General features: G+C 40.0%; 8 protein-coding genes and 2 pseudogenes across 9 annotated transcripts; 5 read left to right on the top strand and 5 right to left on the bottom strand.

Annotated features, from left to right (window-relative positions):
- The first annotated feature begins 8,184 nt into the window (after window positions 1–8,184).
- Window positions 8,185–11,770, top strand: LOC121758693 (receptor protein kinase TMK1-like). The gene is made up of 3 exons (XM_042154085.1): window positions 8,185–10,781; window positions 11,042–11,573; window positions 11,653–11,770. The coding sequence occupies exons 1-3, from the start codon at window positions 8,495–8,497 to the stop codon at window positions 11,654–11,656; spliced, it is 2,823 nt and encodes a 940-aa protein (XP_042010019.1). The 5' UTR covers window positions 8,185–8,494; the 3' UTR covers window positions 11,657–11,770.
- A 10,715-nt stretch (window positions 11,771–22,485) lies between these two features.
- On the bottom strand, window positions 22,486–22,818 carry LOC121757497 (PHD finger-like domain-containing protein 5A). Its single transcript, XM_042153031.1, has one exon. The coding sequence runs from the start codon at window positions 22,816–22,818 to the stop codon at window positions 22,486–22,488; it is 333 nt and encodes a 110-aa protein (XP_042008965.1).
- A 3,692-nt stretch (window positions 22,819–26,510) lies between these two features.
- Window positions 26,511–32,807, bottom strand: LOC121759445 (RNA demethylase ALKBH10B-like). The gene is made up of 8 exons (XM_042155020.1): window positions 31,777–32,807; window positions 31,133–31,234; window positions 30,881–30,981; window positions 30,664–30,781; window positions 28,172–28,291; window positions 27,919–28,031; window positions 27,677–27,831; window positions 26,511–27,374 (listed from the first exon to the last, which is right to left on the bottom strand). Exons 1-8 carry the CDS (start codon window positions 32,318–32,320, stop codon window positions 26,723–26,725), a joined length of 1,905 nt encoding a protein of 634 aa, XP_042010954.1. The 5' UTR covers window positions 32,321–32,807; the 3' UTR covers window positions 26,511–26,722.
- An 8,777-nt stretch (window positions 32,808–41,584) lies between these two features.
- On the top strand, window positions 41,585–47,961 carry LOC121757496 (anthranilate synthase beta subunit 2, chloroplastic-like). The gene is made up of 7 exons (XM_042153029.1): window positions 41,585–41,956; window positions 42,077–42,147; window positions 43,161–43,198; window positions 43,286–43,396; window positions 45,713–45,812; window positions 46,777–46,912; window positions 47,347–47,961. Exons 1-7 carry the CDS (start codon window positions 41,585–41,587, stop codon window positions 47,449–47,451), a joined length of 933 nt encoding a protein of 310 aa, XP_042008963.1. The 3' UTR covers window positions 47,452–47,961.
- A 7,016-nt stretch (window positions 47,962–54,977) lies between these two features.
- LOC121757494 lies at window positions 54,978–56,074 on the top strand (annotated as a pseudogene).
- A 1,239-nt stretch (window positions 56,075–57,313) lies between these two features.
- LOC121757493 (bifunctional adenosine 5'-phosphosulfate phosphorylase/adenylylsulfatase HINT4-like) lies at window positions 57,314–57,757 on the top strand. Its single transcript, XM_042153028.1, has one exon. It carries the CDS (start codon window positions 57,314–57,316, stop codon window positions 57,755–57,757), a length of 444 nt encoding a protein of 147 aa, XP_042008962.1.
- Window positions 57,758–61,399: 3,642 nt separating this feature from the next.
- Window positions 61,400–65,285, bottom strand: LOC121759537 (receptor-like protein EIX2). Of its 2 annotated transcripts, none has more exons than XM_042155157.1 (2): window positions 62,270–65,285; window positions 61,400–61,789 (listed from the first exon to the last, which is right to left on the bottom strand). In XM_042155157.1, the coding sequence occupies exon 1, from the start codon at window positions 65,205–65,207 to the stop codon at window positions 62,709–62,711; it is 2,499 nt and encodes an 832-aa protein (XP_042011091.1). In that variant the 5' UTR covers window positions 65,208–65,285; the 3' UTR covers window positions 61,400–61,789; window positions 62,270–62,708. The 2 variants fall into 2 exon arrangements, with proteins under 2 accessions (XP_042011091.1, XP_042011090.1); XM_042155156.1 differs by lacking the exon at window positions 61,400–61,789 and adding an exon at window positions 61,910–62,072.
- Window positions 65,286–67,374: 2,089 nt separating this feature from the next.
- LOC121757492 (UDP-glucose flavonoid 3-O-glucosyltransferase 6-like) lies at window positions 67,375–68,160 on the bottom strand. The gene has a single exon (XM_042153027.1). It carries the CDS (start codon window positions 68,158–68,160, stop codon window positions 67,375–67,377), a length of 786 nt encoding a protein of 261 aa, XP_042008961.1.
- A 2,261-nt stretch (window positions 68,161–70,421) lies between these two features.
- Window positions 70,422–77,089, top strand: LOC121757491 (annotated as a pseudogene).
- A 35,540-nt stretch (window positions 77,090–112,629) lies between these two features.
- LOC121759263 (probable xyloglucan endotransglucosylase/hydrolase protein 28) lies at window positions 112,630–115,324 on the bottom strand. Its single transcript, XM_042154802.1, has 4 exons — window positions 114,931–115,324; window positions 114,701–114,801; window positions 114,203–114,411; window positions 112,630–113,364 (listed from the first exon to the last, which is right to left on the bottom strand). Exons 1-4 carry the CDS (start codon window positions 115,307–115,309, stop codon window positions 112,890–112,892), a joined length of 1,164 nt encoding a protein of 387 aa, XP_042010736.1. The 5' UTR covers window positions 115,310–115,324; the 3' UTR covers window positions 112,630–112,889.
- Between the last annotated feature and the right edge of the window lie 28,855 nt (window positions 115,325–144,179).

Below are 144,179 nucleotides of genomic sequence, written 5' to 3'. Positions count from 1 at the left end.
GGGTTTAGAGCCCTCAAACTTCTTCTTGAAGTTCTGCTTCTTGAACTTCTTCACATTCAAGGCCTCTGCAGCTTGAACATTGGAGCTTGCAGAGCCTCTGTTGGCTGTCTTCTGGAGTTCTTTGGCCATCAAGGCTGAATAGACTTCTGCATAGGTGATAGGTTTATCTCTTCCATAGATAATTGCATCACTTAGCTGGTCATACGAGCTAGGCAAGGCATTCAATGTGAGAATGGCCTTATCCTCATCTGATATCTTGACATCAACAGATCCCAGGTCATCAATGATCTTGTTGAACTCCTCTAGCTGCTCAATGATGGACCTATCTCCAGAAAAACTATAGGCATACAGCCTCTTCTTGAGATACAGCCGGTTAGCCAAGGATTTGGCCAAGTAAACTTCATCTAACTTGTCCAAGATCTCTACCGCAGTCTTGGCTTCTTGAACTTCCCTCAAGACCTTATCTCCAAGGCACAGAATCACTGCAGAATGTGCCTTGAGCTGCATCTCCTCCATCTTTGCCTGAGCTTTATCATCAAGCACTGGAGCCTTTCCTTTCTCCTCTGGTTTTGCAAGAACTGCGGCCAAGCCTTGTTGAATCAAAACCGCCTTCATCTTCATCTTCCACAGGCTATAATCATTCTTGCCTGTGAACTTTTCTGCATCAAGCCTTGCTGCCATCTCTGAAACCGTTTGATCCTCTGCAAATCAGCTTCAATATCCCTTTCCCACAGACGGCGCCACTTGTTGGGATTTACGCACACAAGGCTTTCACACACTCAAGAAGATCACACACACACTCACTGTTGTATGAGATCACACAATGCAGAAACACACACACTCACACTTTGAGTATTGAAGATGATAATCTTGGAGAGAAACTGGAAAACTCTTTTATTGATTAAACTCTACTCTAAACTACATACACGGTGAGCTATTTAAAGCTCTACAATCAAGTAGCAACTGCTACTAACTAACTACAAGAAGAATCAAGAAAGCAAGAAGAATAACCGCTACATCTCAGCTAACTAACTGCTGCTCCAACGGCTAGTTCGGCTAGGTTGCTTCTTCCTTCTCGGTTCAAGACCGAACTCCTTCCTCGGCTCAAGACCGAACTCCTTCCTCGGCTCAAGACCGAACTCTTCCTTCTCGGCTAGTTCCAGCTCAAAGCCGAGCTTCCTTCTTCTGCCTTCTTCTTCTCGGCTAGTTCCAGGCTAGTTCCAGCTCGGTAAGCCGAGCTTACCGAACTCTGCCTTCTTCTTCCAACTGAAATGAGCACTCCATTATTACAACCACAATACCGAACGGGAACGCCAAATGCCCCAAACCGCCGGCCATTCAAGCCCGACAAATCGAAGCTTTGGTGTTCTCACTGCGGAAAGCACAAGCACACCAAGGAGCCGTGCTTTCTTCTCGTCGGTTTTCCGGATTGGTGGGATGAGAACCAGAAATCCAAGGCGAGATTGGCTATTGGAGTAACCGAGAACGATGGAGGTACGCTCCCAGCGACCGGAGCGGGCAACTCCGAGGCCACCAGCACTCACGGCCGACCGGAAACGAGAGGCGGGGCGGCTGGGGAAGCAGCGGTCGCGGAATACAGAGGAGGCGGCGAGAGATTTGGAGGTACCGGGTTAGGGTTCTTTAACCCTAACCCCCTTTCACTCTCTACACTTAAGTCCCCCAAAACATTAAAATTGCATAATTTACCCCATACTTTGCAATTAGGCCCCCAGATTCATGATACCTTGCAATTAGGCTCCCAGAAACCTGGAAATACGAAAAACACCCTCCCAAATTTGAAAAACGCATTTATTAGCCCTAATTACTTTGCACCCCTTGAAAACACACATATTGCCTGCATGGCGAAAAATTCGCAGTGTAATACGGGTAGTGAGTGGATTTTTGATTGTGGGGCCACAGATACTATGACTCATGAAAGGAAAGATTTCTCTGTTTTTGATGGGACAATTAAAAGCCAGATTCAAACTGCTGATGGTGAATTTACGTCTGTGCATGGAAGTGGAACTATTGAAATTACTCCGAGTCTGAAACTTAAGAATTGTCTCTATGTGCCAAAATTGTCTCACAAATTGATGTCTATTAGTCACGTGACTAAAGAGCTGAATTGTACTCTACTGATGCACCCGAATTTCTGTGTGTTACAGGATATCAGGACGAGGAGGATAATTGGGCGTGGCACTGAGCGTCAAGGACTCTATTATGTGGACGAGATAGCTCATCAAGGTGGCGCTGCGATGCTTGCTCACGGATCTGCTAGTAGGGAAGCTTGGTTGTGGCACCGAAGATTGGGTCATCCATCCGCGGGTTATTTTAAATTGCTTTTTCCCAAATTTTCACATTTAAAAGACATTTCTTGTGAATCGTGTGTTTTTGCTAAGAATCATAGACAGTCGTTTAAATCCAATGATACACGAGTAAAAAACATTTTTTCTCTAGTTCATGCTGATGTGTGGGGCCCTGCGCCTATTAATGGTGATCATGGTTTTAAATATTTCCTTCTGTTTGTTGATGATTGCACACGTATGACCTGGGTGTATTTTCTGCGAAATAAATCTGAAGTGTTTGAAAAATTTGTCATATTTTTTAAAATGATTCAAACACAATTTCACAAAACAGTGTCAATCCTTAGGTCGGATAACGGGAGGGAATTTGTCAACAAAGACATGGAAATTTTTTTTAAAAAACACGGGTTAGTGCACCAAACCTCATGTCCTTATACGCCAGAACAAAATGGGGTAGCTGAGAGAAAAAATAGAATTCTTCTTGAAATAACTAGAGCTTTGTTTTTTGATTCCAATGTCCCCAAATTTCTTTGGCCGGAGGCAGTAGCTACCTCGGTCTATCTGGTAAACCGTCTTCCCACCAAAGTGCTTGATATGAAAACACCTCTCCAAGTCCTCACGAAACAAACAAAGGTCCCTGAACCCCTCACTCTTCCGCTCAAAATCTTTGGCTGTTCTGTCTATGTGCATATCCCAAAACACGAACGAACTAAATTTTCTGCCTGCGCTGTAAAATGTGTCTTTCTTGGGTATGGGATAAATCAGAAAGGATATAGGTGCTATGATCCGTCATCTAGGAAAATAATCACCACTATGAATTGCAATTTTCTTGAGTCCGAGTATTTTTACCAAACCCAGCTTCGGGGTCAGGGGGAGAATGATGAAGTTAGGAATAGCCTAGGAAATGTAAATGGACCCCCAAGTTGGTTGGTGCCTCAATTAAGCAACTCCACCGTGGAACCAACAGAACAAGCTAGCGTCACCGCCGAGCAGGTCATGTCTGCTGTAGATCCTCCTCAGCCAACCGCGCCTCCATCCAATCCTCCTCCAGTGATATCTGAGGTAACTCCTGAATCCGATCCTGAGAATACATCTATTACCGCTGACAATTCTGACACAGAGGAAGTCACTGCCGTCGATGGAGACACTGGCCGGTATATTCTTCCTCACCGCAGTACTCGAGGAGTTCCGCCAAGGAGGTACAGTCCGGAGAAGATCGGGGCTAAAAGCAGATACTCAGTAGCCAACCTTGCTAAAGCCAATCTCACCGAAATGGCTAAAGCATTCACGGCCGCCCTATATGAAGAAGAAGAGATACCTCAAACAGCAGAAGAGGCTATGCAGATACCCCATTGGAGGAAAGCAATGATGGTGGAAATGAATGCCCTGACAAAAAGTGAAACATGGGACATATGTACCAAACCAGAAGGAGTGCGAGCCGTAGGATGCAGATGGGTCTTCACCATTAAGAGGAGACCTGATGGATCGATTGAAAGATACAAGGCGAGGTTAGTAGCTAAGGGGTACACTCAGACCTATGGGGTTGACTATGCAGAGACGTTCTCCCCAGTAGCCAAAATGAACACGATCCGAGTCCTGTTCTCTATTGCGGCCAACAAGGAGTGGCCCCTTCACCAGTTCGACGTTACTAATGCATTTCTACATGGAGAACTTTCAAAGCCAATATATATGGAAGCCCCACCAGGGTTCTCTGAAGATTTCAAGGGCGGACAAGTGTGTAAACTCAAGAAGACGCTATATGGACTGAAACAATCTCCTCGAGCATGGTTTGGGAGATTCACCGAAGTGATGAAGAAGTATGGGTACAAACAGAGTAACTCTGATCACACTCTGTTTCTAAAGAAGAGGGGAGGAAAGATCACCTGCCTGATCATCTACGTGGATGATATGATCCTCACCGGCGACGATGAGGAAGAAATCAAGATGTTAAGGCAGAACCTGTTCTAAGAGTTTCAGATGAAGGATCTCGGATTACTAAAGTATTTTCTGGGAATTGAGGTGTTGAGATCGAAGAAGGGGATCTTCATTAACCAAAGGAAGTATGTGCTCGACCTGCTAGCGGAAACGGGGATGCTGGACTGCAAGCCAGCAGATACTCCTATGGTGCAGAATCATGGGCTACAGATAGTAGAAGGAGCAGAACCTACTCATCGTACGAGATACCAACACTTGGTTGGTAAGCTGATCTACTTGTCTCATACAAGGCCTGACATTGCATACGCAGTTGGAGTTGTGAGTCAATTCATGCACAAACCTCAGGCAGCTCATTGGGAAGCAGCAATGCGGATCGTTCGATACCTAAAAGGAACTCCGGGGCATGGGGCGATGTTTAAGAAACATGGTCATATGGACATATACGGATTTACAGATGCTGACTGGGCTGGAAACCCGAATGATCGAAAGTCAACCGCAGGGTACTTCACATTCGTTGGTGGAAATTTGGTCACCTGGCGAAGCAAGAAACAAAAGGTGGTAGCATTGTCAAGTGCTGAAGCAGAATTCCGAGGGATCAAAAGTGGATTGACTGAGATCCTGTGGTTAAAGAGGCTAATGACCGAGTTGGAGTTGGTAACTTCGGGACCCTGCAAACTGTTCTGTGATAACAAGGCAGCTATCAGTATATCTGAGAACCCAGTACAGCATGATCGAACGAAGCATGTTGAGGTCGATCGACACTTCATCAAAGACAACATTGAAGCCAAAATTGTGGAACTACCGTTTGTCAGATCAGAAGACCAGCTAGCTGATATCCTCACCAAAGCAGTGGACTCTCGAAGCTTTCACGAAGTATTGGGCAAGTTAAGCTTGGATGATCCCCTCACTTAACTTGAGGGGGAGTGTTGGAAAGAAATCAAAGAAGAACCAAATCACAAGCAAATATTCACGGAGATATGAAATTAATTGTAATTACCGTGCAATAAGGAAACGAGTACTAGGGTAAATCTTACCATATTTTGTAGAGGCTCCTCCCTATATAGAACATTGTAAATCCGTGACAATACTCAGAATTGAATAAAAAGAAAGCCTTTTAACAATAATATTGACATGGAAACAAAATAGTTTTATCTCATAGGGAAAAAGATGAAATTTAGCAAAATAATTTTGATCACATGGAAACAAAATGATTTATCCCTTGGAGAAAAAAAATCTTTCGTATTATTGCTTTTATTTTAGTTTTCATTTCCTTTGCAAAAATAAATTCTCTAATATATAAGGTAAACTAATTAACTAAAACTGAAATCGATTAGTTTCAAATTAACTATAATTGAAAATAAACAAAATTACTACTAATTAAATCTTGATATTTGATGATATTTTACCTAAAAAAAATTAATCATATAAGGTAAAACGCTAAAATGGGTTTAGATTTAGTGTATGATTGGAGAAGTTTTATACACTAAAAATGAGTTTTGGTATATGATTGGAGATGATCTAAATCTAAAACTCTATTCTTATATCAAACCATATATATTATTTCCAATACTTAATCTTTATAACATTCTAATAATATAATTTACCATATCAATTTACAGCTTGATTATAGCTTTTTGTATTCTCCCTAAATGTTGACCTTCACCAAATTTGGCTGGAGATAATCTTCTCATCTCATTTTCTTTGTCGTTTGTGAACAAATGCTTACAAACTATGTCTTGTTGTTGAAATTAGTGAATATTTTTTCGAACGTCGACTCTATTGTATGGCTTTGATATGACTACATACACATTAAAGACATTTATCTATCTTGTTGCGCACCAATTTAATAGGGAAATTAAATGAAATTAATTTTAAAATAGGAGTAGTAAAAAATTTGGCTAGGTAAAAGTTGATGTCACTTCTTGAATTTAGGCACGCATCACTTAAAACATAACAGTTAAAAACGTTGAGCCGATAGAAATAGCCAAAATTAAGTATAAATACATGAAATAATCGAAAATTACCTAAATGTAATTACATGCAAAATAGTCAAAATTTTGACTATATATAAAATGCCAAAATATGAACTCAATGGCCAATGCATAGCTTTTATTCCACTCAGTTGGCAAAAATTGTATATACATTGGAAAAAAAACATTAAATACGTAGAAAACACATTAAATATGTAAACCCTAAACATTTTTTTTCATAATATAACTCTCCTAATTACTAGACGAAAAGATTATGGCGATACTAATAGACAAATCGTTCACTTTTTTTCGGGTGATTCAAAGAGCTTTAGAAATTAATTTTATGATACTTGTTATGTACTCTTTATATTCAATTTTGTAATAAATTTATTCCTATAATTGTTAAAATGCGACATAGGAGTAATTTCTTCCATTTAGTCTTTCCTGTCAAGCATTTCCTCATTCATTCTCCCATAATAATTGTCGACGAGAAGTGATCCATATGAAAGAGTTGTGTGAGTGTGTGACATAATTTTTAACCCCGTAGCCCCAATCAAATGAAACTATTTCAAATTTAATGAAAAGAGCATATGTAAATGACATTTTCTTTTTTATGTATAGAAAAGGCCTAAAATTTAAAATGGCATAAGTTAATATAGAACACACTTATACTTTGCTAGTTGAGATCACAAATACACCTCAAGTATACAATTAACATAAGAGACCATTTGATTACTGTCCACAAATTGCAGTTACATTATTAATTAAGTGAGTATCAAGCGAAGGTTACACACATGTGCATGCTTTGATCATGCTGGTTCGGACCAAATCACAAGCACTAGATGACGTTGATTTGAATTTTTTTAATAATCCAAAATAATTATACCCACCATTCCTAAAAAGTATGAACATTTGATTCGACAAGAGTTTTAATATATATTCCCTCCGTCCCACAAAGATTGTCCCATTTTTCCATTTCAGTCCGTCCTACAAAATTTGTCTCATTTCACTTTTTAACATTTTTTGTAGTGAACCTCATATTCCACTAACTCATTCATACTCACATTTTATTATAAAACTAATATATAAAAGTAGGACGCACATTCCACTAACTTTTTCAACTCACTTTTCATTACATTTCTTAAAACCCGTGTCCGGTCAAAGTGAGACAATCTTTGTGGGATGGAGGGAGTACTTGGTAAAATTAGAGAGAGATAAATGGTAGTGTAAATAGAGTGGACTCCACATCATTAATAGTGTAGTTAACGGTATAAGTTGTAAATAAAATTATGTATATGAGTAATGTATTGTTTAATTATTCAAAAATTAAAAATTTCATATTTTTCAAGGATTAACTAATAAGGAAATAGTTCGTACTTCTAAAGGACAAATAGAGTAATTTTTAATTCTTGGTTTTTTCATTTATAAATACTCATTTTTCAATTTTAATTTTGAAGTAACATGGTTTAACTATGTTAATATATAACTTATTTCGTTATATAATTTGTAATAATTCAAAATAATGAAAATATAATTATATTAAATTATTATTCTCATTAGTTATTTGTAAAGACACACATTTCTCATTTTTTGGATCTAATTATATAATTGTTGTTGTTTTAATAAAATGTTAATTTTTATATAAGTATGAATCAATTTGATCAAAAGTTATAAATAAAATGAATTAAAAGTAAGAAAAATAGAAAAGTGGATAAATATTTCAAGTGCTCAATTTTCTGAATGCTCAATAATTTGTCAAATTTTTAGTATTCAATGCCATCAATGCCTTCACATTTTAGAAATCTCATTCCGTAATAGTATTGTTTTACAAATTTATAAAATTATGACATTACCAATACGTATCAATTTCGAATTAAATATACAAACCCATAGATTGTGATGATTTGAGGGGTCGAAATTTGCTGTAATAAAACAAAGTCAAACGTAAAAACAGTAATAAATCATGAATTGGAAAATGGTCCCAGACACATGTGCCAACTGTAATCCTCCTCTTCTTCTTCTTCTTCTTCTTCTTCTTCCTCCTCCTCTCCTCTCAATAAACACAAACACTCTATCTCCGCACTCCTCTTTTATGGCACTCACCACTTTCCAGATTCCCCCTTTCTTCCTCTCCCCAACTCCAAAAAACCTACGCTCTTTTACCAGAAACTAAAAACGGAAACAAATTCGGAAAATAATCTCTTATCTAAAATAGACCATTTTTCATTTCTCGAACCCTCATTCTCTTCAACGCCCAAAATCAATCGCCTTCCAATTCCTCGTCGGATGGCATCAAGATTGCTTTTTTTCGTCGTCTGCTCGTTCCTAGCCACCGCCTGCCGCTCCCAATCCGGCGACGCGGCGGTGATGCAGGAACTGAAGAAGAGCATCAACGCGCCGAGTCAACTCGGGTGGACTGACGCGGACCCCTGCAAGTGGAAGTCGGTCTCCTGCTCCAGAGACAGCCAAGTCGAACGGATCCAAATCGGGAACCAAAAGCTGCAGGGCTCGCTTCCCCCTTCCCTCGCCAAACTCACCTCTCTGCAAATCTTCGAGGTCATGAACAACCAGCTCTCCGGCCCCCTCCCGAGTTTCTCCGGCTTGAGCTCGGTCCAGAGGATCCTCCTCAACAACAACAACTTCACCTCCGTCCCTCCCGACTTCTTCGACGGTATGAACTCGCTCTCAAATGTCAACATGGATCAAAACCCCTTCAGCTCCTGGCAAATTCCGGCCAGCCTCAAGAGCGCCACCAATTTGCAATCCTTCTCCGCCACTAACGCTAATGTCTCCGGACAATTACCCGATTTCTTCGATTCCGAGACGTTTCCGAGCTTGACTAGTCTGCACTTGGCGTTCAACAATCTGGAGGGGCCATTGCCGGCGTCGTTTTCCGGCTCCTCGATGCAGAGCCTGTGGCTGAACGGGCAGAAGGTCGGAATGAACGGCTCCATTTCGGTTGTCCAGAACATGACTCTATTGACTGATATCTGGCTGCACAGCAATGCTTTCTCCGGCCCCTTGCCTGATTTCACGGGGTTGATTCAATTGCAGAAGTTATCGTTAAGGGATAATAGCTTGACCGGTCCAGTTCCCGACTCTTTGGTTGGATTGAAAACCCTAGTTTCAGTCAATTTGACCAATAACAAGCTGCAAGGGAAAACCCCCAAATTTAGCGTGCCGGTTGATATGTTTCCCGGTAGCAACAGCTTCTGCTTGCCCGATCCCGGGATAGAATGTGATCCGCGCGTTAATACTTTGCTTGATGTGGTGAAGGATTTTGGATATCCTGCTATATTTGCTGATAACTGGAAAGGGAACGATCCCTGCAATTCGTGGAAGGGGATTACCTGCATTGGCAAGAACATTACTGTGGTGAATTTTAAAGGATTGGCTCTCTCCGGGGTTATTTCCCCGAATTTCGCTAAGCTTGCGTCTTTGCAGAGGCTGGTTCTGTCGAATAATAACTTGACCGGAGCTATTCCGAATGAGCTCACTCAATTGCCTAATCTTGTGGAGCTGGATATTTCTAATAATCAGATTTATGGGAAGGTTCCTCAGTTCAAGCCTGGTTTTGATTTGAAGACTGCTGGGAATGTGAACCTGGGCAAGGATGGCCCGGTGACGCCTAGTGGAGGCGGTGGGAAAGGGAACTCAGGCGGGACATCCACCGGTGGCGGTGGTGGTGGGTCGGGGAGTGGCAATGAGAAGAAAACTTCTACGGGAGTAGTTGTAGGTTCGGTTGTTGGGGGAGTGTGCGCGCTTGCCCTTGCTGGAACGCTGGTTTTCTGCGTTTACAGAGGTAATCGCAAGCACAGTGGGAGGGTTCAGTCTCCTCACACGACGGTCATCCATCCGCGCCTCTCGGGTTCTGAGGATGCTGTCAAGATCACCATTGCTGGATCGAGTGTCAATGGTGGTGGCGGTGGGACGAGTGAGACCTACAGCCACGGGAGCAGTGGCCCAAGCGATCTCCACATTGTCGAGGCTGGTAACATGGTGATCTCCATCCAAGTACTGAGAAACGTGACGGACAATTTCAGTGAGCGGAACATACTGGGGAGGGGCGGATTCGGGATTGTCTACAAGGGTGAGCTGCACGACGGGACTAAGATTGCTGTGAAGCGGATGGAGTCGGGCGTGATCAGTGAGAAGGGGTTGGATGAGTTTAGGTCTGAGATTGCTGTTCTCACAAAAGTGAGGCATAGGCATTTGGTTGCTCTGTTGGGGTATTGCTTGGATGGGAATGAGAGGCTGCTCGTTTTCGAGTACATGCCTCAGGGGACGCTTAGCCGGTTTCTGTTCAACTGGAAAGATGAGGGTTTGCAGCCTCTGGAATGGATGAAGAGGCTCACGATCGCGCTTGATGTTGCTAGAGGGGTCGAATATCTCCATGGTTTGGCTCAGCAGAGCTTTATTCACCGGGATCTTAAACCGTCTAATATTCTACTTGGAGATGATATGAGGGCTAAAGTAGGAGATTTTGGACTTGTAAGGCTTGCTCCTGACGGAAAAGCTTCGATTGCTACCAAACTGGCCGGAACCTTTGGATATCTTGCCCCAGAGTATGCAGGTGGTTCACTTGTTTCCTTTGATGCTATCAATTGCTTTTCTTATATGTTTTGCTAAGATTTTTGGTAGCCATGAGATTATAAATGCTTTTATGTGATACCTCTGTTTCAAAGATCACATTTTTAGCTGTGAGTTGTTACATGTTTGAAAGAAATGAGTTGAATAACTGATTCTTGTTGAATTCTTGTATGATTATGTTGATTTAGCACAGAAATGTTGGTGTTTATTGGTTTAAAATGTGTTTTGCACTTGTTGTTGTAGTAACGGGGCGAGTGAGTACTAAGATCGACGTGTTCAGCTTTGGGGTGATTCTAATGGAGATGATAACGGGAAGAAAAGCATTAGACGAGTCGTTCCCAGACGACAGCCAGCATTTGGTTCCGTGGTTCAGGCGCATGTTGATCAACAAGGAGACATTCCGCAAAGCCATTGATCAAACGATTGAACTGACAGAGGAGACGTTCGGTAGCATCTGCACGGTAGGAGAGCTGGCCGGGCACTGCTCAGCTAGGGAGCCGTACCAGAGGCCGGACATGGGGCATGTGGTGAACGTGCTCTCGTCTCTGGCGGAGATGTGGAAGCCCTCAGAGCCCGCTGATCCAGAGGACGTATATGGAATCGACTACGACATGACCTTGCCTCAGGCGCTCAAGAAGTGGCAGGCGCTAGAGGGAATGAGCTTGATGGACGGCGATGCCTCCTCGTCTTACATGGGGAGCAACGACAACACTCAGACGAGCATACCCACCCGGCCCTCCGGCTTCGCAGATTCATTCACATCGGCAGACGGCCGGTGAGGCAGAGGCATTTTTTGCTAAGGTGAATGAATTCGAAGTTGGGTTAATTAATCTGTTTTTTTTTTTTTGAAATAGGTAGTATCTATTGTTCTTTTTTTGTGGGGAAGGAATCATGGATTTGAGGTTTGTTAATAGCTTTTTGAACCTCCAATTTCTGCATTTAATGTTGTATAGTAGTAGTATTATATGATTTCATGGTTGGAGGTTTTTTTTTTTTTCCTTCACACACATGCATCGGAGAGTTCGTGATACATTCGACAAGCTAACCAGCCCTTTCCAAGCCCCTCGTGGTTCGTAAACGGGCCGCCAACCAGCCCCTTGTGGTGGGTAGACAGGCCGCCAACCAGCCGTGCACCTTCGGCAGGTCTACGCCCGTGAACCCCGCCATCCGAGATGATGCCACCCGAGACGGGTCTACGCCCGTGAACAGCCGCCACCCGAGACGAGTTCCAGGCCCATCAGCTTGCCAAGCCCAAGGAAACAACCTTGATCAGGCCCACATGGGAAATTAATCCCAAGTTGCACCATCCAGGATTCAAACTCAAGACCTCTTGGATGGTGACATATCCTTGCCTCCCTTCTCAACTAGTTGAACGAACTAGGAGGCTTGGATATTTCATGGTTGGAGGTTACAAGTTCATCATTGAAGAGTGTTTGGTGAGAGCAAAATTGTTTAGTGTGTGCAAGTATATATGAATAAAAAACAAATTATAAAATATAGTAGCATTATAAATTATATGGTGAAGAATGATGTCAGAGGGAGGATTGGGATGTCTGGTGCTGTCCCAAATAATTTTTAATTTATGTTATTTTATTTTATATTATAAAATAGAAGTAAGTAAAATGGATAAGAATCATAAGATGGCGTTTTCTTGATTTTGTTTGCTTCCCAATAACCCTATGATAGGATATTCTAGAAAGAGAGAAGAAGAGTTGAATTGGTGACAGCTTGATTGATTTAATATGATTTTCTAAGTGGATCTGTGGTAGTGCGTGACAGCGGATTTGTCGGCGCTAATTAATTTTTCATTCTGCGTTAATTAAGCTGAATTGTTTTGACTAACAACCGTAGAGTGTAATATTTTTTGGACTCTTTTTTGTAGTGCACGCCGTTGTGTAACCTTTGCGTATTATATGACACAAATATTATACTACTAATTTAATATATGATGGTTAATGATTTTGTATTTTAGTGAATTTTTAATTGTACTTGTGCTTAAAATCAATGACTTATTATAGTTAATACAGTATGACTTATTTGTGTATCTAAGCAAAGTCAGCTTATATTAATACAAAATTAGCGTAGTCGTGGAGAATCTGTACCATGCCACGTGTTGGGAGTATATGTATTTGATTTTTTTCGAAGAGAATGGAATGGAATGAAATTAAATGATTTTATATAAAGTGAATTTATTCCGAATATATGGAGATCAGATGCCTTCATACAATCGTTTATATGAATTCATTTCCTTTTCACTTTATAAATTGATAAAAATAAATGAAGAGTCTAGTCTGTCTACGTCTATTAATTTGCAATCAGTAGTGTAATCAAATTGTCTAATATCGCTATCACTTCTATCGACAGATTTCCAACATTATTTTCTATGCATTGGACGCCTAACTGTCGTGCCTGTCTTCTTATGTTACGTCAATTTTTATAAGAAGAGTTCTTTTCTTTACAAAGTTGTGAAAAATTACCAAAGTCTTACATAATACTCCTACTTACTTGTGTATAATCCTTTGCAATTTTATGCTCAATTATATGCACTTTTCTTATGCTTGGCAATGTACTTTTATGTTATGTTTTCTTGAAACATGTAATAAATTGACTTATGATCATGCACTTATTAAAATAAAAGCAACGCCAACAACTTAAAAAATGCGATTTGTTTTTGTATCATGGAATATATGAATCGATCCATCTCATAAATCCTATGGTTCAAAAAAAAATTCACATTTTCTCAAGTTCTTGGTCACTCTTATAGTATAAGTAAATGTATAACTATAACTCAAATTGTTACTCCATAAGATTTAGAAAAAATAAGTATTCCTAGACATAAAATTGTTTGTAATGTTTAAAATTGTACTCCATATAATGTAATGTGTGGAATTATGGACCACCTTTTGGGCTTGGAATTAATTCGGCTGGACCGTTTTAATTGATGGCCCGTTCTAAGTGTAATGAGTCCAACTCTTCTTGGCCCATTACTTATGGAGCGTTTACCCGATGGCTGCCACGTGTCATCTTCACCCGGATTATGGCGCTGAGCCGTTGGATTGTGAGGTGTGTTTTCTCTGAGTCTTTAATCGACTCTCAACTCTTCACTCACTCATTCGATTCACTATTCTCTCTCTCTCTCTTCTCAAGCTTTCGCTCTGCCTTCTCTCTAAGAAACTCTCTCTCTCTCTGAAACTCTGGCCGATTTTCTTCTCCGATGGCTTCGATCTCTTCTTTTTGGTGAGGATCGAGTGTTATCTCTCAACCTCTGCGTTGATCTGGAGATTTGAGTGAGTTCAAACGGTTGAGTTTGTCCCTGTGTGATTTCTGGGAGGTTTATCGGTTGGTTTCTTAGATTCGTGAGATCCGAGGGTTCTTGAGGCCTTGTGGCTGTGATTGAGTCAGATCTGTGGCGTGAGGTGGCTGTAAGTGGTAGCAGTCGGGTAACCCTAGCTCGGGGTTTAGATTGGTTCCACGGTGCTCCCTTGTGACTTGTTGGATAGGACGGAGGAGGTCCTTGGCCCTGGTGTAGTCGTGGTTGCGACCTGAGCCATTTCTCTGTTCCTTGTGTTCTGTTTTTGTGTTTACAGTTTTAGATCCATTCTGGATCTGTTCTTTATATTACTAACTGATTTCTTGAGTGCGCAGGTGAATTGTGGTGAGAAGCCTGGTACTATTGCAAGAGGTTAAGCCTTGTAATAGATTAGGGTTTAGTCTACCAATTCTTGTACTCCCTGAATTGTTCTTGTTTATAATATTTGGTATTGTACTTGGCTTGTACCTTCTGAGATTAGCCATCCCAGTCTCTGTCATATAAAAAGAGGTCCCGGTAATTAGTGAACCCCGAGAAATCTGATCCCTACAGTGGTATCAGAGCCACGGGGGGATTACTTGGGCACGCCGGGTCGCTAAAAATTAAGGAGGTGGGCTCGTCAGAGTAAAGCTCGGCCTCCGGTATAGGCCCAGAGGTAAGACGGTTACACCTTAACGAAGGGTAACCGCTCTGGTAAATTGGCTGAAATCCTTAAAACTTTTACTGCTTTCTAGTTTAGGATTGGGCAGTTGTTTCTGGTAGATACCACTGGCCGTGGTCTAGGCTTATGTGCTCCAGTGTTTCTGATTTGCTTCTTGATGCATTCCTGCTTAACTTGCTTCCGTTGATTACAGTCTGTTGTGTGTTTTCTCATGTCTTGTGTTCTAAGTTGGTCTCTAAGAGCCCAAAATCTGTGTCTTGAGTGAATTACCTATCCACCCTGCACTGGTAACCGCCTTGAGTGACCCCCTGCGCCCCCATACATTGGGTGATTGCGAACTGGGAAATCCTCTTGCCGGGGTGTACGTGACAGATAGGGAGGAACTCAGTTTTGACATTTTCTGTGGGGTTTCTGGAACCACTTGGAACTGTGTTGGAGTGCTACTTGCCTGTGTGTTGTGTGCCTGGTTTGCATCTGTGTTTTCTGCATGAGAAATACTTGTATATCTGTTTTAAGTGGTCTCTCTAAGTCCTGTGTTCTTAAGTCCAGCTTCTGTGACAGTAGGGTTGTTTGCTGTGCTTTCTGGATTGCTGGTATTGTTTTCTGTGTGAAAGTTTTCTTAAAAATGACTCAACCAGTTGGTATTGTACCCTTTAATGGGAAAAATGATTTTACTATCTGGAAACAGAAAATAAAATGTATTTTAATTCAGCAAAAAGTTTTCAAAGTTGTGGAGAGAACTATTCCTGACACTAAACCTGCTGAAAAAATTTCTGAAATGAATGAATTGGCCAGATCAACCATTATTTTAAACCTTTCTGATTCTGTGATTAGAAAAGTTGGGTCTATTAAATCTGCTTCTGAGCTATGGCAGAAACTTGATACTTTGTATATTGAAACCTCAATGTCCTCCAGAATGTATTTACTTGAAAAACTTTTCAAATTCAAACTTGATCTTTCTAAGGACATTGATGATAACATTGATATTTTCCAGAAACTTGTTCAAGACATTAAAAGGTCTGGTGACAAGACTATTGATGAATATACTAGTATTGCTTTGATGAATGCTTCCCTGACTCTTATAATGATGTTAAAGCTGCTATAAAGTATGGTAGGGATAGTGCTCCTCTGGACCTAATCATCAGTTCTTTAAAATCTAAGGAAATTGAAATTAAGAAACATAATGCCTTTAAATCTGCTCAGTCTAAAGCCCTGCATGTTAGGGGTAGATCCCAAACCAGAGGGGGTAATGATAACAATAAATCTAATGATCAAGGAAAGAAGAAAGGAAAGGGAAGGTCTAGATCTAACAGTAGGAATCCTAAGGCTAATAGAAAGTGTTTTAACTGTGGTGAGGTAGGCCACTACAAGAAAGAGTGCCCCAACCCTAAGAAGCAGAAACATGGTAATAATAATCTGGATTCTATTGCTAACCTAGCTAAGAATAATGATCCTGAAGGAGTGTGCTTCATGACTCATGATATTCTGTCTGTAAATTCTTCTCTGGGTTGCTCTTTTACTGAAAATGATTGGCTGATTGATTCTGGATGCACCTATCACATATCTCCTTTTAAATCTGTGTTTTCTGATTTTAAACCTGTAGAAAATACTTTTGTTTCTATGGCAAATGACAAGAAGTGTCAAATTCTTGGCATTGGTACAGTGTGTTTAAAATTCAGCAATGGCTATGTGCTAAACTTGAACAATGTGAGATATGTGCCTGATCTGTGTTACAATTTGCTTTCCTGCACTTGCTTGGAGCTTGATGGGCTAGAGGGTAAGTGGGGGCAGGGAGTTATGAAGATCTGTAAGGGTGCTATGTGCTTGCTTAAAGCTGTGAAAAAATGTAATCTATATGTGTGTTCTGCTCAACCTTTGGCCTGTGTGAATAATGTCTCAAGCCTGGCTCGGGTTAATAAAGCCATGTTGTGGCATAATAGACTTGGTCATATGAGTGAAAAAGGTCTAAATATTTTGAAGAAAAATGAGTTGCTTTCTGAAAATGATTTTCAAAATAGTCTTCCTTTTTGTGACACTTGTGTCTTGGGAAAACAACATAGGGTGTCTTTCCCAACACCTGTCACTGAAAATATCAGTCACAGTGTGTTAGAATACCTACACATGGATGTGTGGGGTCCAGCCTCTGCGTCAACTCATTCTGGGTCAGTCTATTTTCTGTCCATAATTGATGATTTTTCAAGGAAAGTTTGGTGTTTCTTAATGAAAAACAAGTCTGAGGTCAGTGATAAGTTTTCTGCATGGAAAAATCTTATTGAAAATCAATCTGGAAAGTCTATCAAAGTGATTAGGACAGACAATGGTCTTGAGTTTTGTAATTCTCAAATGGACTCCATGTGTACTCAGTTTGGAATTAAAAGACACAAGACTACCCCCTATACCCCTCAGCAAAATGGAGTTGCTGAGAGGATGAATAGAACCCTCCTAGAAAAGGTTAGGTGTCTCCTGTCTAAGAGTGGTATGTCCAAAAAATTTTGGGGTGAAGCCCTACTGACCTCAGCCTACCTTGTAAATAGGTCTCCTTCAGTCCCCCTAAAGGGAAAGTGTCCTGAGTATGTTTTCACTGGTAGAAAAATTTCTCTGTCTCATCTTAGGGTGTTTGGCTGTAATGCCTTTGTTCATACCAAGACTGACAAGTTAGAACCTAGGTCCAAGAAAGGAGTCTTCCTAGGTTACCCTGAGGGAGTCAAGGGTTATAGAATTTGGAACAGAAGTGAGCCTGGCTTCAGGGTCATTATAAGCAGAGATGTCATCTTCAATGAAGATGAGTTCCCCTGTGTTAGACCTGCCCCTGCCCCTGATACCACTCCTCTAAGTGTGGACAATGAGCCTCCTAGTGAGGTGGAGTCCACTGATAACCTCACTGAGGTGGAGGTATCTGAGGATACTCCAAGTGAGGTGGAGCAATTTTGGGTTCCAAATCCTATCACCACTGACCCTGCACCTGAGCCTGACCCTCAACCTGAACCTGAGCCTCAACCTGAGCCTGAACCAGCTTTACTTGATGACCAAGTTGTTAACCCTGGTCCAGACTTGAGTGATTATCTCCTGTCTAGAGATAGAGTCAGGAGACACATTAGTCAACCTGAAAGGTATACTGGTTTGGTTAACCTGATTTCTTTGGCTTTTAATGTGCATGAATCTGATGGTGAAGAGCCTCAGTCTTATAAACAGGCTCTTAAATCTAAATTTTGGAATGAATGGCAAAAGGCCATGGAAGATGAGATGTTGTCTTTGAAAGTCAATTGTACCTGGTTACTTGTTCCTCTACCTGTTGGTGCTTCTGTTGTTGACTGCAGATGGTTGTATAAAATTAAAAATGAGGTAGAAGGTCTTAGGTACAAGGCCAGACTTGTGGCCAAAGGGTTTACTCAACAAGAGGGGGTAGATTATACTGAGATATTTGCTCATGTTGTTAAATTTACAACTGTTAGACTTATGCTTGCTTTGTGTGCTCATTTTGACTGGGAACTTAAACAAATGGATGTTAAAACTGCTTTCCTGCATGGTGACTTAGATAAGCCTATCTATATGAAACAGCCTGAGGGATTTGTAGATCCTAAGTATCCCAATCATGTTTGCCTGTTAAAAAAGGCCTTATATGGTTTAAAGCAATCCCCTAGACAGCGGAACATCAAATTTAATTCTTGTATGCAAAATCTTGGGTTCATGAGAAGTACCTTTGATGCTTGCCTATATGTGAAAAATCTTGATAAAGTTCATGTGTTTCTGTTGCTATATGTGGATGATATGCTGATTATGGGACCCTGCCTTAAATCTATTAAGTATGTGCAATCTGCTTTATGTGATAACTTTGACATGAAGGATCTTGGGGATGCACAAAAGATCTTGGGTATTAATATTCATAGGAATAGAAAGGATTCTGTGCTTGTGTTTCACCAAGAACCATATGTGTTTAAAATCTTGCATAAGTTTAACATGTCTGCTGCTAAGTCAGCCTCTGTGCCCTTAGCTGCTCATTTTCTGTTGAGTAAAGATTTATGTCCAAAGTCTGAAGCTGATATCCATGCTATGAAAAAGGTTCCTTATGCTAATGCTATAGGTTCTGTGATGTACTTAATGGTTAGTACTAGGCCTGACATTGCTTATGCTGTTTCTTGCTTGAGTAGATACATGTCAAACCCTGGACCTGTGTACTGGGAGGCCCTGAAATGGCTTTTGAGATATCTGAAACATACTTCTAAGTATGGTCTGTGTTTTATGAAGAGTGATGATGGTGTAAATCTATGTGGTTTTGTTGATTCCAATTATGCAAATGATAGGGACAAAAGAAAGTCCACTACTTCTTATGTGTTTACTGTTTGTGGTTCTTGTATAAGCTAGAAGTCTCAATTGCAGCACATAGTAGCCCTCTCCACTACTGAGTCAGAATATATAGCCATCACAGAGGCTATGAAGGAAGCAATTTGGTTAAAGGGAGTTCTTTCTGAACTTAAATTCTTAAAATTTGTTCCTGCTTTATATTCTGATAGTCAGTCTGCTATTAACTATGCAAAAACCCTGTTTTCATGATAGAACTAAGCATATAGATGTTAGGTTCCATTTCATTAGGGATGTTGTTGAGAAACAAGAAATATTGTTGCATAAGGTGCATACTGATAAGAACCCTGCTGACATGGGAACAAAGTGTTTACCTGCTGATAAACTGTTTAGTTGCATTAAAAGATTGCATTTTGATTGTGGTTAGCATGTACATGTGCATGTCCCGGGGGAAGACCTTGTTGGTCCTCTAGACCTTGGTCTACTAGAATCCCAAGGCAAAGTTAAAGACCTACTTGACTAATGAGCTTTGTCTCTTTGGTGTCTTGTTAGGCAACCTGGTTAGTTCTTGACTAATGAGCTCTGCCTCTTTGGTGTCTTGTTCTAACCTTGTAGGCTGTGATGAAGCAACACGATGACCAAGGCTCTCCTCTGTTTACCAAAGGTAGTCCAAGGTGGAGTATGTGGAATTATGGACCACCTTTTGGGCTTGGAATTAATTCGGCTGGGCCGTTTTAATTGATGGCCCGTTCTAAGTGTAATGAGTCCAACTCTTCTTGGCCCATTACTTATGGAGCGATTACCCGATGGCTGCCACGTGTCATCTTCACCCGGATTATGGCGCTGAGCCGTTGGATTGTGAGGTGTGTTTTCTCTGAGTCTTTAATCGACTCTCAACTCTTCACTCACTCATTCGATTCACTATTCTCTCTCTCTCTCTCTTCTCGAGCTTTCGCTCTGCCTTCTCTCTAAGAAACTCTCTCTCTCTCTGAAACTCTGGCCGATTTTCTTCTCCGATGGCTTCGATCTCTTCTTTTTGGTTAGGATCGAGTGTTATCTCTCCACCTCTGCGTTGATCTGGAGATTTGAGTGAGTTCAAACGGTTGAGTTTGTCCCTGTGTGATTTCTGGGAGGTTTATCGGTTGGTTTCTTAGATCCGTGAGATCCGAGGGTTCTTGAGGCCTTGTGGCTGTGATTGAGTCAGATCTGTGGCGTGAGGTGGCTGTAAGTGGTAGCAGTCGGGTAACCCTCGTTCGAGGTTTAGATTGGTTCCACGGTGCTCCCTTGTGACTTGTTGGATAGGACGGAGGAGGTCCTTGGCCCTGGTGTAGTCGTGGTTGCGACCTGAGCCATTTCTCTGTTCCTTGTGTTCTGTTTTTGTGTTTACAGTTTTAGATCCATTCTGGATCTGTTCCTTATATTACTAACTGATTTCTTGAGTGTGCAGGTGAATTGTGGTGAGAAGCCTGGTACTATTGCAAGAGGTTATGTCTTGTAATAGATTAGGGTTTAGTCTACCAATTCTTGTACTCCCTGAATTGTTCTTGTTTGTAATATTTGGTGTTGTACTTGGCTTGTACCTTCTGAGATTAGTCATCTCAGTCTCTGTCATATAAAAAGAGGTCCCGGTAATTAGTGAACCCCGAGTAATCTGATCCCTACATGAATGAGAAAAGCATATTTTATCTTTTAGTACATGGAGGTCGACATGTCACGTCGGAAAAGGACTTGGATTCCTAGTTTTGAATTCGACGGCACAAATCAACAATATTTCTAAGTTTTAATTAAGGCTCATAGTAATAATATTTACACATCATAAACATGTACCAAACTAGCTCTCAATCGGATAAAGGCTAAAATTTATTTAATTGTGTTTGTTGTTATAGTATTAAAGTCTAGTATGTAATATCTTTCAAAATATCATGTAGGTAGCATGTAGTAGAATTGTAATAATTTCATTTATACCTAAAAGTATTAAATAGTAGGTTGTTGATAATGATGGAGATAATTATTACCTACAAAGCAAAACAACAATGAGTCCAATTGATTTTACCTGCTTTTGTTGAATCACACCATCTTCACTTATTGCACCAATAATTCACTCACAAAACAGAACAGCCCCTTGATTTTCTTTATTCAAATTTATGCCTACATTCTCCTAATAGTAATGTGGAGAAATAGATTCGTGAATGCATTTTGAAATTGGTGAATGAGAAATTATGATTTGAAATGAGTTTTCTCTCAACTTTGATTGGGCACCACTCTTGGTGGCTTGCCATCCCACAACTTTAATTTTTATGATCTCCTTTCAATACCACTTTTTAGCTTTTCATCAAATTAATCTCCAATAAAAATTATACCATCTCTTAGAGGTATTTTTTGCTTTATCTATTATTATGTGTATTTATATCAATCAATATCTATAGACTTATACAACGTTTAACAGAAAAGAATTGACGTAAATCTAAAGAAATTAAAGGGATGATTTAAATTAAATAAGAATCTGAAGAAATATGGGTAATATAATACTACTAGAATAGAGCATTGATGCATAATAATTATCTTTTTGGTATATGTTATAAGTATTTAATTAGTCATGACCATATTAAAAAAGGGATATGAACATTTTTTATTCAATTGAGGGCATTACTTTGTGTTTCAAACACAGTTTTAAAACACGTCTCCATTTTTGTGTTTCAACTAAATTTAAAAGACGCAAATAAAGTATATGAGAAACAGAAAATATGAAAAGATACATTAACCTAAGAATGCTTTTAATTTTGCCTAAAATTTGGTCATTTTATAAAGGATATAGGAAATACAACATAGGAATCCAATTAAAGAGAGGTCATTGAGTCATTGAATATAGTAATTTAGAAATATGTAATTAAGAAGGCATAAATTATATTGCATAATAGCACAAATTACGCTTGACGCATTAACTTGTTCATAAAGTCACTAGCCTATATAGTATGCAATTAAGAAGACATGAATTAAGTAGTACTATTTAGTAGTAAATGGAAGAAAACAACTATAGATTAAAAACGCATAAACTAAGCAATAGAGTTGTTCATACATTTGACTACTTTAGGGACATTGTTTAGGGCCACGTTTCTTGATTTCTAATATATCTTCCATTTCTAAAAATGCATAAACTAATAGTAGTTTTATTTATTAACAAATATAAATAAATATGAAAATTTAGAAGAAAAAAAAGGTAAAATAGCAAAAACAAACGTTTACAGCAAACACAATGAGCACCATTTCTTTAAACCAAAAAATCAACAAACATAGTGTTGGAATAGAAAGGTAGAGAAGAATACTACTAGATTCCTTCAGATGACGATCTCATACACTGTCTCACCTCAGATCAGACCAGGGAATATATAAGTTTCCTAAACATAAACTCAGCATAGATCACCATTTCTTGAAACCATATTTCTTGCGTTCGTAGAACAGATCTGTTTTAGCACTTCCCAGGTTGATTATCTTGGGACAGCCATCACGATCCTTCTCTTGCTGTGTGCACTCTTTGCAATAGTATGCATCTGATACCCCCACCCCTCCACAGATGACACACCGACCTTGAAATGATCCATAATTGCACTCATCGCATACCCGGACAAGGGTGCAAGGGCGCACATAGGAATCACAGATCACACATTTTCCATCACATTTCTCACAAAGCCGTCCAATTGCTATTCCAGGCTGCTTCCTGCACATAATTAGATCAGGATGATGCTTGGCCATGACTCTTCACGTAGCTCTTAATATGCCTAAGGAAGTTGCCAACCTGTTTCATGTACAAAGAGTCAAATCAGTAGCTGCGAACAAATTGTATAAGCAAACCATATAAAGACGAGTGTGTGATTCAGGTAAATCTTTTAGAAATCAAATGAAGGGAACTTCTTTGCTCAAAAGCATCAGTCTCATATAAGTTACCGGCCATAATTTCCTTGAAAGCAAAACAGAGAAGGAAAATGGAAGCCCTTTCCAGTAAATCAATTCAGGATTAAACCAGCCACCCAGACTAGTGAATCAAGTGCACTGCTTGAAAAAACTCCCCTCAGCTTCCAGGGGAAAGGAAGAAAAAAAAGTTGACAACAAACACAATTTTACAGACTGTGTCTGGACAGCTAAGCTTTTCATGCATTTACCATCATCAAGTAACTCCCTCAAGCAATCCAAGATACTAATTAGCAGTAATATTACGACACCTCCTACAACAGTGTTGGAAAATATCACAATCTAAAATGCTATTCCGCAGACATTCTAAGTTAGATAATTAACTACAAGCATCAGCCTCAAAATTTGAATTTGTTGGCTGCCTGATTGAATTATATAGTTGTATACTCATAACTTAGCTGTGAAACTGGAATATCGGCCTTTTCCTAATTAAGTCAACCAGGGAAGCAAGGATGGATGGACAACGTATGATGGCTGTATCATATGCAGCCCATCTATGAAAACTAAAGGAGATATTAAGATAAGAAGTTCCCTTGTAAAAGTGGGACATGGTCACATGGAGTTTCTGTTCCGAGACTAGATTATTGAGTGAACAACAGAAACAAGATTATTGAGTGAGCGTCACACATAGTTAAGCCCCAACCACAAGGTGGATAGTTTTTCCTTGATCCCAAGCCAACACTACTACTTGTTGAAACATGTTCAACATCCACCCAAATCAAAATTTATAGAGTACATCAAATCAGCAAACATCTACACTGCTTCAGGAATCTCTTAGTTCTCGAATCTTCTAACAATGAGTACATAGATAACCTAACTCCAAATTGACAACAGCTAGTTATTTCAATTTGGAAGAGACAGGAATAAACGAGTGCTACACAATTAGACAGATCACTGAGAAAGCAAAGATAAAAACTCACATCTATCGATTCAAATACACTATTCAAGCACTTAAAACGCCAGGGTTTGTGTAACAATTCAAATACACGCATTCACCAATGTCCATATTAACATAAAATTAAGAGCTCCTGCTAGCAGCAAAACTAACATTTAATCACGAACCCCATAACAGGTGTACGTATTGAATCGGGAAACTTCCTCTCCCAACACACAAAATTATGCTTCATCAGTAACGTGATACAAAAGAAAACCTACTCAAGCGCGTGAGGTAAGAACCAAATTCGTAAATTGTAAGCAATGGAAACCCTAATGAGAAATTTCTTTAAGAAATAAAAATTACCTCAATCAAGTGACCTCCAGCAATGAAGAATGAACCTGAAATGCACCGCAAAAAGAAGAATTGTTAGTTTAACGAAGAAACAGTATGTACAAAGCGAGGGAGCATGAGCGAAATCCTACGCAGTTAAAGGTGAGCGAAATTCGCCTGAATATTTGAGCGAGTTGGAAAGGCGGCAAAGGAGAGTTATTTTACTATTGAATGAATCAGTGATGGAGACATTTCTCGAAGAAAATGACTACTTTACGCCGTCGTTTTTGGCCGGGAAAGTAAATTATGATTTCTTAGAGCATCCACTACGCCCGGCACGCGTTCCGTCCCAGAGGGACGGTTCCGCCGTAGGACGCGTTGCAACGTTCGTCCCGTAGCGAGCCCGTCCCCAGCCCGTAGCCGCGAGACAAGGGACTCGCCGTCCCGACACGCACCCGGGCGACGTGTCGCGCGCCGGATGCATGCGTGACGCCCACTCGCTGGCCCGCGAGTGGGCGTCGTCACGGATGACGCAATAATTCGGTTTTGTTTTTAAAATTCCAATTTTAATAAAAAAAAAATTTTTCAAACGGTAATGTTACCGTTAATTTTTTATTTCTTTTTTTTATTATTTTTTTGATTTATTTACTCTATAAATAATTCTATTTCATACTCATTTAACACACAAACACACATCTATTCCTCTCAAATCCTCTCTATAACCACTCCAATTTCATCTTAAATCAACTCAAACAAATGGATCCTTTTGAGCAAATGCGTCAACTAATGGAACAATCACTTGAAGAAGATCAACGACGAGAGGCGGAGGAAGCCGCGCCGCCCCCACGACGCTCCCGGAAGTACATCCATCGGAACCGGGAGGAAGCCGCCGCACGGTTAGTACGCGACTACTTCTGCGATAACCCGATTTGGGGAGATACCTACTTCCGTCGCCGTTTCCGCATGAGTAAAGCGTCGGCCATCAACTTCGTCGCCAACAACCGGCTGTATAAAATGGGGTACTATCTCGCCGACGGCATCTACCCGAAGTGGCCGACCTTCGTGAAGACGTGCAGCAGGCCTGCGAACCCAAAGCAGACTCTTTTTGCTCAGAAGCAGGAGGCTGCTCGCAAAGATGTGGAGAGGGCCTTCGGGGTTCTCCAAGCGCGCTTCAACATCATCAAAGCCCCGGCTCGTTCGTGGTTCATGGAGAGCAGTCGACATCATGTATACGTGCATAATCTTGCACAACATAATTGTCCAAGACGAAGGACCCGAGACGGGAAATTGGTTCGACCCTGAATCCCCTGGAAGCTCAACCGCAAGTAGTCCGCCGTGAAGTGGAGCGCATCCGTCAATACAAGAACGGTTGTCTATTCGGGCAAGGACACGCGACTCTAGCGCCTACGCCCAACTCCAAGAGGATCTAATTGAGCACATTTGGGAAAACTTTGGCGGAGAAAATTAAATTATGTCATTTTTATTTTTTTAGGATTTTAATTATGTCTTTTTTCTATTTTTTGAATTTTAATGTTTTTTAATTTTAATGAAGTTTGTTTTTTAATAAAGTGTGTTTGTTTTAATTGAATTAGGTTGGAAAAAAAATAAAAAATGAAATTGAATGAATAGTAATTTAATGGACGGAATAAGTGACGGTTAAGGGACGGAGCGTTGCAGGTTCCGCCCCTTAGTTAAGGGATGGAGGAATAAAGTATAGTGGGGCCCTCAAATAGTAGTTTAAGGGACGGTGGGGGACAGCGTAGTGGATGCTCTTAAAGGATAGTAGGGGGGGCTAGGGAAGTAGTATCAAATTATATTGGCACAATAAAGAATCAAACATATTATTAAAAATACACGAAACTACATACATTTAATATTAAATATTCCATACTGTCAAAACTCAAAAGTATCCCAATAGTGATAGTATGTTGTTATTTTTATTTATCGTAAATTAGCTTTAGTTATTTTTTTGCTTACACCTATGTTTTTATTACAAAATCTGCACAATAGTTGTAATCTTTTACTATAAAGGAACCATTATCTTTTCTAATTGTTATATGTTCTATCGAGATAGTTCACTGCCTTTTTTTTGTAAAACTTTAAACAAGCATATTTTAATGAATATGATAAAGGTGTACCTAAGTACCTTTATTAGTATTTAATCCACTTGAGAAATGGTGAAAATTATAGTAAGGGGAAAACAACTCATTTTGGGTAAAACACATTGAAAAAATAGTTAACATGCAAAAATGAGACAGTAGAGGCTTGATTAATTCTCGAGAAAAAATGAAGGGAGCTCAAAAATGAAAAAGGCTATTCATCTCCCTCCACCCTTCACTAAATATCTCATCACCAAAAAATGTCGTACTAATATGTTCCGTTCTTTACAGTTTCATTCAATTATCAATTCGTTACCAGTTGCTGCCTACCCAATTAAATTTAAGCCTCCAACCTTCTTTCTTCTTTGCCATCTTTTTCTAACTAAACTGCTTCACTTGAGTTTTCCTGCTCCTCTTCCTTCAAAATGGCTGCCCCTCCGTTCAACTCGTCGCTACTCCCATTGACCTCTTGCTGCGTGGTTTCATCATCAACTTTTGGGGAGGGGCGAGGACCATCTGATTTCCCCGCACTGTGCTCCTCTGCCTTGGCTGACATCTCTATTCTGTTGTTTCCAGTTGCTGCGGGCTGATTTGATGAATTACCGGAGCCCTGTGATGGAAGGAAAACTCCTGTGCCAGGGACTGGCAGGCGAGGCTGAGGATGCTGTGGAGGGGCTGCAGGCCATCCAGCAGATGTAGGAGGGAGAGCAACTGGTGTCGGATATGCGATGCCAGGTGCTACAGGGGTAGATACAAACATTGGTTGGACTTGGATTCCATTCCCTGGGGGTAGCTGCTGACGAGCACTAGCAGTGGGTAACATGCCGGTAGATGGCACATGGCCATATTGTTTAACAGCCCCGGGGCGAACATGACTTGGTGACCTGCTAGGAGGTAGAAAAGGGTGTGCATCACCGCCAATGGTTTTCTTGGATTGCAACTTCACCAAAGTAATAAGTATTCGCTGTTTCTGCATGGAAGGTATCGCATGCTTGGCAATATCTGCAGATCTCCCTTGCATTGTGAGAGCTGATCTGTAAATAGCAAGAAGAATTACACAAGAACAGAAATAGGAGATATTTTTTTATCAAAGCAATAAATGACAAATTTTGGTTGTAACTACATAATGTGAGTACAGGATAGTGAACAAAGAATGAATGTTAGTCATAAAGAGACAGAACATGCTGTACAACAATCGATCATTAAGCCAGCGAAGCAAGTTACCTTGAATGCAAAAACAGTAAATGAAGTAGAGAAAATGAATATTACCTTGCATGCAATAACAGTAAATGAAGTAGAGAATTTATTTGAAAAAAATAAAGATATCTGGAAGTACCCAGGTGAAAGAGAGAGATTCAGAACACCACGATAGTTTCCTGGAGTATCCATAGCCATTCCCTTACCAAAAGACATCTCACACTCTGTCAAGGATATTACACATACAGGCCTTCCAAGCCATTGTGGCCAGATATGAGGTTGTGAGTGATCACCCTATAAAAAAGTGTGAAGAAGCAAATTAGATCTGTCAGCTGCAATACAAACAAATAATACACAGAATGCACTACAGTCATGTGGGACCTCATTAAAGATATCAATGATGGCTGAGTCCGGTTTGGTGCTAACAACATTTTTAGTAAGTAACCGTTCAACAACATCTTGCAGCGTCACCGGGATGGGCTCAATTTTTGGATCTGCAAAATTTACCATAATCCTACTGAACGTATTTAACAATAAACACGTAGGAGGGGTTGGGGTGGGACATAAACAAACACAGACACACCCAGAAAGAACAAAAAGACTGCTTAATCGGCATGCTTGCTCTAGAACATACCTGTAGAAGTTCCTGAAGTACCTCCATCTTCAAGAGATGCATCTGCAATGGGGACACCCAACTGAATCATCTCTCTTCCATGACCGTTCATGGGCCTCTTTAAAGAGACAAAAGTTTGACCTGTATCAGGTGGAGCAAACAAAAATAAATTGCAAGAATAATTTTGGTGCCCAAAATGACTGGATATGCATTTGCTTACTCAACGTTGAGAGCATCAGTTATACATTTACAGGTGAAAACATAATCGAGATTCAATAGAGTACTTTATTATTTTCCAAAGCTTTCAACATGAAACAACAAAAGTACAAAGCAAAAGATCAATGTATTCTCAAAAGTCAGGACCAGAGAAGACTGGTTTAGAACAATGATGAAAGTTCATAGCTTGAAGGACAGTTCCTCTCTTCAGTGAAAACAATCTAAAACTTCTGTTAGTTACAGTTCTTTTACAAATGTTAGTTAGAACAATGATGAAAGTGCATAGCTTGACGGACAGTTACTCTTTTCACTTGGCTTTAAATTGAAATCGAGGTTTTACCAAAATTAAAGATGTGGATGGCATGACTGAAAGAGCAAAAGGAATCCCCATAAAAATCTGCCCCAGAAAAGACAAACAGAAAATGTAATTCATAATAAAGGAGCATGTCCACGCCACCATGCTAATTCCTACATCTCTAGGTACCCAGATCCTACTAGATAACAATTTGAATCTTAATTAGGATAATTCTTACTAGTGATTCTAACCGCAAATACTGAGTGTGTGATTCGTCCAAGCAAATATCTGATATTTTAAACTTGCCAGCTTAGAATCTACAGGAATTCAATGCAATGATCCTAACATTTCTGGTAAGTGGTAAGGAGCGCATTCAACTAATGTCTAATGCGTCACTATTTTAGAAGCTGTATTATTATCTTCGTAAGCACTTTCAAAATCATTATACTTTTCTAGTCAGGCTGCATGATGTACAGCCGCCACAGACATGATCTTTCATGTTGACTTCACTTTTCACATGATAGTCTGGAAATGGATATCAGTTTTCACAGCATATCACCCAAAGCCAGATTCATAATCTAGATTAGTTATTGGTGTATAATATCACATAAGTGAGTGCGAAAATAAATTAATTAGAACAGAAAAGTAAATATTCAGAGATCATACATTTCCAACCAGTATTTCGTTTTATTACTATAGTCATCAAACTGTTTGACCTTTTTTAGTTATTCCAAAAGTAATCTAAACTAGGCAGCCTATTTTAATCAATTTATTTCTGGGTAGAAACAGACAGACGCAACTTATAATGCATTTATCTGTTACGAACTTACGATTGGATCACAATTCAGATTCTGCCCTTTTCAGCTCATCAATCCAAACATCAAATTGTAACTATTCACACATGTACATACACATATTTTAATAAGTAGTATTTCCAAATTTGTTTTTCCACTAAAAACTCTGAATCATTAACTAAATGACACAAGTGAAATAACAACTAAGGATTACAAGTATAATTTTGTCCATTAGTTTTATATTTTTATTGAACATAGATTGTTGACAAATAAGTTCAATTTCAGTTTCAAATTTTGGTGATCTTATTTGCAAACAAATTAAAATGCCAAGCCAGTATAATCAAATGTGCATCCCTGGATTTTCAATTCAGGCACAAAAAAATTATTCATTGGTCTTAAACTTTATTGTTTGGTAGTCTTTCCAAACAAATCCACTATCCCCCAAGCCCAGAACGATGGGTCTGCAATGACTAATCATTATTACATGATCGAAATTCTAAATATTATTAAGTCATTATACCTATCCCAACATTCATTTACGACAATAATACAACATGATCCAGTCTATCGCAACACAGTCCAAGTCCAGTTTAGATTCCAAATGCTACTTTGATTCTCAAATCTCTTATGAAAGAAAGATACCGGGGGAAACATAATTGTTCCTTTCCCAACTGAATTGCATGCAGAGCTACTGGATTTCAACTTAATCAACATTTCATAAAGGGAGTGGCCTAGATTCAATATATATTTTCCTTTTGTCAATCTTACTTCAAACTACACCTATTTTAAACTAGGGAAAAGGTAAAAGATGTTGAATAAACATGTTTGCACTATGCACAGAATAAAGTTTAACATCACTTCACTATCACTGCTGCGTTTATTCCAGACAATTTTTAAATTGGGATAAGCAGTCTAAAAGAAACTCCATTACCATAGCAGATATGCAAAAGAAGACACAGTTGAGCAAAACCAAATGCACCCAATGATAATATGCACTTCCTGATGAAGGAAAATGAGAAATCAAATGCTAACCCTCACCTATTTTTATTCCCCAATAAGTTGTGAAACAGCTATTTAAAAATTAAAAGACTCAAATTTGATAGCATTTTAAATGAAAAAAACCAACAAAAAAAAAGAGAAAAAGAAAGACAGACATAAATATGTTTAGTTTTGTAGGTTGTCCTACAAATAGCTACTGGTAGACATACCTTGCAACTGACCTCTCTTCCCAGCAGCTCTCAAATCATTGACCAAATTATTAAGCTTTAAAATTTCTGAACCATTAAATAGATCTTCATAGAGTTTCAATCCTTCAGCTATATTAACCTATAATACAAAATATTAAACCAAATCATGTCTGATAACTGAGCTCAACTATATTTTCTAAAACAAATGCATGATAACAAGAAGAGTAAAAGAGATTACTGGTTTTCTATCACATATCTCAGTAGCAATGAAAGATTTTGGTGAAACTTCAAGGGTGGTCGATTTCTCTAATAATCCAGATCCATCCGCACTGCAAGACCCTGAAATGGGGAAGTAACAGTAGTAAGATTATAGTCCAAGCACCAGAAGCTTATAAACTCGAGGAAAAGGCTGGCTACAAATGCTGAATCTTATATTTATTTGCTTGCTAACATATTCATGCATGATCTTGATCAAACTTTCAAATAGTACCAGTATTCTCTGCCTCAACATCTGCATGAGCAACAACTTCTTGTGGGCTTATCAGTGTCGTTTCTGTACCATTTTCTTCAGATTTTTCATCAAGTCCCATCACTTCATAGATAAGCAAAAAGGAAACCCATCAGATGAATAATTTTCCTATTTTTTCGTACATCATTGATAATAGAAGCTTTTACATGGAAGATGAAGTAAAAAGACCTAATTAAGAAGAATACGCACTTAAGAGCAAGAAGGGAGTGCAATTTGGGCATATGTGTGATACTATATCTAACCATTAACTTCCACAAAGAGACTCGACTGTAAAGAGAGAATCCAACTGGAAACATTGAAGTTTAAGAATTCTTCTGAATCTTTAGGAAGCTAACTAAGCCAATTCAGTAAGTGTGGTACAAATGCCATGTTAAAGCTGAAATTTCATATTTCACTAGATGAAAAATGGATAATTAATAAGTGATCAGATCCAATAAAATTTCCATTGCTGATTTGGTTCGAAATAAATAACCTTCTAATTAAACCAAACACTATTAATAAAACCACATTTTTTGGCTTCTCGACGAAAGCCATCCACAATTAAAGGAATTTGTACATACACAAATAAACATTCAAATTCGCTAAAAAAAAACTTATATTCATACCTTCTTTCTCCTCTTTCTCCTCCACCTTTGCCTTGTTGTCTCCCTCGTCCAGTTTCTCAGTCACTTTCAGATTGCTTTTGAAACCATTGTTGAGATCCTTCCCGTTCATCTCCGCACCAAAATTCTGCACCTCAAGTCCTCCTCTCTGTCCCCTGCCTCCTCTCCTAAACTCCTTCAATCCTGCTCCCCCCATCCTCGCACCGCCCTCGAACCCCACCACTTTCTGCTGCCGCTTCCAACCGACCTGCTGCAGCGCATAGACAACATCCGCGACCGAGAAGTACTGCTGCATATGCAAAACAGGATTCCAATTGCACCTCCTCTGCTGAACGGAGCCTATGACACCGTCATACTCCCCAGGCTCACCCACCGCCCTCAAATGGTGGCACAGCGCGTCAATTATCGCGTTCGCAGCAGCAAATTCACCTCTCAGCCACATCATAAACACTTCCCTCTCATCCACCTGATGATGATGCGGCGGCTGGTTGTACCATTGCACAGGGATTTTCTCAGGCACCGCCATAGCCCCTGATTGCATTGCCATACCAAACAGATATTGCACTGCGCTCTAAACGCCGACGGCGATAACCTTTCTTCCTTTATATTTCTCAATTGCTCAATATTCGCAGTTTATATACGTAGAATTACGGATTTTTATCAATACGTTAGGGCGTTCAGATAGGAATTTAGCTCATTGAGAGATGTAAACAGATCTGCGATCGGCTGAAATACGTTCAGAAAAAGAGCTTATAATTGAGGAGGCGATTGTGAGAAGGATTGTTCCACCGCAATGTGTGTGTGTGTGTGGAGGCACACGCAGTAATAGAGTAATAATAGTAGTAGGGAGGGAGGTGATTTTCAGATCTGAGAGTGACGTGATAAGGAGGAAATTCAGTGTGTGTGTGTGTGTGTGTGTGAAAAAACTAAGATCTGAGATAAAATGGCTTGCGAAGCACGCGTATGTATGTGTGCAAATAGTGGCCTTTTTTCCTCTTTGTTACACAACTCTGGTGCTGGTGCTGGTGCTGGTGCTGCTGCTCTTTCAAAGAAAATCAAAACGAATTTATTAGCGTAGAAAACAAAAAAAAATTACTCTATTACTGTATACCAACTTATAGGAATGAAAAAATAACCGAATTTTTAATGTATTTATGATATGATATTTTCTGTATTCAATATTGGTATTGTACCGAAATATCAATACTAATCAAATTAACAAAAATAAACTCTTTTTAAATGTCGAACAGTACAATAGATAGATTTATCACCAAATGGTACTAATTTCTTAAAAGGAAGTAGAGTTAAATTTTGTAGTTTGAATATGATTTGATCCAAAACAAGAATGGATTTTGTGAGAAGGAGGTCAAATTTGTCAATTCGATACATTGGTAGGGCTTGATTTATTATTGTGCAAGTCCTTAATTAGAATTGCATGTGAAATTGAATTCTACTAGTATAGTATAGCCGTCTGTTTCCGCTTTAAATTACAAAAACATTACTTTATTAGCATTATTCATATACTACTCTTATTAAACTGTAAATTTTGTAGTAGTATATATAAATAATTGAACTGGACAAATCCACATCCACAATGATGCCAAAACCCCATTTTCCTGACACAATTCATAGTTACAACGTAACTTTCTTTGTGTTCATGACAATTCTTTGGAAGGGAAAAATGCGATATTTCATGGAGTAATAATTAAAATGATTTGTGAAGCCAATATAACTAAATTCTAGGAAAATTAAAGAAGCTGATTTTTAGAGTTCCGTTGATATGTTATGTTGGAAGAAGATAAATATAATGAAGTTGTCGTGTTATGCTTTCATTTTTAATGTTGTAACGAACTCAAAAATGATGTAACGAACTCAAAATTTAAATTATAATCCCTCAAAATTTATCACTTATTTCCATTTTCATTCGTCCCTAAAAATTTGTCACCTATCATTTTTACTATATCATATTTGGCATTGAAGACAACATTCCACTAACTCATTTTCACTCATATTTTAAAATAAAACTAATATATAAAAGTAAGATTCATATACCTCATATTTTAAAATAAAACTAATATATAAAAGTAAGATTCATATACCACTAAACTTTTTCAACTCACTTTCTATACATTTCTTGCAACCGGTGCCGTATTAAATGATGACAAATTGTAAGGGACGAGGGAAGTACTAGCTAGTACTCCTACTATATTTGTAATTAAATTTAGAAGGAACATCATTTTTGGTCCACGAACTTTACCAAAGTATCGTTTTTAGGTCCGTGAACTTTGAACATATCATTTAAGGTCCACCAACTATGAGTTAATATCATTTGAAGTACTTTTTACTATTTCCAAATTTTTTTGGACGAAAATACCCTCAATACCTTAAAGGGTGTATATTTTTAATAAATTTATCATATACTCATATTTTTTATAAATATCTTTACAATATATTTTTGACAAATTTTCTAAATATAATTTGACCTTCACTATTATCATTTAATTTTGTGACATGCAAGAAAAGATCTTTATTCAATTTTTTATTATTAAAGAAAAGTTCTTTATTCAATTTAAAAAAAATTAATATAAAAAATTGAAGAAGCAATTTTACTTGCATGTCACAAAATTAAGTGATAATATTTAAGGTCAAATTATATTTAGAAAATTTGTCAAAAATATATTGTAAAGATATTTATAAAAAAATATGAGTATATGATAAATTTATTAAAAATATACACCCTTTAAGGTATTGGGGGTATTTTCGTCTAAAAAAACTTGGAAATAGTAAAAAGTATTTCAAATGATATTAATCTATAGTTGGTGGACCTTAAATGATATTTTCAAAGTTTACGGACCTAAAATGATACTTTGGCAAAGTTCGTGGACCAAAAATGATGTTCCCTCTTAAATTTATTATGTATTTCTGAGTTTAGGTTTGTGAAGCTACGATAAGTTGGTATTCATGAGAAAAGTTTGGCTCCGCCACTAATTGAGGTTCCTAATTCTTGTGCAACTTTGAGAACTAGCTTATTGTTAATTAGCAAAATGTCGTGGTTTTCTTCCCAACTTAGTAAAATAATTAAACCAACAAAATCATTTTCCATTATAATAATAGGGACCAGTAGCATGAAAATAAGTTAAATAAAATTAATGCAAGGACCATAACTAGACAGAAGTACCAAATCAAATTCTCGATCGAACGTTTGGGTAACCAAATATTTGGGTTTAATATTTAGAGGGAACATTTTTTTTTCTAAGAATTTTGTCAAAGTATCACTTTAGGTCTGTGAACTTTGAAAATATCATTTTAAGTCCGTCAATTATAAGTTAATATCATTTGAGGTATTTTGAACTTTTTCTGGACGAAAATGCCCTTAAGGTCTTCAAATGACAATTTGGACAATTATTTCGCCACTCATCTTGCGCCAGAAGCCTATAGTCCAACAATTTTTAACGGCAAATTTTTATAATTAAATTCAATTTGGATGGTAATTGATCTCCATTCTGAAATTCATATAAATAATACTCCGAATGACCATCCAAATTAATAGCTATCTAATTTCAAGACAAATAAACTAAATATAATTCACAAATCACCTATAGTAAGTTCTTAAAATGCAATTTAGATTGAAAAATAAAATAAAGTATCAAGTCTCAATTCACTATCCCTATATAATCCAAGCCTCCTAGCTCAACTGGTTGAGAAGGGAGGCAAGGATACCGCGTCATCCTAGAGGTCGCGTGTTCGACCCCTGGGAGGCGCATCTTGGGGATTAATTTCCCTGGGGCCTAGTGGATTCACTGGCATGACTCCAGAGCTTCGGGAGGTGATTAAGCCTGTACCCGTGCCTGGACCCAGGAGCGGGGGAGGTGAAAAATCCTGGACCCTTTCCTGCGGGGCTGGTGGACCCATTGGATCCCACCTTGACAACGAAGCGCAGCTTGGTAAGACGCTTCACCTCCGACCGTTAGGCCGGGGGTCCGAGTCACTTCGGGGGGTAGTGGGGAACCACCGTCGATCCTCCTTTAAAAAAAATAAATAAATTCACTATCCCTATATAATTGGTCATCTAATAATTGAAAAATTAACACATAGTATTATTTTTTACGGCAAATTTTATTTATATTTAAATTCAATTTGGATGGTAATTGAATTAAATAGTAGTAAAAAAAATTGTTGGACTCTAGGTGTTTGACGCAAGATGAGTAGTTCAAAATACCTCAAATGATATTAACTTGTAGTTAACGGACCTAAAATGATTGTATTTTCAAAGTTCACATATCTAAAATGATACTTTGACGAAGTTTGTGGACCTAAAAAGACGTTCCCTCTAATATTTAATGTTCTAAACATGAATCAGAATTGTAAATACTACAGAAGAAGTAATTTTAATGAAAATTAACTCTAAAATAAATAGAGTGCATAAATAGAATTGATAAATAGATTGGTTAGCAATAAATGGATTGGTTAGTAATAAATGGAACTTAGAAATCAATTGGAATGATACAAAGTCCAACTTCCTTTTCTTATAGTGGGAATTGCTGAAGCCTGAATATGAAGTGTTGTGTTAATAATTAATTAACTATACTAAAAAATATGGAAACTTTATAGCTTGTGATTCGAATTTGGATGAATAGATTCAATTCGGTTGAGATTGTAAATAAAAGAGACATAAAATAGGTCCGAAATATACAAGGTAAAATTTAGAGTCAAAATAGAGGAAAGAAGATGCCCAATGACCCGTTGGGTTCGCAGCCATCCAATCCAACTCAACGACCCGCTTGGGATGCTATGGAAGAACTGATACAAGCCAACAATCATGCAATGCCAACTCATTGATCCAATCCAATGGAACGAAGCCGAGATTCAGAAGACCTCTAGTGACCCTTTGATTTCGCAAGAAAATTACTAGCAATTCACAAGAGATGCGAACCCAACGACCCGCTAGAATGATGCGGACCATATGAATGACCTACATTTCTTGCATTTTCAAGCCAAATCTATCCCCAACTATATAAAGGGGCTTAAAGCTCGAAATTTACATCTCTTGGCTCACATTTCATACACTTTTACACACCCAATACATCCATCCCATATTCCATCCAAGACTCTAAAACTAGTGGCCTAAAGAGTGTTTGAAGTCTATTGCAGCACTTACAGCCATGTGGTGTACAATTGGAATATTGATCGATGATAATGAATGGAACATGGAAGCATTGGTTGCTCTTGTAAATAAAGAAAAAGTTGGACTCTTCACACGTCTGCAATTATAGATGAAGAATAGTAAAACTTTGTGGATTCCAAAATGATAATTGAGGAGTGTTGTGGAGGGAAAAAGCTAAATCAAGGTCAAGTTAAGAAAAGAAGGTGAATCTACTAGTAGAAATTAAGAGACTAAATGCCAAGTACATTACATTAAGAGTGTCAACAATGGTGGACTTCAAAGGCCACCAAATGTGGCCCGGCCACCATTCGTGGCTCTCTTATGGCCTTCACAATGGTAAAAGTCAAAATTATAACAAAAATAACAAGGGCCACCAAATGTGGCCCTTTAAAAAAAATTTAATTTATTTTCTTTTTTAATGTTATTTTTTAATTTAACTATATTAAATTTTTGTAGACTAATAATTTGGGATCTAACATAATTTAATAAAGTTACGAATTATAGATAAATTTTCATCGTATTTTTGATAGGGAAAATTCTACAACGAAATTTTTTAAAAAACACAACGTAAAAAGATAAAAAAAACTCCACCGCTAACTACTCGGTGGCGTCATCAGAATCCGGCACATCTTCTTCACCTCTTCCACCGCCGCCGACACCGGCCCCACTGCCGCTTGCTTCGCCCGTCGCCGACCCATCGGAGAAGCCCAACTTCGACCTCCACCTAAGAATGAGGTCATAGTACATCATCTTGGTGATAGGGTCCGTCGACTTCTCGTACAAGGACAAGTTATCATGGAGTTGCTTCATCATCTGCACCTCCAGTGTTTGAGTCAACGCCGTGGTCGGTGGTGAAGGGTGCGGTGTCGCCGCGCTCGCCCGAGAGACTTGGGAAGCGGATCTAGCTTCCCGGATGGCGGATTGTTGGCCCTGCGGGCGCTGGCGCCTCGACATTGTCGAGGGGGGCTCATCCCTCACATCGTCATTCAGGTCGAATGCACGTGAGTCGGTACCACTGCTGTAGGTGCCGTCGGCCCCGTTTTTTGTCCGCTTCCCAGTAAGACCGGTCTCATCGTCGCAGATCGCCTTGAATTGAGGGGAGTCTTGGAGAAGCATGTATTCATTCCAGTAGGTGAACTTGGGCCAGCTTTCAGTATTAAACAACTGATACGATAACGCCCGTACGTCGGCTTCGCTGCGGCCGCTTTCGGCATTCTAGAGCTGTCTCTCGTAAATGTTTCTGAACCTCTTCACAGCTCTACTGATCCGGCCGAACTTCTTCCGGATCTGGCCTTCATCACGTCCGGCACTGCCTTCTGGTTTGAAGCCATTGTACACCGTCAGGACGCGCCTCCAGAAGCAAATGTCGGTCTGATCCGTGCCGATGACCGGATTCGTCGTGACCGCCTCCCAAGCCCGCGCAACAGCGAGGGATTCGTCGTCGTTGTACTTCTCGCCCCGCCGATCACCACCGCCTCGGCCACCGCCGGTGGCCGGCTCTCTGTCTCCGCCTCGCCCGCCGCCGGTGGGCCCATGCTCTCTGCCGCCTCGCCCCCCACCGCCACAACCTCGCCTCCCACTCCCACCGCTGCCGCCTCGCCCCCCACCACCGCCGGTTCGGCGACCCCCGGTGGGGGCCTCCATCTCCACACTACCGGATGTCGGGGTCTCCGGTGTACCCATCAACTGTTCCCATGTGTATCTATCAGATTCAGACAGAGGAGACGGGGAGTATTAGAATTGGGAGGATTGGATTGGGAGGATTGGAATTGCTGGGACGGGTTGTTGATCGCGTCCATATTCGGTCGGTAGTCCCCGAACCCCGATGGTTGGCGAACCAAGTTCCTCTGCTGGGATGGCTGGACCCGGAATTGGGGCGAGTGCGGACTCCACGTCTGATTGGGGAAGTTGCCGTATCCCGAGTCTCCATACCCCGGGGAATTACCATCTCCACCTTGCATTTTTTGTAGTGTTTGAGAGTGTAAACTGAAGGGATTGGAAGTGTAGAATGAAGTGAAAAAAATGGAAATGAGAGTGTATATTTATAAAAAAATTTCGAAATAAAAAAAAAAATTATAATCCGCGGCCCAGCCGCGAAACGCGGCTCGATGCAATGGAGGGCCGCGGCTCACACGGCTCAGCCGCGTGAAGGTGGCGGCCGCGGCTCAGCCACGTCTCTCGCCCTAGGGCCCCGGCTCTCGGCCTCTGCAATGGGGAGCCGCGCACCGAGCCGCGGGCCGCGGCTCCCCCATTGTGGACACTCTAATACTACAATATACTAGTCGAAGAATCTTGTCGACACATTGTTCATGAAGAGCTCAACCATTGCAAGATTTCTAAAGCGAAGAGAACATCATAATATAAAGAGAAGAAAGTCGGTGTCAATGGGGAGGAGTATTGAGATGAAATATCTATCAACTTTGAGAACTAAGCACGGTTTGGTTTTCAAAATACTAGAGAATTCAATATGTATACTACTAAATTAATTGAAATTAGCTACAATATTTGTAGCTAAAATATGTTGCAATTTTTTAAAAGTATGATAAGTATTAATTGACTTTAACTTTCAAGTATAATAAATAGGCATAGGTGTGAACTAAGGACCCGTTTGGTTTTTCACATACGATATAACAAGATAGTTATGATGAGATAAAGTTTTCGGGTCAAAGTAACGATAATGTAAGATAGTATAGAAAGTAAGGTTTTTATGATGTTGTTTGGTACACGAGATATGTGTTTAATAGTAGTTGAAAAGACAAAATTACCCTTTATCTTTACATTTATATGTTTTTTTAAGAATAAAAATGTGATTAATTATCATAAAAAATAATTTAGTAAATTAACCACTTGATTTGCAAATTATTGTGCAAAACACATGTACTAGTTGTCAATTTCTCAAATTAGATTAGTCATCCTGATTTGTAATATGTGTAATTTTCAATTTCTTAATTAAGATTAGTCATCAATTCTGATTTATGTAGATAACTAGGCGAATTATAGTAAATTTTCAATCTCTTAGTCATTCATTAACAACAAAGTCAGCCAAACTAAAAATCAAAATCAAATAAACTATTGTGGAGCTAGTTCCACAAACAAGCAAGATCAATACTTTTTTTCCTAGAATTATAAACTAGTAGAAAATATCCCCAATTAAACAGAGTGAACTTTGATATTTAATTATTCAAAAGAGGAGCTTTGTAAATAAAATCTAGGCTCAGATTGATCTTCTATCACCACAGCCCTAAAACCGATGGCATGATTCCAATCGGCAGCCAAGGCGGTGCGATGGCCATGGCGGTCGCACCACCATCTAAATCGAAGCCCAAACCGACGACCTTGAATTTGGAGCAAGAACCCCTCAGATCTGAAACAGGAGTTGAAAAAAGACGTAGTGAAAGGGGAGGTGCATTGGCGGCCATGATGGTCACGCCACCACCCAAATTGATGCTCAAATCGATGACCTTAAATCTAGAGTGAGTCGCCCTCATATTTGAAATCGGAGTTGCAGAGGGATAGAGAAGGGGAGCAAAGAGTTTAGAATGAAACACATAATTATGTGTTCTCACCCAAATTAGAAGTGCATCGCTTGGAAACTTGCTCAAACAGTGTTTTATCGGAGGAAATTTGGCCGATTGTAATACGGCTGATAACTCACAAAAACAGTGAAATTGTGCGGTTCGAGACGGGCCTTGAAAAGTTACACGGGCTCCAACTTACAAACCTAACAGTCAGATATTCACTATTTTGCTAAGATAAAAAAACACTATCTTGACATATCACATAAACCAAACGGGTCCTAAGAGAGCAATATTGTGAGTTAGAAAATGGAGAAGCTAGAAGAGAATAGACTACTGGCTGTGTTCTCAATAGGTGATTTGGCGTGATGTGCGTCCAACGTCCTCAAAGTGTTGAATGCAGTTTCATGTTGGTATTCACAAGAGGATCAAGCCCTCACTAAAACTATTCTTTTAGTATTTTTTTCTATAAAATTTTAATATTGTCCAAATTTAACATAAATTACTATGTAAAGCACTATTAATAATGCAAATTATTCAAAAATAGACTTTTAAACAAAATATAGTAACATAGCCCCTATTATTATTTTCTGCGTCCGCTCATACATCATCATGTCTTTAGTGCTTTTTGTTTCGTAAAATATGTTGATACCCCACTATTATCATAAAAATATTATTTACATATTTATTCTACATATACCCATGCTTAACCATAACAAGACAAACTTATCCGATTTGAAGCACTCCTATATTTTTTTTACTGTCTTAGATTTACTCATTCCAGTTTTACCCGTACATATGATAACATAATAAAGTACTACTTCCGAGTTCCGTCCCAAAGTAAGTAACGTATATTCTTTATTAAGATAAGTACCAAATTAAGTGACACATTTCTTATTTATGGCAAAAATTGACTTTTACTTTTTTTGAAAATTTTATTTTGTCTTCTAGTAGTATTTTGTTATGTCTTAATTTCACTCGCTAAAATTCACTTTGATAATTCCCGTAACAAAATGAATGAATGAATGAATAAAATTAAATGCATTGTCGTCAGACCAAAATTGTTTGGTAAAACGCACTATACCTTAAGCGCTGTTTGCTGAATAGCGATATCTAACCGCGTACTTGACATATGCGACAAGAGCCCCCAACAGAAAACCCGCGTAAATTCAACCCCTTCAAGGAATCAAATTCACAAACCCCCCAAACTCTCACACCTCACTGCACCCCCAACACCTCCATCATCGCCGCCGCTTCTGCTCCCTTCAAGCTACCATCATCTTCCATTCCGTCACTCAGAAACTCGCAGCCTCCCATTGCCCTCCCCTTCAGATTCGATTCGGCACCTCACCGCGCACTCTCTCACTCTGCTCCGCCCGGACCACCGCTGGCGATTTCCTGGAACACCGCCGCGGAATCCGTCTCTGAGTTGTGTCCAAATAAGAAGACTAAACCGATCGTGGTTATCGACAACTACGACAGCTTTACGTATAATCTCTGCCTGGTAATCTCTATTTTGATCATCTGTTAGCTTAATTATTTTTAGCGTTATGTATAAAATGAGATCTGACTGTTTTCCCCCATTCCTCAACTTTGAATTGTTCATCTTTGGGTGTTTTGGCAGTATATGGGAGAGCTGGGCTGTGAATTTGAAGTGCTCCGAAACGATGAGCTGACTGTTGATGATCTAAAAGAGTACGGATTTTTTGCATTTTTTTGTTTAATTATTATTCATTTCCTAGTCGGTCTTTTTTCTTTTTAATTATTAGAAGGGAAAAGGCAAAATTCTGTACTGTTTATGCAGCGTTTTTTTTTTCTTTTAGCACTCGAATAGCTATTTTTAATCTCATTTCTCAGTTCCAATTTTGATGCGTAGTATACTTTAGGCTTTTAGTAAGTTTATTTATATTTTCCCACTCTGTTCGGTTTTGACAGGCAATAGATTCATAACGTTTTTCTTTCTTGTTTCAGTTTATAATTTTGTCATTTTAACTTTCTGAATCTCTTAATTCAAAAAACAAAAATATAGTAGCAGTGACAGAAGACCTCTAAAATTTCATGTTCAAGTACTTCTCTTTATACTTACAAGGAACCTGCTATATATGAATGTAAATATATGTTCGGTTTTTACAGGCAATAAATTCAATTCTAGTTTTATCACCATGACATGAATGCAATACATATGCATGCAGATATACACTAACATACGAATAATATAATCTTGGCAATCACTGAGTACTCGTAGGCCTGTATGAACATGCATGGCCTTGCTTGATTCCACATATGATACACTTGATTGATGCTGTAAGATAATATTAGTGTTCTTGTTGAAATAGTTGGTAGTTGCCTATTGCCAAGAACACTAGCTAGTGGTGCATAAGAGAGCTTTGATGTTGCAAACAACATACTAGTTTCCGTAATATTTCCATATTTCGAAAACTAGGTCTAGTATTGAAGGAGAGGTATATATTAGCTAGGGGAATTAATCACCAAGAAGTAAATCAAAAGAATGCACGAGGGAACCAATGGATCATCGAATGAACAATAAAGTCAAATGCAATATATATGTACGCGTATGTAATCCTATATGATCGATAAATTGGTTTGATAGAGTGTATTGTGTTTCAATATGACAACCTGTTTAGGAATATGCAAATTAATTAGCAGATTTGAATATGGTTAATAACAATTATGATTGTTCTTTGTAGGAAATATCCAAGAGGTATATTAATATCACCTGGACCTGGTAATAGCTTACTCCTTTTGTTGTAATCTTTTTTTTGATGATTTAATCTTATACCTAACTTGTAGTAACGTTTTCTTGAAATTTAAGGCACTCCTCAAGATTCAGGAATATCGCTGCAGACGGTGCTGGAGCTTGGACCAACTGTACCGGTATTTGGTGTGTGCATGGGATTGCAATGCATTGGAGAAGTCTTCGGAGGTAATCTCCCATTGCATTAATAATTTTTACAAAATGGCATTTTCTTTTCAAGGAGGAGGAATTCTTTTTCCTTGATGTGATAACAATTGGGTGGTTTATCATGGATTTGTAACTCTTTAAGCATTTTATAAAGCAAAAAATCAATGAAGACCTATCAGTTTAGGTTGCCGTGTTTATGTTACATTTGTATCCTTTATTTTGAAATTGAAGTGAAATTTTTTGGTGTAGCTTTTACTTGGCCAAAGTCAAATTTATTCTCAAGTGTTATTGATCACTAAGGCTCATCATTGAACAATTTTAATCTCAAGAAGATGACGATATATGGCTATGAACGATCATATTTGACGAGCCATAAACAGCGACAAAGCCAGAATATTGAAGGACAACTTTGTAAATATGTCAAAATTTGTCAAAACTATGTCAAAATTTAATTGTTAAATAAGTTCAGACAAAAAAATACACACAGGAGTAGACCCCACACCACATTACTTTAGAATTCCTAGCTGTATATTCTTAAACATAAAATACAACTCCTCTAGTCTAAAATAACTAAGATTTATAACACAGAAGAAATTCTTAAAAATAATGTCAAAATATAAAAGAAAAATATACTTTAGAACTAGAACTTCTTAAAATTAATTAAAGTAAAGAAAAAAGTAAAAAAGAAATTGAAATATATATGAAGATGGTTCTATCGTTGGTCGTAAGGAAGAATACGCAGACGTTAAGTGGCCATTTGATGATTAGTTTCAATTTGTATGTTGAGCACAATATGGTAACTATACTAAACTTGCTAGGTGATCATCAGACTATTTATGATGGTAGGATGCTATACATATATCATTAAAATGAAAGAGGTGCTAAAACAGAAAAACGGTTAGGAGGTGCTGATGCTTTATGGCTGCAGAAGCCAACAAAATCTAGTAGTGTGACACGTGCAAAACATGTGCGAGGCCATCTTTTCAGGCGTCTTTTATGATATTCTTTTTGTAGTTATTAGGGGAGCTTGTACCACATCTTTATATTAAACCAGAAGAGTATTTAATGACAAGATGACCATGGAATGGTTTGATGCATGATTATTTAAGCAAACAGGTGTAATGTTTTAGTTGAATAAACTTGCTGCTCATCCAAAATTTTATAATCAAGTTCTCTAGAATAAAAAAATGAAATAATAAGTGAATGAGGAAGAACCAAATTTAGAATAACAGAGGAAGGAGAAAGGATTGAAATTGCCATGTTCAAAGATGAAGTAGGAAAATGAAAGATTGATTGCATCTGAGAAGGACGTGAGGAGAATTTGGTCAGCAGGATTCCACTAGAAAAAGATCACCTTTAATGTGTATGATTTCAGAGATAACATGAATATCCCCTTAAGCTTGAATTGATTTTGGAGTAGTGAAGATCACATATTCAGCTAATAACAAGAATGTCCTTTTGGTGTGCAACATTAATGCGCCTCAATTCTTTCTACAAACATTGTTGAATAAAGTTATGTGTGTTCCATTCCGGTCGGTGCGCAATTTTGCATTATTTATTGTTTGAATAGTAGGTATTAATAGGTGGATATGCTGGCTATATATTGCCATAGTGGGTCATCTTTTAAGAGGTTCTTGCTGTTTGTAGTATTCCCCTCTTTGTAAATTGGTGGAGTATTCTCACAAAGTAGAACATCGACTAAGGTAAAAACCCAAGGTTGAAATGCAACTGGATAATGAGGTCATACTGTTTGTAAACGAGGTCCAAGTTCAAAAGCAAGTGAAACAAATGGAAATGGATTATTTTTCTCCATTCTGTATATTGAATACAGTGTTATCTTCAACTTTGCTGTCCATATAAAATCCAACACTCTCAATGTTAACTTTTCTGGATATTCTTACTTGACCACCATGCATAATACTTTCACAAACTATATTCTAGAGAATGATTTTTAATTATGACTATGAATGTGTTTGATGTTTGTTATATGGAGAACTTTTGTCTTCTTTAATTTTGATGTCATTTTAGCATAGTTCGGTTTGCTCTTTCAGTATAACCGCAGATTAGAAGCAAATTTGTTTTCCCATAAAATCAAGGGCCTGGTCCCCCCTTATGCTAGGATGGAAAAGATCCAACAACTTTTCCTTGTTTGGTCTTATGATTAACTACTTTCATGTTAAGGTTCTGAAAATTGGGTTGACACATAAGAAAGGTTCTAGTATTATAGAATGTAGTGATGTGTTTTAGAAGAAAGCAGATTTTTCTGGATTGCACTTTTCTTATTGTCTCGACATTGGATTATGATATTCTGTCTTTATCCGGCTTTATTGTTTGCAGGAAAAATTGTGCGAGCTCCCTATGGAGTGATGCATGGAAAATCTTCTCCTGTTTATTACAATGAGGCTGGGGAAGATGGCTTATTTGCTGGGTTATCAAAGTAAGTCTTTCTTCATGTGGATGTGCTTATTAATCATTGTAAGGGCAATCAGTTATACTCTATATAATATTTTGCAATATTGGTAAACACCGCAATATAAATTGTCATTTTTGGTGGTCAAGGTTGAATATTTGTAAGTGTGCAATTCACATTACTAGGTAACAGATCTCAGGATATACCTCATGTTTGCAGGCTTCTTTATATATACTACATATTCCTTGCTTGTGCTTCCTTTTTTGTATGTATTCCAGTTTGGCTTTAAAATGTGGAAGATGCATTAATCATAATATAATTTGGATTATAACAGAATCCTCAGAGTACTTAGTTTCTCTGATAAAGATCAAAATTTTACAGGATGCTTTCGTATTTATCTTCCGTGACATTTCTTCTGAATCTTTACCAACATAGAAGTTAATTCCTGAATGATTCTTACTTTAATTGGGTAACGAGTAATAAATACTAAATGGCCTCTATGTTTCTTTCACCTGTTCACTCATCAATTCTTTGGTAACATATTAAAAAATGTGATATTTGATACTTGTACTTATAAACTCATCATATCCCTTTTCAGTGTTAGTAGTGTCCCTCCTAACTGCTATCTGCAGACTGTGTCATATAATGCTTGTCACTGTAGTGTCTCGAGATGAAGATGACTTACTCAAAGTAATCAGATGAAATTGGGTAACTGGAATATTGCACCCTCCAAATTACTTCATGTTCAAAATATTGTTTCGGTTGACGTTTTCCTTTTGAAATGGATGAGTGTCAAAAGTGTCAAGATAATGCGTGCCAATTATAGAGTGCGAAATGCCGCCTTTTCATTTAAAGAGTGCCAAACATCTGATGAAATTCACAACTTTTGGCATCTTGTATCTTTACATAGCTGCAATGTCCCCTTGCCTAATAAAATATGTCGTTGTCATCAATCAACTGAATGAATGAGATATTTATGTTTTTTGTACAGCCCATTTACAGCTGGTAGATACCATAGCCTGGTTATTGAAAAGGAAAGTTTTCCTAGTGATGTCCTTGAGATTACTGCATGGACAGAAAACGGGCTGATCATGGGTGCTCGTCACAAAGTGCACATGCATCTACAGGTAACACTTAAATGTTTGTTCTATCTGTTATGCGTAACTACCATTTGATGGCCTGATTTGGACCACGAAAAAGGTAACTATTTTCCTTGATACTGCCATATTTGCAAGAGATGCAAACTTTACTTGTACTAGTTTGCATCTTATGTCTGTACCCTGGAGTATCGTTTAATGATCATTAGATTATATTAGAAATAGTTCTTTTATCTCATGGCATCCCACATCGCATAAGTAAATATATTAGCTCAATGAACTCTTCTAGCAACTTGGGTCGTTGTGCCCCCACCCCATCGGTTTGGGACATTACTATTCGTCGATGGTTGCTAGAAAAGCAGCGATGAGAAATTTTAGGGCCGAAATCATAGAATATTGTTGCACTTTGCATGGTTAGGTGGTGATTGGATTGAGATTGATGGTTGTTTTGTGGGTAAATGCAGGGAGTTCAGTTCCACCCGGAGAGTATCATAACCAGCGAAGGAAAAACCATTGTGCGCAACTTCATTAAGCTTATCGAGAGAAACGAAGCTAAATCCAAAAACTAGACTCTCTTTAAAAGTTCTATATTTACTTATTTAGTCATTCTGAATCAAAACCACAGTTTCATGTTATTTTTAAGTTCACTACAGTAATAAAGCAACATATTTTACTCATCGACATTGTAGTGTGTGAATGTGATAGGATAAGTATGAGAAGAGGTGGAGTTGTGATTCCATGTGGGTGAAGCTCAACTCAAAAGGTGGTTATAGCCTTTGGAAATCGGTTATCCACGTCAGCTCGGAAGTAGCCGTTTGAAGTGAGGATCGGGAGTAACAGCACGAGTTTGTTGCGAGAAGATCCAACCTCTCTCTGTTTCTGTTGAAACCATTCACATATAAGCAGTCGACGCGCACACACACAAGTAGTTAGCTCAATCATAATTCTCTCGTTCTTGTGGTAAACACTCAATAGCTTCTTGCGGTTTTGCTCATTGATTCATCGAGAGATTGTAGATAGATCGAGAGATTGTAATCTTGAGAGTGAAGTGAATAAAGTTTCATTTTGTTGTCCGTGGACGTAGATAATTCCGATCAAACCACGTAAACCCTTGGTGTGTTTTAGTTCATCGCTTTCTTGTTGTGTTTGTGGAGCTACAAACCTTACAACTGGCGCCGTCTGTGGGAAGCGGAGCGATGGCGACGACGAAATTGGAAACCAAGAAATTCACCGGGCGCAACGACTTCGGGTTATGGCGCATCAAGATGAAGGCGGTCCTTGTGCAGCAGGGTTTGGCGGAGGCGTTTAAGCCTATCGCGAAAGATGATGCAGTGGTGGAAGAGGATCCGCAAGCTGCGATCAAAAGGCAAGAGATGCTTGATCGCGCGCATAGCGCAATCATTCTCTGTTTGGGGGATAAGGTCTTGCGCGAGGTGGCCAAGGAAAAGACTGCCGCTGACGTGTGGTCTAAATTGGAGAACTTGTACATGACTAAATCTTTGGCAAATAGGTTGTTCATGAAGCAGAAACTATACTCCTATCGATTTCATGAAGAGAAGGGCGTAGAGGAGCAGCTAGAGGAGTTCAACAAAGCTGTTGATGACCTTGAAAACATAGATGTGAGTTTGGTTGATGAAGATAAAGCTATTCTCCTTCTTAATGCCTTGCCCAAATCTTTTGATCATTTGAAGGATGCGATGCTGTATGGCCGAGAGAAAACGATTACTCTTGAGGAAGTTCAATCCGTTTTGAGAGCTAAGCAATTGCAGAGATCCACCAGCAAATCCACCGCTGATCAATCTGGAGAAGCCTTGAATGTCAGATTCAAAGGCAAGAAACCACTGCAGAAGAACAAGAATGCAAAGGCCAAGTATCAAAGGGATAAAGATCCTCAGAAAAAGGAGACTAGGGAATGTTTCTACTGCAAAAAGCCGGGGCACTTAAAGAAAAATTGTTACTCTTGGAAGAAGAAAGTTGCTGAGGAACATAATGGTGCAAATGAGGCTGATATAGTAGAGGATCTGGAGATACCTCTGATAATGAATGTAGTTGAGCAAGATATTGGCAACTCTTGGATTATGGACTCGGGATGCAACTTTCATATGAGTCCTCACAAGTCCTGGTTCTTGAATCTAACCAAGAGTGATGGCACCGTTCTACTAGGAAACAACCAGATCTGTCAAGTAAAAGGAATAGGGGACATCAAGATCAGAAATGAAGATGTCTCATCTTTGATTCTAACTCAAGTAAGGTATATACCTGAGGTTAAAAGAAATTTAGTGTCACTTGGTGTTCTTGAGGCAAAGGGGTGTGTGTTCATGTCTAAAGGAGGGCAGATGATAGTGTCTAAAGGAGATAAGGAATTGTTGAAGGCAACTAGAATTAACACTCTCTATTATCTGCTTAGGGAAACTGAAGTCAGTCCACATGTAAATGCTACTACCAGTTGTGACATGGATTTATGGCACAAGAGGCTCGGGCATGTCTCAGAAAAGGGCCTCAAAGAACTGATCAAAAGGGGCTTGATAAAATCTGGAGCTCAACAGAATCTGACAAGCTGTGAGAATTGTGCATTAGGAAAAAGCAAGAAGCTCCCATATCAGAAAGGTATTCATACTTCTACCTCTCCACTTGATTATGCACATTCAGATTTGTGGGGGCCTTCACCAACTGTTTCTGAGGGTGGAGGAAGGTATTTTATGTCCATTATAGATGATTATTCAAGAAGAGTTTGGATATACATATTGAAAGAAAAATCTCAGGCTTTTCTAAAATTCAAAGAATGGTGCTCTGAAGTGGAATTAGAAAAGGAGAGATCTCTCAAGTGTTTGAGAACTGATAATGGACTAGAGTTTCTTTCAAATGAGTTTCAAAGTTATTGTGCTCAAAAGGGCATTAGAAGGCACAGAACAGTGCCTAACAATCCTTAACAAAATAGCACTGCTGAGAGGATGAATAGAACATTGTTGGAGAGAGTTAGGTGTATGATACTTGGCTCGGGTGTTCCTAAAAAATTATGGGCAGAGGCAGTAACAACAGCAGCAGTCTTGATCAACAAATGCCCCAGCTCAACTATTGATTTTGATACCCCGGATTACAGATGGCATGGCAGAGACAACAGCTACTGCCAACTCAGGAGTTTTGGGTGTGCTGCATATGCACACATAAAGCAAAGCAAGCTTGAGGCTAGGGCCTTGAGGTGCATTATGTTGGGGTATTAGCCTGGTGTGAAGGGCTATAGGCTCTGGTCCATTGAGCCCGGGAATCACAAATTGGTAATAAGCAGAGATGTCAAGTTTGATGAAGGCAAGATGCCATTCTCTGAGGTCAAGCAGCCCACAACAACCATCTCTGATCAGGGTGGTACTTCAACTGAGGTGGAGCTAGGCAGAATCCAGAATCATGGAAGTGATGATGATCAGTTCCAAAGGGAAGAAGAAGAGCCAGCTCCAAAAGCAAATGAGGGCCCTATTCCAGAAAATAATGAAGAGCCAGCTCCACAAGCTCAGAATCTTGATAACTATTTGCTTGCAAGAGATAGGCCTAGAAGAGTACAGAAGCTACCTACAAGATACAACCAAGCTGATATGATATTCTATGCTTTGTGTATTGCTGAGGAGATAGAGTATTCAGAGCCACTGACCTATGCAGAAGCCATCAAGAGCAAGGAGAAGGAAGCATGGAAGAAGGCCATGATTGATGAAATAAAATCCTTGTTGAAGAATGGAACATGGATCCTAGTTAAGAGATCTGATCTGCAAAAGCCCATTGGATGTAAATGGATTTTTAAGAGGAAGATGGAGGTTACTGGAACTGAGAAGCTTAGATACAAAGCAAGGCTTGTAGCCAAAGGGTACTCACAAAAGGAAGGCATAGACTTTAATGAAGTGTTCTCTCCAGTGGTAAAGCATGCTTCTATCAGAATTCTGATGGCTCTCACAACACAATTTGATTGGGAACTACATCAAATGGATGTAAAAACAGCTTTTTTACATGGAGGGCTTGAGGAGAAAATTTACATGCTTCAACCAGAGGGTTTCATAGCTCCGGGTGATGAAGATAAGGTGTGTCTCCTCAAAAGAAGTCTATATGGTCTGAAGCAGTCAAGCCGACAGTGGTATCTCAAATTTGATGAAGAGATGCACAAGCTGGGATTTGTAAAATCCAAGTTTGATGGATGTGTGTACATCAGATTCAAGAATAAGATCATTGTGGCATGGTTGTTGCTGTATGTCGATGATATGCTCATAGCTAGCCCTGATATCAAGGAAGTAGACTGCATAAAGAGGCAACTCAGCTCAGTGTTTGAGATGAAGGATTTAGGTTGTGCTAAAAGAATTCTTGGCATTGATATTGTCAGAGATAGAAAGTCTAAAAGGCTGTGGCTGATGCAAGGTGATTATCTTGGAAGGATATTGAAGAAGTACCATATGTATGACTCAAAAGGTGTCTCAACTCCTCTGAGCCAACAGTTCAAACTCTCTGGCAGCCAATCACCAAAGGATGACCAAGAAAAGAAGCAAATGAACATGATCCCATACTCAAACATTGTGGGCAGTCTCATGTACACTATGGTGTGTACTAGGCCGGACATAGCTCAAGCAATAAGTGTAGTCAGCAGGTACATGAGCAATCCGGGCAGGAGCCACTGGCAGGCTGTGAAATGGCTGATGAGATATGCAAAACAATCTCAGGGCGTTGGGATTGTGTATGGAGGAGTGGATGATGTGGGATCTGAGCCCTTGGTGGGATTTTGTGACTCGGATTATGCTGCTAATCTGGACAATAGAAAGTCACAGTCCGGTTATATCTTCACTATATTTGGTTCAGCTATCTCTTGGAAGTCAAGCTTGCAGTCGGTTGTGGCCCTATCCACCACGGAGGCAGATTATATCTCACTCACTGAAGCAGTTAAGGAGTGTAAATGGCTAAAGGGGATCCTTGAGGATTTCGGTATAAAGCAGAAGACTGTAGAGATCAACTGTGACAGCAGTGGTGCTTTGTGCCTTGCAAAGCATCAAGTGTTCCATGAAAGGAGCAAGCACATAGATGTGCGTATGCATTTTGTCAGAGACGAAGTTGACAAGGGAGAAGTTAGAGTGGTAAAGATCAGCACAGACCACAACCCAGCTGACATGCTCACGAAACCATTACCAACTACCAAGTTCAAGTATTGTCAGGAGTTGGTGAATATGGTTGATAAATGAATGTAAAGAAAGGTTGACAACAAAGTGCTTCTATACTTCACATTCAAGGTGGAGATTTGTAGTGTGTGAATGTGATAGGATAAGAGAATATGAGAAGAGGTGGAGTTGTGATTCCATGTGGGTGAAGCTCAACTCAAAATGTGGTTATAGCCGTTGGAAATCGGTTATCCACGTCAGCTCGGAAGTAGCCGTTTGAAGTGAGGATCGGGAGTAACAGCACGAGTTTGTTGCGAGAAGATCCAACCTCTCTCTGTTTCTGTTGAAACCATTCACATATAAGCAGTCGACGCACACACACACAAATAGTTTGCTCAATCATAATTCTCTCGTTCTTGTGGTAAACACTCAATAGCTTCTTGCGGTTTTGCTCATTGATTCATCGAGAGATTGTAGATAGATCGAGAGATTGTAATCTTGAGAGTGAAGTGAATAAAGTTCCATTTTGTTGTCCGTGGACGTAGATCATTCCGATCGAACCACGTAAACCCTTGGTGTGTTTTAGTTCATCACTTTCTTGTTGTGTTTGTGGAGCTACAAACCTTACAGACATTGTTATGCATTATGCTGCGGGCTTCTAGTGATTCACATTTTAGGCCAATTTCTTTAGTTTATATAAATGAGTGTGTGTGTGTGTGTGCAAGTGTGTGTGCGTGCGTGCGCGCAGATGTGTGTATGTGCGCGCAACTGTGCAGGTGTGCATGCGTGCGCGCAGATGTGTGTATGTGTGTGTAGGTGTGTGTACTGTGTGAAAGTGTAATTTTATTAATATTTGAAATTTTAATCTACTTTTGAAATTCAAACATATTGTGGAATTGGAAGGAATTGTAATAGTAATTTAATTTCAAATCAAAATATTTTTCTAATTCCAATTCCAATTCCAATTCTGCATGCTCAATTCCATGATCCTAATAGTAACCTCTTACCAACTTTAAGAGGTGTCTTACCTCTTGAAGTTCCTCATTTGGCTTATAAATAAGCCTGACTCTGGGAGAGAAGATCACGCATCTCAAACACTCTTTCAAGCTCACAAGCAAGTATTCTAAGCTCTCACATTTTTTAATTAGCAATTTCGGAAGTTTGTATGCTCAGATCTTTTAATTCCACTGAGTTCGTCTGTGTCTAGCGGATTTGAGGTGTTTCTACACGCTAAGAGGAAGTTGTTTCATTTTTAGGACAATACGTCAATCTGAAAGCACTAGGCGGTGCCTATTTGTTTTGCGAAACGATGATTTTCCTCGACTCGACTTATAGGTCGAAATGTTTAATTATTTTCATTGTTCTTTATTATGTAATATTCTTTTTTTCCTGGACACGCTAAGAGGAGTTTGTGGAGTGTAGAGCTAAAGAGTATATAGGAGTTTCAATGCAGGTAGAGCTCAGAAGATATAGGAGTATTAATGCATCCATAATTATTGCATGTATATACTTGTTAATTAATTTAACGAAAGGTTAATTTAAAATTTAACTGGAATTCACTACTAATTGACCGTTAGAGTTTGCCACCTCAAATTAAACTATATTAACCGTAGATGACCGTAGTATACTCACTTTCTCAAATCCGATTCCCGGTGAGTGAGAAATATTGGGTTAAAGTTGGTCACATTGTAGCTTTGATAAAGCTATGGAATGAAAGCCTAGGGAGTAATTAACTAGTGTTAATTATCCCACATAGGAGATGAGACACATCTTTAAATGTGTATTTATTAAGTGACTTATTACACTTAGTAATTATCGTGGACTAAGATGGGTGAAAGAGCCCACACGCGTGTCGAGCCGAGCCGAGCCGCGCCCTTGGACTTGGACTTGACCATTGATCTTTGGGTGGTCTTTGGACTTGACAATTGATCCAGACTTAATGTTTTGGACCACCTCAGTTTTGGGCAGCAGTCTGATCAACTTGACATGCTGCGCCTTGATCAGCAGCCTGATCAACTCGGCCTGCTGCGCCTTGAGCGATGGCAGCTTCTAGATTCAACGTCGACCACTCCAGCTTTCAAACTCGTAACGGCCGGCGGTTACTTCCCCGCCATAATGAGCCATGATGACAGCCATCAAGGCTGAGTTGACCCCTGCAGTGGACTAGGCCTATAAATAGGCTAGCCATTCCAAGCATCTATACATAACATTCACAAAGCATATAACATCCTAAGCTCTCTCCCTCCCCTGCATTGTTTTTTTGTCGAAAGTTCTGCCCTCTCCTCCATCCAGTTCGCCGGAGCTCTGTTGATTGCGGTGCTGCTTCACCAGAGACATAGCCATTTTATCTTTGGGGACGACACGCCAAACCGAGAGCACTACCGGGGCGTATCTCGTCTTGCGGAAAGTGATCTCCTCGACTCGGCTAAACACTTTTACGGTCTTACTGTTTCGATTTTTTTTTTCAATTGTAATTTCGGTTAAGTTCGTTCTTTTATATTCCTTCTTTGGGTTGTATTACGCCCGACTTTTATCTCATCTTTGAAGTAGAATCCCAACAAAGGTAGACTTCACGATTTGGGGTCAAGTCTTGTCTGTAAAAATCGCAATAAACTGAAAATTTTTGATGTAACCAATTCAAGAATTATGGATATATGACTAATTAATTATTAAAAGTTTATTAGCAGTCAACTACTCCAATAATAGCATATACAATAAATTTAGCACTAATTACAATCAAGATTATATTTTTAGAATGGATGCTTGCTGTGCACCAAATTCATGCTCTATGCCTTTCAAAAAATAGGAAATAAAATTAAATTAGATAAAAAAAAAGTTGGATGGCCAATTGCTCTCGATAACTTTACGATAATAATTAATATACCAGGACAATTTAATATATAGATAAATTTAAAGAAAATTATTGAGTCCTTATTATGTAGGTGGACCCGCTCTCAATGTCTATAAGTAACATGGTGCAACACATCATCATATTCATATGCAACATCTTCAACATGGACAACTACAAAATTGCTCAAATCATAATATTTCTCAATTTAGGAACTCTTCTTGTTACTATAGCATGTCCATATTGTGAGATCCCTACTCCACCAAAGGTGAAACCACCACACCCTCCTAAGCCTCCGGCACCGACGCCAACGCCAAAGCCCCACGTCCCCAAACCACCGACACCTACCGTCCCACCAAAGGTGAAACCGCCGTATCACCCCAAGCCAACACCTACCGTCCCACCAAAGGTGAAACCGCCTCCAGAGGTCAAGCCACCACCCACTGTACCCAAACCTCCTGTAGTCGAGCCACCAGTCGTACCAAAACCACCTGTTGTCACTCCCACACCACCTGTCGTGCCCAAACCTCCTGTAGTCGAGGCACGGATGTGGATGCTCTTATCCCCACCGCCTTGGAGAAAATGCTCATATGAAGTTCAATAAAAGCCTTGAAGAAATGTGACGTAATTATTAGCATCTATGGAAATGAAAAAAACTCCAACTTCTACAATTCAAGATGATATAAAGAAGCAATTCCACAAGGTTTTAGTTGATTCATCGAGTAGAAACTCAACCAACTTTGTAAGCCCATCGTTAAAAAAAGACTCCCCAAATGTAAGAGTTGGATCTAAGCGTACGCTATGTTGTGCTTCATAGAAGGTGTACGTTGAAATGTGGGCGAAAGTCAAACCCAGATCACCAGTAGTACCAAAACCACCAGTTGTCAAACCCCGCCACCATCGGAAACTCTGTGTCCACCACCACCACCATTGATACCGCCACCACCACCAAAGGCATCCGACACGTGCCCAATTGACACCTTGAAACTAGGTGCGTGTGTCGACCTATTGGGTGGCCTCGTGCACATAGGGGTCGGGCCAAGCACCAAGGAGAAGTGCTGCCCGGTGCTCGAGGGGCTAGCGGGGTTGGACGCTGCCCTCTGCCTATGCACCACCATCAAAGCCAAGCTTCTCGATATCAACATTATCCTCCCAATTGCCCTAGAAGTTCTTGTTGGTTGTGGCAAAAATCCACCTTCCGGATTCCAATGCCCTGCTTAGTTCTTAAGGTTGTTACAAGTTCTTTTTATTTCAAAATTTCCTAATACTTTGTATGAAATGTTATTGTTGTGTCTTGATACCATAGTATGGGATCTTATTCAGTTTTGAAATCAATATTGAATAAGAGACTACTTAGATTGTAGACACAAGTGTATGTTTATGCATTTTTCCAATTTCAAAATGTATGCTAGTAGTGTATACATAAATTTCAATTTCAGTTTCGACAACTCGAATACTTGCAATTACTTGGCACAAGTGGTGTTAATAGTATTAAATGGGTTTATTTTTCAGTTTTTTAATATGTGGAGCAATAGAAGAGCCATTCATCGCCATCATTTATTTTTAAAACAAAAATACTCACATAGTTAGAAATTATTTAAAGTTTTGATATAAATTCTCAATTTTAAATATAATAAAAGGTCGATATACTAGATCAATTTTAAATAATTAGAATAAAAACTTTGTAATGATGTACATTAGCTAACTTAATGTTTTATACGAACGACATAAGAATAAAGTTCAAAACAAATAAAAACTGAACATACAAAAATTCGTCATCAGAAAAGAGAATAAATAAAAAAGGAAAACGGAAACAAATCCCTAAATCCCCAAATCGTCCGCGGCAGCTGTTGCGTCTTCATCCACCGCCACGACCACCGGAATAGGGCGGCTCTCCGCCGATCCTGACATCGACCTCATTGTGATTCGTGTTTCTGTGCCCGAGGTACTAATTTTGCATTTCCAGCTCTCGCTCATTTATGCTGATGTTTGCTCTCTGATTTCGATTTTGCTTCAATTTTGATCTGAATTAAATTCGTATATGGCCATCTGATTTGATTCTGGCATTGTAATGTCAATTTTTATTATTCCGATTAGCCAGAAAATAAAGAGAGAAATTCGGTTGATATCGAATTTTGAGCTGAATTGACTCAATCACTGTTGTGGATTTCGTGAAATTTCCATTGATTTGTTGGTTAATAGCTTAATAAACAGTCACTCTTACGATTCGATTCCCAATTCTCTACCTCTGTTAATGAAAAAGGAAAGAATTTTTGTCACGTGATTTTGATTTGGAGTTTTTTTATCTCTGTTAATTAAAAAAAATGAAACATGTCTCATTCAGATTTCCATCTCTGCAGTTGAACTCTATTCAATCAAAACTCTAAAAAAGGGCATTTTTTGTAGAAGAAAATCTGGAGATATGGAATGTGAGTGAATGCAGCTTCCTAGAGTAACACAATGGCCGGAGCTCTATCGTCATCGTGCATCTTCTGCCAAATCACCCGTGCCTCGACCCCAGCCACCATCCTCCACCAGGACGACAAGGTGGTCGCGTTTCAGGACATCAATCCATCTGCGTTAAAGCATTATCTTGTCATCCCAGTCGAGCACATACCGACTGTCAAGCAACTCCGAAGGAGGGCCGAGGACTTTGCTCTGGTCAGCAACATGCTGGATGTCGGCAGGGCTCTGTTGGAGAGAGACGCGCCTCATGCTGAGCAGTATAGGTTCGGATTCCATCAACCTCCCTTCAATAGTGTCAACCACCTCCATCTACATTGCTTTGCACTTCCATATATGCCCCGATGGAGAGCTATGAAGTACTTGTCTCTAGGGCCGTTTGTTGGATTCATCGAAGCAGAGAAGCTGTTGGAGAGGATAAAGCCGGCGTCTTCTCTCTGAGGCGCCCGGTTACGGCTTCTGTGGATGCTATACTCAGTGAACTGATTCATGTACTGTGTTTTTCTATTCACAGTATAATTTGCTGGTTTTCTTGAATTGTTGTAGTCTTGATTTTAGTATATGAACACAGATTACAATTATTTTTGTCAATTAGGACAAATATTTGACATTTTATTTTGTAGAAAGCAATGATCTCTCATTGATATTCTTGGAAGTTAAACAACACTCCACTTCTATTTGTTCATCTTACATTTGATGGTTAAATATGATCAAATTAGATTCATTCAAGCAATGTAGATGGAGTAATATTAACATTTTTCTATTCATATAATTTTCATACATAAGAAGTAATCTTCTAATTGTATCATCAATGAGCACATGAATGTATCTTGGAATACACAAATGATGTAAAATATACTCCCTCCGTCCCGGACTACTCGCACATTTCCTTTTCGGCACGAAGATTAAGGAATGAGTGTATAGCAAAGTCAACAATTGCGGCGGTCGGTGATATTTTTTACTAAAAATGGAAAGAGTGCAAATAACTTGGGACGCCCAGAAAGGAAATAAGTGCAAGTAGTCCGGGACGGAGGGAGTACAAGATTTGACGACTTTACGTGTTATATGCGATTATAGGAGATACGCTGGGCATGGATATCAGAATATGATTACTCAACGTGTATATATCTTCCCAAATTTAAAACAAAATTTAATATATCTGTGTATCATTGTATGTATACTAAAAAAATAATCGCAACAATATTTTATACTCCGTATTAATTTAAACAGAAAAGCGCATGATAGTCTATTAAGATCCTATTCAATTAAAAAAATACACTTTCTGAGTTAGAAAAATACACGTGCATTTCAATTAAAAATGCGAATAATATTTTAATATCTGAATGATGTGTAAGAGAATACATCTCTTCTTGTAAAAGCAGTTACTATATCATTTGTTTACATTTTTAAGAAAAGAATGAGTTGTCCTATAAAAAAGACAGCACATAATTTATATATTATTTATGACAAATTGGTTACATAATCTCCTATATAATATTTGGGTACTTTTAGATCTGCCCAGTGGCGGACACACAGCCAAGGGAAGAAGTGCTTAAGCCCTCCCCAAATTACTTTTTTTAATATTTTGTATTTTAAAAAAATTTGAAATTTTTGAAAAATGTCTTTAGCCATCACCAAACTAATGTATTTGAAGTCTAAAATGTAAAAGATTGAACAAGAAGGAGGGGCGGAAAGTTGAAATTATATAAGGAATTTTTAAAAAAATGGCTATTGTTGCTGCTTGAGGAAGAAGATGAGATGAGATAACAAGCCTAATTAAATTAATAAGAATAGTAAAATTGGCAAATGTCAAGTCCCCTACCTATAGGCTACGCCTATATCACATGTTCTACTTCTATTAGTACTTTTTAGTGTATTAAAAATGTTTAATTGTTGCACTGTAATTTAAAAATGTACTAAACATGTTTTTACTACTCTTATAAATAAAGTAAGTTCAAATGTTTATCATTTGATTCATTAGTTATTTTAAAATTTTAAAAATCTTTGCATCACTTGTTATACTACATGATGTAGAGTTCACTACAACTAATACTATTTCAACTAGTTTATCAATTTTTTATTTCTAATTATACCAGTTTCATTTTAAAACTCGCGCCACCATAAAAATTTCTACTTTTAAAAGACGAAAGAAGTATATGTTAACTAAAAGAAATTTATTGAGCCCCTGCCATAAAATATTTCTGCGTCCGCCACTGGATCTGCCTATTTATTTTTTCTGTTGACGATATTCAAACATTCAAGCCTCTAATTGAGATAATGAGAGGTATAGATCTATATTGATTTACATTTCTTTTTTTTTAATGTGTAATTAAACTTTTAAATAACTTATCATTATAATGGGTCTTGTGCAGTAGCTAGGAAAAGCATGATATTTTGTGTAATTGTATCTAACTGCATTTGAGATTTTATTGCATGTAATTTCGCATTTACCATGTGTGATAATGTCACAAATACAATCTTGATTGACGATTACGTTAGAATTCATATGGAAAGTGATGATTTTATACATGTAACGTATGAAGAAATGTAGTATTAACATTAAAAATAGTTATGCTCCAAATTCCAATCATGGACTTTCGAAATTTGACGTGGATTGCGTAGCGGGATTATTGAAATTGATTAATATAGTTACCATGATTAACAACCATGTGCTCTATATATATATATATATATATATTTGACTCTCTTTTTATGCAGAAGACACCAGTATCAAAAAATCCTCAAGAAAATGGCTAATGTTGTTAGAGCTCTCTGGTTGAGTTTTGTTGCAATCTTCATGATTTCAATTGGTATAATTTCTATACTACTATTTCTTATTACATGACATTTGAATTTTTTGGAAAATAATATCATAATTTTTTAATAATATTTTTGCAGTTATGCAAACCCCTAATATGGTGGAAGGCAGAGAGGTGCTGCAAGTGAGGAAATTACAAGATTGCCCCTCTCGTTGCACGAGCGATGCTGAGTGCGTTAGTTTGAAATGTGGAGTGAGATGTTTGAGAATTTCAGCTCTTAAGAGCATTTGCTCTGAGATTTAGGTACAACTTTTGTTAATCTGAGGCAAATTGATTTCTCTATTTTATCCTGCAATTAGAAACACAATATTACTACTATTGTTCTTGTAGTGGTTGTAAAGTTCTCATTGTTATTGGAACTTGAATGAAGAAGCTATTTGGTAATGAGATGAACTCTATATTTTATCTTGCAAACTGAATTCTCTATTTTATCTGATTGCTGACTCTATTTATCCTGATAAAAAGATTGCAACATTTCGATAATAAAGAATGATTAAACCCAATCCTGATAAAATAGAAAATTCATTTTGCCTCAAATTAAATAATTTCATTAAGTATTTAAAGAAATTAGCATTTCGGAAATAAAGAATTAAAATTATAAAATTCTTAAAATGAAAATCACAAACCCAATTAGTATTAATATAATATTGTATGTCAAATTTTAATTTTTTTAATTGCATCCAATTATGCTAATTTATTTTTAATGATTTATATTAAGGAAGTATAGGAGTAAATATTTTGGTCGGAACAGAAGTACAAAATGTTATTTATTGTTTTGAAAATATTAATTTATTTTCATATAATGTTTTGCAGTGATACCATCCTCTAATTCTAATATGGTTGAAGCTAGAGATTTTCAGGGGGTGTGAATTTAAAGGATGCCCTTCCAAGTTCCAACTGCACCAGTAATAATGAGTGTTTACAAGCAAACTGTGGAGTTAGATGTGCCAAAATATTTCCTTCTGAAAATAGGAGTGTTTGTTTAGATACATGATATTATGATAATCTTGAAGACTATAAAATATTGTCCTTTTGATTAATATATGGAGTATTTTCAAAATGTGAGGAAAGTTTAATATGCCAGAAGTCATATATTTGAGGTTCCCATTGTGTGAATGGGAACAATTGAAATGTTGTGAATTTGTATTACTTGTCATTCTGTTATGTTCAAAATTGATAATGAATAATAATAGTATTACTACAATATTTACTAAAATGAATTGTATAAAAGAAACTAGCTCAATATTAAAAACTTAGAGCGAGGTGTAAATGTGGATATAATCAAAAGTCCTCAAAAATAAAATAAACTAAATTATTTTTGAAATGCCGAAAACTATTGGTTTGGCTAACGATTCTAATTCACGTTAATAATATGAATCCTATGCGGTCCAACTCTCTTGATACGACTCGGGAAATAATCAACAAAAAAAAATCCTAGATGGAGTTTATGATACACTCGACAGGATTGTAATTTCAAAAGAATAATATATTAAACTAATAAAACACTTATAATATGCTTGGCACGATTCTCTTGATACGACTCTATAATTTCGACGTATAGCAGCTGAAGGTAATCCGCACTACATGCTCGCTGGTGATAATTTTACCACGTCGGCGAATTTCCTGACCCCTTTATTCCTCTCCAAGAATCCCTCTGGCAATTTTTTTGAGATTCCGGTGCCGGTAAGAAAAAAAGACACAAAACAGGAAAGTGATATACAATTTAACATCATCTCTAAATACACGATAATAAAAAGTAGGAAAAAACACTTAATTTGACAATAATAATAAGATCACACAATATTGTAATATCGCAAAGTAAATTACATGACCAACATAGTGATGGACATCAAAGCACTTCAATCAAGGTACAAAGACTATTCATGAGCAATAGTTGTCGTTCAATTCTTCTTGTACCATCTCTGTCCTGTCCACCTCTATTCACAAACAAAAGAAATTATATATTCCATTATCAAATCATACTAGCATTATTTAAGCATGGTTTCTGCATTTTTCATAGCTGAAATTACACATATGGCTTAATCACTAAAGTTATAACTTATGTATGGATAAATATATGCAGTTTAACAAATGAAATGGTTAAAATTGAAGTGAAGTGTTGCAGAATAATTACCTGACATTTCAGCTTCTTCTCAATTTGGACGCAAATACAGCAATCCTCACATAAAACCAATCTCCAATGGCATCAAACAAGTTGAAGAATGCAATTCTCCATGATTTCTTCAGTATGAAAGTACCAAGAACACCCCAAAATCCAAATATAAAACCAATGGCCATTGATATGCCCACTTCTTGCATAAATGAGAGACTGCTGTCTTTCTTCAGAATAGTGGTGGATGGCTTCATATCTTTGGGGCACAATGCGAGCGGGGCCCCACAGAGCCCATCATTCTCAGCATAAGCAGATGCATTGAAACTCTGAAGTTGAGTACTCGTTGGAATTTCTCCAGACAAATTGTTGTTCGACAAATCAAGAACATCCAAGTACTTTAATTGTGCCAGGCTTGAGGGTATCTTCCCAAACAACTGATTCTTTGATAGATCAAGACATTCTAGCATTTCCATCTCACCATATCTGGAATTATACTTCCTGTGAAACTATTCGATGATAGGTTCAAGGAAATCAATCCCCTCATACTAGAAAATGATTTGGGAATGTTTCCGGACAATCTATTGCTTGAAAGATCAATAAGTTTGAGAAATATGAGATTTTTCCTATATTCTGATTCCTCCCGGTCCTTCCATGTAAATAGCGAATACCCATAGTACCTTTTAAGATTCATATTTGGAAGAGGAGGATTGTAACTGAAGCTATTAACATAACCCAGACGAACCAAATCAGCTGGCGTACTATTTTGAGCCATAGAAGTAAAATTGTTGAAGCAATCAGGTATTTTTCCAGACAGGTTGTTTCTAGACAAGTCTAAAATTCTAATAAAAGTATAATTGCATATCTCGTCAGGAATACTGCCATGCAATTTGTTTGTGCCAAGGTTTAGAAATGTCATTTGATTCATTTCACCAAACCAAGTAGGGATGTCTCCTGTTAACTCATTCTCTGCAACATCAACTAAATTCAACTTATGGCAACTTCTCAAAGTGGAAGGAAACTCTCCAGATAAACTATTACCACGCAACTGCAGTGCAGTGAGGTCATGCAAATGTCCCAAAGAACTAGGAATTTCACCCCATAACCTGTTGTTAGCTAAACTGAGAGAGAACAAGTTTGGCAATTGCTCCCAACAGTCGGGAATCTCTCCGGCCAACTGATTATTGGAGAGGTCAAAATTCCAAAACCAACCATAGAATACACTGCAGATAGATGAAATTGATCCAGAAAACATATTTCCACTCAGCTGAACAAGCTCAACATAGGCAGAAAATAATGGAATGGGACCTGAGAGCCTATTGTTACCAAGATCTATGCTGGTGATGAAAGTGGATGAGAGATTCGGGATAATACCGGTAATTTGATTATCAGAAAGGTATAAGTTGGTTAATGAAGGGGATACACTCCACAACCATGCTGGGATTTCATCTGTTATATTAGCTCTAGAAAGATCAAGGTTACTGAAACTTCTCTGAGTTTGAATCCATTTTGGGAAAGATGGGCCCACATTGCATTTTGCTAAAAATATAGCATCCAACTGAAAAGCTGGACTCCAATCAGGTCCAAAATGCAATATCAATGAATTGAATGATAAATCTAGTTTCTTTAACTTGTTGAGCTTGATGAGATGGGATTCAGAGACTATTCCTTCCAACAAATTTTTAGAAAGATCTAGAACACGAAGCTCAGAGAGTTGGCCGATGCTTAGAGGAATAAAGCCAGTTAAGTTGTTTCCCCCAAAGTACACTTCTGTCAGTGCAGAAAAAGCTCTCAGGTCTGGCACTGGTCCATTGAGTTTATTATGACCCAAGTCGAGAATTTGGAGCGATTCCAATATTCCTTTCCCGGATGTATTTCCAAACAACTCATCAGTGTTTCCCCTTAAGTCATTTTCGTAAAGATCTAAGGTGATTAAACGACTCAAATTGAACAAAGATTTTGGGATTTGACCTTCAAACTTGTTACTAGCAAGACCAAGAGTTTCAACAAGAACCAATCTCTCTATGAATGCGTCAGGAATTGGCCCCCCTAAAGCATTACGTGAAAGGTCTATGCCGACTAGAGTTGTGCTTATGTTAGATAACCAAGGGAACGAGGACGGAGTGAGTTGGTTATCAGACAATTTGAGCAAGGAAAGAGATGTGAAAGAAGAATTAACAGTTGGTTCCACTTTAATTGTGCTTATGTTACAAAGGTCCAAGCGCAATTCATAGAGGAAACGAAGACTTAGGATCTGTGGCAGCCAGTTTGTATGACTTAAGTCGATTTGACTCAAATCAAGAGTAGATAGCAAAGAGAGACTTGAAAGCCAATCGAGATTCTTAATCTTCAAAGAGTTATATGAAAGATCAAGTACGCGAAGGTTGGTAAGGTTTCCTAATTGAGGAGGAACGATCCCAGTAAATTTAGAACCACGGAGAAACAATTGTTGTAATTGTTTCATGGAACCAAAGAATCCTGGAACTGGGCCTTCAAAATTATTCTGACTAAGATCAAGTGATTGCAGGTTGGTAAGGTTCTTTAACTGAGAAGGAACAATCCCAGAAAGGTTACAACCCTTGAGAAACAATTGTTGTAACTGTTTCATGGAACCAATGAAATCTGGGATTGGATTACCTCCAAAATAATTCCAACTGAGATCAAGATAGTACAAATGATGCAACTCAAGCAAGGAAGAACCAACCTCACCTTGCAATCTGATGTTAAGTTGGAGGGCGATGACATGGCCAGTGGTGTTGCTGCACCAAACACCATACCATTTGCAGCATTCGATGCTTCGCAATGACGAGAGATAGCCATAGTAATCGAAGACGCCATTCTTGAAGCTTAGAAGAGCTTCTCTCTCACTCTCTATGCATCTCACTTTTGCATCTCCTGAAACAAACACACAGACAAGAACAACAAGTAGAAATTGAATAGCTATTCTTTTATCAGAAATCATACTGTATTGATTTGTGGAGGTGTTGTGTATTTTTGGATACTCAAATATATCAAGTTTAGCGGTTTAAATAGATGAAGATAAAATGCATGAAAGACAAAACTGAGCTTGAAGTAAAGATAATTCATGATTAAATAAAATGAGAAAATGAAAAGCGCATATGTCATAATCACTAATAATATAGAAATTGTTTGAAGTAAGAAAATTATTGAAGTGAAGTGTGACTAATTCACAACCAATACAATTCTTTTAACGTAAGTCCAAAAGAAGTTGAAAAAAAAAACAAAATAGTAAAGCGAAGGTTGACTAAATTAAAATCACTTAAAATCCATGCAATATATTGAAAGATTATTCAGGATAATTATGCATAGATCTTTATCATGGATTGAGTGACTAAAAAAACTCTTGAAACTAGAAAGACTTGCAAGTCAACTCGAAAGAGAAATAAAAATGATTAAAGGTCCAATAAATTAATCATAACCGCAAATAATATAGAAATTGTTTAAAGATAATTCATGACAACGTAAAAATTGAGATTTTTACTGACAAAATATTTTTCTGACATACAACAATCTTGTGAAGTGAAGTGTGACTAAGTCACATCCAATAGAACCAATACAATTCCTTTAACGTAAGAATTGCATCCAAAATCAATTGAAAAAAGATCAAATAATAAATGTAAGGCTGACTAAATTATACCTAAAAATCTGCAAAAAGTAGATATTTATCAAACAATAAATGATGTAAAAGAATCACCATGAAATAGCATGAGTATATATTCATCAAGGCTAAGGCAAAGAAAATTAGAAATTAAAGTAGTCATTCAAATTAATATATCAATTTAAATAGAAACTAGATTAAAATTCTAAAGGGGAGTTGCTGAGTTCAATCCCGTTGCGTGCATGCTGTGTAGTGCTTCTGATAGGTTAATATCAAATGATACAATTCCTGAGCTGGCGTAGAAGACTTGCACAAGTCGAACAAGAAAGTGAAGCGCGACTGAGTTATAACTGTAAATACTAGTATATCAACTGTTAACGTACAAAATTGGGGGTTTTAATGAAAGTCAGATTTTAAACGACGAAAGAATTTTCCAAAATGTATGAACAAACTTGTGAAAATGTGAAATGAAGTGTCACTTAGTTACTTCCAATAGAAATCCATAACTTAACATAAGAATTGCGTCCAAAATAATTGAAAAATAGACAAAATAATAAAGCGGGTGTTCACTAAATTATAAACACTAAATTAATGGGATCATGATCAGAAAGTAATGGACTCCAAAGACTCCACGCTATATAATTCCACTAAAATATCAAATATTAGTATGGTAAATTTTGAAAATAAAATTAATTCTCCCACCAAACCCAGCTAATATAGACTTCATTCAATCTCTAATGAAGAAACAAATCAGTAAAATATGCATTAAAATTCATATTTTAGGCTACAACACTATGTGGCATTTCATCGAACAGTTGGAGTACTTCTCAGTATATATACCTCTTAGTTGGCTGCATTGAGTAAGAATTCCACGTCCCTGCTGAAGCTCCATTGTATCAACCAATTATAATAACATGACTCAAATATTATGTTAAATCTATCAAAAAGAAAAAAAAAAGTGTACGTATATATTGAAGCAAAAACTCGTAAATACTCATATTTCTTTTCTAATCTGTCTATTTGTGTCTAGCTCTGGCCCATTGGGCCGAGGTATTGAACTGGGCAAAGGAGGCCTGTCCTAGATATTGGGCCGATAAAAATATGGCGCATATAGAGGTAATTCTTTTGTTGTTCTAGGAGGTATTTAATATTTCATAAGTGTACTAGACTTTTTTTTTATTTCTGCTTTGGGAGAGACGCATGACCCTCATGCGTCTCTCGTTAATGAAACGCATGACGCGGATGCGTCTTATGGAGAGACGCATAAACGTCATGCGTCTTTCAATTTTTCTTTTTTTTAAAGACGCTTATCAGCAACAGTCGGACAAGTGGGAAATGTTGGGGCGAACCAGAAAAGTTTGGGTAGAGCCGGTCCTTGGTATTTCTTTAATTGAATTTCATTTAATTAGACGGAACCTCTGTTAGAGGTGTTCCAGATTTGATTGAAATTACAAAAATATTGACGCATTCCTACTTACTTTTTTTTGTTTGAAAAAGTGCATAAAATAATTTACTTCAAATCTTCTGCTTTTGGAATTATGCTTGACATCAAAACAATATTTGTATTGGCTATTGCTATGAGGCTAGAGTCATCTTGGCCCCACCCGATCACTTTCCCGACCCCTCTAGTCCTCTCCAAGAATCCCGCCGGCAGAACTGATTCCGCCGGAGTAGTGAAATCGCTCTGATTCCCGCGCCGGAGACACCACAGGAATCTCCGGCCGCTCGACTCCAGCGCCGCGGCCTGCTGTTTGATCTGTGGGTCTGAGAAACTCCCCTGGCTGCCGAAGCAGAGGAACACTACTGATTTTGGAGGTTGCTGATCAATAAATTCAATCACGTCGGAAAATTCAGATTCCGGCGGGGTTTGGAAGTTGAGGAGAGGCCCCACGGCGTAGACCGGCGGCAACTGATCGTCGGCGGACAGAGATTGGATTATGTCAGGCTCAAGCTCTTGAAAAGTGTTGATGAAGACCCATCTAGTTTTCCAAATCAGTCGTGCCGACGACGTGACGATGACGGAGCCGCATTTGTCGAGCAGGATGGAAGGCGTGACCGTCGCCGGGACGGGGTTGACGAATCCGGGGACGGGGAGCTTTTCGTCGGAATCTTTGAATTCGGTTATATCGGCGCCGTGTTCGTCGGTCAACCGTTGCATGAACATCGTGAAGGAGAGGAAACTGGCGCCGGATGAAAAGTATAAGTAGGTTGGGATCGAAAATTCGTCGGCGACCTCCGTCATTGTCAGGCAGAACATATCGACAACGAAACCGACAACTCGGGCTTTGGTCGCCATGATGCCGAGAAAGGCTTCTATGATGAGAGGCCTTTGTCAGGTAATGTGCATGGCTGCAGGGCGGACGCAGAAATAAATATTAGTAAGGGCTAATTTTCAAAATATAGTTTGAAAATGTTTTTATAGGTAATTTATGTGATTAATAAGGGCTTTAATATAAATATAGGTATAAAATAAGAATAAATTATAAAAATTTATTAAAAAAATGTCAAAAAACAAACAATTCATTAAGGGCTAAAGCCCCACCCTTTGTCTATGTGGGTCCGCCCATGCATGGCTGCCTAGATCTGAGGCAGCTTTAACTTTGTTTGGGAGTCAAAGTTGGCCTCCTTGAGTTCGGGCAGCTTTGACTCTGTTTGAAAGTCAGAGGTGGCCTTTTCGAGTTCGGGGAGGCTGAGGAGGTGGAGGCGGGGTGGAATGGCATCGAGTTCGTGTATTCATGGACTGCGGGGTCGTTGATGAGGAGGGATACTGAGAAGATGACTAAAAATGCAAAAGAAAGATAATTTGATAATCACCAAAAAAAAAGAATAAGAAACAGTTAACAGAAATGAGGATAACACAAAAGTTGAATAGAGATAAGAAGATCAAGACATAAAGGATTAAGTTCTTTCCAATTTTAAATTCAGTGACTGTTTGATGATGTCTTAAAGGAGAGACTCTTCCTTGAATAAAAGTAACTTTTCTAAAATAATCAAATATTTGTATAGTAATTTTGAAAATAAAACTAATTAATTCCCCAAATTCAGCTATAGACCCCATTAATTCTGTGATGAGCAAAAAATCGATAGAAGTAAGCATAAAAATTCAAATTTTAGGCTACAACAAAATGAGGCATTTCATCTAACAGTTGAATGACTTTATTAATAAGATTTTAATGTCTCTGTTGAATACATAATTAAACAAAATGATGACATGTTATTCAAATAATTGAAAATATATTAGCTTCATCAAAAGGAATAAAAAATCGGATATATTGAAACAAAAAAGGTACTGCAGCTATGTTTTGTTTTGCTCTTCCCAAAGTACTCAGTCTCGCTCCGGCCCACTGAGCTGTCATGGAACTGGGTCAAGACGGCCGGGCCTAAACTTTTTTAGGCCCAAAATCAGGTAGTTATTGAAAATTTAATTAATTCAGAGCATGGAATATTGTATTGAATAAGTGAAGGAAAGAAATTTGCTGCGAAGAAAGGAAATATTAACTATTCATTCCCTATTTTTGAAAAATTAGATGATTAAGATGGTATCCTATAATCCTATTTAATGACTATATATACGCCTATACATCTCCTCTCTAACTTGGGCCTTCAATAGTAACTTAAATTAGACCTTAAAAATAAATAAGCAACCTAAGTCGGCTGGTTTGATAATTAGTACTGTATCCATTATGTATGTTTCATTTTTTTTCACTCATTTTATAAATAATAATAATAATAATAATAATAATAATGAAAAAGAAAGAATAATTTTCTAAAAAAATGAACAAAAGCTATAAATGGAAGTCATATTCTGTTGACTTATGGTTATGGCAATCACTTTCTGAGGACCAACTAGCTTGCTAGATACTGTACATTATACTTTCAACTTAAATTACATTACCCATTCTTCCTAATAGTTTATTTTACAATTTTGGTCCGTCTCCAGATAAAAGTTCATTTTCATTTTTAACTTTCAACTTAAATTACATTACCCATTCTTCCTAATAGTTTATTTTACAATTTTGGTCCGTCTCCAGATAAAAGTTCATTTTCATTTTTATTATAAGTAAACGCAATAGGTCGTACATTCTTATATATCATTTCACTCACATTTTATTATAAAATTAATATATAGAAGTGAGACTTATATTTCATTATTTTTTTACTATTTTTTGCACAATAACTTTAATATTCACTCCGTTCCATGAAAGTTGACCATTTTCTTGAATAACATGAGATTTTATATAACTTTATTTGGTGTGTTAGTTGGAGAGAATAAAGTAAGAGAAAATGAATAAAGTGGATATAAATGGATTTCTATTTTTATTAATGATTCATCTTAGATGAGACAAATTAAAAAAAAGAAGGTTAGTCATCTTCGATGGGACATAGGAAGAGGAAGTACTACTATTTTTATAATTATCAAGACAAAGTACTATAAATTGAAGCTCCCCTGCCACAAGAAGAAGAAACCAAGGGGATAAGAAAAGTGTGGTGGAGAAAAAAAATATGAACAAATCCGAACTTGTATTCATTCCATCTCCCGGGCTGAGCCACCTCATCCCCACCATGGAGACGGCCAAGCTCCTCCTCCTCTGCGACACCCGCCTCTCCGCCACCGTACTCCTCCTCCCTCCCATCTTCAAAGACACCAACGCCGAAACCTACGTTAAAACCACCTCTTCCAACCCCACATTTTCCTCCCTACTAAAATTCACCCACCTCCCTCCCATCCAACACTCAAACACGCATTTCTTCGAACAATTCGACTGCCAAATCCCCAACGTTCGCCAAGCAATCTCCAACCTCCTCACAAACGAGCAAAATCAAAATCCCCACCTCGCCGCCATCGTCCTCGATATTTTCTGCACGGAGTTCGCCTCCGTCGCCGCCGAATTCGGCCTGCCGGCGTACCTTTTCTTCACCGGCGACGCCATCTGCTTCGGCGTGTTCCAGCACCTCGTCTCGCTGCGATTCGACCGCAACGAAGATGTCACGAGGTACAAAAACGAGGAGGTGGACTTGTACGTGCCCTACTTTTCGCTCCCGGTTCCGGCGAAAGTCCTGTCGGCGGTGACCGTGGATGAGATCTTCTTCCCGGAGATTTTTTAAACCCATTTCAAGAGATTCTCGGAGATGAAGGGCGTGTTGGTCAATACGTTTTACGAGATGGAGCGCCAAGCGATTAGTCGCTCTTGTCCGATGATAAGACGCCGGAGATTTACCCGGTCGGGCCGGTTTTGAAGGTGGAAAGCACATTTATTGATGAAGATTGTTGGAAGGAAAAGATCTTGGATGATCTAGAGGTTGATTTCCTACGATCACAATTAATAGGAAGATTAGCAATTGATATTTACCTTGTATAGGAAATTAGGTTTAGGGTAATGAGACTTACCTTAATTGTATTATTCTTGAGGGCCTATAAAAGGGCATGTACATCTTCATTATAGTCAATAAGAACGAGTGATATATTTCCCCATAAACCTGTTTTATCATGGTATCAGAGCAGTTTTAAAATAGGGCTCAGATTGTTCTTTCATCACTGCCCATACTAATCTCGGCCAAATTAACAAAAAACCCAATGAGCAAACAATTCAAATCAATACCCAAAATGACAGACGAAGAAAAACCAGCATAGAATCAGAATCATAAAGCAGTAAGATACGAGCGAGTAAAAAGTAACAGTGGCGTTCAAACTCAATGGGGGAAATTACACACTATGGTCACGGCTGATGAAGGTTGCGATAGAGAGTAGGGGAGGCTACTCCCATATAACCGGAAAACCAGCTACACCGTTGCCGGGAAGCAAGGAGTATGACGATTGGGAGGAGACGGACCTAATCGTCTTCTCATGGATTGTGGACAATATCTAAAACGATATTATTACAGATTTTGCTCATCATCAATCGGCTAAGGCAATATGGGACAGCCTAGCCACCACATACGAGAGTGAGGCCGATCTCTACCTCGTATATGACCTGGAAGACAAGGCAAACACAATTAAACAAGGGAATATGGATCTGGAAACATATTACTGCAAAATCCACGGAATGTGGATCAATATCGACCGGTGCCAAAAACAACCGGTCGATTGCTGCGAGAAATGAGTAAATCAATTCAGAGTCTACACAAACACCAAAAGACTACTCCGATTTCTGGCGGGACTAAATGACGAACACGAGGGAGTTCGGCGAGACATCCTCAAAGAAGTGTCTCCCCCTCCGCTGGAAACCGCCTATGGGTGGTTAAAAAGGAGGCGGCCAGACGGCGACTAGGGCCACCGGAATCCCCAAACGCCATCACCCACAGTCACGGCGGGGGAGACGCACAAGGAATCTGGCACGGACTGGCGGCGCATGGACAACGACAAGGTTACCGAAGCGGAGCCCCATGTCAAACCACTGCCGCTCACCGCCCCGGGGAACAAACCGGTGGACAAGTCGTAACTTTGGTGTTCCCACTGTGGGATGCAAAAACACAACGTGCTTTCAATTGCACTGATATCCCGAATGGTGGAAGGAGAGGCAGACGGTGAAGGCCAAGATGGCGGTTGGGATTTCTGCCGGAAATGAGGTGGTTAAAATGGTGGCTGGGAATCGGGACATGGTGACCGGACGGGGGAAACAGAGGGAGGAACCAGGAGCTCCCGGCGGAGGCGGGAACGGTGGTGGAGTGATCGGCGCCGGCAAGACACGGAGCCGATATGGGGAAGGCGGCGCGAGCAATGGAGGTAACGGGTTAGGGGTTGATAACCCTAACCCTAATTTTTCATATATACCCCCAAGTTTCATATATTCGCAAAACCCTTCCCTAGGTTTTCTGAAATTATGCCACAAACCCCGTTTTTTGCATGAAAGCCCCCAAACTTATTATGAGTTACAACATGAACCCCAGACTTATGATGAGTTACACCATGACCCCCAGATTATAAATTATTGCGAAAAACCCCTGATTGTTTGAAAAAATTGCAATTTAATCTCATTCCACTTAAAAATCGATTTGAGCCCTTGGACCATAATTTCGCTGCATTTACAACAAAATGGGACAATGGGGGTGAGAAAAAGGGCTGGATATTTGATTGTGGAGCCACTGACACTATGACTCTCAATAAAAGTGATTTCGTTAGTTTTAGTAATATTACTCAAACTTACATACAGACTGCTAGCGGGGAATTGATTACTGTGGCTAGGGCAGGTACTATTGAGATATCCCCAACCTTGAGATTATTAAACTGGCTTTATGTTCTTACTTTGTCTTGTCCCAGAGATTGATGTCTATAAGTCATGTAACGAAAGAATTGAACTGTACTTTGCTGATGCACCCCGACTTCTGTATTTTGCAGGATATTCGGACGAGGAAGATACTTGGGCGTAGCACTGAGAGCCAAGGACTCTACTACGTGGATGAGATAGCTCAACAAGGCAGTGCGATGCTAGCTCACGGGTCCACGAAAAGGGAGATTTGGCTTTGGCACCAACGACTGGGACACCCTTCACCTGGTTATTTTAGTATACTTTTTTCCCAAACTCTCTATTCCGAAAGATTTTTCTTGTGAGACTTGTGTTTTGGCCAAGAGCCACAGAAAATCATTTAAACCTATAAATACTCGTATGAATTCAGTTTTTTCCCTTGTTCATGCTGATGTATGTGGTCCTGCACCTATTGTTGGGGGGAAAGGTTTGAGATATTTTGTGATTTTTGTAGATGATTGCACTAGGATGACATGGATATATTTTTTAAACCACAAGTCTGAAGTGATTGACAAATTCATTCTTTTCTTCAACCTTATCCAAACCCAGTTCCAAACCACGATAAAAACCCTTCGATCCGATAATAGGAGGGAATTTGTGAACCAAAAAATGACAAACTTCTTTACCGAAAAAGGCCTGATCCATCAAACCTCTTGCCCTTATACACCAGAACAAAATGGGGTAGCAGAAAGAAAAAATAGAAACATCCTCGAAATTACCCGAGCCTTGATGTTTGAATCCAAAGTCCCTAACCACTTCTGGCCCGAGGCGGTTGCTACTTCCATCTACCTCATAAACCGACTTCCAACTAAAATCCTAAACAAAAAAACATCCCTCGCCACCCTCTCCAAACTCACCAAAATACCCAAACACCTTAACCTTCAACCAAAAGTTTTTGGATGTACCGTTTATGTCCACATCTCTAAACATGAGAGAACAAAATTGCCACCTTTTGCTACCAAATGTGTTTTTGTGGGCTACGGGATTAACCAAAAGGGGTATAGATGTTATGACCCAACTACAAAAAGGGTAGTCACCAAAATGAATTGCAATTTCTTGGAAAAAGGGTAGTCGCCACAATGAATTGCAATTTCTTAGAAACAGAGTTCTATTACCACACCCACCTTAGTAGTCAGGGGGAGAGTGAGTCATCAAACACAGTAGACTACCTAAGTTGGTTTGTGCCTGAGTCAAATCACTCCAACGAGGACTCAACAGAAAAGGTTAGCACTATCGCCGAGCAGGTCTCGTCCACCCCAGAGTACTCTCAACCGCGTCCCAATGTATCACCTCAACCGATATCCGAGGCACCTAAGGTAATTTCTGATCCACCTCAAGAAAATAGCACTACTGCTAATCCTACTGATACAGAAACTGTGGATGAGAACACGACCCTCGATGAGAGTATAGGTCGATATATACTCCCACCACGAAGTACTCGTGGAATTCCACCGAAGAGGTTCTCACCAGAAAAAACCAGCGGGAAAAGCCAGTATGATGTGGCTAATTTTGTGAAATGGAACTTGGCCGAAATGGGTAGGGCATTTGAAGCTGCACTCTATGAGGAAGAGGAAATCCCCTATACAGCCGAGGAGGCATGGAAAGTTAAACATTGGAGGGATGCTATGTTTGTAGAGATGGATGCTTTGTTGAAGAACAAGACTTGGGAAGTTAATGAACTACCCAAAGGGGCTACTACAGTGGGATGTAGATGGGTATTTACAATCAAAAGAAGACCCGACGGATCCATTGACCGATATAAGGCGAGACTGCTAGCAAAGGGGTATACCCAGACCTATGGCGTTGATTATACGGAAACGTTTTCGCCAGTTGCCAAGATCAATACAGTAAGGGTGTTATTTTCGATAGCAGCCAACCGGGACTGGCCCCTACACCAGTTCGATGTGACAAATGCCTTTCTATATGGAGAATTGACCAAACTAGTTTATATGGTTCCCCCACCTGGGTTTACTGGAGACTTCAAAAATGGGGACGTCTGCAAGCTCAAGAAGACATTATATGGCCTCAAACAATCTCATAGAGCATGGTTCGGGAGGTTCACTGAAGTAATGAAGAAGTACGAGTACCGCCAGAGCAACTTAGATCACACCTTGTCCCTCAAGAAGAAAAATGGTAAGATTACATGGCTCATTATTTATGTTGATGATATGATTATCACTGGTGATGATGAAGAAGAGATAGAGCAGCTAAGGAAGAACCTGTCCAAGGAATTTGAGATGAAGGACCTTGGCCACCTAAAGTAATTTTTGGGAATAGAAGTGCTTAGATCAAACCAAGAGATCTTTATCAACCAGAGGAAGTATGTACTTAATATCTTAGCAGAGACCGGAATGATAGATTGCAAGCCAGTAGATACTCCAATCGTCCAGAATCAAAGGCTGCAGATTCGGGAAGGAGCCAAACTCGCTGATAGAGGGAGGTACCAACGGTTGATTGGGAAACTCATCTATTTATCCCACACCAGGCCAGATCTTGCGCACAATGTTGGAGTAGTGAGTCAGTTTATGCATGCACCGCAAGAAGAACATTGGGAGGCAGTGTTGAGAATAGTACGCTACTTAAAGGGTACACCGGGTCATGGAGTACTGTTCAAGAAACATGGGGATTTAGAAATACATGGCTATACTGATGCAGGCTGGGCAGGAAATCCCAATGACAGAAAGTCAACAGCGGGATACTTTACCTTTGTAGGAGGTAACTTGGTGACATGGAGGAGTAAGAAGCAAAAGGTGGTAGCATTGTCGAGTGCCGAGGCAAAATTCTAAGGAATTAAGAGTGGATTGACAGAAATACTGTGGCTCAGAAAACTAATGACTGAACTTGAACTCAAATCCACGCAACCATGTCGATTGTTGTGTGATAACAAAGCTGCCATTAGTATCTCGAAAAATCCAGTTCAGCATGGCCGAACTAAGCATGTGGAGGTAGACCGACACTTCATAAAGGACACGATTGATGCAAAGGTAGTGGAATTACCCTATGTCAAGTCGGAAGATCAATTGGCGGACATATTGACAAAGGCAGTAAGCTCGCACTCTTTTCGAGGTATATTGGACAAGTTAAGCATTGGTGATCCCATCACTTAACTTGAGGGAGAGTGTTGGAAGGAAAAGATCGTGGAGGATCAAGAGGCTGATTTCCTACAATCACAATTAATAGGAAGATTAGCAATTTATATTTACCTTGTATAGGAAATTAGGTTTAGGGTAATGAGACTTGCCTTAATTGTATTATTCTTAAAGGCCTATAAAAGGGCATGTACATCTTCATTATAGTCAATAAGAACGAGTGATATATTTCCCCATAAACCTGTTTTATCAAAGATGATGATGTGAAGAAATGGCTCGATGATCAGCCGGATGATTCAGTTGTTTACTTGTGCTTCGGATTCGTCGGTGTGTTTGATGAAATGCAAGTGAGGGAAATCGCAAGGGTTTGGAGGAGAGTGGGAGTCGTTTCTTGTGGTCGTTGAAGAGGAGAGAGAATTCGGACAGGGAAGAAAGGAAATATTTTGAGGGTTTCTTGGAGATGACTAATGGGATTGGGAGAGTGATGGGGTGGGCCCCGCAGGCGGCCGTGCTGGCGCATCCTGCGGTGGGGGGGTTTGTGTCGCACTGTGGGTGGAACTCGACTATGGAGAGCGCGTGGTTTGGAGTGCCGATGGCTGCGTTTCCGATGCATGCGGAGCAGCAGCTGAATGCGTTTTATCTGGTCAAGGAGATGGGGATGGCGTTCGATTATCAGATGGATTTTACGGGAGAGAAGCCGCCCGAGAGTGTGGGGTGGGAGGTGATTGCGGCGGCGATAAGGCGGCTGATGGCGGAGGAGGGAGGGAGTGGGGTGAGGAGGAAGGTGGAGGAGATGGGGAGGAAGGCTAGGGAAGCTTTGATGGAGGATGGATCTTCTTACAATGCTCTAACTCTTTTTATTGAGGATGTTATGAGAAATATCGATAATTGATTATGCATGTATTTCATTAATTTCTTGCAATTTGAATATGAAGTTTGGTATTGCTAGAAGATGAACTAGTGTTTTGATATTGAACATATTTTTGTAAATTGTTGCAATATGTATATTTTATTAGTAATAATTCTAAATTCAAGCAACTCATCCACCACCAACACCGGCTCGCCGTCGCCGTGATTGGATGTACACAAGTTTGAGTATACAGTAACAAAGATATACAATTATATTGATGATCAGATGATAATTCATTTTTCTTTTATAGTAACAATGAAATGGAATCCAATTGATAATTTAATTTTCTTTTATATGGGATTTAGATATCTAAAAGTGCTAGTGTCGGTGTGTGGGTCATTTTATATTTGTGGAAATAAGAAAAGAGAAAAAAAAAATCATTTATTTTGTTGAACAATTGGGTTTGTCAAACTATATTTTATTCAAATCAATTTTTTTAATTGTTCGCAATCATTTTACTCTTGTTTCGAATTTTCAAATTCCATACTTACCCGTTAACTAATTTACAGTAATAACTAATAACTTTCAATTATGTGTATTAAAATTATCAAGATAAAGACATAATTATATTAATACAATATGTAAATCTAAATATCAACATAAAGACATAAGTTTATCAACATATGAAAATTGATATAATCATATCTTTATATTGATATTTTTAACATACAAAATTAATATTAATTATTACTGTAAATTAATTATTATTTGATCACACACCTCATACACTTTATATGCACGTGATGTGGACAATCTAGATCGTACAAGATATAGTTTCTATGTCATCATGTAATATTACGCATATATTAACAACGAAATTATAATTGAAGAATTAAATATATAAGCATATAGCCTTACATCAAACTTGTTAGAATGAGATCGCATAATATCGGGAGAATATTATGTGATTGATACCAAGAATATATTGTGCCTAAATTAGAGAGAGCAATTAATGTAAATTTAGGTTTACCATATGTGTAGTTTTTCTAGCCTATAACTATGTAGTTTTTGTAACATATTATTCATTCAGAAATAAAGAAAACTTCTCCCACCAATCTAAACATGGCCTCAAAAAAAAAAAAAAAAAAAAAAAAAAATCTAAACATGGCCTCAGAGCAGGAACGACCTTAGCTCAGAAACGTTTCATCATAGCCAAAAAAAAAATACCAAATCTCGACCCTTTGTCCAGCCCAGAAACCTACACCAAAATATGTCAGAAACCGAAGACAAGAAGGATAATCCGGAGCAGATCGTGAGTCTAAGAAATAGCAAAAGCGTCACAGTAGCATTCAAATTGAATGGAAAGAATTACCCCCTTTGGTCAAGGCTGATCAAAGTAAAGATAGGAGGCCGAGGAGCCTACTCGCACATCCGAAACGATCCCATGAACCGGGAAGTAAGGGGTTCGACGAGTGGGAGGAGAATGATCTAGTGGAGTTTTCATGGATCGTTGACAACATCGAAAACGATATTGTAGCAGATTTCACCCATCATCTCACTGCCAAGGCTCTATGGAACAGCCTTGCAGTGACATTCGAAAACAAAGCCGACAAGTACCTCATCTACGACCTGGAAGAGAAGGCAATAAACATCAAACAAGGAAACCTCGATCTGGAGACTTATTACCGTAGGATCCATGGGCTATGGATCAACATTGACAGAAGCCAGAAGCAGCCGATTAGTTGCTGTGATAAGGAAATCGATCAGTTTCGAACCCATTCGAATGAGAAGCGATTGATCAAATTTCTGACCGGGTTGAATCAGGAATACGATTCGATTCGAAGAGACATCTTGAAGGAGGAACCGACCCCATCAGTGGAGGCAGCCTACGGATGGGTGAAGACGGAGGTGGCTCGACGTCGAATCATGCCATCGGCATCGCCGTCACCAACCGAAGAAGCCAACGGCAACAATGCCGATTCGTCATTTGGGGGTGAAATCGGACACGGATTCGCAGCAATCGGACAAAGCTCAGTTACCCAAAACCAGCGACCGTCGAACCGCGGCGCACCACCGCGCTCCTCCGCCACCAACCGATCAGGAAATCAGCGCCCCGACACCTCAAAATTGTGGTGTTCCCACTGCGGAAAATAGAAGCATACGTGGGAAACGTGCTTCAAAAGATTGGGGTATCCGGAGTGGTGGGAAGAACGACAAAAGACAAGGGCGGCTCAGGCAAAATTCGCCATCGGAGTAAACGGTGATGGAGCTCAGCGGCGAATTGATGCCGGGAATAATGGGGAACCGACTGGACCAGGGGTGGGGGCGCGTCAGTAGAGTCACCCGACCGGCGGCAACATAAGGGGCGCCGGCAATTTTGCCGGGAGGATGGAGTCGTCGACAGAGAAGTCGGCGCAAGGAGGAGGTAAGGTTTGGCCTTGTGCCAAACCCTAATCTTATAAAATGCTATTATAATTTTTTACCCCACCAGAATCTAAATTATCAAACAAGACCCCATCTCTTTAAAATTCGACCCCCTGATTCCCAGAAACTTCAAATTGAACCCCAAACTGTTCAGAAATTTCATACTTACCCCAATTATATGTCTGAGAATCAATTTGCACCCCTACTAGAAGTTTTCGCTGCATTTCATGTACATAATATCTCTGATAAACACTCAACGGGCTGGATATTTGATTGTGGGGCAACTGATACCATGACCCCGGATAAGCGCGACTTTATTGACTTTGATGAGGATACGAAATCCTATATTATAACTGCAAATGGGGAATTGATTATTGTTGAAGGATCGGGCACAATTGAAATATCTCCTACGCTTCGGCTTACGAACTGTTTATATGTTCCTACTTTATCTCAAAGACTGATGTCTATTAGTCATGTGACGAAGGAATTGAATTGCACACTTCTGATGCATCCCGACTTTTGTATTTTACAGGATACTCAGACTAGGAGGATTCTTGGGCGTGGCACTGAGAAACGGGGGCTCTATTATGTGGACTAGATAGCTCACCATGGCAGTGTAATGCTGGCTCACGGATCCACACAACAGGAAACTTGGCTCTGGCACCGAAGACTAGGACACCCTTCTCCTGGTTACTTTAAATTGCTTTACCCGAACCTTTCGATTCCGTCTAATTTTTCGTGTGAAACTTGTGTTTTGGCCAAGAGCCATAGACAGTCTTTTAAACCTACAAATACTCATGTGAATGGTTTTAGATATTTTGTGATTTTTGTTGATGATTGCACTAGAATGACATGAATTTATTTTTTGAAACACAAATCTGATGTTTTTGATAAATTTGCCTCGTTCTTTAAACTTGTCCAAACATAATTTCATACCACTATCCAAACCCTTAGGTCAGATAATGGGAGGGAATTTGTGAACAGTACTATGACCCAATTTTGTCAGAACAAAGGCGTGATTCATCAAACCTCTTGTGCGTATACACCCGAAAAAAATGGGGTAGCTGAATGGAAGAATCGAACAATTCTAGAGATGACCCGAGCCATAATGATTGAATCCAAAGTCCCTACATTTTTTTGGCCAGAAGCAGTTGCTACGTCTATTTACCTGATCAATCGCCTCCCAACTAAAACACTAAACATGAAAACCCCTTTTGATACCCTCTCCAAACAAGCCAAAATACCTGAACACCTAAACCTTCAGCCGAAAGTCTTTGGTTGTACTGTCTATACTCATATCCCAAAACATGAACGAACCAAACTGTCACGACCGCCCATACAAGGGGTACCACAAACGCGGCGATCGTGACCGACATGCATGGAATACAATTTAAAAAGAACAACTTAATTGATTTGAAGAAAGGAAAACAACTTAGTTTAAAGATTTTAAGGTTATATTTTTTTTGAAAAGACATAAGATAAAATACCTTTAAAAAGACAAAGGAAAAAAAATTAGACTTAAGAAATATAATAACTAAAAACTAAAGTAGAACAAGCACTTAACTTAAATTCGGAGAATACAATTTTCAAAAGACAACGTAGATGCACGTTTAAATCCTAACACCACCATACATGTCCCAACACCAAAACGAAAAGCTTACGGTCTTAAGACATAAATTAAAACATAGCAGCGGATATATAAGGTTCAAGGAGAGTCAAGGATCACGCCTATGTATGACGACACAACGTATCCTAAGGTCTCTAGCCAGCTCAACATCCACCGCAACATCCCGCTCAACCTACAAAATTTTTAAAAGAAATTACAGGGCTGAGTACTTGTTGTACTCAATGGGCTCATGCCGAAAACATTTATCAAGTTATGTCATCCATACCAGTGATCTCGAGTTTTATACGTAGTAAAGAAAATATCACGAGAACACAAAAATGTTTCATAGACTGGCCAGTCAAATAATCTCCCCACTTTTCACATCAATCCAACAGTCACAACCACAGTGCGACGAAAGTGTGGCCACACTATTCGCCCACGAGACCGGCCGACTTGCAAGGACGGCTCACGATCCCACCAGTGTACACAGCCCGATAGGGTTTACGGCCCTACTCGGACCCGAATTCGTTTCACAATACAGCCATATAGCCTAACGGAGTAAACTCATACGAACTAGGCATCAGGCACACAATCTCATAACAAAAAAACAGTCCATGGCATGACATAACAGTTAAACCACCCTTGTATCTCCACATAATATTTTTCGGAAAAATAAAAAGGTTTGAATAGAAAGCCCACCTCGTTCTCTTAGCAAAATCACAACCCAATCTAGCAACTCTCGATCCTCGAGTTCACGAAAACACAACACCCTTGTCAACGACAACACAAGTCAGCCTCACACAAAAACATATTACTATGCATGTCCTATCGTTTCTCTCTCATCGTTCTCCTCAATCCCAAAACCCAACATGCATCACAAGGGTATAAAAACACACGTAACACCTTTCAACTTATCGCAAGTGATTTCAACAATTAAACACGTTCCTTGCACATACATGCATCAAATAACACTTTTAAACTTGAAACTAAGTGTCATTTAATCAAGGCAGAAAACTGGCAGAATTGCGCGATCGTTTTGTAAAAATCACTTTAAATTCACCCGACCTCAAAACATGCTAAATTTTGGTCACGATACAGAGGACACATTCAAGTTCATCCATGAAAATTTTCATATCGAAATCACGTCAATTATTCAGTCATATCCCATATTGAACTCTCTAGTCGGAACATACAATTTCTGACAGTATTGCGCAGTTCATTTGAAAAATTTACCATAAATTCATACGATGCCCAAAAAGGCTGAAAATTTAAAAAAACACAGAAGACACTTCAAATGTTCATATAGTTCAAGAATTACATCAATCGGAGTTCATTTGGTCAGTCAAACAGAAAACGAAACATTCATGGCGAGAACTCACGTTTCTGGCAGATTTGCGCAGTCGACTTCAAATATTTATTAAAAATTCATTTTTCGATAAAACAGGCTGAAATTCACACAAGACACAGAAAACATCTTGAAGTTTACTCAGTAAAAATTTCGTAGCAAAATTCATTCGTTTGATGGGTCGAATACAGATCATAAGTCACTGGTCGAGCATCACAGAATTCTGGTTCAAATTCGAAAATAGGGTTTTTAAATTTCCACAACGAAAACACCGATTCTTCATGCTCGAAAACACATCATCATGCTTACACATTCCTCAAACACATATTTGCATACCAACTCATATTTTTCACAATTATTTCGATCCAATCACACGTGAATTCAACCAACAATTGCAAAATCAAACAAGTTCTTAAGACACACGATTTCCTCTGTTAAAACTCGCGATCTATCAAACCTACACTCTCTACATGCATGTAGGACTCAAAACATGGTTCAAAAACGAAGGAGGAGGAAAAGTGTGCGATTATACCTTCCTTTTGACAAAACGAAAACGGTAGCAACGTGGAATGGAGCGATTCGTCGGAGTTTCTCGAAGATAACTTCAACGGAAGCAAGATCAAAGCTTGAATGGAAGGTTTTTGGAGATGAGAGAGTGGGAGAGATGACAAAACCGTGTGGGAGAGGGGGAGAAGAGAGGGGACGATTTTTGGGGTGAATGGGGGCTAGGGTTAAGGCTTTTAATATTTATAGTCTAGGTTAAAATCCCACACCTAATGGATTAATTAAATTGTGGGAGATATATAAAAAAAAAAATTCCCCCAATTGGAAAAAAAAGTAGGCGTGTGGTTTTTGAAAGTGGGGAAGTCAAAATTTATTGATTTAATTACAAGAAGATATAGCAATATTTACTTGGAGAGAATATTCACAAATTAGGAATTAAAGGTGAATATTCCATAAACAAGGGAACAAAATAAATTAAATCTCCAAGTAGGAATTAATATGGGGGGGCCGAAAATTTTAAGAGGAAATTTGTACAAGGAAATTATTTAAATCCTCCATTAAATAGAATAGGATTTAAATTAGGTAATTTCTTTATGGAAAAAGGCTCCCATAAAAAGGCAATAATTAATTAAATTCCCACAAAGGAAATAATGCATAGGGGCGTGTGATATGGAGGAACAATAGAAAAAAAATATTCACATCCCCAATTAATTAGACATAGGAATTTATTTGAATAAAAAGGGATCCCACAAATTAGGAAACAATTAAAATATTCTCCAATTTTATTGGAGGGGGCCGAAAATGCTAGGCTAAATAGCCAAGGAAAAATATCCCAACTCTCTATTTATTTTGGGTGAAGAAATACATTATCACATGATTTAATTGGATTAAATTCAAAGGAAGGGAGTCAATAAAGCACCAATTAAATCAAAAGGAAATTAATTCTTTCTCCTATAGGAAATTTTCGAAAACTCCCAAGGAAAAATAAAATGGAGTTCGAATTTCATGTAGTACAACTTAGGGGTCATTTGGTTTGGATTTAATTTGGATAAGTATCCCAAAATAATTAATTAAATCCACAAGAAGAAGTATTATTTCAATAATTAGGAAGGGCCGAATATTTCAATGAATCGACTCGAGAAAGGATAAATGCATGATCCTATTAATTATTTCCCCACATTGGAAAAGTATAAACTCAAGCTCATCAATCACATTAAACACGATAATTCATTCCACGTAAGGTCACTTAAATCACATAGAAGCAAACGTTTCTAAAATTCCAAAATTCCAATTACTTAAAAAGAAGTCACAAAAGTTTGGGATGTTACATCCTTCCCCTCTAAACAGGAATTTCGTCCCGAAATTTAAACGTATCACACAAACAGCTCGGGAAACTTTTCTTTCATCTTATCTTCTAACTCCCACGTAGCTTCCTCGGGACCATGGTGCTTCCACAACACCTTCACGGACGCTATCGACTTGTTTCGTAGCTCTTGTACCTTTCGATCTAGGATTGCTTCGGGCCTTTCCTCGTAGCTCATGTCGGGGGTTAGGATCACTTCCTCCTGATGAATCACATGTTTGGGGTCAAACACGTACTTGCGCAACTGCGACACGTGGAACACGTTGTGCACGTTCCCAAAGCTGGGAGGTAACGCCAAACGATACGCCACAGGACCTACTTCGTCGATGATCTCGTACGGTCCCACAAAACGCGGTTTCAGCTTGCCTTTCACTCCAAATCTCACAACTCCTCTCGTCGGGGACACCTTCAGGAACACTTTGTCACCAACGTCGAATTTGATTTCCGTTCGACGCACGTCAGCATATGATTTCTGTCTATCTTGAGCTTCCTTGATCCTTGCACGGATTTGATGCACAATTTCGGTCATCTCCTTTATGGCGTCGGGTCCTAACATCTTTCTCTCGCCAACTTCATCCCAATACAGTGGGGATTGACACTTCCTGTCGTACAAGGCTTCATACGGAGCCATATCGATCGTCGCTTGATAGCTATTGTTGTAGGCGAATTCAACCAATGGTAGAACCGTTTCCCAACTTTCCCCTCGATCTAAGACAACTGCTCGCAACATATCTTCAAGTGTCTGAATCGTCCTCTCGGACTGCCCATCCGATTGCGGGTGATATGCGGTGCTGAAGTTCAGTTGTGTGCCCAATTCGCGTTGCATACTCATCCAAAACTTTGATGTGAACTTTGTATCGCGGTCGGATACAATGGTCTTTGGTACTCCGTGCAATCGCACAATCTCGTTCACGTAGAGCTTTGCTAGTTTGTCCGCGCCATAAGTAATCTTAATCGGTAAGAAGTGCGCGCTTTTAGTAAGTCGATCAATGATCACCCAGATTGCGGTGTTGCCCTTCTGTGACCTTGGCAAACCCGTCACGAAATCCATAGCTAGATGCTCCCACTTCCATTCGGGAATTTCGAGCGGTTGCAACTTCCCATATGGTCGCTGGTGTAAGGCCTTCACTTGTTGGCATGCTAGACATCGTTCCACATATGACGCTACATCCCCTTTCATCCCATTCCACCAAAACCGTTGCTTCAAATCCCGATACATCTTCGTGCTTCCGGGGTGTGCGGTGTAAGGCGTGTCGTGCGCTTCACTCAAAATCTCCTCTTTTAGCACCTCATCGCTGGGCACACACAATCGTCCATCGTACGTCAAGGCATTATCCGCCTCCTCGAGGTAATGATCAAGCTTCTCGGCTCTCACTTTCGCGCGTAATTCCTCCAACTTTCCATTACGTCGCTGGGCTTCTATGAGTTTGGTTCTCAAATCTGGCTCAATCACTAGTGTCGCCAATTTTGCACCTACTGTCTCAGGCGCGTTCACTATTTCCAAACTCATCTTGTCAAACTCGTGAATCAAAGCCTCCTCTTGCGTTAGGAAATAAGCTAGTTGAGGTTGGTTCTTCCTACTCAAGGCATCGGCGACCACGTTCGCCTTGCCCGGATGGTAGTTAATACCACAGTTATAGTCTTTCACGACCTCTAACCAACGTCGTTGTCGCATGTTTAGCTCCTTCTGTTCGAAGAAGTACTTGAGACTCTTGTGATCCGTATAGATTTCGCATCTCACTCCATAGAGATGATGTCTCCAAATTTTCAGTGCGTGCACCACTTCTGCTAACTCCAAATCATGCGTCGGAAAATTCAACTCGTTTGGTCTCAACTGTCGGGAAGCATATGCTATCACCTTCCCATCTTGCATTAACACACATCCTAGTCCTACTTTCGACGCGTCCGTATAGACGGCGAAGTCCTTGTCGGGTTCTGGTACCGCTAGGACTGGTGCAGTAGTCAATTTTTCTTTCAACAGTTGGAAACTCGCCTCACACTCTGGCGTCCAAACTACCTTAATTCCTTTCTTTAGTAGTTGCGTCATCGGTCTCGCAATCTTAGAGAATCCCTCGATGAATCGTCGATAATATCCCGCCAATCCCAAGAAACTGCGGATTTCACTTGGCGTTTTCGGCGATTTCCAATTCTGTACGGCCTCGACCTTTGCTGGGTCTACTTGAATCCCATTTGCCGTCACAATATGACCAAGGAAGTTCACTCGAGTCAACCAAAACTCACACTTAATAAACTTGGCATAAAGTTTCTCTCTTTGCAACGTTTCCAACACTGTTCGTAGGTGCTGTCCATGCTCCTCCTCGTTCTTCGAGTATACCAACACGTCGTCGATGAAGACTAACACAAACTTGTCAAGATACTCGTGGAAAACTCGGTTCATCAAGTCCATGAAAACGGCTGGGGCGTTGGTCAGCCCAAATGGCATCACGACGAACTCATAATGGCCATAGCGAGTGCGAAAAGCAGTCTTAGGCACATCCTCTCGTCGGACCTTTAGTTGATGATACCCTGATCTCAAATCCATTTTCGAGAATACGCCCGCTCCTCAAAGTTGGTCAAACAAGTCGTCAATCCTTGGCAGTGGGTACTTATTCTTCAAAGTCATCTTGTTAAGCTCACGATAGTCGATGCACATTCTCATCGTTCCGTCCTTCTTCTTAACGAACAGAACTGGCGCTCCCCATGGTGACACACTGGGTCGAATGAAACCCAAGTCCAACAGTTCCTGCAACTGGACCTTCAACTCGTCCAACTCCTTAGGGGCCATTCGGTATGGCGCCTTTGATACTGGCGCTGATCCTGGTTCTAAATCAATGGTGAACTCCACCTGTCTGTCGGGTGGCGGTCCTGGTAAAGCTTCGGGGAACACCTCGGGAAAATCTCGCACCACTGCCACGTCTTCCACCCTCAATTCTTTCTTTTCTTCCCCATTCAAGTATACCAGATACGCCAGACGTCCTTTCCTTATCATCGTAGTTGCTTGCAATGCGGAGATTATGGAGGTTCGTCGGTTCATGGAGATCCCATACAAGATAGTCGGCTCTTCGCCCGGGGCTTGAAAGAAAATCTGCCTCTCTTTACAGTAAATCGTTGCGTGGTTCTCGGTAAGCCAATCCATTCCCAAAATTATGTCCACATTCTCCAAAGGCATAACGTGCAAAAGTTGGGCCACTACTTCTAGTTCTCCTAACACAAACTCTATGTTCGAGCAAGTTCTCACAATATCAATCAATCCTCCAACCGGTGAGGACACATTCAAACTCGATTCAAGCATAGCAGTAGGGAGTTCTAAGGCATTCACACATGACATGGAAATAAAAGAATGCGAAGCACCCGTATCAAACAGCACAATAATAGGCAGTTGTTGGAGCTTTCCCATACCTGCCAAATTCTCTTTGCCCTTGCTGGCTTGGGGTTCCTGTCCTTGATTCCCTTTGAGTGCATATGCCCTTGCTTGCTGTGGGGCCACTTGTCGGATTGGTTGAGGCTGCTGTGGTGGTCTCTGTCCTTGCCCATTCTTCACTCAACTTTTGTTATTGTTTGGGCATTCTCGAGACATGTGCCCGTTTCCACCGCAGGCATAACACCGAATGCCTCCAACTCGGCACTCCCCAACATGATGCTTGGAGCACCGATTACAGTAGGGTGTTCTCTGTGGGTTTCCCCTCTGATGTGGCACAATTTGGCGCCCATGATTCTGTGGTTGCCGAAAAGTGGAGAAACGCCTCTTATTGTCAAAAGGAGTTCGGTTTCCCTCCCACTTCCTTTTGTCTCTAAAGTTTGCTGGGGGTGCAGACAGTGCAGGATTTGTTATCCTCTCATTCTTGGGCAGTGCTTCCTCCACATCTAAGGCACAGCCCAGCACCTCGGAATAAGGAATTCCCCTCCGACTAGCCACTGCGACCCTTATCTCTGTCCTAAGGCCAGAACGGAACTTCGCAGCCATCTTCTCGTCTGTATCCACCAATTCTGGCGCATAGCGAGTCATCTCATATAGGGCGCGGTCGTACTCTGTGACCGTCATACTTCCTTGCTTCAACGTGTGGAACTCCACTACCTTCGCCCGCCGATAACTTTCCGGAACATACTTGTTGTACACCTCTTCCTTAAAATCCTCCCAAGTAAGCGCCTCACGGCGAGCGGGGTCCATGGTTCTCTTCTTTGTTTCCCACCAAAAGTCAGCGGGTCCTGTCAGCTGATAAGTCACGCAGGCCAGGCGTTCTCTGTCCGTGCATCCCATGAACTCAAAGATACGCTCAATATCGCGCACCCATGCCTCCGCCTTCGGGGGCTCTCCCAATCCATCAAACTTAGGTGGGTTCTCTTTCCGAAAGGCTTTGATGTACTCCCTTTCGTTTGGTTGGGGTAGAAGTGGTGGTGGAGGCGGGGGTGGATTGCCGACACTTCCTTCTGTCTGCTCCCCCACATTGTTCTCCACTCGCGGACCACGTCTACGTCTCGGGGGCATGTTGATCTAAAACACAGGTTAGCACCGTTGTGAGTACATCGTTATTAAAACATCATCGCTTTCATGCACGCGTACGATACGATAAAACACAATTACTTAAAAGCACGTGAAAAGGGAAACTTCCATAAACAACGTGGAAAGGAAAAACAAAAGCATTCGTTCGGAAAAATAGAAAGGTGCTACTTCCACTGTCTTAACAACTTAAGGAAAAGAAAACAACATCACACATCTATCTAGTGCTAATATCCTCTTCCGGGTCTTCTTCCTCTTCCGGGTCCTCTTCCTCTTCTACGTGGTACTCATCAATCATACGGAGATCTTCTTCGTCATCCATACTATCATCCGTGTTAACATCCACGTAGTCATCTTCGAAACCCGGGACCATGCCTTCTTGTGGTACGGCTTCTCTTACTGCCGTTGGTTTAACCTCGATCACATCTTGTCTTCCCAAAAGGTCTCATCTTCTTCTTTCTCTGTCGATGGTGGTCGCTCGGAACATGAGTCAATCAAAGCACAGGTTAAGGCCTTTAGAAAACCTTTCATGTCGCCGGCCATCATCTGGTTTCTTGGTTCGTACCACGTGAACTGACTGGCTGTTGTTTCCAACCAAGACTCCCAATTGTCGGGCATCAACTCAATTAGTCTTCTTATGCCACCATAGGCCGTTACATGGTACCCGTAGACATCTCGCCATAGGGTCTCAAAACGGCGACAACCTCTCTCAAGGCCTTGCCTTCCTCTCTCTCATAGTGGTTGTAATCGTAAATCGCTTGTCGCATTCTAGCACTATACTGACTGCTCTTAAGCGCGGTTCGTTTCGTTCGTACCATCTACGCGGAGACGAAAATTTCTTTTGAAACACCAAATTGTATTATTGTTTGAAAAAGTTGTTAAGTTTGTCGCGTAGTTCGAAAGTTTGTCGTTGTCTTAACGTTTCATATCTTTGCATGCTATCGATGTAGTATTTTCGCGCATAAAACACATTTAGCAACATCACTTAGTTCATACTCACAAGTATTCATGCCATATCGATATCACCTTTGCACATACAATACATGTCTCAATTATCATGCCAATCATACTTGTACTTCCACGAAACCATGCTATTACAACATCATAATCATAAACATAGCACATGCTCAAGGTATTATGTCAATCATGCTCGTATAACCATTCCATTACAACTCATCCTCATGCATATCATTCATTCACATGCATAAACTTGTCAACGTCATATCATATCATCATACATTTTCATGCACTACTCTTCCATACTTCCAACAATTTAAACATACCTCTCTTTCATCGGTTGAGCGTGATGCTTTGGATGTTGAGCCTTCATGACACTTCTAGTCAAATAAGGGTTCACTAACTTAGACTTAAAGTGAAAGAAGACTCTCGGACCAGAGCGAAAGAACAAAGCTCTGATACCACTCTGTCACGACCGCCCATACAAGGGGTACCACAAACGCGGCGATCGTGACCGACATGCATGGAATACAATTTAAAAAGAACAACTTAATTGATTTGAAGAAAGGAAAACAACTTAGTTTAAAGATTTTAAGGTTATATTTTTTTTGAAAAGACATAAGATAAAATACCTTTAAAAAGACAAAGGAAAAAAAATTAGACTTAAGAAATATAATAACTAAAAACTAAAGTAGAACAAGCACTTAACTTAAATTCGGAGAATACCATTTTCAAAAGACAACGTAGATGCACGTTTAAATCCTAACACCACCATACATGTCCCAACACCAAAACGAAAAGCTTATGGTCTTAAGACATAAATTAAAACATAGCAGCGGATATATAAGGTTCAAGGAGAGTCAAGGATCACGCCTATGTATGACGACACAACGTATCCTAAGGTCTCTAGCCAGCTCAACATCCACCGCAATATCCCGCTCAACCTGCAAAATTTTTAAAAGAAATTGCAGGGCTGAGTACTTGTTGTACTCAATGGGCTCATGCCGAAAACATTTATCAAGTTATGTCATCCATACCAGTGATCTCGAGTTTTATACGTAGTAAAGAAAATATCACGAGAACACAAAAATGTTTCATAGACTGGCCAGTCAAATAATCTCCCCACTTTTCACATCAATCCAACAGTCACAACCACAGTGCGACGAAAGTGTGGCCACACTATTCGCCCACGAGACCGGCCGACTTGCAAGGACGGCTCACGATCCCACCAGTGTACACAGCCCGATAGGGTTTACGGCCCTACTCGGACCCGAATTCGTTTCACAATACAGCCATATAGCCTAACGGAGTAAACTCATATGAACTAGGCATCAGGCACACAATCTCATAACAAAAAAACAGTCCATGGCATGACATAACAGTTAAACCACCCTTGTATCTCCACATAATATTTTTCGGAAAAATAAAAAGGTTTGAAAAGAAAGCCCACCTCGTTCTCTTAGCAAAATCACAACCCAACCTAGCAACTCTCGATCCTCGAGTTCACGAAAACACAACACCCTTGTCAACGACAACACAAGTCAGCCTCACACAAAAACATACTACTTTGCATGTCCTATCGTTTCTCTCTCATCGTTCTCCTCAATCCCAAAACCCAACATGCATCACAAGGGTATAAAAACACACGTAACACCTTTCAACTTATCGCAAGTGATTTCAACAATTAAACACGTTCCTTGCACATACATGCATCAAATAACACTTTTAAACTTGAAACTAAGTGTCATTTAATCAAGGCAGAAAACTGGCAGAATTGCGCGATCGTTTTGTAAAAATCACTTTAAATTCACCCGACCTCAAAACATGCTAAATTTTGGTCACGATACAGAGGACACATTCAAGTTCATCCATGAAAATTTTCATATCGAAATCACGTCAATTATTCAGTCATATCCCATATTGAACTCTCTGGTCGGAACATACAATTTCTGACAGTATTGCGCAGTTCATTTGAAAAATTTACCATAAATTCATACGATGCCCAAAAAGGCTGAAAATTTAACAAAACACAGAAGACACTTCAAATGTTCATATAGTTCAAGAATTACATCAATCGGAGTTCATTTGGTCAGTCAAACAGAAAACGAAACATTCATGGCGAGAACTCACGTTTCTGGCAGATTTGCGCAGTCGACTTCAAATATTTATTAAAATTTTATTTTTCGATAAAACAGGCTGAAATTCACACGAGACACAGAAAACATCTTGAAGTTTACTCAGTAAAAATTTCGTAGCAAAATTCATTCGTTTGATGGGTCGAATACAGATCATAAGTCACTGGTCGAGCATCACAGAATTCTGGTTCAAATTCGAAAATAGGGTTTTTAAATTTCCACAACGAAAACACCGATTCTTCATGCTCGAAAACACATCATCATGCTTACACATTCCTCAAACACATATTTGCATACCAACTCATATTTTTCACAATTATTTCGATCCAATCACACGTGAATTCAACCAACAATTGCAAAATCGAAAAAGTTCTTACGACACACGATTTCCCCTGTTAAAACTCGCGATCTATCAAACCTACACTCTCTACATGCATGTAGGACTCAAAACATGGTTCAAAAACGAAGGAGGAGGAAAAGTGTGCGATTATACCTTCCTTTTGACAAAACGAAAACGGTAGCAACGTGGAATGGAGCGATTCGTCGGAGTTTCTCGAAGATAACTTCAACGGAAGCAAGATCAAAGCTTGAATGGAAGGTTTTTGGAGATGGGAGAGTGGGAGAGATGACAAAACCGTGTGGAAGAGGGGGAGAAGAGAGGGGACGATTTTTGGGGTGAATGGGAGCTAGGGTTAAGGCTTTTAATATTTATAGTCTAGGTTAAAATCCCACACCTAATGGATTAATTAAATTGTGGGAGATATAAAAAAAAAAAATTCCCCCAATTGGAAAAAAAAGTAGGCGTGTGGTTTTTGAAAGTGGGGAAGTCAAAATTTATTGATTTAATTACAAGAAGATATAGCAATATTTACTTGGAGAGAATATTCACAAATTAGGAATTAAAGGTGAATATTCCATAAACAAGGGAACAAAATAAATTAAATCTCCAAGTAGGAATTAATATGGGGGGGCCGAAAATTTCAAGAGGAAATTTGTACAAGGAAATTATTTAAATCCTCCATTAAATAGAATAGGATTTAAATTAGGTAATTTCTTTATGGAAAAAGGCTCCCATAAAAAGGCAATAATTAATTAAATTCCCACAAAGGAAATAATGCATAGGGGCGTGTGATATGGAGGAACAATAGAAAAAAAATATTCACATCCCCAATTAATTAGACATAGGAATTTATTTGAATAAAAAGGGATCCCACAAATTAGGAAACAATTAAAATATTCTCCAATTTTATTGGAGGGGGCCGAAAATGCTAGCCTAAATAGCCAAGGAAAAATATCCCAACTCTCTATTTATTTTGGGTGAAGAAATACATTATCACATGATTTAATTGGATTAAATTCAAAGGAAGAGAGTCAATAAAGCACCAATTAAATCAAAAGGAAATTAATTCTTTCTCCTATAGGAAATTTTCGAAAACTCCCAAGGAAAAATAATATGGAGTTCGAATTTCATGTAGTACAACTTAGGGGTCATTTGGTTTGGATTTAATTTGGATAAGTATCCCAAAATAATTAATTAAATCCACAAGAAGAAGTATTATTTCAATAATTAGGAAGGGCCGAATATTTCAATGAATCGACTCTAGAAAGGATAAATGCATGATCCTATTAATTATTTCCCCACATTGGAAAAGTATAAACTCAATCTCATCAATCACATTAAACACGATAATTCATTCCACGTAAGGTCACTTAAATCACATAGAAGCAAACGTTTCTAAAATTCCAAAATTCCAATTACATAAAAAGAAGTCACAAAAGTTTGGGATGTTACACAAACTCTCACCTTGTGCAACTAAATGTGTCTTTGTGGGGTACGGGGTGAACCAAAAAGGTTACAGATGTTATGACCCTTCCACTCGAAAATCACCACCACCATGAACTGCAATTTCCTTGAAACCGAGTTCTTTTATCATACCCACCTTAGTAGTCAGGGGGAGAGTGGTCCAAGTAACTCCGAGGACTATCTAAGTTGGGTTGTGCCATTGCCAAGCTCCTCGAGTGAGGATTCAACAGACCCAGTGGAGGTCACTGTCGCCGAGCACGTCTCACCACAAGAACCGTCTCATCCGCCCCCAAACGATCCTCTTCCAACGATATCCGAGGTAAGTCCAAGTCCTGATCCGAATGTTGTTATTACTGACCCGGTTGATACAGATCTCCAAGGGGAGGATAACACAGTGGATGGAGACACTGGGAGATACGTGCTTCCATTCCGAAGTACAAGAGGGATCCCGGCCAAAAGGTATTCCCCCGAAAAGATAGGGAAGAAAAGTCGTTATGGGGTGGCGAACTTCGCGCAAGGAAATTTGACTAAAATGGCCCGAGCTTTTGAAGCTGCACTGTACGAAGAAGAAGATATCCCTCAAACAGCTGAGGATGCAATGAAGCATAAGAAGTGGAGGGAAGCGATGCTTGTTGAGATGAAAGCCCTAATGAAGAATAGTACGTGGTTAAAAGCAAGTTACCTGAAGGAGCTAGAACTGTCGGATGCAGATGGGTATTCACGATAAAAAAGGAGACCAGATGGGACAATAGAGAGATACAAGGCACGACTTGTGGCGAAAGGATACACTCATACGTATGGTGTGGACTATGCTGAAACATTCTCCCCGGTGGCTAAGATTAATACTGTAGGGTATTGTTTTCGATTGCGGCTAATAAGGATTGACTGCTTCACCAGTTCGATGTGACAAATGCATTCCTGCACGGAGAGTTACCTTAACCAGTGTTCATGGAACCACCACCTGGGTTCACCGAAGACTTCCTTGATGGGGAAGTATGTCAGCTCAAGAAGACGCGGTATGGATTGAAGCAATCACCTCGAGCATGATTTGGGAGATTTGCCGAAGTGATGAAGAAGTACGAGTACGAACAGAGTAACTCAGATCATACTTTGTTTATCAAGAAGAAAGGAAAAAAAATTACATGCCTGATTATATATGTAGACGACATGATCATTACTGGAAATGATGAGGAGGAGATAGCCGAACTAAGGAAAAACTTGTTCCATGAGTTTGAGATGAAGGATCTTGGTCTTCTCAAGTACTTCTTGGGGATAGAGGTGCTAAGGTCAAAGAAAGGGATCTTCATAAATCAGAGGAAATATATACTTGACTTGTTGGCCGAGATAGGCATGATTGATTGCAAACCAGCAGACACTCCGATGATACAAAATCATGGATTACAGATAAAGGAAGGCGCAAAGTTGACCGATAGGGGGAGATATCAGAGACTGGTCGATAAGCTTATCTACCTCTCCCATACACGACCGGATATTGCATATGCAGTTGGAGTAGTGAGTCAATTTATGCACTCACCACAAGAGGAGCATTGGGAAGCTGTGTTGAGGATTGTCAGATACTTGAAGGGAACAGCTGAGCATGGACTTATGTTTGAGAAGCATGATCACATGGAGATACACGGCTTCACTGATGCAGATTGGGCAGGGAATACGAATGATCGAAGGTCTACCGCCGGGTACTTTACCTTTGTAGGAGGTAACCTTATGACATGGAGAAGTAAAAAGCAAAACGTAGTAGCACTGTCTAGTGCAGAGGCAGAGTTCCGCGGCATCAAGAGTGGACTGACAGAGGTGCTATGGCTGCGGAGACTTATGACCGAGTTGGATCTCCGTTCCGAACTTCCTTGTAGATTATTTTGTGACAACAAGGCAGCCATCAGTATCTCTGAAAACCCGGTACAACATGACAGGACAAAACACGTGGAAGTAGATAGGCACTTCATAAAGGAGAATCTTGAAGCAAAGGTGGTGGAAATGCCTTATGTCAAGTCCGAAGATCAACTGGCAGATATCTTGACAAAGGCAGTAAATTCGAAGTCATTTCGAGAAGTACTGGGCAAGCTAAGCATTGGGAATCCCATCACTTAGCTTGAGGGGGAGTGTTAGAATGAGATCGCATAATATCGGGAGAATATTATGTGATTGATACCAAGAATATATTGTGCCTAAATTAGAGAGAGCAATTAATGTAAATTTAGGTTTACCATATGTGTAGTTTTTCTAGCTTATAACTATGTAGTCTTTGTAACATATTATTCATTCAGAAATAAAGAAAACTTCTCCCACCAATCTAAACAAAACTCGTAGGTTCTATTCGTGATTTTCATTATTGTACTCCATATCAATTTGTCCCACGATATCTTATCTAATTACAATAGTGGAAATTTGTTTCTATGGTTTTGGGCCCATATTGTGTCTATTCTTAAAAGGGATTTTGAAGGAAACAATAACTCAAGAATCAACGAGAAAAAGATAGAAAGAGTGAGAGACATTGTTTTCCTACACTAGTGAGTAGTGCCGCCACCCAAATCACCTCCGCCATTCAATGGATACCGCGGTCGCTTTCACAAAAATGTCCAAACGGGATTGAAATAAACATAAGAAAAATGGGAAATTAATAGAAACAGTGGAATTAGCTATTTAAAGAAAGACGTGAACCGAGATATTCTTGTGAGCCGGACGATTTTTAGCTTATCTACAAAAATTTATACTGTTGGACCAATACTAAATAGTGTTCGACAATATACTTGAATAAGCGATCCACAAAAAAAAGTTGATTGACCAAATAAAATTGAAAAAATGACTGGCATATCATGTAGTAGTAGATATTACTATAAAATAACATTACCCAAAAAAACATCATCTCTGCATGTGATACGGGTACATCGGAGCCACTGCAACATGGAGAAGAAGAAGAGAGAGAACCTCCGGAGGAAAGCAGCGACGCCGCCTCGCAGCCGGAGGCCGACGAGCTGATCGCGCATAGAACCAGAAAGAGAAGACAGAAGCCAAAGCACTTGGAGGATTATGTTTGAGCATTACCGCTGACAAAAGTAGTATTGGTAGAAAGGATTTGTATTATTTCTTGATAATTGCATTATACACATCACACCAATATATAATACTAGGGATCCCTATGCATGGTAAATTTAATTAGCTTAATTACATTGAATTACAATCTTCTATCTTTGGTAAGGGAATGATTCTCGTGTATCTCCCGTCTGATATTATGCAATCTTCTCCAATACTCCCCCTCAAGTTAAGCGACGGGGTTTCCGATGCTCAACTTGCACAACACTTCTCGAAATAACTTTGAGTTCACCGCCTTTGTAAAAATATCTGCCAGCTGATCTTCAGATTTGACATATGGCATCTCCACTATCTTTGCCTCAATATTCTCTTTTATGAAGTGTCTGTCTACTTCCACATGTTTAGTCCGATCATGTTAGACTGGGTTCTCCGAAATGCTGATAGCCGTCTTGTTGTCACAAAATAACTTACACGTCTGAGATGAGTGCAAGTCTAATTCTTGCAGAAGTCTTCTCAGCCATAGTACTTCTGTCAGTCCACTTTTAATCCCACGAAATTCAGCCTCCGCACTGGATAGTGCGACCACTTTCTATTTCTTGCTTCTCCATGTCACAAGGTTCCCTCCAACAAAGGTAAAATATTCTGCAGTAGATTTTCTATCATTCGGGTTACCAGCCCAATATGCATCAGTAAATCCATATATTTCTAAGTGTCCATGTTTCTCGAACAGGAGTCCATGTTCTGCTGTACCCTTTAAGTATCGGACATTCCTTATCGCCGCTTCCCAGTGTTCCTCTTGCGGTGCATGCATGAATTGACTTACCATTCCCACCGCGTAGGCAATGTCTGGCCTCGTGTGAGATAAGTAAATCAATTTCCCAACTAGCCTTTGGTATCTCCCCCTGTCCGCCAGTTTCGCTTTTTCTTTCATCTGCAATCCATGGTTTTGGACCATAGGGATGTCTACAGGCTTACAGTCTATCATCCCAACTTCTGCCAAGAGGTCGAGTATGTATTTCCTCTGGTTTATGAAGATTCTTTTTTCGACCTTAGCACTTCTATTCCCAGAAAGTACTTAAGGAGTCCTATATCCTTCATCTCAAATTCATTGAACAAGTTTCTCTTGAGCTCGGTCATCTCCTCTGTATCATCTCCAGTGATAATCATGTCATCTACACATATAATCAGACACGTAATTTTACCTTCTCTCTTCTTGATGAATAGGGTGTGGTCAGAATTGCTCTATTTGTATCCATACTTCTTCATTACCTCCGTGAACCTCCCAAACCATGCCCTCAGAGATTGCTTAAGTCCGTACAATGTCTTTTTCAGCTGGCATACCTCTCCAACCTGGAATTCATTGGTAAAACCGGTGGAGGCTCCATAAAAACTGGTTTTGGCAGTTCCCCATGTAAGAAGGCATTGGTCACATCAAATTAATGGAGTGGCCAATCCTTGTTAGCAGCAATTGAAAACAACACCCTCATAGTATTAATTTTTGCCACAGGTGAAAAAGTCTCATCATAGTCAATACCACAGGACTGAGTGTATCCTTTTTCCATGAGTCTAGCTTTGTACCTTTCAATCGTGTCGTTCGACCTTCGCTTTATAGTGAACACCCATTTGCATCCAACTGTCTTAACTCCTTCAGGCAACTTGCCCTTCACCCATGTATTGTTCCTCATTAGTGCCCTCATCTCTGTGATCATTGCATCTCTCCAATATTTGTGTTTCATTGATTCCTCTGCCGACTGTGGAATTTCCTCTTCTTCATACAGTGCGGCTTCAAAGGCTCAAGCCATTTTTGCCGGATTCCCTTGCACGAAGTTGGCTACTCCATAACGGCTCTTTCTCCCAATCTTTTCAGGAGAGTATCTCTTAGGTGGGATTCCTCTTGTAGTCTGATGAGGAAGGATATACTTCCCCGTGTCACTATCCACAGTGTTGTCTTCTTCATCTGTACTTATAAAGTTAGGAGAAACTGAATTTTCAACAGGACTGGTTTAGGAGTTACCTCGGATATCATTGGAGGAGGATCTGTGGAACGCGGATGGGATGACTCTTGCGGTAAGACTTGCTCGGCAGCAATGACAATTGGTTCTGTTAGATCCTCAATCGAAGAGTTTGGAAGTGGCACAACCCAACTTAGATAGTCCGACGAACTATTTGGTTCACTCTCCCCCTGACTACTAAGGTGAGTGTGGTAGAAGAACTCGGTTTCTAGGAAGTTACAATTCATGGTGGTGGTGATTTTTTTAGTGTGGGGGTCAAAACATCGGTATCCCTTCTGGTTTATCCCATACCCAAGGAAGACACATTTGGTTGCACAAGGCGATAGTTTGGTTCTCTCGTGTTTCGGGATATGGACATAGACGGTGCAGCTGAAGACTTTTGGGGAAAGGTTAATATGTTGAGGAACTTTGGTTTTGGTGGACAGGTTGTCAAGTGAGGTTTTTTTGTTGAGGATTTTTGTAGGAAGTCGGTTCATGAGATAGACAGATGTAGATATGGCTTCGGGCCAGAAATATTTTGGTACTTTGGATTCGATCATTAAGGCTCGGGTGATTTCAAGGATCGTTCAGTTTTTTCTTTCGGCTACCCCATTTTATTCTGGTGTGTAGGCACAGGATGTTTGGTGGATCATTCCTTTGTCTTTGCAAAACTGGGTCATCGAACTATTAACAAACTCCCTCTCATTATCGGACCTAAGAGTTTTAATGGTGGTACGGAACTGTGTTTGGATCATTTCATAGAAAAGGATAAATTTTTCGACAACCTCAGATTTATGTTTTAAAAAATATATCCATGTCATTCTAGTGCAATCATCCACAAATATCACAAATATCGAAAATTCCCCCCACCGGTAATTGGTGCAGGGCCCCACACATCAGAATGTATCAAGGAAAAATGGAATTCATACGAGTATTTGTAGGTTTAAAGGGCTGTCTGTGGCTCTTGGCCAAAACACATGTTTCGAATGAAAAATCAGTAGGAATTGAAATGTTCAGAAAAAGAAGTTTAAAGTAACCAGGAGAAGGGTGTCCTAGTCTTCGGTGCCACAGCAAAATTTCTTGTTTCGTGGATCCGTGAGCCAGCATCGCATTGCCATGTTGAGCTATCTCGTCCATATAGTAAAGTCCTTGCTTCTCAGTGCCACGCCCAAGAATCCTCCTCGTCTGAATATCCTGTAATATGCAGAAAGTGGGATGCATTAGGAGAGTACAATTCAGATCTCTAGTCACATGACTAATAGACATCAATCTCTAAGATAATGTAGGAACATGTAAACAGTTTGACAAACGGAGAGTATCAATGGTTCCCGACCCAACAATAGTAATTAATTCCCCATTTGCGGTTTTAATGTATGTATCAGTAACTTTATCATAGCTACTAAAATCATCTCTTTCTGGGGTCATAGTGTGTGTGGCTCCACAATCAAAAACCCACCCCTTATTCTTCGATCTATCATCATTATAGACATGAAATACAACGGAAATATTTTCCAGTGGTGCAAAAGGATTTTTTGACACAAAACTACAAGTATTTGGATATTTTCAAGTTTTAATCAATGTCTGGGGTGGTAAATGATATTTCACAGAATCTGGGGGTCTAAACTCAATAGGGTGGGGTGTTTTTAGAAACAAATATCTTTCATGGGGTTACAAATCATATTTAGAGAAATAGCTAGGGTTTGGTTTAAAACCAAACCCTTTACCTCCAATACCGGCGCCGCCTCGCAGCTCCTCCGCCCTCTCGGTGAAATTACCGACCCCCCTCACGCCGCCACCGCTGGTCGAAGCTCCCGGCGGTTTCCCTTGGTCAGCCGCCACTGGTTCTTTGTTTCCGGCCGTGAATTGTCCCTTTTTGTTGACGGTGACCGCCATCTTCGCCTTGGCCGCTCGCGCCTTGTGTTTCTCCTCCCACCACTCCGGATATCCGATTAGAATGAAGCATTCCTCCCAGGTATACCTTGGTTTCCCGTAGTGGGAACAAATCAACCGGGATTTGTCTGGTTTGCTTCTCGGTAGGTAGATGGCTGTGGTGGGTCGTGGCGGTGGCTCTGGGCAGCGAGACCTTACCCGATTCCTCCTCAAGACGGTGAATCGGCTGTTCTGCCGTCGTCGTCTCCGGCGGGTGGAGAGGTTGTGTTGATGCTCCTCCTGGCAACCTCTCTTTTCACCCATCTGTAGGCTTCTTCAAGCGACGTCTCCGGTCCATCCTTGAGGATATCTCTCCTGATTGAATCATATTCTTGATTCAACCCTGTTAAGAATTTGATTAGCCGCTTACCATTGGAGAATTCTCAGAAATGGTCAACGCCCTTGTCGCAACACGTGATTGGTTGCTTCTGGCAGCGATCAATATTGATCCATAGCCCATTTATTTTCCAGTAGTATGTCTCTAGATTGAGATTTCCTTGCCTGATGTTAATTGCTTTATTCTCCAGGTCGTAGATGAGATACGGATCCGTCTTGCTCTCATAAGTCACCCTCAGGCTGTCCCACAATGCCTTCGAGGTTTGGTGATGTGCAAAATCGGCGATAATATCGTCTTTGATATTATCGACGATCCATGAAAAGATGACCAGATCGTCCTCCTCCCAGTCATCGTACCCTTGCTTTCGGGTTCAGGAGGCTCATTCCTGATGTACGAGTAGGCCCCTCGGCCTCCGATCTTGAACTTCATCAATCTGGACCAGATCGGGTAGTTTTTCCCTTTCAGTTTGTACGCAACAGTGACGTTCTTGCTGTTCCTCAACTTTGTTGATGCTTTCGGATTCGTTTTCGTATCCTCCTCGGTGTCTGACATTGTTTCTGGTATATGAATTGATTTATGTGGTTGATTTTGGCTATGGGTCAAGATTTTGGTATGGTATGGCTATGATGATATTGTTCTGAGCCAAGATTGAACCTGCTTTGATACCATGACAAAAGTAGTATTGGTAGAAAGGATTTGTATTATTTCTTGATAATTTCACTATACACATCACAGCAATATATAATACTAGGATCCCTATACATGGTAAAGTTAATTAGCTTAATTACATTGAATTGCAATCTTCTATCTTTGGTAAGGGAATGAGTCTCGTGTATCTCCCGTCTGATATTATGCAATCTTCTCCAACAATCGCATATTATTTTACATTAATCTTTGAATATTTTTGAACTTTGGTATTTTATTATTGAGTCGGGCTAAAACTATAAAGCACACACCGGGTTTTCTTTGCGGTTCTTTCCCGAAGCTGTAGCATGTCGAACCGCCTAGGTCTAGGGAATATATAGATCTCTTATTAATCTTGATCAATAAGAAATCTAATATTCAACATATTATTTTTCTCTCAAAGTTCTCGCTAGGTTTCCTCTTGAAACTCTAGCCAGCCGCCAAACATTCACAACAAACTCTCAAAATTCTTGCGTTGAAATTTGCTCTCGGTAACCACCTAATTTACCAGGGAGTTTGATACAAGAACCTTGTATCATCTGGTGCTTTCTCATTGAACTCACTATGACGGCAGAAATGTTACCACCAGAGTCCGAGGGTTCGCTGTCGGATCCCACAATCCAGGCATTGGATCAACGTATGGACAAGCTTCTCGCTGCGATTAATAGCATCGGGAAGGCTGTGGTTCACAATCAGTTGGAGCAGGAACATATCAATAGGCGTTTTGAGGAAATGTGGTCGAAAACGGATGACCAACCCAAGCATCATGAGTCACGCGACAAGGTGCCACCGAAAATTGGAGTACACGACAAGCCGCCGCCAGATTCGTGTTGGCGGGTGCCACCGGTGCGCAGTTTGGCACAAGGAGAAAAGGAGTCGGGTTCACGGTTTCGTATGGACCCCCCAAGGTTCGACGGTTTTGACCCGGAGCGGCTTGGTTACGGTTCTATTGTGCCAATAATCCGAGGGTTTCCTGGCAGGAGTTTTTTGCCGCAGTTCGTCACAGATTCGACCCAGGATTTTATGAAAATTATTTGGGCGTCATATCTCATTTGCAGCAGACAGGATTGGTCCTTGAGTATCAGTCAGACTTTGAGAACATGATGACACATATCGCGGGCATTCCCTAGTTCGCCTTGGTAGCCATCTATATTGGCGGATTGAAGCATCCACTACAGAAAGAGGTGTTCATCAAGCAACCCCAGATCTTGGCTGAAGCTTGTGCGATTTCTCGAGAACTTGCTTCTTGCCACTCTGCGTACTACGAGCAACCCCAACAACAGCGCCGCTCTTGGACACCGTGAGATACACGATTCACAACCCCGGCCTCGGCTTCGCCTACACTACCAGCACTGTCACATGTGCCAGCAATGGTCACCAGTCGTCCACCACCAAAGGCGACACCTTCACCCCTTGCTCGCGGGACAGACTCCTTATTGTCCAAGCTCCAGATTGTTCGTCTATATTCGGCTGAGAAAGCTAAGCGTTCGCGCTTGGGATTGTGCTGGTATTGCCCGGAAAAATGGGTGTGTGTAAGCACCGTTTTTTGGCATATATGGGTGATGACGACGAGGAGTTGAACGGTTCACACGCTGAGGAACCATTGGAGGAGCCAGAACCTTGTATTGCAGGAGACATCTCGAGCGTGTTATCGCTCGCTGGCAGCCCCAACCCGAACTCTCTTCGGATGTCAGGATCCATTGGTTCCACCTCTGTACAAGTGCTGATCGACACCGGTGTTACACATAATTTCATCCACCCGACACTTGCAGAGAGGTTAAGTCTTCAACTTGTCTCTATTTCCCCTTTTCGAGTTTATGTGGGTAATGGTGCCTCGCTAATCTGTAAGGCTAATAGCTAGCATTCGTCACCATTTTATAGTCATTTTTCATGCTATATTGTTGAAAATTTGCATATAAAGATGCATGTTTTGGCAGAAAATGAATGGACAGGTCCGACGAGCATGCTAATGGAATGGATTCTAGATTACATGCAAAAGTAGAGGCAAATTGGATGCAAATTCAGTAGTTTGAGAAGGAAGGAATCCACAAGACACAAACTGCCCAGTTTGATGGATTGTCCAGTGTTCGATTAATGTTGACAGCTCTTCAAAGTCACATTTCAAAGCTAAGTTGACAAGTCTTTGTGCTACCAACGCCCACAAGTGACACTTTTGAAGGCAAAAGAAGCCAACTACCATCATTGGGAGTAGAGAAGACTTCCACATCAGATTGGTTGGATGATGTGTAACAAAAACATCAAAACTTATCTTTTGGCCTAACTTTTCATTCACCACTTTTTAGCTAGCTTTAGTTAGTTTTATTTTCTCTCTCTTAGCTTAGTTTTCTCTCATCCTTGAAGTAAATTTTGAACTATAGGCAGCCATTGCCACTTTGCTCACCATGGGGTGAAGCTTGTAGTTATGTAGTGTTTTAATGCTTTGAATGATCTAGTTCCTTGTTGTACTCATTTTCCAACATCTTAACTCTCTAGTTAAGGTTGTTGGGCTGATCTTAAAGAGCTTTTGGTGTATTTAATTCTCTAAGTGTTTAGCATTTATGTTTGGTTGTTGATGTTCTTGCTTGTTTAGTTCAAAAACCTTATTTTCAAGTTTGCTATTTTAGGTTTGTGTTAAGCTTGCTTTCTTGTGGTATATTTCTCTGTTTATTTAAGTTATCTAAGCATGTTAGGATTCATTTTAGGGGTTGTTCATGGTTGAAAAATATTTCAAAAAAGAGGAGAAAACATTGTGTGTTTTAAGTTGCAATTTGTTGGTGATTTTCCCTTGCTTAGTAGCTTTGTTCTTGTATGCTAGTGTGCATTAGTTGCTGTAATTTCTTTAGTTAATTCTATCCTCCATTTTTGAATGTTCTTAAGCTTTGTTTATCTTCTCCAAGTTGCTAATTTTCAGATTTTTATTTGGTATTTTCAAGGCATAATTAGGTAGTTGACTTGTTGATCTTGTGTTTCTCTAGCATAGTTAACTGTGTAGCAGTCTTTTAGTCTTTCTTTTCACATAGTTTTCGTGCCTTAGTGTATTTAGGAACCCAAAAATCTGATTTCAAATTGCTAATCCTTTTATCTTTTGTTTAGTTTAATTGTCTACTACTTTTGACCATTGAATAATAGCTAATAGCAAGCAACTAGTACAATCTCTTTTCACTCTTGACATGGAGCTTCCAAAATCAGTTTTAAACTCTCTCTCTCATGCTTTTCATGTAGCTTAGTCACCTTAGGAAGTCTCCAAAATAGCTAGTTAAGTAGGCTTTTAGATCCCACCTTTTAAGTGTCTCTTTCTTAGTAAATTAGCTTCTGTAGCTTTCATTTAGGTCTGAACACTTAGAATTTAGTTAGCAACCTTTACGTAGTTCTTTTTGCTTCTTTTACTTTGTAACTTTTGTGACAAAAGCTGGTTCCTTTCCCCTTGTTCCTTTTATTCCTGAAAGTGCTATTTTACAAAGTTCTCGCCACTGTTCTGATCTTGCTGCTAAGTTGCCTAGTTTATTTACTTGCCCAGTTTACGTATCAGTTTATTTGCTTTGTCTCAAGTTCATTGTTTGCTTACTTTTACTTTATTTTCTACTTAGTTCCCACCATCTTCGTAAGTATGGTTTAATTTCTGTAGTTTAATTTTCTTTCCCTCCTAAATTAAAGCGTGGCGGCATCGCCAAACTCTTAAGTGTTGAAATACATAACGGATACGACTGTTCCTCGTGGGATCGACATCCGACTTACCACATACTATAATAGTATTTTGGGAAGTGGGAACGTACAAGAATTGTTCAATAGGAAGAACACGCGCCTACGACACGCGTGCAAAATCCCTTCCTTTCAAAGGCCATGTGCCCAAATACTTCCCTCGTCTTGCATGGGAACACTTTTCAGGTTGATATTCACGTCCTCGACTTCCACGGACCAAACATTATATTGGGGATGAAGTGGTTGAAATCACTGCGCCGGGTACTCACTGATTATGTAGATATGACGATGGATTTCACTATTGGAGGGCGCCATGTGCAATTGAAGGGAGATACAGTCACGCCTCGGGAAGTTTCCTATACTAGCTTTGCGACGTTGATGTGTCTCAGGGGTGAGGTGGAAGTGTATGAGATGCTACAGATTCAGCCTGCGGAACTGCTGTAGAACACGGATAGGATTGAACGACCAGCAGATATTCCCCCTCCATCCGGGCAGTCCTGAGCGACCATGCCTCTGTATTCAAGATCCCAATGGGTCTCCCACCGGCGCGACCATTTGATCACTTGATTCACCTTGCTCCGGGGTCTAAGCAAATCAATGTCCGCCCTTATCGTGATCCTTACTTCCAAAAGAATGAAATTGAGCGGCAAGTACACGATATGTTGGATCAGGGAATTGTGCAGCATAGCCACAATCCTTTCTCATCCCCGATTTTATTGGTCCGTAAGAAAGGCGGTTCTTTCCGGTTTTGCATCGATTACAGGGCTCTTAATGCAGCTACGATTCCAGATCATTTTCCTATTCCTACGATCGATGAGCTTGGCGCAGCACGTTACTTCACCAAGCTTAACCTTCACTCCGGGTATCATCAGATCTGAATGCAGCAGGAGGACATTTTTAAGATGACTTTCCACACTCACGAAGGCCACTATGAGTTCCTTGTGATGCATTTCGGGCTAATAAATGCCCCGTCTACCTTCCAGTCCGCGATGAATAGCATTTTTCAACCGCTCCTATGCAAGTTTATCATCGTCTTCTTTGATGATATTCTCATCTATAGCCCATCGGAGGAGATTCACGCAACACATATTGCCCAGGTATTACAGATTCTGGAGTCCAACCAATTTTTTGTTAAAATGGCAATGTGCACCTTTTGCAGCTCGACAGTTAACTATTTGGGACACTTCATCGAAAATGGGAAACTAAAAGCCGATCCTGCCAAGATTAGCGCGATGGTTGCTTGGCCAAGGCCGGTTAACCAGAAACAGTTGCGTGGGTTCTTGGGTATCACAGGTTACTACAGACGATTCATATCTCGCTACGCGATGATAGCCGCCCCATTGACTGACTTACTTAAGAAAGAGGCGTTCGGATGGACGGAGGAGGCGGCCGCTAGTTTCGAGGCCCTCAAGGTGGCGATGACCTCCGCCCCGGTTCTCCGCTTCCCTAATTTCGACCTTACTTTTTATTTGGAGATGGATGCATCAGATTTCGGCGTAGGTGCAGTGTTGCTTCAAGAGAGTCGCCCAATAGCTTTCTTCAGTAAAAAGTTGGGTCCGAGACATCGTGCAGCGTCGACATATCACAAGGAATTGTTTGTCATAGTGGAAGCTGTTCAGAAGTGGGGCCAATACCTTCTCGGTCGCGATTTCGTTATCCGCAGTGATCAAAAGATCTTGAAGGACCTTCTGCTTCAGGTTATCCAAACTCCGGATCAACAGTTTTATATACGAAAACTCATGGGGGATAAGTTTCACATTGAATATAAGACGGGCGCATCGAATTGAGCAAGAGATGCTCTCTCACGTCGAGACCCATACGAGGAGGAGACCGATCAGTTATTCGCAGCTTTCGCCCGCCCACACCCTCCCCTGCTGGACGAAATTCGGGCAGAGGCAGGTTCCCTCCCGGAGATGATCAAACTCCGCGATGACATAGCCACGGGGACAGCCAGACCCCTTTTCACTGTGACTGATGGGCTTATTTATTTTAAGCATCAAATCTATATCAGTCCGTTCTCCAAGCTGAAGATAAAGATTCTTCGTGAGCATCATAGCTCCCCTATCGTCGGCCACCGCGGAGTGGAGCGCACATTCCGCCGTGTGGCAGCTTCGTTCTATTGGCCCCTTCTGTGACTAGATATTGAGCACTTTGTGAAGACTTGCAGATGTCAGTACACAAAATACTCTACTCAGAAGCCATATGTGTTGCTTCAACCGTTGCCAATCCCTGACCGTGTTTGGGCCGATGTGTCCATGGATTTTATCACGGGTTTGCCCTCTTCCCACGGGTTAACAGCAGTAACGGTGGCAGTCGATAGGTTGTCAAAATATGCGCACATTGCCGCACTCCCAACTGCCTTTGATGCTCAGCACGTGGCAGTTGTTTTTGTGCATGCCGTGGTCAAGCACCACGGGTTTCTGGAAACATTAGTGTCGGATCGGGACCCCATATTCTTGAGTGAACTTTGGAAAAAGTTGCTGAAGTTGAGCGGGACGACCTTACATTTTTCAACGGCTTACCACCCTTTATCGGATGGCCAAACCGAGGTCCAAAATAGAGGTCTGGAGCAGTATCTGCGAGCGTTCACCTTCGAGAAACCGAAGCTATGGTCGGACTTTCTCCCATGGGCTGAGCTTTCTCTTAACTGCAGTCATCACGAGGGATTGGGCATGACGCCATTTCGTGCTCTTTACGGGCGTGATCCACCAACATTTTTCCCGTCATCACCTTCCTCTACCACGCCACATTTAGTGGCTGAACTGATTTCGGAGCGGATGGAGGTCCTTCACCTTTTGAAACAGAATCTATTGAAGGCACAACAAAGGATGCGCAAGTCAGCAAATTCGCACAAGAGGGATATTGAGTTTTCAGTAGGTGATTTGGTTATGCTGAAACTGCGTCAATACCGCCAGCACTCCGTGGCCCGCCCCCTCGCGGCGAAGTTGGCACATCGTTTTTACGGTCCTTTCTGGGTGTTGGAGCGTGTGGGCCCTGTAGCTTATCGTTTGGAGTTACCGGAGGGCAGCAAAATACATAATGTTTTCCAGGTGAGTTTATTGCGGCCTTTTGTGCAGGATTCGTCGGGGCTGCCTGCAACTGCGTTACCTGCTATTTTCCGTGCCAGCCACCTCTTGGTTCACCTGGTGCATTTGTTGGATCGTGATACGAGTCTTCTAATATTATTATTTTGTTTAGATATATTAGGTATTTGCATATCTTTTCATATATTTGTTTCTTGTTCATTAAGTTAGGGTAGTAGTTCTAGTATTATAAATAGGATAGATTGTTATCTTATTAGGCATTCAACCAATTAACGAAATCAGTATTTCGCCCAACTTGGCTTGAATCACAAAACTCTAATTATCTATCGCTGCCGACGAGAACCTCTCTCGCGTCCAGCACCCCCTCTGCCGGAAGTCTTCGCCGACCCAAACCTCTTGGGCGCTCGACGACCACGGTTTGTGTTTCTTGATTTTGTGGAATTCGAACATTAAGGAAGGCTGGTGCTTTCATCCCGAGCTCATCCTCCGTATAAATTACCACTGAACCTTCTTCGCAAAGAAGACGCACTCAGCCACCAATATCAACCTCCTCACCACCAATATGCGTATTCACCAATATCAACTCTCCATGGACGGCGCAGATGACTTGGCTCCGCCTGCCGGCCTCCTCACCGGAGGCAACGCTCAGGAGCTGATCGGTTATACATCGCGCCGTTTCTTGGCGGTAAACCGCCGCGGCGATAGCAATCCACGGTTACTTCCGAGCGACACTCCAGAATGCAGCAACCAGCAACGCGACGTGGCAGGGACGGTCGACGCTTCGTCGCTAGGGTTTGAGAAGATCATGGCCCGGTTCGACAAATTGGAGTTCAGGCTGGAATCTCGATGTGAAGAAATCGATCGTCGTGTAAAAAAATTGCAAGCGTCAAAAGCAGCATATGGAAGGCAACCTTATGTGGCCTTCGATTCCGGAGTTAACAATGCTGCCTGGCCACCAACATCATGGCCCAGGCGTCATCCAACATGCTGGGATCCACCATTTCGAACACACGGTCGCCGTGTTGATGAGATTCGCGCTCCTCCACTTCTGGAGCCACCGCCACAGTACATCCTACACCATTTCATCAACCGCCACTTGTGCAGACCCACAAGCCTACTTGTTGGGACCCTCCCGGCCAGCGGCAATCACGGGGAGTTGCGGCCCAAGATCAGCCCTACGGTGTGCCCCCTTATGCACAACAGCTGGATAGACCTGCTTGTCAGCCGTCCTGCTGGGACAAGCCGCACGCTCGGACGCCGATGAGTAGCCTAATCTATGAAGCGAGTTAATCCACATATTACTCTAATAATGATTGGGACTTTGATGACTATGAAGGGAGCTCATCCGACTCTGTTGGATATGATGAGGACTTCAATGTTGGCTATTCGAGACAACCTGACCACCAGCTGCATTCGATGATGCAACAGCGCTCTCCCTATTTACCTGGGATTCTTACGTGCAGACGTAAAGTTCAAACCCTTATAGTCATCGGCGTACCACACATTCAAATGGACAGCCTTGGCATAAGGACCGTCCATTGCTACCATGATCAACATCTTGCTGTCATTCGACGTCTCAGCTCCGTCAAGCTGTTGCCCGCCTTGAACAACCCGCTGCTAAGCAGCAGCATCTGTTCCAACACCTGTCCTCGTGCCAGCATCCATTGAGTGGAACCATTGATGATGATAGGGATTTTCGGGGCGAAGGGAAGAGGGTGGATGAAGAATTGTGTTATGAAACCGAATTGATTCCCACCCACCATTCTTCAAGTCTTGATCAAGAACTGGATGCTCATCACAAAATGGAAAGAATAATTCGTTGAACGGGATGTGTAGTTTTCTTGATGAGGTTGATGAATCAAAATCATCTCTATTAGATAATGATTATGAAAATAAGGCCACTTTTGATGATGATGAGTTAATAAAGATGGAGCATCAATCTGTGAAGAGGTGTTTTGGTTCAGATGATGAAGATGAAGTTGATGGAGTAGATGTTTTGTCTCAACACCAGAAGTTGGTACAGCAGATGACGGTGGAGCTCTAGAGTTGTGATATCAGATGTCTTCCAACAATATGCAAGGACTCTGTAACTCCTAAGATGATTGAAGATTTGAGGCCTCGTAAATTTAATCACATGATTAGGTACAAGGATATGAAGGAAACTAAGGCATTCACGAAAGGCAAAACAAGGGCTGACTCTGTTTTGCCAAGATTATTGGCTGGAAAAGGACGCCTAGATTTGGAGGTGGTGTATGTAGTCGCGTTCGATTCAGGAAAGAAAGTCTCAATGCTTTTGGTATCATCAACTTTGTCCATTGTTCCGTGGTTCCCACCTTTAGGACAAGGTGGATTTTAACCGTGGGGGAGTTGATACGAGTCTTCTAATATTATTATTTTGTTTATATATATTAGGTATTTGCATATCTTTTCACATATTTGTTTCTTGTTCATTAAGTTAGGGTAGTAGTTCTAGTATTAAAAATAGGATAGATTGTTATCTTGTTAGGCATTCAACCAATTAACGAAATCAGTATTTCGCCCAACTTGGCTTGAATCACAAAACTCTAATTCTCTATTTTTGCCGACGAGAACCTCTCTCGCGTCCAGCACCCCCTCTGCCGGAAGTCTTCGCCGACCCAAACCTCTTGGGCGCTCGACGACCACAGTTTGTGTTTCTTGATTTTGTGGAATTCAAGCGTTAAGGAAGGTTATCCTTAACAGATCGCCGCACGGTGTTTCGCAATGGGCAGATATAGTGATATAGGAGTTTCAATGCATGTAGAGCTCAGAAGATATAGGAGTATCATCCATAATTATTGCATGTATATACTTGTATATAATTTAACGAAAGGTTAATTTAAAATATAACTGGAATTTACTACTACTAATTGACCATTAGAGTTTGTCACTTCAAATTAAACTATATTAACCATTTCTTAGTTTAAATTTGCTAATCCGTAACCAAGTGACTGATGCTACGACTTAACAATATTAGTATTTAAAATCTACGTAATAGTCAATTAAAATAAATTGATTAATCAAAAACTAATTAAGATTTGTTAATTATTTTAAAAGAAACTAATATTAAATTTTTATATTATCCAGATTCCATACATATAATCAATTCCATAAATTAGTAAAAAGCTATACTTTATGGATTTACTCTACATATTTAGGTAAGTTTTCCCACTATAGTTTTGCTTGTGGTATTGAATAATTAAATACTGGTGAATTTGCATTAGAGAAATATCTTTCATTAACTATATATAAATCTATGGAATTTAAATGCAAAATCAAAACCTAACCTATTAAAAAATGTATTCATGATAATTTAATAGTTGTGGGTTCAAAATCCAGTTTACTCTTTTTTCCAATAATCTCCCCATTTCACTTTTTTTTATTAGAATATTCATTTTATTAATATAATAAATTTGATTCTTATATCAATTTCAATAGTTTAATTAAATCACATTTTTAAGTTAATTAAAACTAAAAAATTATAAATGAATAAAAAATTAAAAGATGGGATCCATTAGTGTAATAAAAGATACTACAGTAGTATATTTAATTTCATTGGAATATATAGGAGGAATAAACAAAAATGAAAAAAAGGATAAAAAATAGAAAAATATATAAATAGGTATAAGGAAAGAATGATTAATTGTAAGTTTTATTCCATTTCTTAAATAAAAGTAAAATAAAATGATGCCACCTAAGTGATGCAAATGATGGTTCACCGAAGAGAAAAGGATGATCCAAGGCCAAGTAATGTGAATTATGGTTGACCAAAGAGATAAGAAATTAAATCCTAATTGACCATTCACAATCCAAACATACTTCTAATAAAAAAGGCAAATTGATGCTGATAGTCGACAAACTCCTTTAAATGGAGGTAATAAATAAATACAAACATAAAAAGGGAAAATATATTCTAAAAAAGGCCCACTTTTTTGGGGTGGGTGTGAACAAGGCAAGCCTGACAGTTCAATTACTGAAACAGGTCTTTAAACATTAGAATAATCATCGCAAACAAACATGCCATAAATACAAACATACTTTGATATCATCAAAATTTACAAAAAAAAAGGAATCCTATACCCAACAACCCCACCACATCTCATTCAAACATATGCTTTACTATTATTTTTATATATTTATAATTATTCAATCAAGGGGTGTCCCAAAGCCAAATGTTTCCAAGTACACAAATCCAATTCATCAAAATTAAATTCAATAAAGCCAAGGATGTTTATATAATAACGACAAATATAATAGCAATACCAATGAGGAAAAAACTGAATGGGGCAAACTAAAGGTATGAAATGAAATATACACATACCAAATCATATCATAATCAACGCCCCATTTAGGAATAAATCTCTTACCATATGTCCCTTTCCCTCTATGAGCTCTCATTCTTCTATTCACAGCCCCACAGCCCTAAATCAACGGCGACATGTGCCTGATGACCCGATCAAACGGAAGATGCCTCGAGCCTAACACGGCGGTGCCTCTTGTGAGGACGACGGGTGCCTCCGAACGTCACGGGGTCGAATCCTCGGAGGCGTTCGGCCTCCTTGGGCTCGATCGTGCACTCAGAGGGAGGGACCTTGTATCGAGCACGGTCGTAGCAGTACGAGTATTGCATGTGCTTGTTCCTGAACGCGGTCATCTTCATTCGCTGTTGGCTTGACATGGTGGGCAGTTTCGGAAGGGTGTCGCACTTGGAGAGTTCGATGGGGTCGACAGCGCATCCGTGGAGGATGAAGTCGGAAAACTCAGCGATGTAAGGGGCGTATTTGTAATTGACTCTGTATTTTCCTCCATTTGTGGCCCAACTGGACCCATCCCATATTGTTGCATATAAGGACATTGGTTTAGAGGGGAAGTCCCCACCCATGGCTTCTGTCCTCTTGATCTCTCTTATGGGAACATTGTCGACGTAGAATCTGCAAAATACGCGATAGAAAACAAGAGGAATGTTATCAAGAATGGGCTTATAGGATTCCATGGCCAGAGAATAAAGGCAAGACCACTTATCGAATTCTTATGAAATGTTGTGAGAGATAAAGAAAAGGGGGAAGTGCAAAGCAAAAGTATTGCCACAGTCAGCAGATTGGAAAGCAAGGAAAAAGATGGTATATGTTTCCCTTTTCTTATCCTCTCACACACATTGTGATAACATTACAACTACAATCGTCCAAGCTTTGAAGACGACAGGGGATCAAAAGGAAAAAAGAGCCAAGAACAGGCTGTCATTGTGATCCTATGCTAAACCAAGGTCAACTTCACCATATTAGAGTAAGTTGGGTAAGGTAGGTAAATAATAAGGGACAATTACAAACACACTTGAAGTTTTCCTAATCCAACGAGCTTCTGTGTTCGTTTCAAAGATACTAGATACTACTCCTATTACACAATCAGCAGCCAAGAAAGTAAGCATAAGAAGGGATCAAACCAGACATCAAAAGAGCATAGGATGCCACACACAACATATATAATCTCACAAAAGGAAAACATGTGTTCTACAATTGATTAGAAATGGAAAGAGATGCAACAAATGAAACTCCAGAAAGGGTTCAAAGGGCTGAAAACACCCCAATATATGCATATCCAAAACCAGCCACAGCATCAAACAAACCACAAGTTGTTTTGCAGAGCTCAAACAACAACATTTCTATCTCCTATTCCAACATTGACAATGCATACAAACTCTATCTTATCCATGATACACCATCAAATGCATACACATGATGCTATACTGAGTCCAGAGAATCTTATACTTACACAATAACATTCTGAGTCCAGAGGATGCTATACTGGTGGAAATCCTCAGAGGGGTCAAACCAGAGGCCATATCTCTCCTCTCTCCCAGTGCTTGTGCTTCCATTTCCATAAATATTTGTCTGAATTCTCCAATTTTTACCCCTAATGTTCCCCAAGAACTCGAAATCGATCTCATCGTGGTTCTTCTCAAACATGTCACCATTCGACATCTAAAAAAAATACTCTACCAAGTTTAAATAAATCCAACTTAGTACAAACAAATTTGGTCAAGAATTTCATCAACTTATTATTGGAGGGTCACAATCAGAGGTTGAAACATCATTTATCATGAAAAAAACCCTTTAATCTTTCTAACATGCAAAAACACAGTAAATTCAATTGACTTGAGATTCACAAGAAACTGACAAAACAGAAAAGCCAATTGCCGTTCAAAAATGACAATCAACCATTTCATAACAGAAAAAGTAAAAGAAAAAACTGTCACCAGTTTCCACTCACATAGAAAGCTACAACGACACCAGCTGTATAATCTGCAGGAAGCTTTATTGAAGCACTGAAATAGCCATGGAGGTAAAGGTCTTGTGACAGAAACCCAGCACCTGCACACACATTAAAAATCCAATCTTTACGACTATAACCCAAAATTCATCCCCAAAATCAATCACAATATCATAAATATACTAGGAAAACACACACACACACACACACACACACACACACACACACACCTGTTCTTTGGTCCAAAGAGATGTGAGCAGATTTTCCATCTCTGAGAACCATGAGATTTGTTTCACCAAATAGATGCGAATAGCCTTCATCAAAGGACACTATTGGAAGGTTTCTGGAAAACCCACTTACCAATAGCACGAGAAAGGCAGAGCAAAAGACAAACGAGAAATTTTTGGTGTGAGAAATCATGGCGAAAACAGAGCCTTTAATTGAACGAATCGATTGTTGATTGTTTGAAACTTGAAAGAGAGGCCTATATACAGAGATTTGGAGAGAGGGGCACGGGGTGACGAGAGAGCAGTGGAAAGCGAGGAGGACGAGGACAAACGACTGTGCTTTTATTGGGTGCTCAGAGTGAGCTGTGCTATTTTGCAACATACTCAATTTTTCATTTTGGTTTTATTATTTTTATAATTAAAAGCAATTTTAAGTATTTTGAATTTATTATATTTCGTCATATATTCTAATATTAATTACTCGTTACCATTTTAGATAAAGTGAAAATAAATCCCCAGCTGTCCCATCGACATTGTAAATTGATTTAAAAACAAGTTTTTCTAAGTTAACTGATGGGGTACGAACTAAACCCTAATGGCAAGCCCAATAACAGTGACGGCCCATCAGCCCAGAGCCCAAGAAAGAGTATCTGTTCGGCACCAAAGAGTTCGGCACGACCAAAGAGTTCGGACTCAGCCTACAGCTCGGTAAAAGCCGACCAGTCAAGCTCTCCTCTCAGATCAGCAAGAGCTGATCGGTAAAGTCCAGCAGTTCGGTCTCAGCATTCGACCGAACTAGGAGTTAGTGGACTCATGAAAGGCCTCCACGACCTCCGCTATACCCACGATCTATTTAGTGGTACGAAGCAGTTATTGAGCAGTTATTGCTCACCCACGATCTTGTTAGTGGGGCTGCAAACCACGACCTTAGTTCAATGTATAAATAGAACTTAGATCAGATAGAAAAGGGTTAAACTCTCTAGAGATAAAATCATATAGCAAGTCTGTGTTGTAAGCTGTAATCCCAGATCAAGCAATACAATCTTGCCCTCCCTTCTTCCCGTGGACGTAGATTTACTTCAGTAAATCGAACCACGTAAGTTCTTTGTGTCGTAATTTTCATTCTCTACCAGCATTCATCAACATCAGAAATTCGCGGAACCATCACTGGCGCCGTCTGTGGGAAACAGAGAACAAAATTTGTGATAAAGCGAATTTTTGATCCATTTTTTCCACCCAAAAAATGCATACCAGATCGCAGAATACCCGTATTCCAGCCCGTGAGAACCAGGAGGAAGCCAATCCATCCCATAGGTCGGGAAAACAGCCTAGGGATAAATCCACCACCAGTTCTCATGGCGAAGGAACAAGCCGCTCCAAAAATCGTCCCACTGAGTCTTCCCAGCAGCCCGATTTGAATGAGGCTGTCAAGCAGTTTTTGGCTGAAAAGCAGGAGGAATTCTTAACCTTCCTGCGAAAAAGCCAAAAGCAGCCGGAGACGAAAACGACGGATTCTCCTTCTCCCTCCGCACAAGAAAGTCACTACCGCAGTAGTGTCGCATCTCCCAGGAGAAAGAATCCTCAACCCCGACATATTCCTGTTCCTCCTCGGTACCGGAATCACAGGAGAACTCAATCTCCTCCATACCGACGAGATATCGGATTCGCCGTGTACGGAGCACTGAAGACTCCGTTCTCGGACGACATCACACGAACTCCCCTACCACAGAACTACCGAACTCCGTCGATGACTTACGACGGGCTCGTGGACCCTCACGATTTCTTGGGGCGCTATCAATATAACATGGCGAACCAGGGTCTCAACGAGGTCCACATGTGCAAGCTGTTTCCCGAGCTGCTCATCGGGAACGCGAGAAGGTGGTTCGATAGCCTCCCCCAGGGCAGCATCAGATCTTACCGAGATCTAATGGATGCCTTCCACAGGAGGTTCTTTCAGAAAGCGGAAGCCCGAATCACTTCGGCTCAGCTGCTTTCCATTCGTCAAGGTCGCGACGAAAAAATCAGCGACTTTATGACAAGATTCCACAAGGAATGCCTGCAAGTAGACGATCTCAACGATCTGCTTGTCATCTCGGCATTCCAAAATGGAATCTTGCCCGGAGCTCTCTACAGGAAGCTCGTTGAGTGCGGTCCGCAGACAGCTCAGGAAATGTGGGACATTGCGGACCAGTACTCCCGGGCCGATGAGGCAGACCGTCGCAAACGGTCGTTAGACAGCTCATCGACCCGAGGAGACAGAAGGAAGCCCGATCATAGCGATCAGGGGCATCCTCGCCGGACTCCATTTGAAAGAATTCAAAGGGCTCCGGTGCAAGACAGATTGGGACCTCGTCTCAATCCCGAGAAGCCGCCCGCTCAGTTCGTACCGCTGAACAAGCCGAGAGCGGAAATTTTCGAACTGCACTCTGACCTATTCGAAAAGCCAAAGCGGATGACGAAATCAGCCGCGCGCCGACCACAGGATAACTACTGCTCCTACCATCAAGACCACGGTCACGATACTGAGGAGTGCAGAAACTTGGCTGCAGGTATCGATGTTCTTGTGAAGGCAGGGACATTGAAAAAATACCGAAGTAAGCAGCCAAAGAAGAATAAAAAGCAGAGTGGTGCGAACTGCGCTCCTCAGGATCCGAAAAGGCAGCCGGATCCCGAAGACGATGACGAGCCGCAATATGATGGAGTAATCCAGACTATTGACGCGCTCCCTGCCGGGAAGACCAAGTCGTCCCTAAAGTCAGAACGCAGAGGCTCCAATCGAGAGGAGCCAACGCATAAAAGGCTGAAGCAGGACGAAGTGATTACGTTCTCGGCTGCTGATCCCGTCCCGGCCATCTCTCCTCACCAAGACGCCATTGTCATCCAAGCCGGAGTGGCAAACAAACTGATCCACAGGGTGTTTGTGGATACAGGAGCGTCGGTTAGCATTCTTTTTAAAGAGTGCTTCGACAAACTAGAAGTGGACCCAGCTCGGCTCAGTCCGGCTCCGCTTCCCCTGAAGAGCTTCACTCAGGAGGACACCCGCCCTGAAGGTATTATCAGCCTTCCGATCACGGTGGGGAAAGCGCCTACTAGCTCCAGTACGATGATTGAGTTTTTCGTGGTGAAAGCTCGGTCCCCGTACAACGTCATCCTGGGAAGAGACTGGCTCAACACAGTTCGGGCCGTTTGCTCCACCTATCACCTCACCATCAAGATCCCTACTAAAGGAGGGATAGCGGTCATCCGAGGTGACCAAAAGAGAGCAAAGGAATGTCTGCAAATTGCGCTTAGAAGTGCCGAGCAGTCAGATCGGCACCACCAAGCATAGCAATCACAGCAGCCGGAGTCAGAGGCGATGACCGAAGTCATACCGGAGCCGAACTCGATGACAGTTCAGCTGTACGAAGACGATCCATCCAGAACGGTTAAGATCGGCTTCGCGGGAACGCCCCTACTTCGGGAAAAAACCATCCAGCTCCTCAAGGAGTATAAAGACGTCTTTGCATGGTCTCCGTTGGACATGACCGGAGTGCCCCCCGAGGTAATCACTCATCGGTTAAATATTGATCCTTCAGTCCGGCCGATAAAACAGAAGCAAAGACTCTTTGCGGCAGAACGAAGTCAAGTCATCCATGACGAAGTCCGTCAATTATTGAAGGCGGATGTGTTATTCGAAGTGAAGTATCCTTCGTGGGTGGCCAATCCTGTCATGATCAAGAAAAAGGAAGGAGGATGGCGGATGTGCATAGATTTCACCGATCTAAATAAGCACTGTCCCAAAGATTGCTATCCCCTTCCGAACATAGATAAAAAAGTAGAAGCTTTGATAGGCTTTGAAATTTTTTGTTTTCTTGATCTGTACAAAGGATACCATCAAGTTTTAATGGATGAGACTGATGCTTCAAAAACGGCCTTCATTACTGATTTCGGCATTTTCGCTTATAAAAAGATGCCATTCGGTTTAAAGAATGCCGGAGCCACTTATCAAAGGATGGTAGACAAGCTTTTTCGGCACCTGATTGGAAAGGAGGTCGAAGTGTATGTTGACGATATAGTCGTCAAAAGCAAAAGCACTTCGGAGTACGAGCACAACCTCAAGTCCACTCTCAACGTGCTCAAGAAAGCCAACCTCAAACTTAATCCCCAAAAGTGTACCTTTTTGGTAGATTCGGGAAAGTTTCTGGGTTGTTGGGTTTCAAAGGACGGACTCAAGGCAAACCCCTCAAAAGTTCAAATCGTTCAGAACATGGCAATGCCGAAGTCCATACATGACGTGCAAAGGCTAACCGGATGTCTAGCCGCACTGAATCGATTCCTTTCCCAAGCAGCCGAAAAGCAACTGCCGTTCTTCAAGGTGTTGAAAAAGGCACCAAAGTTCGAGTGGGGAGCCGAGCAGAAAAAGGCCTTTGACGAGCTCAAAAGTTATCTAGCCGAGCTTCCTATTCTCTCTGCTCCAACCGAAGCCGAAGTAATATTCTTATACTTAGCGGCATCGGATCAAACCATCAGCGCGGTGCTTGTACGAGAAGAAGGCCTAAAGCAGCTTCCCATCTATTTTACAAGCCGAGCATTAAGAGGTCCAGAAACCAGGTATCAACCACTGGAAAAGATTGCTCTGGCATTAGTAAATGCAGCAAGGAGACTGCGGCCATACTTCTATGCTCACAAGGTATGCGTCTTAACTGATCTGCCACTTCGGCAAGTGTTGACCAAACCAGAAGCATCAGGCAGAATCGCCAAGTGGGCTATAGAGTTGGGAGAGCACACAATTGAATATCTACCTCGGAAAGCCATCAAGGGACAAGCCTTGGCAGATTTTCTTGCAGAAGCGAAGTTCGATCAAGCAATTCCTGTTATTGCCGAACAGAAGAATTCTGCCAATGCCGAACTAGCACAGCCCTTGAAATCCGAAGTAGAGCCGCCGGACTGCTGGAGCGGGTTCGTAGATGGAGCTTCGAACAAGATGGGAAGTGGAGCTGGTATTTTACTTGTCGCTCCCGACGGACACGAGGTAGCCTACTCACTTCGGTTCTTATTCCCCACTACTAATAATGAAGCCGAGTACGAAGCCCTCCTGGCCGGACTCCAGTTAGCGCAAAGCCTGCTCGTCAAATCTCTCAAAGTCCATTGTGATTCACAAGTCATAGTAAATCACATGTTGGGTACAAGTGAAGCCCGTGACGAGAGAATGAAGAAGTATTTGGACAAAGCGCAAAGCATCAGCCGAAGTTTCTCCTATTTTCGGATAATCCGCATTCCTAGAGCGGAAAATAGCCGAGCAGATGCCTTAAGTAAGTTGGCCTCAGATCCGAGCTCAAAGGCGGAAGAATTAATGCATCGAAGCATTGATGAAGCCGAGGTACATTCAGTATCTAGCTCGCCGAACTGGATGACGCCGATCTTGCAGTATCTGGATCAAGGACAATTGCCCGAGGATAAGAGAGAAGCTCGGAAGATCACGTGCCGAGCACTTCGGTACGAACTTCATGAAGGAGTCCTCTTTAGAAAGTCTTACCTCCAGCCGTTATTGCGGTGCGTAGGACCAGAAGAGACGGACTACATCCTCAGAGAAGTTCATGAAGGATCGTGCGGTAGCCACATCGGAGCCAGAGCTTTAGCTAAAAAAGTTCTGAGATGGGGATATTATTGGCCAACCATGGTACAAGAGGCAGTGCAGCTCGTCAAGAAGTGTACGAAGTGCCAAATTCATGCAAATGTCCCAAGGATGCCGCAGACCGATCTATACACTATGCAAAGCCCTTGGCCTTTCATGCAATGGGGCATAGACATAGTGGGACCACTTCCTCAAGCTCCTCGGCAAATGAAATTCCTTATCGTTGCCGTGGACTACTTCACGAAGTGGGTGGAGGCGGAACCATTAGCTACGATAACGAGCTCAAAGGCATTGGACTTCGTCTGGAAGAACATAGTGTGCCGATTTGGCATACCCCACATCCTCATCTCGGATAATGGGACCCAGTTCACCGACAAGACGTTCAAGAATTGGTGCCAAGAGCTGAACATTCAACAGCGGTTCACTTCGGTCTCCCATCCCCAAGCAAACGGACAAACGGAAGTAACGAACCGGATTCTGGTGAAAGGGTTAAAAGCCCGGTTAGAACAAGCCAAAGGACAATGGGTAGAAAATCTCCCTCAAGTCCTATGGTCCTACCGAACTACGCCCAAAACCTCCAACGGTGAAACTCCGTATAGTCTGGTGTACGGCACTGAAGCCGTAATTCCGGTGGAGATCGGCGTACCCAGTCCCCGAACTCTAAATTTCTCCTCAGAAATGAATGACGACGGACTGAGAGCAGAACTAGATCTCGCCGAAGAAAGAAGAGAATTGGCGTGCATAAAAGCAGCCAAGTATAAGGAGCAAGTAGCCCGGTATTATAACCAAAGGGTGAAAAAGCTTCAATTTCAAGTGGGAGATCTCGTCTTGAGAAACAACGAAGTAAGCCGAGCAGAAAAGCTGGGCAAACTCGAACCCACATGGGAGGGTCCATATCGGGTGTCAGAGGTCCTCGGCAAAGGGTCTTATAAATTGACTCACATGTCAGGAGAACAAGTACCCCGAACATGGCACGTCTCCAACCTCAAGAAGTTCCACTTGTAAGAGACAAAGTCCGGTCAGTCTGTCTTGTGTCTAGTTCGGTCATAGGGGTACATGTTTTTATTTGTTTGTTTTTACTTGTACCTTTTACTTGTCGTTTTATAAAAAGTTTAAAGTTTTTTCTTTCGTCTTTTTCATTTTTTCTCTATGTGTTTTGTCTCTATGTGCTTGTCGTCTCTTACAAATGGTACCAAGGTATATCGTTCTTTAAAGACTGATCCCCTTTTTAGATCGATTATTAAAGACTATTGTGAGTCCAAGCTTCTAAGGAGGATATAAGACCACAAGTCAGCTTAACAAGCAGTCCGTCTGAAACGAACTGCAATAAGCCAACGATTGTGAGTCCAAGCTTCCAAGGAGGATACAAGACCGCAATTCAGCTTAACAAGCACTTCGTCTGAAACGAACTGCAATAAGGGAAAGTCCGATCCACGCGATAAACCTCGCCGAATTAGGACGACCAAGTTCGGTCAAAGAAGTTTACCTCATAAGACCGGGGACGACCATGTCTGGTCAAAGAGGTTTACTGCATAAGACCACTTCGGTTAACGGGGAAAGTCCGATCCACGCGATAAAACTCGCCGAATTAGGACAAGGGAAAGTTCGATCCCGGCGACAAAAATCGCCAAATTAGAACACAAACCAAGTCTGGTCAAAGATGTTTATTTCATAAGACCAAGGACCAAGTTCGGTCAAAGAAGTTTACTTCATAAGACCGAGGACAAGTACGATGAAATTTTTTCGCTAAGCTGTAAATACAGTGTTAGAAGCGAAAACAAAATTTCATTTTTCAAATCTTGTTCGGCATACAACTCAGCTACCCTACAAAATGGCGTTACGCTATTACAAAGGACTATTCTACTGTCCAGAGTTGCTGAAGTTAAGCCACCTATCTGCAAAATCCTCTGGAAGCCGAGTTCGGTTGTTCCGAGCAGATGAAGAATAAGCAGGTCGACGAGATGCTATCCTCGACCCAACGCCTCTTCCCCGAGCCCGAGAAGTCCTAACACCTCGGCGATGAAGAGTCTCTGCAATAATCATCTGCTGATCTTGCTCGCTCATAGTCACAACTCCTCGGCGAATTTCAGTCCGTCCCTGTCTTGACGATTCCGGTTGCTCTTGAGCCCGTTCTCGTCTTGACGTTTCCGGCTGTTCCGGAGTTCGTTGTTGACTGGAAGTAGGATTTTGAACAAGGGAACCAGAGGCTTGATCTGGAGTGCGAGCATCTGTTGGCACGACATGCCGAAGGAATCTTTCTATGGAGGGGCGCCGAGAAAGAACAATGTCGTACCGAGAAGCCCAGCGCCGTAATGATTTCACAACTTGTTGGCAAGCCGAGCTCTCCAGCGCATTGTTCCTCCGGAGTACATGATATTCCTCCCACAGTTCGTCAACTCGACTCTGAACATCTGATATGGTCAATCCCCCGCGCACACGGATGTAATCCTCGTACGCAGTCCTCTCAGCAACGGTCGTATTCAGCTCGGCCTCCAGATCCTTCTTATCGGACTCTAAGTCCTTATTATCGGCCTCCAGCTTCACTAAACGAGCCAGAAGCTCGTCATTCTTCGTCTGATCGGCTATAGCTCTTTTCTCAGCTTCGTCTAAAGCCGAAGAGTACAGCCGTTTCCAGTGAAGTATCTCCATCTCCTTGAGTACAAAGCAGCTATATTAGTTCGGCAGCTGTACCGAGCAGATAGTAAAATACAACAGGAATAAAGGCGAGTACGAAAAGCTATACGAAGACAAGTGTAGAGAATTTTTCATTCACAAGGAAAATTTTTACACTAGGAGGGCTTCAAGGCCATTTTACAAGGAAGAAACTAGACTAAGAGAAGGGAGACGAAATCATACTCCAACAGCTTCGTCTCCGGCTCCTTGGTCTGGTTCAGCTTCTTTCTCCTGAGCTACCTCAGCCTCGGCCTCGCCTCCTGCCGGCCTCGCCTCCGCCTCCTGATCGGCTTCCTTCTCCGGATGCCCGGCCCGCTCGACTTCGGCCTCCAGCTCCAGCGGCTCGGCCTCACCCTCTCCGTTGTAAGTCGAAGCGGGTGAAACGGGTCCCACGGAGGCAAAGATAGCCTCCAGGTTCTCGTCCCGATCAGCTCGACAACTCCGGACTCGGTCTGCAGAAAGCAGGACCGAGGATGAAGCGAGCTCCTCAAGGAGCGGCAGATTCTGAAGCCGAGCTGCTATCTCTCGGCTGTACAGAGGCAGCACGACGTCGGCCCCCTGCTCGCCCTTATCGGCAATTAGCCTTACCAGGCTACCGACAAAGGCCGAGAACTGGCTGCTCAAAAAGAGTTTCTCCGTGTAAACACGGAGAGCCTCCCCTTGGGCAACCACGGCAGCAGCATCGCTCCGCTTCGTCTGCTCTCGCTGGATGACGAGCTGGTTTTTGGCAAACTGAGCTTCATCCTGGGCCGAAATCCTAGCAGCTCTGGCCTTCTCAAAGTTAGCCTCAGCCTGTTCGGCCCGATGACAAGCAGCCGCCAACTTCCTCTGCATCTCGGCATAGTCATTGGACGCTTTGGAGAGTTCGACGGCGACGAGCTTGGAGAGCATATCGTTCCTCTGAAAATGAATAAAGAAAAAAGTCAACAAAGGGGCCACAAAAAATACAGGAAAAAAGCAAGGCCAGAAAATCAAGAAGAGAATTCACCTCGGCGAAGTCCGTGGGCCATAAAAACGGCTCACAGATATGTTCCGAAGGAGGCGCCAAGACCACGTCTTTCTCTGGCGCTCTCGGGGGCTTCTGGGCCTTCCCCCTCCCCTTTGCCGAAGTCGACTCCGGCTTCTTCGGATCCGAAGAGGTTCTTTGCCTTTTCGGAGTCCTCTCGGCATCAGACGCCGAGCTGGTGGTTTTCGGCCTCTCCGGCTCCTTGGACTCCGAAGATTTGCGACTAGCCTTACTCAGCATGTACACTGCCAAAAAGCAAGAAAGCAAAGTCAGATTTTCTTCGTTAAAGCAGTAGAGCATAAAGATAAAGAGAAATCCTCACCCTCGGCCTCTTCGTCCGAAGACGAGATGTCGAACACGACGTCGCCCTTGACGAGCTCAGACTCCGTGTATTGTTTCCTAACTATGGGAATCTTGTTGAGCTCGCCATCGAGCTCGTCCAACGGTTCAGGCCGAGGGTGACGGATAACGGACTCCGGCCCTCTCCAGGGAAAACTAGGAGCCGCGGTCCTATCATAGTAGAAGAAGCGATTTTGCCACTTCGGCCACTTCGTTTTACAAAAGGCTCTAAAGGGCTGTAAAGGGATCAAGTAAAACCAAGACCCCTTCCTCTTAAATTGAAAGAATTTAAGGATCGCCTTCAAAGACAAATCCCTTCCTAACCTACGGAGTTCGGCAGCGAAGGCCGACAAGTGCCTCCAAGAGTTCGGAGTCACTTGGCCTAAAGGAAGCTGAAAAAAATCTAGTAAATCTATAAAGGCAGAAGGGAGGGGGAAACGAAGCCCGCATTCTAAGCAGGCCTCGTACACGGTGGCGTACCCCTCCGGCGGGGAGTCAGCCCTATGATCACCGTCAGGTACCACCGCCTTCCCCCCAGGAAAAAAGTATTTTTCGGGTAGGGATATCACAGTATCCTTACTCAAAATACTAGGGAAATACTCTACGGTCTTCTCCCCGGACTCTTTCCGGCCAGAAGACCCCTTATCCCCTTTCCTACCGCTACCCGACTCCGAAGAAGAAGAAGACATTTTTCTTACTTTTTGAAGGTGAAGAAAGTCTGAAGAAGCTCTTGAAAGCGGAAGAAAATTTCTCGAGAAAGAGAGAGTATAGAAGACGCAACAGCAAAGGTGTTCAAATGAGGAAAAAGGAGCATATTTATCAGATTCGGGAAAGATTTCGAGATCGTTGCGCCGTTTCGAATCCCACCTTTTCAGGATTCAACGGCCGGATTTTACTGTCGCATTTAATGCAGGCACGCGCAAGGCACGTCCCCTGACGTCAGCCTCCCCCTTACCATTATCCAGAATGCCGAAGTGACTCACCTCGCCGAAGTGATTCACTCCGCTTTTCGGGGGGGGTAGTGATGGGGTACGAACTAAACCCTAATGGCAAGCCCAATAACAGTGACGGCCCATCAGCCCAGAGCCCAAGAAAGAGTATCTGTTCGGCACCAAAGAGTTCGGCACGACCAAAGAGTTCGGACTCAGCCTACAGCTCGGTAAAAGCCGACCAGTCAAGCTCTCCTCTCAGATCAGCAAGAGCTGATCGGTAAAGTCCAGCAGTTCGGTCTCAGCATTCGACCGAACTAGGAGTTAGTGGACTCATGAAAGGCCTCCACGACCTCCGCTATACCCACGATCTATTTAGTGGTACGAAGCAGTTATTGAGCAGTTATTGCTCACCCACGATCTTGTTAGTGGGGCTGCAAACCACGACCTTAGTTCAATGTATAAATAGAACTTAGATCAGATAGAAAAGGGTTAAGCTCTCTAGAGATAAAATCATATAGCAAGTCTGTGTTGTAAGCTGTAATCCCAGATCAAGCAATACAATCTTGCCCTCCCTTCTTCCCGTGGACGTAGATTTACTTCAGTAAATCGAACCACGTAAGTTCTTTGTGTCGTAATTTTCATTCTCTACCAGCATTCATCAACATCAGAAATTCGCGGAACCATCATTAACCAAACAAAAATATTCATTTAGAGCGCAAAAATAGTTGGTGGAGTAATTGGAAAAATCATATATTTAAGCAAAATAAAATGTTTAATAATCCAAAAATTTAGGGTATACAGTATACTAGTACTATTATTTATGAAAGATTAATTAATTGTTGATTAGGTTCAGAGGTGTTAAACCCAGTGTAATAACTAAATATTTGCAGAGATGTCTTGGGAATGTTTTTATATTAGTAGAAAATTATTTATTTTAGTTAATTTCAATTACATTGGCGGTACTCTAAACCTACCAAGAAACATTCCCAATTAGAAAAATCTAATTTTTGTTAAATGTCAATCACATAGGGCCTACCAAAATTATTTGTCGTCTATTTTTGCTTTAATTTGGAGAAATGTGTTATTTGCATTTTTAGAGTCGCTCTAAAATTTAGGAACATTTTTGGTGTTTTTCAAATTTATCATATTGGTCATATTTAAATTTTAAAACTACTTGTTGGAACTCGTAAAGGAAACTTATAATGACTTCTTTTTCTTAAACGATAATTGTTTTCAGCATCATTCAATTCATCTTGCCATATCATTTTATTTAAAAAATAAATGTAAAAACTAAAATTTTATTTGAATGCATTAATATATAATGAAAATTTGCATCTTTTACTAAGTAAACATAGCTTCCCAATATGACTTTGAGGGAAGATAAAGTAGCAAAATTATGGCAAACGCAAAGGTTAGGTTGAAAAGGGGTCTTTGAGAGTAAAATCAAATTAAATATAAAAAATTGTACTATTGGAAAACACTTGGCATACAAAACAATTATGGGTGGCGACTTTGGGTGCCAAAAAGAACTTTTGCTTTTCCATTTTTATCATAAATAAATGCAATATCGCCATAAAAAGGAGCAACACTACTTACGAGTTTAATTACTATACCATACTAGTATAATAATATGACAACATCCATTTTTAATTTCCCTTCGTAAGAATCTTACAGGTGTGTGTGTAAAAAAAGGTTAGATTTTAATGTTTTTAATCATCAGATATAATCTTAATTGAATTATAAGATTATACTCCATAATACTCCCTCCGTCCCGGGCTACTCGCTCATTTCCTTTTCGGCTCGGAGATTAAGGAATGAGTGTATAGGAAAGTCAAAAATGACGGCTGTAGGTGAAATTTTTTACTAAAAATGGAAAGAGTGCAAGTAACTTGGGACGCCCAAAAAGAAAATAAGTGCGAGTAGTGCGGGACGGAGGGAGTACTACATATTTAACTGTGAATATAATCTTATTAATCGAACATATCCTTAAGAATTAAGATCCAAGTGTTTAGCAATATAAGTAGGTTCTAAAAGATCCGATCGCTTAGTAATAGAAGTAGACGCTATATAATATAAATGGAGTATTTGAAATAAGGAATATAGAGAGAGGGAATACAAATCAAATCATTATGAAAGCGCGTGGAAACAATATTATATAGAGGAAATACAAATCATGATAGAAGTAGACGACTCATTAAAAGGGCGACCCAAATTAAGTGTTATTGACGACTACACATAAACCCATATTTCTTTTGTTTTCAAAGTTATATTTTTGCCCATCAAAACCCGTATATCAAATTTAAGTACTTTTATACACATAAAATGCAAATTTATGAAATGTGACACTATTATTTATTGGGGATGAATTTTATCCATAAATAGGATACTCTTTTTGTTTTTCATAAATCATTATTCTCTTTCATCCCTAAAAAAATTTCTACTCTACACATCAATATGAGTTGACGTGTTTCAATAATTTCATGGTGACACCAATTGCAACGGAAGCTCATGTTTAATGTCTAATACTCTCCGTGTCCTATTCAAACCTTAACGTTTTCTTTTTTGGAGTATCTCAATAAAAATAAAACGTTTCCTAAAATGAATGTAATGTTTTCTTTTTTGAATTTTTTCTCAATAAAAATAAAACGTTTCCTGAAATGGAAATAATATTATATCTAATTTTTCATCTCTCTTATGTGCTGAAAAATAAATGTTTTTATTTCTAATGGGACGGAGAGAGTAGTATATTAGTGAACCCCACCTTGCAATAATCGAATCTCTTTAGAGTTAGTTAAGGTCAAAAATCACATGGTTAATTTTTAGATTTAATGCTGCAACTTAGATATTACCCAAATACTACTTAAATAAATTCATCTAATTTGAACTAGTAGTGTCAATCGAAATCCTATAAAAAATGGCAAGAAGTTTTAAATGCTGATGCCACTTAGCTGGGACTTTACAGTGATAGAACTATGTGTTATCCAAATTTTTTTTAAAAAAAACATGGACATTTATAATTTCGCCTCTCTTATCCTCTCATGTAGAATTTTGTTAACCCACAACCATTGAAAAAAAAAAGAAATTAAAACCACATGTAAATGAGGCAATGAAGGAAAGTTATGATATATATTTCCAGTTGGATACAGTTAAGTATGCGTTGGAGGCTTGGAGTCATTATAATTATATGGAATTGATGGCCGATTTTGTTGCTCAACTCAAGAATAAAGATGCGTGTCTTTTTTATTTTTTGACATTAATAATATCAACAAAATTTTGCTTATTTGTCAACCTCCCATATCCGCCTACAACAAAAATGACAATTTAAATTAAAGGTTGCGTAAAAACACTATATATCCTTTTCTTTTCACTTATTTTAAGAAATGAATATGGGTCTAGGTCCCCACTCGAATACATAAAAATAATGAATTTCGGCGGATAGAATTTTGTTTTTTATAATTATATTTAATATAAATGTTTTTATATACATTTTGTTTATACATAATGTATGTTAATCTTTTCTAGTTCATCACCACAACCACCGGCACGGTGCACTAAAATACTAATACCAACTCTAATTTAATCATAAAATGAAACACAATTAAATCAGAGCTATATCCCACCTTACTTTATCGAATAAAAGTTTTGTCGAAACAATCCCAATTTTTTTTTCCTGGGGCCTATATTCTACTTGCATAGTCATATCATATCCCCATAATTAAACAGGATAAATAGCGAAACACGTGATTTATTATGGATTAAGCACGCCAGATATAATCTATAACTATTATTCAATATTTGTGCAGTCAATTACTATTGTTATCATCATAAATGGTGCTCAATCATAATAAGTTTAATTTGTCTAATCCAAAACTTCAGTTATTTGTCACTTTTTCTTTTGATGACATGACATCGTCACTACATTCATAGCTTAATTAATTAGTACTATTTTATTTGCTTTTTATTGCATTCAAAGTGCCAGTTCTACCATGATTGAAAATATAAACTACTATTTATATGATTATAATTATTTATATCTTATGTTACTATTAAGTCGTTTTTTAAGTACGTATATTTAATACTTAAGTGGAGAAAAAATAGAGAATAAGTACGCTATGGCCAAACACAAGAAACTGAACGGTCCCTATATATTTTATTGCAAGTATGATTAAGAAGACTAACATTATCCTAAATCATAGACCTACTAATTTATTTTTTTTGGGGTTACAAGAAGAGAGCCAAAAGCTCTAAGAACACCAAAGTTTAGGCCGGAACAAACCGAGGAACAGTCTGACCTATTTTATCTAGGTGAAGAAGATTAGCAACGTCTCTTAGAGGATCATTTAGCAGTCGAAAGCTCACATTCACTAATTTAGATGATTGTTTGACGTAATTAAGAAGTTACTTTGATTCATTAAGAAACTATGTGAGGATTTATCTCTTGAGATCCGCTTATAGCATATATGTACGTCTCTATCTATACTAGGTTCATTGAATCAGTCAAAAAGGTTGCTTCTTCAATGATAAAGTACCTAATTAATAGTAATACATAATTAGGTTAATGAACTAATTTCGAGTTATTGTACGGTACTTAAACTTATGTTTGGTTCAATTGGATTAAAAGAACCCAATAGCTCGATTAATATATAGAAAATGTGTGATTAATGAAATAATTAAGACTTAATTTAGAATCTATTCATCAATCAAAGATAGAAAAGATAAATAAATTATTTATTTTCTTTGTAAACATAGAATAGTACTCTATATAAAGATTTGAATGTAAGAATAGAAGTATTCACGGATAATATAATATAGTCCTTAAGATTATTCTAGTTTTTATTTAATAGTACTATCTTTTATTTTTTCTATATACTATGCTATAAAAGTAGCTAACAAATCATAAATAATTAATAGTTGTTGAAAACAAGAGAATGATCGACTAGAAACAAGAACTAAAGAGAAAGATGTAAAGTAGTGTTTTGGGAGAAATTGTAGAATCTTTATTAAGCTTCAAGAAAACGATGAACAATCTTACTCTCTACAAAGAACTCTCCTTCTACTATCTATATACAACAGAAACTAATGAAGTGAATGAGACTTCACTTCTTGATCAGTTACAACAGCCAAGCTCAACCGAGCTCAACTTCCACAAACGACTTTACTAACGGCTAGTAGCCGTTGAGTCTTAACTAACTTTCAAATCTCTTCATCTTGATTGTGTGTTGTGTATTCCACCTTTACTTCTCATGCACAAGCATTCTTCAACTAGTTAATATCTCAACAGTTAGTTTGTTTCAAAATTAATACTCAGCCATATCTATCCAAAAGGTTCAAATTCACGAGCTAACCAAAACATCGAAATATCTCAATCCTCAAACCAACACTCATACACTCTCTCATATGAATTTAACCTTTATTTCTTGAGTTCATGAGTAACTGCTATTTTCTGTGTCCATTGAATTATACAAACATTATCCAATGAAATAAAAAACTTTAGACTTTTGCTAATAAAATTACTCATAGATTATCCAATGTTACGTGAACTTATTTATATAAGTATTACTTGTGATTAAAAGAAGGGGGAGGGGGTAAATTGAATTTAAATAAAAAGGGCAGAAATTCATATAAACCAATTAAGTGAATTTGACTTGGTCAGCATATATCATAGCCGCATAAAACTAATTCGGACATGACCCGTATTATATTGCCGGTCTAATTGGAAGAACGATCATTCCTTAGCTAAAGAGTTAGTTATTAAATTGAATTTCAATAATATTATGTTTGATGCTTTTTTTGTTACTTCCGTGTTATTAAATTAGTACTCCATTTTCTTTAACTAGGTGGCCCAAAACCGATAGTTGTAAGGTCAAAGTTGAAAATTTAAAAAAAAAAATTAAAAAATCATAATCCAAATGGCTCATATCCGAATAGCCCAACAACCTGAATGTATTACCCCGATTAATATCCCTAATTTTTTAAGTACTCTGTATATAAAAATATGTCATTTTGTATACAGATAAGATCATTGAAATTTACCAAAATTTAGTCAAACATTTCAATTTTGTTAACTATTACTCCCCTGTTCCAACACCCAACATAAGCAATTCATATTCCTATTCAGGACGTCCCATCTAAATTGAGGCATTTAATATTTAACAAAAAAATAATGCCTTAAACAACACTTATTATTATTATTATGATTAATATTAAGTCTCAACTACTCTCCTCTATTTTCTTACTATTTAATTTTTGAAACTTCACTTTTTTTAATAACGTGTCTAAAAGAAACGACTTGATTATGAATGGAAATGGTAACAGAGAAATTCTCTTTTGAAACGAAGATACTAGTAGTAATTTATATGTGCGTGTATGGCCGGCTACACTCATTGCATGTATATAAATATAATGAGTGGATCTGATTCTTAATTATCTACGTTTTCCAATCCATCATACAAGTTAGAACAACTTTCCCAAGAATGGTGGCTTAAGTTACGTAGGAATTTAATATTACATCATCATTACCATTATTAAACACCAGATGAATAATCACCATACATATATATTGCTTCCAAATATTTCATTTTATTTCGCCATACCTTTTGGGGATTTTTCGCATAAACTAGACGTAAATAAGTTTAGCCAACTAAATTAGTTTACCAATATTTTTTAGAGATCATTTGATAAAGACGGCTGGACTCAGCAGATTGGGCTGGTATGGCCCAATATGAATATGTTGGGCCTTTATTTCCATAAATGGGTGTGCCATATAATGGAATTTGCTAACAAATTCAAGATTCTAATTTCAAGCTCCGTCCACCGTTAGAAATCTCATTTGAGTTCAGCAAGATTTTAAGAAATATATAAAAGAAAAGATAGTGGAATGTGTGACTCATTTTTATGGAATATTAGTTTTATAATAGAATGTGAGTGGCGGATCCAAACTATTTTAGTTGGGGATGCAAATTTCATTATAAATTAATACTACATACACAACATAAAAAATAGTATTTAAAATTATATCTTAAAACAATGTTCAATCTAAAATCACATATACTAAAATACTTATAGCATGGCAAATTACATTTTCGATGTCTGACCAAAGACAATATTAATAACCAATAAAATAAATTTATATCTAAAACAGAAAAAAACAAATTCATACAGATACAATAAAAAGAATTACATTGGTAAAATAATTTAAAACCTACCTAAGATAAACATAAATAGTATACTAAAAGGAACTGCAATCATAAAAATATAATAACAGAGAAAGAAAAAAGTATACTAAAAGGAACTGCAAGCATAAAAATATAATATCAGATAAAGAAATATGCCATGAGGGAGAATAGAAACCCAGCCTTTGAGAAGGATAGAGAGATCAACAACCACTAGAGCAGGTGTATATTTTATAAGTTGCAACTCAATATTACATTAAGAATGGAATTTATTTGGGGTACAGTTGTACACATAGTTATGAGCTGTATCCACATGTGGGAGTTAGTGAAAAGTGAAATGTATATATCAAATGTGAACCGGGACTTCTATTGTCAGACAGACTAAAATAATAAACCGGGACTCAGATGAGCACTAGTTTTGATCCCGAAAAATGTGAGAAGGCCAAATGTGTTACAATGGGATTTTGTCGTTCTTGAGAGTTTTTGTGAGTCATTTAGTTCTTAAGTGACGTGAGAATTGAGAGTTTTTGTCTAGCTAAGTCTTTCATTGCTTCTTTTGTGAATCAATCAATAATAAAGATCATCTATGACACATTTGATGTAGGTTTCATACTAACATTTGATGTAGGTTTCACACTAAACCTTTTCTTTATTAGTCCATTATAAAGTATGAATAAACCATTCATACCATCATTTATTCTTAAATTTGTTTTTATTAAATTTAGTACTCCTCATTTTCTAAAATAATTAATTTTTAGGCTACTTTTTAAATTTCAATAGTTTCCTTATAACATAAGGATACATAATTACGATCATATATATCTTTCACATATAGTGATTATTTTGGCTAAATTATATAGGGTTAATTTCACAAATGCATACCAATCTAAGTTGGTGCTGGTATTGAATCTATTACTAAGTTTATTTTTTTAAAAAACAATACCAAGTTTATACTACTATTATTATAGTTTTATTAATTCCACATAACAATAATAATAGTAACACATAATATTTTCTATTTAAGTTAATTTATTAAATTATTTACGCTTCATTCTTTCATCCATCCAAGTTGGTTTCCATTAATTCTACTCAAATCTATATGTGAACAAGTTATTCCACCGAATAATTCTGCAATTAATATCCATCCAGACTTGTAACCTCGCATTGTTTAAGAAGCATAGATGAAAGCTTTGATCTATAATCTCAAAGTTACCTCTAGAATTTTATCGAATATAGGAAACAAATTTGACTTAATTTTACTTCCAAGAAGGTGTTAGACCGTGTCGCATAAACTCTTTTTTTTTTTTAATATATCAGGCATGAAATATTAGTATATCACTTACATCTATTCAAGTAATTAGTAGTAGTATATGATTAATCAGATGTAACCTCGCTTAGTTTTGGCGTGGGCGAACGGGTTAGACGCTGCGTCATCCGCAAAGGCCCTCCTCCGGATTGCTAAGATGATCGGAGAGGTTATTCATGATCAAGCTCTTCCCGATTTTCACTCTTACGTCAAAAAGCACGATCTCGCCGCCGAGTCTGCGGAGGGCGGCATAGTGATTTTCCGCCAAACTACGCAAAGCAATACGAAAGATAAGAAAACTTGATGAATGAAGGTGGAGAGCTTCGAGTACCGAGAGAAATTGGATTAGGATAAATTGTTCAATTATCGATATTATGTTATTTACAAACATGGTAAATTGGAAGATGCTATATTCTCAATGATCTAAAAATCCTCAAATATTTTGCCGCGGGGTTGATTAACTTTTATGGGAACGAAATATAGTTGAAATTTATTCTGAATCTTTGAATTCTTTTTTTTTAATAAAATCAGCCTTAAAAAAACCATGAATCATTTACTAATATATGCAACGTTAAGAAGTAAATTTATGACGTGTATATGTTAGTAATTTAGTATAGATCGTCTGATTTATCGATATGGTTTTCCTTGCAATGCTAATTAAGTTGCACGAAATTTATTAATTGAATTAACACATATTTTTCCTAAAGATATATACTTATGGATAAATTTAACAATTCATGTTGTCAATGACTCATCGTGAATCCAAAATTATTCTTAAACTGGATATCTAGTGACAATATGGAATAATACTAGTACTAAGAGCACTCACAATGGGCGCCGACCGGCTGCCCGTGCCACCGGCGGTCGGAAGGCGCCCATTGAAGGCACCGAGCCGAGCAGATGGGAGGGAGGGGCGCTGTGCAGACGGCGGACGCCGAGCGTGGGAAGGGCGTGGGGAAGCACAAGCTCGGGCCTATTGCGCGCCGAGCAACCGCCGTCCCTCCGCCGACGATTTTTTTTTCAATTTTCTTCTATAAAATACTCTACCCCCATTTTATCGTTGTATTTGTTTTCCAAAATTGTAATACAACGAAGATTTTCCAAACCTCTCATCAATGTCAACTTAATGAACTACTATATTTTTTCATGCAATTAACTTCGATTTTGTTGTTCTATTTCTGATGAAAACACCAACAAATTAAAATAGGAGAGTAAATTAAAATAGGAAGGTTGTTGGGAGGGCTAAAGATGTTTTTGGAAGGGCTTAATGATGTGGCAGGTGAAATTTTTGGGAGGGCTGTGGGAGGGGCGCAACCACTGTGAATGCTCTAAATATGATCGTACTGCTTCTTGTTGAATAACTAAGTACGGAACCTAATTGATTATTTATTTTTAAATTTATATAAGTAATATTGAGAATATGATGTTGGTTATATGCTATTTTGATTTGTCGATATGTATCAGTTTTTTATCATCCAATAATCATAACATCTTAGTGCGTCGGATGAAGTCATGGATGAACTTGAAAATTTATTTGTTTATCCTATGCTATGATTGACTTGGATTATAACATTTCTTTCTCTTTGTGGGTTTTCTCCTTTATCTCAACCTGCATAGTCAAAAAATGTCACACCCGCATTTTCTAAGGATAGAAAACACGGTTGATCGCGACTAGGGGAGGATTAAAAAAACGGGGAAGAAAGAGGAAAACAACACATATCGACCATAGCTCGAAACAAATGGGAATAGCTCGAATAAAATCAGAGTATCTCAACAATCAACAATTCGAAAATGAATATGATCTCAGCGATATAAGAACTCAAAATAAGGACAACTACTTAGCGGAAGCATTTGAGAGAAGGAATATGCCACGTGTGAAGACATGACACATTCTAAACACTTAAATTTCTTCAACGGTCTTGCTCAACACCCACCGCACCCGTCACGCTCAACCTGCACATTTTTAAAAGAAATGCAGGGCTGAGTACTTGATGCACTCAGCGGACTCATGCCGAAAACATTTTATAAAAAGTATTTATCATGCCACCATTGAGTGACCTTGGGGTTTTAACTTTAGAAATCGCCCAAGACACTAAAATCATTTCCATTGTAAAAACTCGTGACTGCACAGTCATTTTCCCATAGATGTCTACCATATCTGATCCATTGATGACAAGGAATGTGGCCACATTCCAAGTCACTGGACCGGCAGACCCAAAAGACGGCTCACGATCCCCATTGGTGTACACTAGCCTGAGTAGGGACTCGCTCCCTAGTCAGACCCGAATTCGATTATCCATAGATGGCAAAAGCCACATCAGATAGGTTCCATAGAATAAAACAAAACACGGCATGACAAATATTCATATCATTTTCACATAAAAATATACTTAGGGCATAACCCTTATTAAAAAGAAAGCCCACCTCGTTCGTTTAATTTTCTGAATTTGAATTCCTTACTTCGACTTCAATTTATTCGCGGATAAATCCCTTCCTTGAGTCCAAGCTTGTCTTGTCTTTCATTTATTTTCGAGGCCGCCCGAGCTCTAATGATTCTCGTATTCAAATCAGCCCAACTAATTTTATACTCCTAACTGCATACCCAACTAACAAAATTAATATTCAACAAGCCTAATTATTACTTTGGCCCCAAAATAAGAAAAGAGCAGCCCCATCACTTACATTTCTCTCCTCCGTCGTCTACTCTCTGTTTTTAATCAAAATTAGGAGAATTCCCACTTACACTCTTCCTCTCAATTTCATCTCCTCAATTCAGCGCTATTCTTCTCTTCTCTCTCTCTGTTTCTCTTTCAAATCAAAAACCCCAAAACAACAACTCCTTCTCTCTCACTTCTCCATCGGTTCTCCCTCAGCACGCCGTTGTTTCTGTCGTTCGTTTCGTCACCGTCAAGCGGCAGAAGTTTCAGCCTGCCATCGTCTTGCTCGCTCGCTGTTCAGGCAGCCGCCGTCCTCTCCAGCAGCCTCGTTCTCCGCCTCCGCTGCTGAGAATTATCGTCGCTTAGTTGCTGCTGCTGCTCTCTGATTTCTCTCCTCTCCGTCTCCTATTTCTCCCCTCATCTCTTGGTTTCACAACACCATCGCTGCCTCCAACCAGCAGCGGTCGCTGCCGGCGTACCCCTCTCAAATTCGCCGATCCTCCGCCGTTCGCTGCTGCTGATGCTGCTGCATCGAGACCAGCCCGTCGCCACAGCCGGGATTGCCACCGCTGCACTCTCGGCATTAGTGCGTCGCCTGTTGCTATTCGAGATTCGCCGGTTAAACGAGCAGTGTCGTCGTCCGTTCCTGCTGCTCGGCATGCGCCGCCGCATCGAAGTCGAGGTTCTAAACCGCCGTTACTCTCCCATCGGCAAGCTATCAGAAATCATCGCAGCAACTATTGATTCCCGTTTTACTCTCTAACTCCCTAATATAAATTGTGATTTGGATATACATATATAGGCAAAACTAATAGATATTGATGGATTTGGTGGTTGGAGAGATTTTAGGGAAGATGGAGATATTGAAAAAAAAAATAATATACCCCAAAAAGAAAGGAAAAGGGCAGGCGTTATAAAAAATTTCTCAATGTTCATTGTACGTTGTCATTGCGCCTGCCTAGATGTTGGGATCCGCCCACCAAACTTATAACGGCGACCCGCCCCACAATCTATACACAATAAGTTAAATATTTCAAAAAGAAGAGGGAGTCACTTGTGATAGGAAGAGAAAAGTATAATTTTTTCTAAAAATGATTTACAGTTATGAAATAAGTATATGAATTTTGGGTCATGTTTAAATATGGAAAAATGGGAATTTTATGGTTCATCATCCAGTTTAAAAATGATAAGAGATTGATAGGATCCTTACACACTCTCTCGCTGTCTTTATAGTTATATACATAAAAACATACATATATACATGTTGTTGAACGGTATAGTCGACATATTAGTGAGGGGAAACACTATGATTTGTATTGAATGTGTTATTGATCAACTGTACAAATAGCCCTTTAAATAGGGTGTAGGAGAAGGTGTACATGGTAAGACATTGATTACACAATATTCTATCAATCTCCTAATTTGTGTGATTGATCCTAATTGCATGCAATCTTTCCTTATGATTCTAATTTGCAATCTTTCCTTTTCTAACACTCCCCCTCAAATTGAGTGGTGGGGTCTCCAATACTCAATTTGCAAAGAGCATCTCCAAAGGCCATCGTATTGACTGCCTTCGTCAACATGTCGGCAAGCTGATCTTCTGAGCGAACGAATGGTAGCTCAACAATTCCCCTTTCAATGTTTTCTTTGATGAAGTGTCTGTCCACCTCGACATGTTTGGTTCGATCGTGTTGGACCGGGTTTTCTGAAATACTTATGGCAGCCTTGTTGTCACAGTATAGTAGGCACTTCTTTCTTGGGGGGAGGCCAAGTTCCTTCATCAGCCTTCTTAACCACATTATCTCAGTTAATCCATTTTTGATACCACGAAACTCTGCCTCGGCACTGGAAAGAGCTACCACTTTCTGCTTTTTACTTCTCCAAGTCACCAAGTTTCCCCCAACAAAGGTTAAATACTCGGAGGTGGACCTTCTATCATTCGGATTCCCGGCCCAATCAGCATCTGTGTATCCATGAATATCAAGGTTCCCATTTCTAGAGAATAGTATTCCATGTCCCGTTGTCTCCTTCAGATATCGACAAATTCTGAGCGCTACCTCCATATGATCCGTCTGCGGTTTATGCATGAACTGACTCACGACCCCTACGGCATAGGCAATGTCTGGCCTAGTGTGCGATAAGTAGATAAGCTTTCCAACTAGTCGCTGATATCTCCCTCGATCAGTCAACTCGGCATTATCATCAATCTGCAATCCATGATTAACTGCTATGGGCGTATCCGCCGGTTTACACTCTAGGAGCCTTGTTTCTGCAAGAATATCCAGAATATATTTTCTCTGCCTTAGAAAGATCCCTCTCTGAGATCTCAACACCTCGATTCCAAGAAAGAATTTGAGATCCCCTAAGTCCTTCATCTCGAACTCCTGAAACAGATTCTTCTTCAAGTTCTCAATTTCTTCCAAGTCGTCACCTGTGATAATCATGTCATCAACATATATGATCAAGCAAGTGATTTTATCTCCTCTCCCTTTCAGAAACAAAGTATGATCAGAGTTCTTTGTTTATATCCATAGCTAATCATTGCTCCGGCGAACTTCCCAAACTATACTCTTGGGGACTGCTTTAACCCATATAAGTTTTTCCTTAGTCTACATCCTTCCCCCATCTTAAAATTTGCTGCAAATCCTGGAGGGGCCTCCATATACACATCTTCTTCCTTTTTTAGCTCACCATGAAGAAAGACGTTCGTCACATCGAACTGGTGTAGTGGCCAATCTTTATTTGCCGCTACAGACAATAGGACTCGAATTGTGTTCATCTTGGCCACTGGAGAGAAAGTTTCTGAGTAATCCACCCCATATGTCTGGGTGTAGCCCTTCGCGTGTGTACCTCTCAACTGAGCCATCTGGTCTCCTCTTGATAGTGAAAACCCATCGACATCCTACAGACCGTTTCCCTTTGGGTAAGATGCATGTTTCCCAAGTGTTGTTCCGGATCAGTACATCTATTTCCTTTTGCATTGCCTCTCTCCAGTGCTTATGTTGCATAGCCTCTTCCCATGACGGTGGGATCTCTTCTTCCTCGTACAGTGCCTTCTCAAATGCTTGAGCCATTTCACTCAAATAACTCATAACTAGGCAAGCAACAGAGTAGCGAGCCTTCATGTTAACCCTCTCCGGGGTATATCTTTTTGGCGGAACCCCCTGTTGGCCCGTGGTGGAAGGATGTATCCTCCTGTGTCCGGGTCAATTCCTTCAACTTCTTCAACCGTGTTCACCACATCGGGGCCTACTTTTCCCTCTACACTCACATCATCAGTAGAAAAGAAAACTGGAGAAGTAGGGTTATCAGAACTTACATCGGATAGCCTCAACGGGGAAGCAATTGGGGTTGTGTCACCTTCAGGGACGGGCTGTCCCACTTCAGAAACCTGCTCAGCGGGATCGCTTACTGCCACCTCTGTTAGGTCCGCTGCAGGATTACTTGGTGTTGGCATTGGCGCTGATACCCAACTTAGCGGGTCCTTATTATTACTCTCCCCCTGACTGCTAAGGTGGGTATAGAAGTATTCAGTTTCAAGGAAATTGCAGTTCATCGTGACAAAAATGCGGTTAGTTTTAGGATCAAAGCACCTATACCCCTTTTGGTTTATTCCATACCCCACGAAGACACACTTAATTGCACAAGGAGACAGTTTGGTTCGTTCATGTTTTGAGGTATGGACAAAAACGGAGCACCCAAAGACTCGTGGTTCAAGGGTTAAAGATGGTGGAATTTTAGTGAAGGAGGACAGAGCTTGGAGTGGTGTTTGGTATTTGAGGATGTTGGTGGGTAATCGGTTCAAAAGGTAGGCTGAGGTGGCGATAGCTTCTGGCCAGAAGTGTTTTGTGGCTTTTGACTCAATGAGCATGGACCGGGTCATTTCAAGGAGGGAACGGTTTTTCCTTTCAGCTACACCGTTCTGTTCGGGAGTATAGGTACAACTGGTTTGGTGAATTAGGCCATTTACTTGAAAAAATTGTTTCATGGCCGAATTAACAAATTCTCTTCCATTGTCTGATCTCAGAATTTTTATAGAGTGTTGATACTGGGGTTTTATGAGGTTAAAGAAGTGTGAAAAGTGTGTATAAACCTCGGATTTTTGTTTCATGAAATATACCCAAGTCATGCGAGTGCAGTCATCAACAAAAATTAAATAGTATCTAAGATCCTGTCCCCCAAGGAAAGGTGCGGGCCCCCAAACATCAGAGTGGATTAAGGTAAAAGGGAAATCAACACGAGTATTATTTAAAGGATAAGAGGTTCGGTGGCTTTTGGCCAAAAAACAAGTTTCACAATAATCATCATGTTTAGAAACAAAACTAGGAAACAGTAATTTTAAGTAACCGCTAGAGGGGTGTCCCAAGCGCCGATGCCAAAGCCAAGCTTTCCTATCGGCAGACCCGTGAGTTAGCATGGCAGTCCCTTTTTGAGCTATCTCGTCTACATAGTACAGCCCATCACGTTCAGTGCCAAGTCCAATTATTTCCCCGGTTCGGATATCCTGCAACAGACAGAAGTGTGGTTGCATTAATAAGGTGCAATTTAACTCCTTCGTGACATGGCTAATAGACAACAGTTTATGAGACATTGAAGGGATGTAAAGGCAATTAGATAATTGAAGGGTAGGTGATATTTTCACAGTTCCGGCCCCCTCAACTTTTGTAAACTCCCCATTCGCTTTCTGAATATGGGATTTGTGAGGTTTTTGGATCCCTGTAAGATCTGAGGCATCATAAGTTATCGTATCAGTTGCCCCGCAATCAAATATCCATCTATTATTTTTCTCATATCCACTAGATACCTGACACGCAATTCCATGATTTCTGAGGGGCTGAAATTGATTTTTACACATAATTGGGGTAACTACGGAATTATAAGGAAAATGGGGTAACTTCCGGCATTTAGTAGAATTTTGGGGTAATTTTTGAAATTCTTTTGAAGTTTGGGGCTCTTTAATCAAAGAAGCCCCAAATTCGGTCATACCTGAAACCCTAAGTGCCGAATCCACCTCCATCCCCTCTTCTTCTTCTTCTCCACGTAATTCTTCACTCCAATCGGCAATGATACTGCCATTCCTTCCGGCGACGAAGGCTACGGTTCCGGTCCTGTTCGCCGGTTGGGCTGTGGTGAAGTCGCCCGGATTTATGGGCTGGGTTGCGCCTCCTACCTCTTGGCCTCCGACCGCTGCGGCGGTATGCCCACCGCGGTTCCAGGGTTGAGGCGGCGGCGGCGGTTTGCCGTGTTTTTCTTCCCACCAGTCGGGGTATCCGATGAGCTCAAAGCATGACTCCTTCGTATGCTTCTTCCGTTTGCAATAGGAGCATACTAGCTTCGATTTGTCCTTCTCATCACTCCGATTGGTATGTTTTCTCCCATTTCCGCCGCGACCACCACCCCGCGAGCCGCCGGTGTGGCTTTGCCACCCTCGGACGGCGAGACCCGCTCCGATTCCGTCGGTGGTGACTGCTCCGCCATTGTTCGCCGTCTGTAAAATCTGGAGGCGTGTCTCCTCTTGCTGGACTAGATTGTAAGCGAAATCGACCGAGGGAAGTGGATTTAATTTCAGTATTTCCCGCTTGGTTGATTCATACTTGCTATCAATTGTATAGACAAATTGGCACAATCTCTGATCTTGTATGAATTTGTTGTGGATTTCAATATCTTCCGGACACTTCATCGGATTACTCTGTTTTTGATCAATTGAAATCCATATCTCCTGCAACTTGCTCCATATTTTGTCTAACGAGCTGTTTCCCTGTCTCAGTGTACTTGCTTTGAATTGGAGATCATATACTTGGATTCTGTCTCCTCCGCTTCCATATGTGACGGCCAACGCATCCCAGATGTGCTTGGCCGTCGGGTGTTGTGAGATTCGACCGACTAGTCGAGCTTCAATGTTTTGGGTCAGCCACGTAAACACACAGTGATCGGCTTGTTGCCACTGCGTGAAGGCTGGATCGGTTCGTGGTGGGGGAGGTGGAACTCCGGTCACGTGAGATGTCATCCCCCGACCACTTATCGCTGCCTTCATGAGTACGGACCAGAGAGCGTAATTCTCTCCGTTGAGTTTGTCCCCGCCAATGTGGAGGGGTTGTGTGTCGATTCAGTATGACACCACAGCAGTTTCTGGTGGGTTATTTTGGTTTGGTTCATCGCAAAACTATTGCGCATGAAATTGGCAAATTGCCGGGCAAATTCGTCCGTCATGGACTGGTTGGTAGTTTCTGTCGATTTTTTTATCTTCCTCGTCTGACATGTTGCTGGTACAGGTACGAGGCCGAGAAAGGTAACACGGGAAAGGGCCGAGAAAGGTATCAAGGACGATGATGAAACCTTTTCTGAGTCCAAACCTGCTCTGATACCATGTTGAACGGTATAGTCGACATATTAGTGAGGGGAAACACTATGATTTGTATTGAATGTGTTATTGATCAACTGTATAAAGAGCCCTTTAAATAGGGTATATGAGAAGGTGTACATGGTAAGATATTGATTACATTGATTACACAATATTCTATCAATCTCCTAATTTGTGTGATTGATCCTAATTGCATACAATCTTTCCTTATGATTCTAATTTGCAATCTTTCCTTTTTGTAAAGCATGTAATAATAATGTTACTACTACTATAAAGCAAATGCTTTTCAGTTGATAGGAGAGGAGGCCAACAAAAAAACAGTCCCCCCTTCCCCTGTCTCTGTGTTTACTCTGCTTCTCTCTCTCTCTCCAATGATCTTATCTCCATTCAATTCTTGTGTTCATCTCCTCAATTCAAACCTTTTTAAGTAAAAACTAGAGTCCTGCACCAAATTCTGTCTTTTCACTGCCCCTGCTTCTACCTAGCTACTACCTTTCTTCTCTTCATACTAAGCCCAATTCCTTTTCTACCTTTACAGCCTTCTTCTTCTTCTTCTACTTCTACTTCACTTTTTCATGATTGAATTCTGTGTTTCACTACTGTTTATCTCTGTAAGTGTTACTTCTTAATTTCTTGGATGAAATTGGTTTTACTTTTTTATTTTTCCATAATCAAATTATGATGCTGTGGTATGAAAATCCCTTTTTATATTTTGCTCTCTAGGGAAAATTCTTGCTTTGGGATTTTATTCATCATCTAATTCTTGTATTGATTCCTTCAAACATGATTTCATTTGTTTTTGTTTATGAAACATGTTCAACTCTATGCCTAAAACATTAACCCTAATTTACACCAAAAGTAATGCTAAATAGTGTTGTGTTCTGTTCAACTAAGGAAATCGGATGTATTTGTATATAAACAATTAATGTCAAACCGTGTAATCGAACACTCCACGTATGATTCAGTATTTCAATCCAAAATCAGGGCAAGGAATTGGAGATGTACTTGTGTTTATGCTACATGACTAATTCTCTCTTGTTATTAATTACAGGTGGGTGAGTAATTTAATCAATTATGATGCCCTTAAATTTGAGCATGGAATCCGAGGTGGGCAGCCAGGTGGACGACTCCTTCGAGCCCGTTACCCTCGACCTCACCCTCGGCCTCCCAGGACCCGACCTCAAGGCCGTTT

The sequence above is a fragment of the Salvia splendens genome, chromosome 12, assembly GCF_004379255.2.
Source record: "Salvia splendens isolate huo1 chromosome 12, SspV2, whole genome shotgun sequence".
NCBI classification, from domain to species: Eukaryota; Viridiplantae; Streptophyta; class Magnoliopsida; order Lamiales; family Lamiaceae; genus Salvia; species Salvia splendens.
Note: the sequence above shows the minus strand (reverse complement) of the source record. Positions and strands in the feature narration are given on the sequence as shown.

Excerpts from the sequence above, each read along its gene's own strand:
- LOC121759263 (XM_042154802.1), bottom strand. The coding sequence starts at position 115,309 with ATGTTGCAAAATAGCACAGCTCACTCTGAGCACCCAATAAAAGCACAG. Across the intron at positions 114,802-114,930 it reads CTCTTTGGACCAAAGAACAG|GTGCTGGGTTTCTGTCACAA; the intron begins GTGTGTGTGTGT and ends ATGTGTGTGCAG. Across the intron at positions 114,412-114,700 it reads GTGTCGTTGTAGCTTTCTAT|ATGTCGAATGGTGACATGTT; the intron begins GTGAGTGGAAAC and ends TATTTTTTTTAG.
- LOC121757497 (XM_042153031.1), bottom strand. The coding sequence starts at position 22,818 with ATGGCCAAGCATCATCCTGATCTAATTATGTGCAGGAAGCAGCCTGGA.
- LOC121757493 (XM_042153028.1), top strand. The coding sequence starts at position 57,314 with ATGGCCGGAGCTCTATCGTCATCGTGCATCTTCTGCCAAATCACCCGT.
- LOC121757496 (XM_042153029.1), top strand. The coding sequence starts at position 41,585 with ATGCGACAAGAGCCCCCAACAGAAAACCCGCGTAAATTCAACCCCTTC. Across the intron at positions 43,397-45,712 it reads CATTGGAGAAGTCTTCGGAG|GAAAAATTGTGCGAGCTCCC; the intron begins GTAATCTCCCAT and ends TATTGTTTGCAG. Across the intron at positions 46,913-47,346 it reads AAGTGCACATGCATCTACAG|GGAGTTCAGTTCCACCCGGA; the intron begins GTAACACTTAAA and ends GGGTAAATGCAG.
- LOC121759445 (XM_042155020.1), bottom strand. The coding sequence starts at position 32,320 with ATGGCAATGCAATCAGGGGCTATGGCGGTGCCTGAGAAAATCCCTGTG. Across the intron at positions 31,235-31,776 it reads GGAGAAAGAGGAGAAAGAAG|TGATGGGACTTGATGAAAAA; the intron begins GTATGAATATAA and ends TTATCTATGAAG. Across the intron at positions 30,982-31,132 it reads TGTTGAGGCAGAGAATACTG|GGTCTTGCAGTGCGGATGGA; the intron begins GTACTATTTGAA and ends TCCCCATTTCAG.
- LOC121759537 (XM_042155157.1), bottom strand. The coding sequence starts at position 65,207 with ATGATTTCTGATAAAAGAATAGCTATTCAATTTCTACTTGTTGTTCTT.
- LOC121757492 (XM_042153027.1), bottom strand. The coding sequence starts at position 68,160 with ATGGCGACCAAAGCCCGAGTTGTCGGTTTCGTTGTCGATATGTTCTGC.
- LOC121758693 (XM_042154085.1), top strand. The coding sequence starts at position 8,495 with ATGGCATCAAGATTGCTTTTTTTCGTCGTCTGCTCGTTCCTAGCCACC. Across the intron at positions 10,782-11,041 it reads TCTTGCCCCAGAGTATGCAG|TAACGGGGCGAGTGAGTACT; the intron begins GTGGTTCACTTG and ends TTGTTGTTGTAG.